The sequence below is a fragment of the Panthera leo genome, chromosome B2 (genome assembly GCF_018350215.1).
Source record: "Panthera leo isolate Ple1 chromosome B2, P.leo_Ple1_pat1.1, whole genome shotgun sequence".
In the NCBI taxonomy this organism is placed as follows: Eukaryota; Metazoa; Chordata; class Mammalia; order Carnivora; family Felidae; genus Panthera; species Panthera leo.
Genome location: NC_056683.1, coordinates 41,770,173 through 41,898,996, shown reverse-complemented (window position 1 = coordinate 41,898,996; position 128,824 = coordinate 41,770,173). Strand labels below are relative to the sequence as shown.

General features: G+C 52.2%; 3 protein-coding genes and 1 pseudogene across 10 annotated transcripts; 1 reads left to right on the top strand and 3 right to left on the bottom strand.

Annotated features, from left to right (window-relative positions):
- Positions 1–11,040: 11,040 nt before the first annotated feature.
- Positions 11,041–29,120, bottom strand: CAPN11 (calpain 11). 4 transcript variants are annotated; one of them, XM_042938906.1, is made up of 22 exons: positions 29,058–29,120; positions 22,883–23,136; positions 22,435–22,504; positions 20,267–20,385; positions 19,316–19,449; positions 18,963–19,131; positions 17,630–17,713; positions 17,439–17,524; positions 17,125–17,199; positions 16,808–16,968; positions 16,497–16,666; positions 14,814–14,825; positions 14,266–14,477; positions 13,699–13,738; positions 13,532–13,600; positions 13,392–13,449; positions 13,188–13,252; positions 12,846–12,914; positions 12,305–12,383; positions 12,166–12,208; positions 11,563–11,621; positions 11,041–11,472 (listed from the first exon to the last, which is right to left on the bottom strand). In XM_042938906.1, exons 1-22 carry the CDS (start codon positions 29,086–29,088, stop codon positions 11,201–11,203), a joined length of 2,331 nt encoding a protein of 776 aa, XP_042794840.1. In that variant the 5' UTR covers positions 29,089–29,120; the 3' UTR covers positions 11,041–11,200. The 4 variants fall into 4 exon arrangements, with proteins under 4 accessions (XP_042794840.1, XP_042794842.1, XP_042794841.1 ...); XM_042938908.1 differs by lacking the exon at positions 29,058–29,120 and adding an exon at positions 27,428–27,494; XM_042938909.1 differs by having other exon boundaries at positions 11,344–11,472; positions 12,092–12,208.
- A 5,720-nt stretch (positions 29,121–34,840) lies between these two features.
- TMEM63B (transmembrane protein 63B) lies at positions 34,841–59,393 on the bottom strand. 2 transcript variants are annotated; one of them, XM_042938904.1, is made up of 24 exons: positions 59,340–59,393; positions 52,277–52,459; positions 51,909–51,988; positions 51,605–51,646; positions 50,540–50,630; positions 49,074–49,111; positions 48,000–48,142; positions 47,836–47,887; positions 47,270–47,378; positions 46,531–46,601; positions 43,562–43,642; positions 42,964–43,087; positions 41,969–42,102; positions 41,689–41,826; positions 41,411–41,564; positions 40,400–40,506; positions 40,046–40,132; positions 39,777–39,842; positions 38,322–38,484; positions 37,648–37,753; positions 36,487–36,654; positions 36,141–36,256; positions 35,905–35,985; positions 34,841–35,633 (listed from the first exon to the last, which is right to left on the bottom strand). In XM_042938904.1, the coding sequence occupies exons 2-24, from the start codon at positions 52,433–52,435 to the stop codon at positions 35,442–35,444; spliced, it is 2,502 nt and encodes an 833-aa protein (XP_042794838.1). In that variant the 5' UTR covers positions 52,436–52,459; positions 59,340–59,393; the 3' UTR covers positions 34,841–35,441. The 2 variants fall into 2 exon arrangements, with proteins under 2 accessions (XP_042794838.1, XP_042794839.1); XM_042938905.1 differs by lacking the exon at positions 51,605–51,646.
- A 185-nt stretch (positions 59,394–59,578) lies between these two features.
- Positions 59,579–73,265, top strand: MRPL14 (mitochondrial ribosomal protein L14). Of its 4 annotated transcripts, XM_042938903.1 has the most exons (4): positions 59,583–59,683; positions 60,938–61,084; positions 70,464–70,542; positions 72,786–73,265. In XM_042938903.1, exons 3-4 carry the CDS (start codon positions 70,472–70,474, stop codon positions 73,150–73,152), a joined length of 438 nt encoding a protein of 145 aa, XP_042794837.1. In that variant the 5' UTR covers positions 59,583–59,683; positions 60,938–61,084; positions 70,464–70,471; the 3' UTR covers positions 73,153–73,265. The 4 variants fall into 4 exon arrangements, with proteins under 4 accessions (XP_042794836.1, XP_042794837.1, XP_042794835.1 ...); XM_042938902.1 differs by lacking the exon at positions 60,938–61,084 and having other exon boundaries at positions 59,579–59,799; XM_042938901.1 differs by lacking the exon at positions 60,938–61,084.
- A 27,931-nt stretch (positions 73,266–101,196) lies between these two features.
- LOC122220679 lies at positions 101,197–103,298 on the bottom strand (annotated as a pseudogene).
- Between the last annotated feature and the right edge of the window lie 25,526 nt (positions 103,299–128,824).

Below are 128,824 nucleotides of genomic sequence, written 5' to 3'. Positions count from 1 at the left end.
TCGGCTCAGGTCATGATCTCGCAGTTTGTGAGTTCAAGCCCCACACTGGGCTCTCTGCTGTCAGCACAGAGCTCGCTTCAGATCCTCTGTCTCCCTCTTTCTCTGCCCCTCCCCCTTGTTGCTCTGTCTCTCTCTCTCTCTCAAAAATAAATGTTAAAAAAAAGAAACTTAGACGAATGAAAAGTCATGTGTTTTCTTCCACAAATATTAGTAGAAAAATCTTTAGCAATCTGAGCAAGTCACCTGAACTTATTTCATCTGCCAGAAAAAGTTTGGATCTAACTGTTCTTTTATAAACTAGTGGGTTTTGTATTTTCATGCCTGTCTCGTGGCTAAAAATTTTAAAACGATAATTGTAAAGTCTCTGTTTATATGTTTATTGTAGATAGGTGACATTTTCTACTTCTGTGTGGAATTGCTAGAATTAATTTGCGAAGGCTTCTATTTAACTGGCTTAAAAATAAACACTTATAAATGAAATATTTCTAAATTTCAGAAGTATAATAGAAGCTAATCCAAGTGCTTTTCAGGTTCACATGCTCTGGGAAGATATTTTAGTATTAAAGCTAGTTTAAGGTTGTTAGTTTAATTAAAATAAACATGTCTTTGAAGTTATTAGCATTAAATATAATACTTTTATCCTACCCTGGTTTGCTAATTGAGGAAGGTCACGTTATCTCTGTTACAAAATTTGTCAACAAGAAAAATACCTTGGGACAATAGTTGATTTTATCTAATGTCTCATAAAGTTTTTGTGGGTAATCTAAACATAATTGTTAAGAAAAAATAAATTGAGTAGATATAAATAAGATAAAAAAATCTTAGGTAAACTTTTAAAATAATTTCCTCACGGGGCGCCTGGCTGGCTCTGTCGGAAGAGCATGTGACTCTTGATCTCAGGGTTGTGAGTTCGAGCCCCACACTGGGAGAAGAGATTACTTAAAAAAAAAAAAAAATTTCCTGAAATCTTTTAAACATCTTTTTTGTTTTGTTTTCAAAGTAGGCTCCACACCCAGCTTGGGGCTTGACCCTGAGAACAAGATTTGCATAGCCTACCGACTGAGCCAGGCAGACACCCCTTCCTCAAGTCTTTTTGGTAACCTGAAATCTTAAAGTTTTGCCAAGTGATGAGTTAAGTTAAATTCAAAGAATATCTAGATCATTTCCAAATAAGATAAAATGCTGAAACATTAATTACTGGACACAGGCTTCTCCTTTTTTTTTTTTTTTTTTTTTTTTGCTTCCTTTTACAGACAAGCTAAAAATAATTGTCTCTATTAATAAACATGGTTTATGCCATGGTGAGAAATTTTCTATAAAAAAGCATATTCTGAGGCTCCCAGGTGGCTCAGTCGGTTAAGTGTTCAACTTCGGCTGAAGTCATGATCTTGTGGTCTGTGAGTTTGAGCCCTGCATCGGGCTCTGGGCTGACAGCTGGGAGCCTGGAGCCTGCTTCAGATTCTGTGTCTCCCTCTCTCTCTGCCCCTCCCCTGTTCATGCTCTGTCTCTCTCTGTCCCAAAAATAAATAAACGTTAAAAAAAAATTAAAAAAAAAGATAATATTACAAAATTACTATATTTCTGTCTACAAAAATGCATTTCCATTAACTTCTTTTACTGAAAGCACACATCCTGTTCTCGCATTACTTTTTGTAATATAGTAATTTTGTTCTAAAATAGGGGTACTTAAAGAGGAAAATAGAGGACAAAATCTGAATGTAAAACAGAAAGAGTTGTAGAAGATTTGTGGAAAGGGAAATTTTCAAAAGGAATTTTAATATGTGATCAAATTGGCTAAGATTAAAATGAACTTATTTAAAAATGAGATTTAGGGGTGCCTGGGTGGCTCAGGTGGTTAAGCACCCGACTTCAGCTCAGGTCATGATCTCACGGTTCATGAGTTCAAGCCCCGAATCAGGCTTTCTGCTGTCAGCGCAGAGCCCATTCTGGATCCTCTGTCTCCCTCTCTCTGACCCTCCCCTGCCCTCTCTCTCTCTCTGAAAAATAAATAAACATTTAAAAAAATAAGCTTTAGTATCAAAAGTAAACAGCTGCAAAATTAGAAGTTAGCTTTTCTTGCTGTCAAAAGGACAAAGTTTTCTCAGGGCATCTGGTCAGCTCAGTGGGAAGAGCATGTGACTCTTGATCTTGGGGTCATGGGTTTAAGCCCCACATTGGATGTAGAGATTACTTAAAAAAAAAAAAAAAATATATATATATATATATATTTTATATATATATGTATATATATAAACTTAAAATACATATATATATAAACTTAAAAAAAGAATATTTTTTCTAGATTATTGACCTGTTCTTAAGAAGACATTATAAACAAAGGTTTTTCTTCACCTTTAATGTAATCTGCCTAGAAATGCAAAGATTGTATGCTTGCCTTTATTGAGTCTCTGATTACTTAGGAAAAAAAAAAACCTGGAATCTTTTTAATGCTAAAAGAGTTGAAATTTTTAATAACTATTTTAACTTTCTGTATTTGCTTGCAAAGTCTTTACTTCTTGCTTTGGTTAAATGGATAACTAAGTATTGTGAAAGTGACCCATGATTCTATTTGCCCAAGTGTTTTAAAACCTTTTTGATTGATTGATTTTGAGAGAGAAAGTGGGTGAGCATGAGAGGAGGAGAGACAGAGGGAGGGAGAGAATCTTAAGCAGCCTCTACGCTCAGGACTGTGAGATCATGACCTGAGCCGCAATCAAGAGTCGGATGCCTAACTGACTGAGCCACCCAGGTGCCCCAACCTTTTTGATATTTTTGATGAGCTTCCCCCAAATCAAATCCTAAATAGTCTTTTTGACCTTGAACTACCTTTGAGTTATTCCAGACATTTCCCGGAACATCTCAAAGGATTTGTTCTCTCTCCTTATAAAAAGGGAGATATCAAACTTAATTAGGCTTATCTGATATATTAAATTACACGGGGAGCATTGTCAAATAAGAAATAATACTGATGTGGGAAACAAAAGGCAAAGGAAATGCAGATAAAATTCAGTTTCCTTATAACCAGCTGCCCAATGACAAATACTTGAGGCAGGCAGAGAATAACATTCTTCCAGGAACTCCCAACTATCTTATTGTTAATGCTTTGCCAGAGGGAAAAACAACCTTAGCTTGACAATAGCTAGGCCTCCAGGATCTTGTGGGTCTTCTTAGCACATGAAAGTCCTTTTGGAAACTTCCCCCTTGCTTTTACCTCCCCCAGCTCCCAACTATCGAATTAGTCACTCCTCACAATCCCAGTGCAACTCTTTCTGCCCAGAGGTCCTGTCCCTGTGCTTTAAGAAAGCCACCCTTTTGCACCAAAGACTTCTCAAGAATTCTTTCTTGGGGCGCCTGGGTGGCTCAGTAGGTTAAGTGTCCAACTTCGGTGCAGGTCACGATCTCATGGTTCACAAGCTCGAGCCCCGTACCGCTTTGGATCCTCTGTCCCTCTCTGTCCCTGCTCCTCTCCCCGCTTCTCCAAAGTAAATAAACATTTGGGCACCTGGGTGGCTCAGAGGTTAAATGTCCAACTCTAGATCTCGGTTCAGGTCATGATCTCATGTGTCATGAGTTCAAGCCCCACATCAGGCTCTACAAGGATAGTGCAGACCCTGCTTGGGATTCTCTCTCCCCTCTCTCTCTGCCCCTACTGGGCTCATACTCTCTCAATCTCTCTCTCCCTCTCAATAAATAAATAAACGTTTAAAACAAACAAACAAACAAACAAACAAACAAACAAACATTAACGAAAAGCATTCTTTCTTGGCCATTGGCTTCGAACCTCAACATGTCAAACTGCATTGGTACTAAGCCTTCTTTATATTATGCCTGTATATGTTATGCCCAGAATTCGCGATCCCCAAAGACCACCAGGGAGCCGGGTCCGATGCAAAAGCAAAGAGCCTTTATTCGAGCTAGCTCCAGCTCAATCCCCTACCTGTACCTACGCAGCGGTGAGATGCCGGAGAGAGCCAGCGAGTTTCAAAAGCACAAAGGTTTTGGGGCGCCTGGGTGGCTCAGTCAGTTAAGCTTCCGACTTCGGCTCAGGTCATGATCTCGCGGTCCCTGAGTTCGAGCCCCGCGTCAGGCTCTGGGCTGATGGCTCAGAGCCTGGAGCCTGTTTCCGATTCTGTGTCTCCCTCTCTCTCTGACCCTCCCCCGTTCATGCTCTGTCTCTCTCTGTCTCAAAAATAAATAAACGTTAAAAACAAAAGCACAAAGGTTTTATAGGAGTCTAGGGGCAGTTGGTGAGATAATGGTTGTGGCCTTAGCTGATTGGCTGGGGAAGGGTCGTGGCCTCAGCCAATTGGCTGGGGAAGGGTCAGAGTCCCATTAGGCAGGTTGCTGGATGGGTTTTGATCGGGAAGTTTGAACGGGTGAGCGGGAGATTACTCAAGGGGAGGAGGCGTGGTCTGAGGTTTCTGCGATTTTCCCGGAAAGGGGGCCATGTCGGGGACATAGTCACTCAAGGTGGAGGACACAGAACAAGATGGAGTCGGCCGGCGTAGGTCCGCTCTTTCATATACATGTTCTGGAAAACTTGTAAAATTCCTGGCAATCTGATGTGTCCTAATATAATGTCAACACTTGTAATTCTAATTACTGTCTTAAAATGTATGTCGCAAGAATACCCAAGTTTCTTTGTTAATTGCATTACAATGAACTCTCATCAGATCTTTTTACCCAGGTCATGTTTAAGTCCTTTATCATTTACAGCAGTTATTGTTTTACTCAGATACTTTTATAGAAGCTTCCTGTAAGCGAGTTTCATCTTCAGAGAAATTCACGGAAAGGAGTCTGCCAAGTACCATCGAACTCACACATTGCAAGATCACGACCTTAGCCAAAATTGAGAGTCACATGCTCTACTGACTGAGCCACACCGGAGCCCGTAGAATACAGATTTCTGGTAACTTTCTGATCATACAACTGGACTGGTGAGAACAAAGCCTGCTCTTGAATCTCCTTGGAAGGGACTATAGCAGGCCCTCCTCACTAGTCAGATGGCAGCCAAACCACAGCGCCTTAAACCTTGGATGTGCACCTTGGAGCTGGAGAAGGCTCCCCCTGGCATCTGGTCCTGTGCAAGTGCTGGAGACATCCAAGAGGCCAGATCGTGAGACCTCACACTTTAACTGATACGAAACCCTTTCTTTTTTCTTTCTTTCACAATGGCACTGGCCTGGAAAGATGACCCCCCTCATTGGTGTGAAGGGGGATAACCTTTGCCTTTCGGCCTGCTGGATTCGTCATCCCAAACTCCTATCTGTCCACATTCACAACGCCACCTTAGTGGAAGTGGTTTGTGACCGGATGGGGTTTGTCCCTTGTCTTTGGTGGTCATCACTCTCCTTGGGTCTACAAATGTCTAGAGAGCTGGTGCAAGATATGATTTGAAGTGGGGTTCGGGAACTAACGGTCAAGAAAGAATTCTTGAGACGGTTTTGATGCAAAAAAAAAAAAAAAAAAAAATGTGGTTTTTATTAAAGCCCAGAGACAGGATCTATGGGCAGAAAGAGCTGCACCAGGATTGTGAGGAGTGATTGGTTAGATACGTTTTAAGTGGGGTTAAGTGGGGAGGGGCGGAAGAAACAAAGGAAGTTTCCAGAAGGATTTTCTTTTCTTTTCTTTTTTTTTTTTTAAATTAAATCTGCTCTTGCTTTATTTTATATATTTAGGGTGTAACACAATGCCTGGTATATACTGTTGCATTTTTTTTTTAATTTTTTTTTAACGTTTATTTATTTTTGAGACAGAGAGAGACAGAGCATGAACAGGGGAGGGTCAGAGAGAGAGGGAGACACAGAATCTGAAACAGGCTCCAGGCTCTGAGCTGTCAGCACAGAGCCCGACGCGGGGCTCGAACTCACGGACTGCGAGATCATGACCTGAGCCGAAGTCGGATGCTTAACTGACTGAGCCACCCAGGCGCCCCTGTTGCATTTTTTTAAATATATGAAGTTTATTGTCAGATTGGTTTCCATACAACACCCAGTGCTCATCCCAAAAGGTGCCCTCCTCAATACCCATCCCCCACCCTCCCCTCCCTCCCACCCCCCATCAACCCTCAGTTTGTTCTCAGTTTTTAAGAGTCTCTTATGCTTTGGCTCTCTTCCACTCTAACCTCTTTTTTTTCCCCTTCCCCTCCCCCATGGGTTTCTGTTAAGTTTCTCAGGTTCCACATAAGAGTGAAACCATATGGTATCTGTCTTTCTCTGTATGGCTTATTTCACTTAGCATCACACTCTCCAGTTCCATCCACGTTGCTACAAAGGGCCATATTTCATTCTTTCTCATTGCCACGTAGTACTCCATTGTGTATATAAACCACAATTTCTTTATCCATTCATCAGTTGATGGACATTTAGGCTCTTTCCATAATTTGGCTATTGTTGAGAGTGCTGCTATAAACATTGGGGTACAAGTGCCCCTATGCATCAGTACTCCTGTATCCCTTGGGTAAATTCCTAGCAGTGCTATTGCTGGGTCACAGGGTAGGTCTATTTTTAATTTTTTAAGGAACCTCCACATCCAGAAGGATTTTCTTATGTTAAAGAAGACTCACAGGATCCTGGAGGCCTAGCTATTGTCGACTAAGTCCGTTTTTCCCTCTAGCAAGGCATTAGCGTTAAGACAGTTGTGGGGGCGCTTGGTTGGCTCAGTGGGTGGAGAGGTGACATTCCACTTGCCATCTCGGGGTTGTGAGTTCAAACACCACATTGGATGTAGAGATTACTTCAAAATAAAATCTTTTTAAAAAATATAACAAGACATTCCTGGAGGAATGTCACACTCTGCCGGCCTCAAGTATTTGTCAATGGGCTGCAGGATATAAGGAAATTGAATTTTATCTTCATTTCCTTTGGTCTTTGTTCTCCCCATCAGTGCACAGCTGGGCAATGCTTCTTAGGTTATCTCACTGTGTCCCCAACTTGTCACAAGTGAAATAAGACATCTCACTGGTTGACTCCCCTGGATTTACATCATTGAGTTAGTTAGAAAAGGCACCCTACCAGGGGTGCCTGGGTGGCTCAGTCAGTTGAGCGTCCAACTCTTTTTTTTTTTTTTAATATTTTTATTTATGTATTTATGTATTTTTTTCTTTTTTTTAAATTTTATTTTTTTCAAGTTTATTTATTTATCTTGAGAGCGAGACCATGGGAGAGGGGCAGAGAGAGGGAGAGAGAGAGAACTCCAAGCAGGCTCCGCACTGTCAGTGCAAAGCCTGATGCAGGGCTCAAACTCACAAACCGCGAGATCATGACCTGAATCGAAGTTGGACGCTCAACCGACTGAGCCACCCAGATGCCCCTGTTTTTATTTATTTTTTGAGACAGAAATAGAGAAGAGCATGTGCAGGGGAAGGGCAGAGAGAGAGGGAGACACAGAATCTGAAGCAGGCTCCAGGTTCCGAGCTGTCAGCCCAGAGCCCGACGCAGGGCTCGAACTTGTGAACCGCGAGATCATGACCTGGGCCGAAGTCAGACACCCAACTGACTGAGTCAGGTAGGCATCCTGTGCATCTGACTCTTGATTTCACCTCAGATCTCAGATCTCAGATTTCAGCTCAGATCAGATTTCAGCTGGATCGTGCGATGGAGCCCTGCATCAGGTTCTGTGCTGAGTGCTGAGCGTAGACCCTGCTTGAGATCGTCTCTCTCTCTCTCTCTCTCTCTCTCTCTCTCTCTTCCTCTGCCCCTTTCCCCTGCTCACTTTCTCTCTAAAATAAAAAATTTAAAAGAAAGAAAGAAAGAAGGAAAGAAAGAGAGAGAAGGAAAGAAAGAAAGAAAGAAAGAAGGAGAGAGAAGGAAAGAAAGAAATGAAAGAAAGGAAAAGGAAGAAAAGGAAGAAAGAAAAGAAAGAAAGGAATAAAGAAAAGACCTATCAGGAGGGATTCACAACTCAGGGTTTGCTTCCTTTAGCAGAGCCATACTTACCTGGTTAGGAGGAAATATAGATAAGAATATGATCAGAAACCTCTCCTTAACTCTTAAAGATATTGTAGAATCTGTCACTCAGACAATAGCTGGCCAACAAAGATCCTTAAACTCTGCAGTAAAGCTGTCCTCGATAACAGGATAGCCCTGATTATCTTTTAGCTGAGCAAGGAGGTGTCTGTGCTGTGGCCAATGCCATCCGCTGTACCTGGATTAACACTTCTGGGGAGGCTGAAACTCAGTTGCACGAGCTCGCTGCCCTAGCCACAGGGCTTAAAACAGTGACTCCTTCAGCAGAGTCTTACTTTGACTTATTTGGGTCTTGGAGACCATGGCTCTGAAGTGCGCGGCAGACACTGGGGATTATCCTGTTTGTGCTCATCACGATAATCTCCGTGGTGCCTTGTACTCTCTCAAAAGCTTTAAATGCGTGTTCACAGCTGTACTTCACCAAGTGCACGATCTCCCGAAGACTGGACCGTCAGAAAAAGAGCAAAGAGGATGAACTGACTTAAAAATGGTGAACCTTGGGGCTCCTGGCAGGCGTGATATCCATGCCATGGAACATGCAACTGTTGATGTCAGGGTTGTGAGTTTGAACCCCACGCTGGGTATCGAGATTACTTTATTTATTTAAAAAATTTTTTTTTCAATGTTTGTTTATTTTTGAGAGACAGAGAGAGAGCGCGAGTAGGGAAGGGGCAGAGAGAGAGGGAGACACAGAATCCAAAGCAGGCTCCAGGCTCTGAGCTGTCAGCACAGAGCCCGACGTGGGGCACGAACCCCCCAACCGTGAGATCATGACCTGGGCCGAAGTCGGATGTCCAACCGACTGAGCCACCCAGGTGCCCCTAGAGATGACTTTAAAAAAAAAAAACCCATGAACCTGAAGTTGTAACTTGTGACTACCTTAGTCACGGAATGTCTTAAATTTCGATCACGTCTCTCAGTTAAGCTTAGAATCGAATCAAAAAGGAGAAATGTCTAAAAAGAAGGGCACTGGGGTGGCTCAGTAGGTCGAGGATCTGACTCTTGATTTCAGCTCGGGTTATGATCCCAGGGTCGTGGGATGGAGCCCCAAGCTGGGCTCCACGCTCAGCATGGAACCTGCTTAAGATTCTCTGTCAGTCAATCCCTCTCTCTCTCTCTCTCTCTCCCTCTGCCCTTCTCTGCTTGTGCACTCTTTCCCTTTCTTAAAAAAAAAAAAAAAAAAAAAAAAGAAAGAAAGAAAAGAAAAAAAAAAAAGAAATTGCTAAAAAAAAAAGAAAATCCCCAGGCCCCACATGGATCATGGAGTCACTTATGTCAAGGCCCCATACCAGGAAACCAAGACTTCATACCTAACCTAACTGTAGTTTTAACCCTCCTAGGGATGTGACCCTTAACCAGTCAATCTGGGATTACCTGCAGCACTAGAACATTTACGGATAGACTCCTTCTGTTCCCCCTTAGGGAGGTGACCTTACCTAAAACAATACACTCTTTGCTAATAATTTCCTTCCGCTGCCCCACCCCCTGCCCTTACAAACCTGTTTCTACAGCTGGACAGAGCTTTTTTCTGTTCGCTAAGTGGGATGCTGCCCGATTCATGAATTGTTCAGTCAAGCCAATTTGATCTTTTCAGTTACTCAGATAAATTTTTGTTATTTCACATCCCTAACCCACAGGTGAGAAAAAGGGGACTTTCAGAGAAGTAAAATAACTTGCCCCGAAGCCACCCAGACAGAAGTTGGCGGCATCTCGCACCAGGGCAAGGAACAACAGGTGGGGTCAGCGTCTTGCCGGGCTTCCCAGAACCCAGTGGGACTGCCCAGGGCCTCTCTAAAGCTCAAAGGACCTGCTAGTTTTGGGGCTTCCCCGAACAATCCCTGCCCTGCCCCCCAGGAACCTTAGAGAGCAGCTCTGTGGAAAAAAGGAGGCAGAAAGTGGTGTGGAGGAACTACTGGTCTTTAAGAGGTTCTTCAAGAGAGTGTGACTTTCTCTTAGACAAGGCTTGCAGAGGGCAGGAGGAGGAAGAGGGAGGTGGCTGGCGGAAATGATTCCTGGGAAGAGCGGGGGCGGCAGAGGAGGGAGAGGGCGGCTTACTTAGTTTAGTCTTTGAGGCCACAAAGGAGACAGGCGGCAGGGGAGATTGGAAATCCAGCCCCCCACTAAGCATAAGAGGGGTGGGTGGGTGTCGTGCAAATGGAAGGGAGCCACCACGGACCACTGCTGTAGGAAGGAACTTGAAATCAGCCACCAGCCGGGAAGACAGGACGAAAGGGCACACAGACACAAGAAGGATCTAGAGGCACGTAAGGTGGACAGGTCCCTAAGCTAAAGGGATTTGGAAGCTGCCTCTGTCCAAGAGGTTAAAGAGCTCACATGCACAGGCCCGGGTGTCCAGCCCAGAGAGACCAGAGGGGAAGCCAGGGAAAGATCTGGAAGGATGGGCGATGTGCAGCTGAGGGGCTGCTGCAGATGGTCTGGACTTCTCGCTGCAGCAAGAGGCTGGAGACTAGGGGAGAGGGCACCTGGGGCAGAGACTCCAAGGTCAAGAACAGGTCAAGGGTCCCTTGAGCCTTCCTGTGAGGGCAGTGGCTCAGCAGTAGCAAGTGTCTAACAACACAAATGATTTGAATCAGAGCACGTTTCACGCAGGAAGGAGCTCATCTGTTGCCACAATCTTCACCCCTCCCCGCCTCGCACCCAGGAGGGTCACTTCATTTCTATGACCGGCTGGCTCACGTGGATGCCAGATTTTTGGCCTTTGAGACACCTGCAATGCCACCTTTGGAGACCCCAGGTTGGGGGAGGGGACGAGAGAGGAGGCTGGCGTCCCAAGGGCCCCTAACTTTGCCCAATGCCCTGTCCTCAGATGCTGCTCCTTGGTACCACGTCTGTACGGGTCCTCGGGGAGGGACCGTTGTGCCTTTAGCGTCTCTGGTACTGCCCATAAATGTCAACAGCGCCCTCTAGTTTTTGTAACAGTCACACATGCCTCCCTGGAAGTAGGGGTGAGATCACTCTAACTGAGAGCTCCTGGAGCCCCTCTTTGGTGCTGGGGAAGTGACTTCCACCCCTGCCAGAATTTTCTTGGCATAGAAGCACGGAGACACAGAAGCCAGTGGCAATGGCTGTTTATTATAACAATGCCCGCAAGTGAGGGAGAGAGAGGAGGGCCCAAGCTTGGAGAGGTAGGCAGTGGGTACGTGTGAGCAGGAAAGTATGGAGAGCCTCCACAGCCACTGGGGAAGTGGCACTTAATCTTCAGTAGAATATACTCAGAAAGGGAGAGAGACTGGGGGAAATCCAGCCACCAGAAGCTGGCTGGGGAAAAAGAGAAACACTTCGGGCTGGGGGGGGTGGGCAATGGACGGCCTGGTGCTGGAGTAAGGGGCCCAGGTGCCACTACCTGGAGCCCGCTCCATTGGCAGGGAATGCAGAGCCGAGAGCAGTAAGGAGTGCCCTGCCCCTGAGCCTGGAGCCCCGCAGTGGTGGTGGTGGGAGCCGGGCTCTTGGGGCTCCCCTATCCCCACATGGTTGTCTGCAGCCACTGTGGGGAGGAGAGAAGCAGATCCAAGGCCGGTAGGGAGGGTGGGGCAGGATGGCTGGGGGAGCAGAGGGCAGGGGGAGCCGTGAGTACCTGGTTCAGATTCAAGCGAATATAGCCAGTGTTCTTGGGGTCCATGGATAGAAAGTATGCTGTTTGGGAGAGGAGGCAAGGGAAGGGGTTTGAGAGCCGAGTCTGCGGTCTGCAAGACCCAATCCCAAAGAAGCAGGAGGTCAGAAAGGGCATCAGAAGCTGTCCCTTGCTGCCTCCAGGCTAACCCTCAGCCCAGGAAGGAATTAATGATAACAACTCCAAGCCTCGCCACGAGCCACACACAGAGCGTCGCCACGCGTGAAACTCATATGTTCTGTGGCTCCGTCCTATGAGGGCAATACTGTTACTGCCCACATTTTATAGATGAGAACAGAGGACGGAGGCACAGAGAGATAAAGCGCCTTGCTCGAGGCACACAGCCAACAAGTGGTGGGCCTGGGATTTGAACCCAGATCATCTGTGCCCTAAAGAGGGGGATGGTTTGGGAGCAGGGCTCCTCACGTGGGCGTGTGGGAGGCGGCCAGTGGTCCCCGACCCACGGTGGGGAGTGGGCAGATGGCTGACTCACTGAACATGGCCTTGAGCCTCAGGAAGCAGCTGATGAAGCTGTCAAAATCCACGATCATGTTATCGTTTGCATACCTGGCCACCAGCACCTGCATCACCTTGTTATTCAGCTTGATGCCTGGGAGAGAGAGGAGTGCGGCGGGGGAGTCCAGCCCCCTGGCCACCGCGTCCTCCCTCGCTGCCCCCAGACCCTCTCCCCTGACCCCCTGCTAACCTGCTTTCTCAATTGCCAAGCGCATCTCATAGGAGTTCAAGCTGCCTGAGTTGTCCTCGTCACACTCTCGGAAGATGTCCTGAAGGGATAGACAGAGGGGGTGTGCATAGCACGGTGGTGGAAATAATGAAATATTTCAGTATAGTTAACCTACAAGGACTACCCAAGACCCCAGCGCTGCCTACCCTGGCCCCCGCCCTGAGTGCCCAATATTCCTGTCATCTAGTGACTGTAGGGGGCCTCTGGCAAGGGGAGGGGGCTAAGACCGGAGTCAGGGATCTGAAAGACCCACTCCCAACTGGGCCCTCTGCACCAGTCCTTTAAACTGGTGATGCCTGGACTATACTGGTTGTTAATCTGACTAGCTAATGCACCAACACTCCAACAGATCCTGTCCTCTGTGTGTGTGTGTGTGTGTGTGTGTGTGTGTGTGTGTGTCTAGTCAGGGGCTCCAGGTTCTAGCATCGTCCTTACTAATCCCCATCACTCTTGAGGACCTCCCTTTCTCCCCGCCATAAACTGCTCCTTCAGTGTTTTTTACCGTCCATTTCTTGATTTTTTTCCACAGGATCTGGAACTCCAGAAGCCCCAGCTTGCCAGAGCCATCTTTCTGGGGAGGGGGTGGTAGTCAAGGATGCCAGAAGAGGGAGTTAAGAGGGCATCTTGGGGCCAGGGAAGCAGAGGGGCTCGCTGAGTGGGAGACATGAGACCCGGGGATCTTGTGTGGTCCCTATGGTAACAGCCAGAAAAACTGGCATCTTTTGCTACCTCAGAGCCTAATCCCCGGCAGGAAGGAGGGCATGTCTGGCCAGAGCGATGGTCACCGGGGGGCCAGGCTTGGGGGTAGGGGTGAGGGGTGGGAGAGCACTGGACAAGAAGATACATCCATGAGGTTGACCATACAGCGGCACACATCCAGGCCGAAGCCCTGGGTCCTGAAGTTTCTGACTGTGAGGGAGAGAAGGGGCAGGAAGAGAGAAGGAGTGAGTGGGGCATTGCAGGGGATGCAGGGAGCGGCCCAGGGTGGGTGCAAGCCGCGGGAGAAGGGTTGTGAGTGGCAGGATGGGGGGGGGGGTGAAAGACTCACGTTTGGTGACCACCTTGTTGAGCAGCTTCTGTAGCTCATACATGCCTATCTCCTTGTCCTAGGAAGGGCGACCATAAATCCCAGCTCTGGCACGTTCCCCCCATCCACCTGCTTTGGGTGCCCAGCCCTCGGCCTCGCACCTCTCCTCCTGCCACTATCCCAAACAAATGTATGAAGTCCTGGTCTACATCATTCTCACAGAACTTCTCCTGGAGGGAAAGGAGTGGGAAAGGGACCCAGTCAAGAAAGTTCCTTCACACTCCTCAGATGCTTCCTCTGGTCCCTCAACCCCACAGCCTCCCCTCACCTCCTGGAGTAGCTCAGCACAGTTGGCTTCATCCAGTTCCCTGCGCAAAAGTGAAGGAAGGTTCGTGGTTATGCGGGATCAGGGAGACAGGGAATTTAGTGGGGTGCTTGTGGGGAGATCGTGTCGTGTATCTGAAGCAGCGTGCAACAGGTTCCATGGGATCTGGGTTCTGATTCTGGCTTGCTACTGAGACTCCCCTTCCGTATGCCTCAGTTTCCCTGATTTATTTATTTATTTTTTTTAACGTTTATTTTATTTTTGAGACAGAGAGAGACAAGAGCATGAACGGGGGGAGGGGCAGAGAGAGAGGGAGACACAGAATCGGAAACAGGCTCTGGGCTCTGAGCCATCAGCCCAGAGCCCGATGCGGGGCTCGAACTCACAGACTGTGAGATCGTGACCCGAGCTGAAGTCGGACGCTTAACCGACTGAGCCGCCCAGGCGCCCCCAGTTTCCCTGATTTAAACTAGGGACAGAGTTGGGGAGGACCAGATGACGGCCCCCTGAGCTTGACATCCTACAGCTCTTGGGCAGGTGGTCTTGGAGCGGTGAGGTAGGGCTCCTCACCAGGACTCGCTGTGCTTTTCTGTGAAGACCCGTAGCAGGAAGTCGGCATCTCTGTGTGGCTCAAAGGTGGAGGGAATGATGACATATTCCCCCGGAGGCAGCCGGAGATGACTGCTCACCTCCCGCGAGTTAGTGAAGATCTCTGAGAAGCCATGGTCCTGATACTTTATGAAGAAGTCCTTCTTCAAGCGAGTATCCTGGATGTTCTGAAACTATATGTGCCTTGGAAGTGGGTACAGGGCTGGCATGTGAGTATAGGCAGAGAGAGGGACCCCAAAAGTGAAGCTTACTGGGGCAAGTCTCCGGGGGAGGCATTACCACAAACTGACCAGTCCTGGATACCACCCAGCTGGCAGGTAACCAAAGTATCTCCTGCCCGACTCCCTAATCCTTGATCTCCTGCCCTGACTCCCATCCGGGGCCCCAACGCAGTAGAATCCTAACCCAGTAGCCCTGAGAGCCCTTGGCTGAATTCTACCCCTTGCCCATCCACATGCAGCCAGAGGTGGGGCAGTGCCTGCCCAGAATCAAGCCCATGTCTTCTGTACCTCCTTTGGGACCTAGGAAGAGAAGAGAGAGGAAGGCCAAACTCCCAGGATGGTGAAAGGGCTCAGGCCTGTAGAAGTCAGGCAGTGTGTGTGTGTGTGTGTGTGCACGCGTGCACATGTGTGTGTGTTGGGGGTGTTACAGCGGGGTGGTGGTGGTGGGGCATGGGTTCTGACAGCCAAAAGTCCTAACGTTAACATTAATAATCCCTCAGTTTTGGACAACAAAGCATAGTTTACACAAAGTTTTGCCAGGGGGAGGTTTTTACCCCTGCAGGTTAAGGATAGGAAACCGAATCCCAAGAGGTGAGGTAACGTGCCCAATTTCACACTGCTAAAAAGTGAAAGAGCTAGGATGAAAGTCGAGGAGAGCGTTTTCCAGAACACGAGCGTTTTCCATGGAACACTCGTATCCTGCAGGTAGTTAACAGGTGATTATTGAAACTGACCATTGGACACAAATATGTTTGTAAAAAGGTGAGTTAAACCAAGATAAGTAGGTTGTAAGGGATCCTGGGTAGCTCAGTCAGTTGAACGTCCGGCTCCTGATTTTGGCTGAGGTCACAATCTCATGGTTCATGAGTTTGAGCCCCACATTGGGCTCTGTGCTGGCAGCACGGGGCTTGCTTGGGATTCTCTATCTCCTGTCTCTCTCTCTCTCTCTGTCCCTCCCCTGCTGTCTCTCTCTCTCTGTCTCAAAAATAAATAAAATAAACAAAAAAGATTAAGTGGGTTGTTGCCCTGTAGGGATGATGAAAACCCATAGCTGATGCCCTGTAGAGCCCCAGGTGGGAGGTAGAGTATATACCTTTCCCGAAGGACCACAGCTAACCTTGGAAATATATATATTTTTTAAATGTCTTGAGTGTTTCTTTATTCTTTAGAGAGAGAGAGAGAGAGAGAGTGAACGGGGAAGGGGCAGAGAGAGAAGGAGACACAGAATCTGAAGCAGGCTCCAGGCTCCGAGCCATCAGCACAGAGCCCGATGCAGGGCTCAAACTCATGAACTACAAGATCATGACCTGAGCTCAATTCAGACGCTTAACCGACCAAGCCACCAGGCACCCCTAATCTTGGAAATATCTTCAGGCATGTCTGGTGTCTGTTAACCTGGTGGGCTCCCAGCCTAGGAGGAGGGCAAGGCTTGTGTCTCTCTCTCTTTTTTTTTTTAAAGATGAAGTATCTTATAATTTTTAAAATGTTTTTATTTATTTTTGAGACAGAGAGAGACAGAGCATAAGCAGGAGAGGGACACACAGAATCCAAAGGAGGCTCCAGGCTCTGAGCTGTCAGCACAGAGCCCAATGCGGGGCTCGAACTCGTGAACTGTGAGATCATGACCTGAGCCGAAGTCGGACGCCCAACCGACTGAGCCACCCAGGCGCCCCTTGGGATACCTCTTGGCTGCTGGAGTCAACGCTCTGGGTGGTGTGTCTGGGCGGGTGTGTGTGTGTGGGGGACACCTGGGGACAATGTGAAGTCTCAGAACATCTGGGAATCAGGACATAATCTGCTTCTGAGCCTTGGGGGTGTGAGCTCGGGTAAGTAACCTCACCTCCCTGGCGCTCTGTCTCCTTCCTCTTCTTGGAAGGCGTTACTATTCATTAAGGCCTCTGGCAGGGTCTTGAAGGGGGTGAGGCCAGGAGAGGGAGCAAGAGTGGCTGGGGGAGGTGTTGGGGCACCCACCGAGTAGATGACAAATCCAATGGTCTGCAGCTGGGCTCCGTGGGGCCGTGCCCGTCGCCAGTTCTTCTGCATCAGGGCCACCAGGCAGGTGCAGACAACTTCGTCGTCCTCTGGGTCGTCGTCCCCCTCCGGGAGAGAGATCCTGAACTGGGGGTTGGTCCAGAATGTGTCTGTGGAAGAAGCAGGTCAGCATGGCTCTGCCCTTCCCAGGATGGACCGGCTTCCCGGCCACACGCCTGCCTCCTCGGCGGGGCCTCGTGGGATCTGCCGGTCCCCTGACCCCTTCGCGGACCCCGAATCCCCTCACCCACCGGGGTGGTTCCTGCAGCCCCCTGCAGTGCTGCCCCGCCGCCAGCTGCCCTCGCAGAAGGTGGTGTGCCAACAGCCCCCGTTGTCCCAGGAGAGCGTGTCAGGCGTCAGGTTGCAGATCTCCAGGAGCGTGAAGTTGTCCAGGAAGTCTTGGTAGGACATCCTGTGGTGGAGGGCGCAACGGCTAGAGCCTGTGGCACCGTCACACCCGGAGGCTCCCCCTCAGAGCCTCCCCATCAAAGGCAAGGGTGGGAGGGCGGCAGAGGAGAAGAAGGGACAGGCATGGGGGCAGAAGGAAGCCCACCCAAGCTGCACTGACCAGAACTCCCCATCCTCCCTCTTCTGAAGCAGCTGTTTCTGGGTTTCTGGGGCCACTTTGTCCCACTCGCTGGCACTGGATCAGAGACAGGAGGTGGAAGGAGAAAGGCAGGGCTCAGAAGGTATTTTGCTCCTCCCCAAGGGATTCCCTCCCCGCTGAACTCCTGCCGCTGGGGGTCCTGAGTTAGAGGGAAAGACACTAGGGGGGAGAGGCTGGTCCTGGGACGCCAGAGGGTCCATCTGTGACACTGCCTGGCTCGTGGGCCGGCCGTGCGCTCTGCCCCTCACCTGACAGTGCTGCTCAGGGGCACCTACTTGTCACTCCAGGCTCCATTCCACTCGATCCGGCCCCAGGGATTCCGGACCCGAATCAGGGTTTCCGTCCTGCCTCTGTAGAAGACCTGGCAGAAAGGGTGTGGTGGCAGGGGTGTGGCTAAAGGTCCGGGGCAGGAGGGACTGTCCTCCTTGTTCTGTGTCTCCAGGTAGGGTGCCCTTGGCAGACTCACATCATGGAGGCCGGTCACGGAGTAGGCGTGCCCTTTCACTAGCATCCTCTGGGTCATGGCCTCCAACTCACTGTCGCTGGTGACCTACAGAAAAGAGAGGAAAGAAAGGAATTCAGGATCCGGTCAGATGCACCAGGGCACCCGAAGAGATGTGAGCACTCTTGGGGTCCAGGGTTTTTTTTTTTTAAGTTTATTTATTTTGAGAGAGAGAGACAGAGAGAGAGAGAGGCAGGCAGAGGGAAGGAGAGAGAGAATCCCAAGCAGACTCCGTGCTGTCAGTGCAAAGCCGGACTCAAAACTCCATCCCATGAACCATGAGATCACGACCTGAGCCAAAATCCAGAGACAGACGCTTAACCGACTGAGCCACCTAGGTGCCCCCTGGAGGGCGCAGCCGGTTAAGCGTCCAACTTCGGCTCAGGTCACGATCTCGCGGTTCCTGAGTGCGAGCCCCGCGTCGGGCTCTGTGCTGACAGCTCAGAGCCTGGAGCCTGCTTCCGATTCTGTGTCTCCCTCTCTCTGCCCCTCCCTTGCTTGCACTCTGTTTCTGTCTCTTTCTGTCTCTCAAATATAAATAAACATTTAAAAAATCTGTCATTTCAAGCCTGTCATGTGAATGGATTCGTACAGTATGGAACTCTCTTGGTTTTCCTCACGCAGCATAATTCCCTTGGGATTCAGCCAAGTAGTTGCATGTATTGGTAGTTCATTTCCTCTTATTGCCGAGTTATATCCCATGGCCTATGTGCACCGCAGTTTAACTATTCACTCCGTGAAGGACGTGAAGGACGTCTAGACTGTTCCCACTTTCTGGCTACTATGAACAAAGCCTCTATGAACATTTGTGTGCCGGCTTTCATGTGCTTGTAAGTCTTCGTTTCTCGGGGTTACATGCCCAGAGTGCAAAGGCAGGGTCGTACGGTTCCACCCTGGGCTCATTTATTTCTTTGAATAAATATTTGCTGGGTGTCTCTTGCATATGCCAGGCAGCGTCCTAAGTCCCAGGATCCGGCAGTGAATGAGACAGGTCACTGCCCCCATGGAATACAAAACTGTCAGGAGAAGATAGACTGGGAACAACTATATTGATAAGTAAGACCATTTCAGATCACAATACATGCTGGGGAGAGAATAAAAACAAAGTAGAAAGCAAAGGGAGGTAGGAGCAGCTGATTTAGAGTGGGAGGTAGGGAAGAGAGACCTGAGGAAGGGGCATTTGAACTGAAATGTGAATGAGAAGGGGCTAGTCGCGCAGCTACCTGGGGGAAAGAACCATCTGGGTGAAGGCAACCGCAGGTACAAAGGCCCTGAGGCAGGACCCAGTATGGCTTACTTCGATGCAGCAGCCCATGAGGGAGGATCGCTCTATGGCCTTCCTAAGAATCCTCAGCAGGTTCCGAGGGGGCTTCTGGAGTTGGAGGCTATAGGTCACGCCCCCTGTGAAGTCTTCAAAGCCCTCTACTGTGTTGCCCCCCGACAGTGCTTCATAGGACCCATTCAGCCTGCGGGCACAGAGAGGGCACTTTTATGCTCTGGGTTAGAGATGCCAGCTTGGACACGAGAGGGTGTGGTGAGGGCAGGAAGGGATGCCCTGACCTCCATCTGCTTTTTCCCCCGAGTCAGCTGCCCCCATAGCTGCCAGTTGTCGGGCAGGCTTGGAGGCAAGCCCAGGCTTGGGGCACTCACTTGGCATATGCCTTCTCGAGCAGGGCACTCCAGAACTCAGCGCGCTCAGCTGAGTGCACGAACACCAGCTTGCCATTCTTTGTGGGCAGCCGGTCATCCACCACCACGTCCATCCATTGTCCAAACTGCCAAATCTGTGGGCAGCAAGGTGGACCTCAGTGGGGCTTAAGACACGTGTGTGCCCCCGGCCATCCTACAAGCACATGTGTGCCTACTGGCACACGCCCTCACACCCACCCTACCCCCGCTGCCGTATATGAGAACTGTGTTACACGAGCACCTCCTGGTGGCCAGGATCAGTGACACGCCAGTGTCAGAGAGCCCACTCCCCAGAAGGGCTGAAAAGTGAGTGAAAAGCTATGAAAAGCCTGAAGGTCACCCCAGCCTCATCTCCAGTTTCTGCCTTGGGCCCCAGAGGGACCCCACCCACATTTTGACCTTGGCTGGGCTTTAGGATTTTAAATTTGGAATTAAAAAAATTCTTGTGATTCTCAGAAGTATTTTGCGACACGGGCAATGTGTCCACACGTCGCTAAGTTTAAAGAGCAGATTACCAAAACTATGTGACAGTGACTCCCAATGTCATACACACGCACACACATTCACACACATGCGTGTTTCTACCAACAGGAAGAGACAGAGAGGGAGAGGGAGAGAAGCAGGAGAAGGAGGGCCACCACCAACAGATCATTACTATTATTTTCTTTGAGGGCTTTAAAAAATTAGCTTACGTGATTTCTTTAGTGACCAGATATTTCCCTGATAATTAGACAAAAATCCACCCTAATAAATGTCATTTTTCAAAAAGAAAAAATGTAACTTCAAAGCAAATATAATTAATTCTTCTTCTTCCTCCCTACCCGCTTTGTCTCTGTCTCTGCCACACACACACACACACACACACACACACACACACCACAAAACAACTCTGGCTTTCAAATCATCCTTCACCTGAAAATGGAAAATGCCTGCATAGTTTTTCTTGAAGCTCTGCCCCTTGGGTACCACACGGTACAGCAGTTTGGGGCAGGTGGTGAGGGAGCCAATGGCAGCCAGCAGCCAGCAGTCCCCTGGAAAGACAGGAAGGGGGTTGCCTCTCCTGTACTCCCAGGAACTGACTCCGTGGCCCCCTCCCTTAGCCCTGTCACTAAGAAGTGTTCAGGAAGGGGGGCGCCTGGGTGGCTCAGTCGGTTAAGCGTCCGACTTCGGCTCAGGTCATGATCTCTCGGTCTGTGAGTTCGAGCCCCGCGTCGGGCTCTGGGCTGATGGCTCAGAGCCTGGAGCCTGCTTCCGATTCTTTGTCTCCCTCTCTCTCTGCCCCTCCCCCGTTCATGCTGTGTCTCTCTCTGTCTCAAAAATAAATAAACGTTAAAAAAAAAAATTTAAAAAAAAGAAGTGTTCAGGAAGGAATCTAGTAGGGAGAAACAGGGCTGAAAGAACAGGCTCTGGGGGGGGAGGTGAGCCTCTTTACCTTCTGTATTACAGAAGAGATTCACAAATTAGAGCTGGATGCTTTTGTTTTCAGATTTGGGGAGGAGGTGTTTGGCTTTCGTCTTGCTTCTCACTCTGGGATCTACTTTCTTTGGGAGAGAGCCAGTTTTCTCCCCCCTCCCCGCCCCCCTGAACAAATCCAGTCATCTTCCCCATGCCCTGCCTCCTTCTACTTCTATGCCATGATTACATTAGTGTAGCAATCAAGACATCTCTCCCTGATATCAGTCACATAACACCAGACACCCAAAGGGCTTAGGCTGTAGCCCAGCTAGGTCCCCAGGGCTAGGCATTGATGGGGCACAGGGGCAGTAACTCTGGTTTGAGGTCACCCATTGAGTACTCTCTCGGTATCTCAGATGTCCTGGGGTGGCCGTGGGGCAGGGTGGTAGCCTGAGTGAGTGTCCTGGGCCAGGCCAGGGTCTCTAGGAAAGCTACTGCGATTACCAATGGCTTCCTAGTTGCCTGAGGTACCCTTAGTGGGAGGCAGAGGATGGGAAAAGGAGGGTTAAGGACATCCAATCTTCCATTGCCAAAAGGACACCTAACTAGGGAGAAGCCAGGTCACTTCCTGTGGCCCAGTAAGCCACGGAGACAGACACGGGGCCTGAGGTCTCCTTGGTTTCTGCCCTGCCTACAACTGGCCCTTTTCTCTGCCACAAATACGACAGAACTCAGCCCCAGAGGAAGCCCATGCTGGTCTTATCCCTGAAAATGCGATGAGGGGTTTGGAGGAATCCTTCCCTAAGGAGGAAGATATCCCTTGGGGTTGTCATGGGAGCCCATGGGAGAGGGGGCTGAAGAGCCTAGTGCTCCTTTACTTAATACGTCAGACTAAGGAAGTTCTGGAACCGGCACTGGCTTAAAAATATGTCCACAAGCTCTTTGACAATCCTCTCAGGAGGTGGAGTCTAATTCCCTTCCGTTGAGTGTGGGCCAAATTTTGTGCTTGCTTCTAACAAATGGAATGTGGTGGAGGTGACCGCGTGTGTTCTCCTGAGACTAGGTGGTAAAAGGCATGATGGCTTCCTCTTTGTCCTCTCCCTCATATCATTCCGTCTGGGGAAATCCGTTACCGTGTTGTGTGGACACTCAAGCGGCCCTATGGAGAAGCCTACATGGAAGGGAACTGAGGCCTCCTGGCCCGTGAGTGCGCCATCTTGGAAGTGGATCCTTCAGCTCGCGCGGAACCTTCAGGTGAGCACAGCTCTGCCTGACATCTTGACTGCAGCCTCATGAGAGACTCTGAGCCAGACCCACCCACCTATGCTTCTTCCAAATCACTAACCCACAAACACGGGGATGACAGGTATTTGTCGTTGCCCGGGGCAGTTTATTGTGCAGCAATGGGTCACTAGTATACCACCCAGCTTATTCCCAGACCCAGCTAGCAGCGGGAGGGGCTGGGATCAGACCGGGGGAGGGGGGGGGAGGTAACAGGAAGAACATACTTGACAGTCTCATTATCCTCTCCACAGAAACAGAGGGGCAGGGAAGCAGGAGAGGTTGTCTGAATCTAGGAGTCCCAGCTTCCCATCCTCAAAAGACACTCTGGCACTCCCCCTACCTCAGCCTTCTTCCCCGATTCACCCCCTCCCCCCCGACCGGCTTTTTTGCTCCTCACTCACCAAGTACACCCTGGCAGATGTCTGTTGGACTGATCCCATTCATAATGAAATGAGGATTGCTTGTGATTTCCTGCAGTAAAGGAATAAAGGTCTTAGAGGGTGCAGGACATGCCCCGCCCCCCTCCCCGGAACCTCCATCTCGCCATTCCCGGGGCATGATGCCCACCTCCAAGTTCTAGGGGAAAACAGGGTGCAGGAGGGCACAAGACCAGTTTGACATAGTTGTCGGATGTGATAGCAAAGGTCAGTGAGTGACTTTCCCAGGGGTTATCTGAGAGGTTTTGCTTAAGCATGTCCAGAACTGTCTCCAGCCCTGATGGAGGTGGAGACTAGTTCCAGGGCCAGGATTAGGGAGGTTGGGAGATTGGAAATGTCAAAGTGACTGGGACATTGTTACAAACAGCCCTCCACCCCGAAGATGAGTCATGCCTTCCCTCCCAGTACCCACACTGGGCCTCTGCCAGGAGATGTTCTGCACGCTTTTGGAGTTGGGACCCAGCTCCTTGAAGCCCAGGGACCTGGGTTCGGCAGGGAAAAAGGAGTCCTCGAACAGCTCCCCCTTCCTCAGACAGGTTGCTTGCAGGTCCTCAAAGCTCTGGTTATGGAAGTTCTGGGCGTTGTGGTGTTGGCCCATGCCCTTGGCTTTGAGTCGGCAGTGGGTGATGTGAGCCGCCATTCCCTGATTGGTGAAAACCGCCTCCGCTTAATAATGAAAAGACAAACAACCCAATTAAAAAATGGACAAGGGATCTGGACAGATTTCTTTTTGAAGATATGACCAACACTCATGTGAAAAATTGCTCAACACCACTGGTCGTCAATGACAAATGCAAATCAAGGCCACAGTGATACACCCCTTCGCACCAGCTAGGATGGCTATAATAAAGAAGACTGATAATAACAAGTGTCGGCAAAGATGTGGAGAAGTTGGAACCTTCATACTTTGCTGGTGGAAATATGAAAGGGTGCTGCCACTTTGGAAAATGGCCTGGCTCTCCCTCTAACAGTTAAACATAGAGTTATTACCATATGGCCCAGCAGTTCCACCTCTAGGCATTTACCTGAGAGAAAGGAAGATATATGTCCGTACAAAAACTTGGACACAAATGTTCATTGCATTATTCCCAATAGCCAAAAAGTGGGAGGAGACCCCAAATGTCCAGCAGCTGATCAATGGGCACAAAAAATGAGAAACAGACATCCAACGGAATATCATTCGTACAAGGATATCATTCAAAAAGAAATGAAGTACTCATCCATGCTGTCATGGATGTAGGTGAAAGAAGGCAGTCAGATTTATATAAAATGCCCCAAATAGGCCAATCTACATAGAGATAGAGAGTAGTAGAAGGATGTGGTCTGAGTCAAACAGAGCCCCGTTGGTGCCAGGGCATGGGAGGAATGCATAGTGAGGAAAAGAAGGGGAAGCTACAGGGAAGGGCAGGAGGGTTCTGGGGTGTCTAGAGGTAAGACCCAGATTGAGCACACAGGGGGCTGAGTTCCACAGAGGCAAGAGCAGGGGGTCTTAGCTATTCGTCCTCCCTTGTTGACAGACAAGGAGAAGAGTTACAATTGCAGAGCTAACAGTGCCGAGTGCCTGCTCTGTGCCAGGCACACCAGCCCTGAGAAAGATCCATGCAATACCCTTAATTACTGGAAGAGGAAGCAGGGACCTGGAGGTCAAGGAATTTGCCCAAGGTCACGGGGTGAGGGCTGGGCATGGGTCTAAGTCTGACTGCAGATCCCAAACGAGGCCTGTGACCTTTTCCTTTTTTTTTTTTTAATAAAAAATCTTTTTTTAACATTTATATATTTTTGAGAGACAGAGACAGAGCCCAAGTAGGAGAGGGGCAGAGAGAGACAGAGGCACAGAATCCAAAGCAGGCTCCAAGCTCTGAGCTGAGCTTGAATCCATGAGCTGTGAGATCATGACCTGAACCAAAGTCAGATGCTTAACTGACTAAGCCACCCAGGCGCCCTGACCCATGACCGTGACCTTTTCCTGATGCTACCTCCTAGAGGGAGGCCCCTCTCCTCAGCGGGGAGTCCCGTGGAACTAGCACCATCTTCCCATCTTCACCAACTAAGGGGATCACGGGCCACTTGTGGCTAAATTTATCTGAGGCCTCTTTACTCTTCACACTACCCCAACCAAGCCAACCCATTCCCCTGTCCCACATCAGCCTCTCCTTGGGACTTCTCTAGGTCCGGTAACGCTCCTGTTGTCTCCCCCTGGAGCCTGACAAACCCAAGCCAGGCTGCCACCTAGAGGCCCAGAGCCTTCCTGCACAGGCAGCCCCTGTTTCTCAGCTGTACCAGATGGTTCTTGCCTCTGTGCCTCCGCCCGGGGTCATTCCTGATCCCACGCACACACCCGGTGCACTGGGGACAGTCCTGCTCAGTCTTCCAGTCCCTGCTCAATGCCATCTCCTTGGGGAAGCCCTCCCCTAACGTGCCCAGGCAGAGTGTGGGGCCGCCGTCACGTCTAACGCTTTCCTTTGTTGTGACACCCATCACTACCTGCCTGCTGAGTTGACTTGTCTGTGAGCTCTCAAGGGTGGACATGGGGGCTCCTCTGTCCACTATTAGGTTCCATCTGTCTCTTGGGGCGCCTGCATGGCTCAGGCAGGTAAGCATCCGACTCTTGACATCGTCTCAGGTGATGATCTCGCAGTTCATGGGTTCGAGCCCCATGCTGGGCTCTATGCTGGAGCCTACTTGGGATTCTTTCTCTCCCTCTCTCTCTGCCCACCCCCCCCCCCCCGCCCCGTGCACTCATTCTCTCTCCTCTCTCAAACTAAGTGAATAAACTTAAAAAATAAAGTACAATGAACTCCATCTGTCTCATAGAGCACCTGGCCCCAGCAGGGGCTCAGAAATGCTTTCAGTGGATGAATGAATGAATGAATGAACGAATGCCTTGCATTGCACTGTAGTGATTTTTCATCTATGTTTGCAAATCTCTGTTTTCTCTCTCCTGCCCTGACCCCCAGCTCCCTGTCCCTCTTTGGTCCCTGACATACTATACACTTTATTTATTATTTGTCTCCCTCACTAGAATGAAAGTTTAGGAGAGCAGGGGCTCTCTGCATTGGGCACATAGTAGGTGCTCGATAGATGTTTTGAATGATGTTCCCCAGTGCTTCTAGAAGGGAGGAGCATCTTAGTTTCTCCCTTGAAGGGATAGATGGTCATGTGGCTCATCCCTGGGACCCTCCACTCCATTAGGGAGAATCCCCCCAAAGAGCTGACCCCAGAGCAGATGCCTGGTAAATAGAGGGACCTACAGACTCCCACCCACCACTGCCATGGGCCATGCCTGGGCTGGGGACAAAAAAGAGCTCACCCCAGCCTAGGGAAGACAGAGCGTTGGTGCAGGCGATGAGCAAAGTCCCTGACCACAGCCTAAAGGCTTCTCTGGGGTCCCCCTTTGGGGTCCCTGGGGCCTGGAGTTTCCTGGCCCCCACTGAGAAAAGTCCATTGGCTGTAAGGATTAGAGAGTTTGCTGAATAGAGACTTGGGACCCTGTCTTTTGCTTCTTCCACAGAGCCTATGGTTTGTGACGAGAAGATACTAGGAATCTCCCCCAGGTGTAAAAGTAACTAGCACCAGGGCGCCTGGGTGGCTCAGTTGACTGAGCGTCCGACTCTTGATATCGGCTTGGGTCTTGATCTCGGGGTCTTGAGTTCAAGCCCCGCACTGGGCCCCAGAGCCTACTTAAAAAAAAAAAAAGTAACTAGCACTTACAGAGCAGTTATAAAAATAATAGTTAACAGTGTTTGAGGACTCAGTGCGTACCTGGCATGGTTCTAAATGCTTTACCTGCATTACTTCAGGGAATCCTCATAACGCTGTTGGCTGGGTTTGTTATTATTATGTCTCCCTGCTACAGGGGGGAGAACCAAGGCCCAGAGAGGTTGAACTTCCTCAAGGCTGGATACCTGGTGGGCAGCAGAGTCAGTGAAGGTCACACCTAGGCAGGCTGGTCCATGCTCCTACCCATCACTCGCGGCTTAGGCTTCCTCCACTTTCCTACAGCCTCTAGGCGGTCTTTGTGAAGTCACCTCCCTTTAGGCAGCTGATTCCTCTTTTGCAGCCCTGGGCTGCCCCATACCAGAGTGGATAGCTGTGTGAGCTCGGGCACGCTGCTTTAAGTCTCTGAGCCTTGGTTTTCTCATCTCTCTAAAGAGACCGTCATATCCTACCTTGCAGGGTGTTTCAGGATTAAATAGTGCAACAGACATGAAAAAGGCTGGCGTTCACGAGGCGCTCAGAAATTGTTGGTTGCCTTCTCGCTGACCCGGCTGGGTAGCTAGTATTTATGGAGTTCCTCCTGGGATAATATAGCACCCCTCCTCCCTCCCAGGACTCAGTGATCATAAGGATGCAGGAACACTTGTACTCTATATGTTGGGATCTTCTGTGAGCCTGTCTGTCTCTGCTGCTCCGTTTGCGGTCCTTGAAGCAAACTGTAGCTCGTCTCAGCCACATTTTCGGAGCATGTATTCTGTGCCGGGCACCGAGGAGTCAGAAGCGAACCCACCCCTGCATGGAGCTCTGAGAGGACCCTCCTCCGACTATCCTCCTTCAGGTTCAGCTTCATGGGCCACGGAGGCAGGGAGAAGGTGCCAGGGAGAGAGGCCACCAGGTCGGGTGGGATAATTGGGAGGTTCTTGGGGAGAGTGACTGCCCCCCTTTCCCTCCTCTAAGCTCACTCCACTCCCCTAAGGTAGGGTGAATAAAGGGGTGTGTTGGGGACGCAGGGGAAGAAGTGGCTAATTTCTTTGCTCAAAGAGCAAGGGAAAGACTTAGAGGGAGGCCTGTGGTGGGGGGACAAATCTTGGGGGGTGAAGAAGGGGTCCAGATGAAGAGGGTCCAGAGAGGCAGGCGGCAGAACATCCCTGAGGGGGACCCTCAAGGGGACACGCCCGTTCCCTGGGGGAGGCCCAGGTCCGCAGAGGTACAGGAATGGTACGAGCCCATCAGCACCTACCTGGGGAATACAGCATGCTGGTGGCTAGCGTGATGCTTGACAGTTGAAGGTTCTAGGTGGGGAGGGGGAGGGGGAGGGGAACCCCACCCCCACCCAGAACTCTCCAATTGCAGTGGGAGTCCCAGGGCAGTGGCATCCCTGAGGACTGGTTTTGTCTCATCACCTGGCCCTTACCCCGAGTCGTCAGCAGGGCAGGAACGACTAGGCCCATCTGACCTACATCTAACTTAGATCCTGCCTGGAGGCCTTAGGGCAGTGGTCCTCAACCTGTGAGATAGTGCCCCAGGGACCACTTAGCAATGTCTAGAGACATTTTGGGCTGTCATAACTGGGGACCAGGTGGGTGCTACTGGCATCCAGAGGGGAGAGGCCGGCGATGCTGCTAAGCGTCCCGTAGTGCTCAGGGTGAGAGACCGGGGGTGAGCGAATGGCCCGAGGTCATTCAGACAGTGATGTGAACCGCTCTGTGCCCTTCCACTACGAGGTCGCCTTAGGTCGACTCTGACTGATGGCAGTGAATGTACTGGGCTCCCCCTGCGGGTCTAGAAGGACCACAGGAGGTGCTGGTGTCCAAGAACACTGGAGAACCCCAGGGGGCAGGCCAAGGCTGTGATCATGCCCTCCGATCATCACCCAGCCTGAGAAGTCACTTCCCACCATTCTGTCGCCAGCTTCACTTCCTGTGTACCAAGTCTCCCGGGTCTGAGCGTGTTACTCAGCTGGCTGGCGGGGAGACTTACACAGACACACACTCCACCACAGTCGTCACCAAAAACTTCTCCAGAGCGGGTGACAGACTCGAGCCCTGGCGGGTGGGCTAGGGGCGTGGGCAAGCTGAGACACAGACAGACAGATAAGCCTGGCAGTGGGAAAGACAGGCAGATGGCCAGAGCAACGCAGTAAAACAAGGCATGAAGGGATAGGAAGCTCTCTGGCCCAGGGGTGTCTAGACTTCTCAGGGCACCTTGGAAGAGTGAGGACTGGGTTTGGTCTTCTCCTCGGGCTAGCCCTACGCCTCCAGGGGTCACGCAGACGGTGAGGGCCGGGGAAGCCAGGATCTAGGGTGCCCTGTATAGCAGAAGCCAGCTACCCTCCTAGGCTGGGTGAGGTGCAGCGCTGAGCCCTTCTGCCGGCTGGGATTGGCTGCCTTCCACCCTGCAGAACAGCCTAGCTCTGCCCAGCACCCCTCTCCCCAGGGCTGTCTCCCTCAGGCCCTGAGGTCAGGTCCCCAGGCCTGCCTACGGAGTCCTGCTCCTGTAGCCTTCTCACGGTCTGGTCTTTCTGGATCAAGAGGCCAGGTTTTCTGGGATGGGGAGGGGTTCTCTCTGTTCCCTGAGGTTTATTTTTCTAATGGCCTCTGGGGCTTCCCTCATACAAGCCTTTCTCACAGATAGCTGTGACAGTGGGGTGTGAGGTCCCTCTCGGCTCCTCGACTCCAACCTTTCAGTGGAGACAGGAAGAAGGGGTCCTGTGGGTCTGGCCATCAGTGGACCGTCTGGGGAAGAGGCTCATCTGCTCCTAGGGAGCCTCCAGTCCGATGGGAGAGTCACCCTCGAGGGGACATGGCCTCTTCCCTGGTAGGGGGCGGGGAGGCCCTGGTCTGTAGAGGTACAAGCCCATCAGTGCCTACCTGGGGAGTACGGCATGTTGGTGGCTATCATGATGCTTGACAGTTGAAGGCTCTGGGTGGGGAGGGGGAGGGGAACCCCCACCCCCACCTAGAACTCTCCAATTGCAGTGGGGGTCGCGGGGCAGTGGCACGTTTTAATAGCTGCCTTCCTCTTCTGTCCTCCTTCCCACTGTCCCTCATAGCTGGCATGGTCAGTAACCTAGCCGCTTTCGATCTGCCTGGGCCCTACCTGCCGCCCATAGGGTCATCTTCCTGTGGAGACAGGAGTCCCAGCACCCCTACCCCGGGGGCACCTCCACCATGCTGGCTGTCCTCACCATACTGTCCAATCAGGACAAGTCTGAGTCCCTCTCCTCCAGCCCAAGCCTTCCAGGAAGGGGGTGGCCCTGACACCCCAACTTGACCTTTGTATCCTGAAAACCTCTTCATTTCTGAAAGGCAACTTCCCACTGACGTGGCACTCTCCCTGTGTGTCTTTGGGTCTTCACAAGGCATTCTGTGTCTCCTCCTCATACAGACACCAGTTGCAATGGATTAGGGACCTACCCTATTCTAGCATGACTTCATCTTAACTGTTTACTTCTGCAATGACCATATTTCCAAATAAGATCACATGCTGAGGTACTGACTGGGGGGGTTAGGATTTGAACACGTCTTTGGGGGGGACGCAATTCAACCCATAACACTCTCCTTGGCATGGTTAGGCCACTGGCCTGGCTGTCATGTCTATCCAGGGGAAAGAGTGAACTCTTTGACATGAGAAACCTTCCCTATAGTATAGTCTTTCCAAGAGCGTATGACCGTTGAGGACAGGGACTGTCCAGTCGTCCCTGTGTCCCCCCGCCCTGCCTGGTGGAGTGCTGACTACAGAGCAGGTGCTCAGGCTGCTGAATGGAATCATAGAGTCCTGTTCCAAGCTGACCTCGGACAAGTCTTCCCCACCCCCCTTTCTGGATCTCTCAACTTCCTCATCTATAAGAACATTAATTACAGTTAATTAAGTTCTTATTATGTGCCAAATGCTGGGCTAAGAACTTGCCGCTTGTTTAATCCTTAAAACAGCTCAAGGACGTTATCATTATCCTCACATTACAGATGAGGAAAGTGAGGGCCAGAGGTGACATAATAAGAAATACACACTTGGTCTCTGCCCCTGGTTCCTGGGACAGGACTCCTGAATCCCCTGGAGTTTTGTGAGTGACAACAGCGTCTTTTGTTCTAATGAGGTCACTCCTGGAGATCTCCTGGATAGCCTCAGGATGGGGGCCGATGGCCAGAAAAACCAAGCCGTGATTAGAAACCTGGAACTTTCAGCCCTACTCCTCATTCTCCAGGGAGGGGAGAGGGGCTGGAGATTGACTTAATCATCAATCAGGCCCAATCTGGAGGAAGCCTCCAGAAACATTCCTAAATATGGGGTTTAGAGAGCTTCTGGGTTGGTGAACACATTTACGTGCTGGGAGGGTGGGGCACCCCAACTCCACAGGGACAGAAGCTCTTACGCTTGGGACCTTTCTGATCTCACCTTAGGTACCTCCTCAACCAGCCACTCACTGGTGTCCTATAATATATCCTTTTACAAGAAACTGATAAATGTGTTTCCCTGAGTTCTGCTGAGCTGTCGTAGTAAATGATAAGATTTTTTAAAAAGCTTCTTTATTTGGGGGGGCGGGGCAGGGAGAGAGAATCCCAAGCAGGCTCCGCCCTGTCAGCCTGGAGCCCTGTGTGGGGCTTGAACTCACATACGGTGAGATCATGACCTGAAGTCGGACACTTAGCCAACTGAGCCACCCAGGCGCCCCTGTCATAGCAAATGATAAAACCTGAGGAAGGGCTATAAATCCTGATGTATAGGCAGTCGGGCGGAAGCGCAGGTGACCACCTGGGCGTCTGATGCTAGCTCCAGGTAGACGGTGTCAGAACCGAACAGAATTGTGGGACACCCAGCTGGTGCCTGGATAGTTGGAGAGTCGGTTGATGTGGGAAAAGCCCCCTTCCCTCTTTTGGTGTCAGAGCATTTCGTGTGTGAGGACATCAGGAGCTTTCCTGTTCAAGAGGCACGATACAACTCGCCCAGCGTCACTCAGCTGGTAAGTGGCTGAGCAGGGACTTGAACCTAAATCCTCAGCTCTTGCCCATTATCTTCTGCCGGCCCCAGCTGGAAAGGGAGGGAGGAGAGGCGGACTCTGGGGCTCCCTGTGGCCTCCTTCCGTGACTCCACCGTCGCACCTCGAGGATCCTTTGCGGCACCCAGGGCGAAGCCGGACCCTCAGCCCCGGTTCAGGAAATGTTTGTGAAATGAGCATGTTGTGATTTCCCTCTCTGACCTGGGTTCTGCCTGTGAGGGGGCACCAGAGGCAGGGGCTGGGTGGTTGCGGGCATCTTCCTGTATTACAGTCTCCCACTTCGGGGCCGTGCTCGCCCCAGGACCTGTGTTCAGTTTGCTGTTTCGGCATCATCTGGAGTTTCACAACTGGCAACACTTGAACCTGGCTTTGGGCTTCGTGAGGTGGGGTTAGGGGAGAAGACCCTGTAAGGTGGGGTTAGGGGAGACCCCGCCTCGAGGGAAGCCAGGCAGGTGAGGAATTTGGGGGTCTAGGCTGAGGTCTGTCCCAGGCCACACTGCTCAGCTAACGGGGTTTTCCAGGCAAAGTGGTGCTGTGCCTGCCCACCTGTACAGAGAACACGCTTCGGGGGAGCTGAGGGGCCTTCGTGAACCAAGGTGCTTGGTTCAAAACCTCTCTTGGCTACTTAAAGCACCCCCCTAGGGCCCCCTCTCAATCAACACCAGTGGTCCTTCCCCCGTGACCCAAAACACACCTGGTTTCTTCCTTCCTCTGTTTTGTTCCAAAGAACAGATCAGAACCTGTGGGACCTTCACAGGACCCCAGGCGTCCAGCCCCAGAATGCTTCCCTGCTTGCCTACAGCCTCTGCCAGTGAGTCCTTACCTGGACCCCGACCCCTCCCCGTCTGTTCGCTGCCCCTTAACCCAGTTCCCCAGTCTTCCTTCGCCTTCTGGACTTTTCTGTCTGACCTGATGAAGGGTCGCCCCACTGCCCACCGCCATTCCCAGCCTCCCAACACATGCTGGGAGTGTTTCTGGTTTAATCCAATGACCCTGGGGAAGGCATCTGGTACCACGCTAGCCGTTTTGGCCTTAATAGTTGTGGGTTCTTGTCATTCCTCCTCTTTGGGTGTCAACCTTCTTGGCTGAACAGTAAAAAGTTTGAATAGGCAAGATAGTCCTGATCTGGGGCTCTCATACCACCCTAAGATTTTTTTCACCCTTGTCCTAGCACCCCTGCACCCAAAGTCATGTTAGCAGGAGCAAGGGACATGAGCGCGGTGTTCCCCAGGCCCCTCATCTCTGAATTTGGGATAGGGCTTCTCTGAGGACTCAGTCAACTCAGAGAAGGTGGTCAGAAGGGTGTTGGACCCAGTGAGTGCTCAGATCTGTCTCTGGCCTGCCCGCCGGGCCGTGGGCTTCTACAGCCTTGCTGCTATGTCGCCAGCACCCAGCTCAGGGTCTGGAGCACAGGAGTACTCGAGGAGGTTTCATGGAGGGATCAGGGGCTGCTGTCTGAGGCCTCAGAGGCCTGCTGCGCGTGCTCCCTGCTTGAAATTCACAGCCAGTTTCAGCCCACCTACCGGCTGGCACTCTGCTCCCCAACGCTGGGACTCTGGGGACCCTACCTGGAGGTCCACATTTCACAAGACTGTGCAACTGTCGTACACGTGAGGGCTGAGGCCTGGGCCGAGCTGCCCACGGCGGTCCCCCCAGGGAACACTGGCCTTCCAAGCAGGGGACATCTGTCTGTAGCCTGGGAGTGGGTGGGCCCCACACCGTGTGCCTCCTGCCCCCTGCCAGTGCCTGGGCAATCTTTCACGGGCTTTTTGCTTTGTTTGCTATCCCTGCTGTTGGTCGTTTCTGGTCGACTATCTGTAAGCCTTTGTGGTATCTGCTTTTTCTCTTCCTCTGCCTGGTCCCCTGGGGTCTCTCCTCTTCTCTCCTTTGGGAGTTCCTTGACTCACTTTCTTTTCGGGGTCCTGCTGATGGGTGGTGGGTAATGGATGGGTTGGATGTTCAGGGCCATTGGGGTCACTTGGTCGTACTCCTTGGTTTTATCGATGAGCAGATAGGTTCAGAGAGGAGAGGCGGCTTTCCGAGGGTCGCGCAGCACGTTAGTGACAGAACCGGGACTGGAGTTCTCGGTTCTCCAGGAGCCAGGAGACCCGTTGCACACGCAATGTACGTTGCATGCGACCATGTGGCTGGGTGGGCCTCTCGGGGGTGGGCTAGAGTGGCCATAGGAAATTTCTTACAAAAAGTGGATTACTGGGGCGCCTGGGTGGCTCAGTTGGTCAAGCAGTGACTTCGGCTCAGGTCACGATCTCATGGTTTGTGAGCTTGAGCCCCATGCTGGGCTCTGTGCTGACAACACAGACCCTGGAGCCTGCTTCGAGTTCTGTGTCTCCTGCTCTCTCTGCCCCTCCCCTGCTCACACCCTGTCTCCCTCTCTTTCAAAAATAAACATTAAAAGGGGCACCTGAGTGGCTCGGTCGGTTAAGCGTCCGACTTAGACCAAGACCAGGTCATGGTCTTGCGGTGTGTGAGTTCGAGCCTCACGTCGGGCTCTGTGCTGTCAGTTCAGAGCCTGGAGCCTGCTTCAGATTGTGTCTCCTTCTCTCTCTGCCCCTCCCTCACTTGGGCTCTGTCTCTCTCTGTCTCTCAAAAATAAATAAATGTAAAAAGAAAGATAAACATTAAAAAAAAAAGTGAATTACAGTTGGTTCTGGGGATGTGGGAGATTTGACTGGGCAGGAGACTTGTCGGGCAGGGCCTCAGGCACTCCTGAGGGGGAAGGGACAGACGGGCTGGGGGCCTGGCTCACTGAGATTCTCAGAAGGGCTTTCCAAGATTCCTCTCAGGCCGGTAACCTTGGACAAACCCCGCAGCCTCCCTGAGCCTCCACAAGAAGAGGGAAAATGACACCTGGGTTGCAAGTGCTATTAATGATCACAGAATTAATTCTAGTTGACGTTTATTGGGTGTTTCCTATGGGCTAGGCGCTGGGCCAAGTGGGCATCTGGCCTATATTGCCTCACGTAATCCTCCTCGCAGTGAACCCATGCCTGACCCCTGGAGTGAGCTCTCTGGTGAGTAAATGCTTTAAAACAGGTAACAGAGTCACTCAGCAGGATTCCAGGCACATCACTGCTCGATATGTTATGGCAACAATGACAACAAATAATAATGGCATTATTTGCGGGACTACTGTGGCCCCATTTTCTGGCCTCTCTCACCCTCCAGAGCCACCGGCTGAGCCCCTTTCTAGAAGCAGCCCTCTGGGGATCTTCCTCCTCCAGGAAGTCTTCAAGAAGACAGTGGGGAACCTGTGGTTTTGCATGGCCTTTCTCCCCGAATCTCCATCCCATCTGTGTGGCTCCTGGGGATTCGGGTGTGTGGGTTTGTGTCGCTGTCCCTCAGACTGAGTGGTCCTACAGCTTCCTCCGGGCAGGGGGTGAAGACAGAGCTGAGAGCTAGTAGATGCCAGAGTAGGGTGGCGGTGTGAACTCAGCAGGCTCTGCCTGCCTGAGACTCCCCTGCAGTCTCCCAGGCCCATTGTCTCCTCTCCCTGGGGAAACTGAGGTCCCGCACAGGAAGTCTCTTGCCCGGGGTCCAAACAGATCTTCCAGATACAGGAGGGTGGTTGGTCCCTAGCCCACGTGTCCGGGGCGGCAGCACAAATCAGACACGTGCCTCAGAGCTTTTCTTTTTGTTTTTATTTTAAAGGAAAAAAAAAAAAAAAACAGTGCAAAAACCCATTTTCCAGTGTCAGCCATACCCACCCCCCACCCCTAGGTCACCTCCCTGGCTGGGGGCCTGACTCTTCCTCCCACTCAGCAGCCCCTCCCCTCTCATGCAACCCACAGGGGCTGGAGGCTCCATTTCCCTGGAGTGCCAGATCCCAGGGGGCCTTGGGGGGAGGAAAGAACTGGGGGGGGGGGTGGCCCCTGATATGCCTGCCCCCCCCCCCAGGTCTCCAGCCATGGCACCAGGTACCCCTCTTGGCTCTCAATAACCCTTCCTGACCATACTACTAGCCTGGGGGGCACTGATCTGGGGGAACCCTGTCCGCACCCCTCTTTGCCCCGGGTCCGGCTCGGGGCTCTCCTCACTGAGGTTGGGGGGGTTCCCTCCCTCCCTCCATGGTGGGGGGAGAGTGGTGGAATCCCCAGGTTTAAATACCTTAATGAAAGCAGGGGATGGGGGGAGGAAGGGGCTTTAGATCTAATAAATTATTAGCGTTTTTAGTGTCCGTTGGGGAGGGGGGGTGGGTCGGGTGGGGGCAGGGCGTGGCCTCCAGGGCCCCTCCCTCCCCTTACTGGTGAATCTCATTCTCTATGAGGCTGTCCTCATAAGACGGGAAGTCTGTGTCCGTGAGGCCATCAGGTGGCATCAGCAGCTCCTCATCTTGGGACGAGGACAATGGGGGCTCATCCCCTGAGCTTCCAGGACCCCCGTCCCCTTCCCCGTCCACCTCTGAGTCCTGCAGCACCTGAGCGATGTATTTCTGAAGGGGGAGAGGAGTAGAGGGTGAGGGTGGACAGCTGCTCCTGGTGGCGAGGGGTTGATTGGGGGAATCTCAGGGTCTCCAGGAAGCGGGACAGTGATCTTCCCCCCCAGGGAGAGGTGGGCAGACCCCTCAGTGAAGCCAGATCTTTCCCTGCCTCTGGGGTCTGGAATGGGCTTCACTTTCTGAAGGACTAATGGAATCCCCAACTTTGGATTGAGCCTCAATCAGAGGCTCCTCCCCACCTTTGGCCATGAATCGGGGCACTCACCGCAGATTTGGGGACAGCGGCAGCAGTGGGGGGCCGTCCATTGCTTCTGGAGTCCACAGTATCTGTCTCCGTGTGCTCAATCTTGAGGGGTCCAGAATGAGTCAGGGAGTGGGGAGATGTCCTTGGCTCTCAGCCACAATCATGACCCTGCACCCTCTTGGCACCCCTGCCCTCAGCTCCCACCCATCCCCTTGAGCTTCTGCCCTTAGCCATCCCCTGCCCCCCTGGCCCCACACCTTGTAGTTGTGGGCACTGAGGTATTTGAAGTGTCCGAAGCAGACGTGGCAGAGACAGATGACGATGGTGATGACCAGGACCACGAATGTGAACATGGACGTGGGGGCTAGGAACCCTGGTGGGGGAGGGGGCAGAGGATGGGGCTGCTACCTTTCCTCTGGGCACCCCCCCACCTTCGCTACCTTCTGAATGCAACCCCACGTTTCCATGTGCTGTGGCTTCTCCCAGGTTTCTTGCCTGTGGCCCTTGGCCATCATGGACCCTCCCATGGCTTGCTCTGCCTTGACTCTGAATGGGGGTTCCCCTCCCCCAGCTCCCTGAGGCATGTGGGGGGGTGGCCCTCACCCGTGCGCATGGTGGAGAAGAAGAGCAGCCAGAAGAGGCAGAGGATGGGTGCGGCCACCACCTGATTCACGGCCCCTGAGTGGATCTTCTTGTCCAGCTTGGCCGGCAGGTAGGCGTAGTAGAGATTGTACCTGTCTACCAGGTGCTTCAGCAGCATGTACATGAGCCCTGGGGGAAGCCACACGGGCCCTGACCTCGGAACCAACGCCACCGGACCTCGGTGTGTCCGTCACAGGTTGTCCCAGTCCTACCGAGATCGCTGAAGGGCTGGCCTCCCTCCTCCTGCCCCAGCCCCAAGCCCATCGCAGGATCACAGACTGTCAGCTTCCTCAGCTTCCCTGCTTTGTTCTGCTGCCCCTCGCTAAAAACCCTACTATTAGAAGTCCATTCATTTGGGTCAATGAGCTTCCTCTTGAAACCCTTCTCGGTTTTTTTCTATCCTGTCCCTAAACAGATGGGTATAAATTAGATGGTAAGTTCTGTTTTCCTGGAGGCTGAGGGAATGGGAGCTTTCAAATGAGGACAAAGGGGTTATTTTGGAGACTTCAATAACCAGGGAGGGCGGTTAAGGGGTTAGGATGTTACCAGGGGGAAAGGAGAGGTCACTAGTAGGGCAACAGGTGAAGAGAAACTTTGCTAAATTTCAGAAGGAAGAGGGACTTGTCCAAGGCGCACAGTTCAGCTACAGTGGGTCTCTGTGAGTGGCAAGAGTCCATCCCCACCCTGGAATCCAAAGGTCTTTCCTGAGCTTATGGGACTGTGTCCACGTGTACCCGCGGATGCTGTGTAGGAGTGACAGTGTGCGTGTGTGTGTGTGTGTGTGTGTGTGTGTGCACGTGTGAATACCTCTGTGGGTATGTGATGTGTGTCCGAGCATGTCAGTTGAGTGAAGGCACTTGGTGTGGATGAGTATGGCCATGTTGGGTGGCTTTGCCCAGGGGCTCAGCACACCAGCTGGAGCCAACCTGAGCTGAGATGGTTTTCCCCCTCCTCCCCCCAGGCCCGGCCCCAGACTGAGGCAGGGACCGGGCGGGAGGCCCGAGGGGCCGGCCTCCCAGCCAGGGCCCTGTCCACTCAGGGCGGCCTGCCTTACTGGAGTGAAGCAGGTGAGGTCCTGGGTCCCCCCGAGCAGGGCCCAGGTCCCGGCGCGGCGGTGCCTACCGAAGGGCACGATGATGGGGCAGGTGATACTGTAGGTCATGACCACCGTGAAGACGCACATCATCCAGGCGTAGGCTGCGCCAAACTGGAACTCGTAGGCCTGATGCTGGGGGGGAGATGGGCAGGAGGGTGGCTCAGGGAAGGGAGGGACAGACTAGAAGGGCACAGGGCAGGTGGGAGGGGGCTGGGGGGCCAGGAACGAAGCTGTGGGGAAAAGGAACCCAATATCCAGGGTGGGGCAGGGCAAAGCAGATGGAAAGAGGGGCTGTGGCTGAGTCAGGGTGGGTACAGTGACGGGGCATGGGTGGGGGGGTGCTCTTTGAGAAATCAGGGGCTGGCAGGTTGGTAGGCCTGGGAATGGGATGCCCAGAGACCTCGTGTGGGGTGAGGGCACAGGGACCCTAGGTCTAGGGACCCGGACCTCCCCCAACTCCCATGGGAACACTAGACTGTCAGAACTGGCAGGTGCCTTTGGGGTTCTCTATGTTGATCCATCGTCGCACATATGGGTAAACTGAGGCTCCAGAAAGGAAAGGGATAGCCCAAGGCCTCGGAACTGGGTCCTGCAACTTCCGGCACCCCTGTGTCCCCACACCCTAGCAGAACTGCCACTGTTTCTGGTTGGGCCCACCAGGGGGCGCTGTGCGGGCCACTGCGGCCCCAGGCGGCCGTACCCGCTTCACGTTGCGCCTCTCCGCGGCAGAGCGCGCCAGGCAGAGCCGGATCATGTACATGAGCAGGCCTGGGATGCGCAGCAGGTCCATGGCGTTGCCGATAAAGGCTGAGGCAATGACGTAGTTCACGAAGAAGGCGCCGTTGTCGGGCAGGAACACGCACCTGCAGGCACCAAGTGCTCCAGCACTGCACCCTGGGAGACCCGGCGGCGGCCTGCCCACTGCCAGCCAGAGAGCACACCACACCTTCGCCCCCAACGCGCCTTCCTCCATGTGGACACCCTAGGTCAGCTCTCAAGCACCTGTGCCCCCGCTTCCCCCCAGAGTGTGAACCCCAGGGGCAGATGCCAGAGTGTTCAACAGACACCTCCAACACCCTCAGTGCGAGTGGATGCAACCTGGGAGTGTGAGCTCAGCAGTGCGCCTAGAACTTGTGTGCTATAAAGACCCATGGAGAGTGCTCCATAGCCCTGAGGCCACCGGAGTTCAGGGTATGACTGTCCGAGGTCTCCACAGACAACCCCCATGAGATCCTAAAAGACCCCCAAGGGCGTGAGCCCTAGGAATACCCAGAAATTACCCCTTAGCTCTGAAATTAAGCCATGGTTATTACCCCCAGAGCGTGAGCCTCAGCCACCTCCAGAACACAAGCTCCAGAGACCCTTCCTCAAAGATCTTCAGTGGGGGAGCCCAAGAACTTTTGTCAGTGCCTGTGATACCCCAAGTGTGAGCCCAAGATGATCACAGATGGCCTAGAGCAAGACCCCTGGAGCTTGTGTCCACATATACAGCCATGGCACGTGGCCCCCAAACCCCCACCCCCAAACAGCTTCATAGGGCTTTCCAGAAAAGGTGCTCCATAAAGAATTTCATAGTCACACCTCTGGATAAGAGCCTGAAACTTCAGAGGTGTTCCCAGAACCCGTGCCCCATAAACATCCCAAAGTATGAGCCCCAGAGTTCCCCGTAAATACTCCAGAGTTGGGAGCCCAAGAGCCTTCCATAAATACTCAGAAGTGTGGGCTCCAGAGCCCTTCAGGGATACACCCAAATCACTCCCAAAGTATGGCCAAGATCCTACTACAGACACCTTTCCAAACCTCCTGAGTGAAACTCGCCTCCCACAGTTAGTCCTAGAATACAAGCTCTAGAGACGGTCAGAGAAATGCCCCAGTGTGGGTCCTAAAGCCCCAAATACACTTTGAAGGTGACCTCTAGAGGGGTTCCCGGAGAATGAGCCCCAACACAGACCCCAGGGATATCTCCCACGTCTACACCTGAGACACTGTGTGCAAGCTTTGGGATGGCCTTGCCACACCCTGTAAGCCCCCTCCTCTTCCCTGCAGCGGGGAGGTGGGAAGCTTCGAGGCACCCTCCCATGGGGAAAGGCAGTGTGTCCCAGGCATACCCACCCCCGCCCTCCGGTCTCTTTCCCTGGGGGCCCAGGTCACTCACTCAAACCGAATAGCTGCCTCAGCCAAGAATTTCTTGTCAAAGAGCCAGCGGAAGAAGAGGTCCAGGCTGGAGAGGAGGAGTGGAGAGGTGTGGTGGGAGGCTGGAATGGCCCAGAACACCAGGGGAGGAGTCTAGTCCGTGAGCCTCTGGGGATGCCCCCCCAGACCTGGGTCCCCCCGCTCTGTGAGGGAGGTAGGAGCCTGGACCGTTCCCCTCGCCCACCCTGCAACACCCCCACGCCATCTCCCATCCCATCGTCTGCGACCTACCTGCTCAGTCCCAGTGAGGGCAGGAGCAGCACCATGAAGATGAGGAAGGTATAGCATTTGTGCATGGTGGTCCTGTTCTCCCCGGAGCTGGGGCAGGGGGCACGGGGGCAGAGGTCAGGAGAACCAGCCCCCCACGCCTGCTCCCCTAGCCAGGATGGTATCACAGGAGGCCCCACTGGGATGGGGGCCGCCCAGGGTGAGGATGCCGGCCAGCATCCCTTCCCCAGCAGCTCTGGGGCCGCCTGGGGCGGGGAGGCTGAAGGGGAAAGGGCTGCCTGGGGGCGGCGGGGTGGGGGTGGGGGGACGGGTGCACACCTAGGAGGGCCAGAGTGCAGTGAATGTGAAGGGTCTCACCGTGTCCAGTGAGCTTCGAAGAAGGCCGAGTAGTAGACAATGGTGGGGAGCAGGGCCGAGAAGCACCACAGCAGCAGGGTGGGGAAGAACTGAGTGATGATGGGGTTCTGCAGTGGGGCACGGGGCTGCGTTTCAGGCAGGGGCAGCGGCCCCGGTCCCGCTTGCTTTGCTTATCGGCCCCCTCCCCCACTGAGCCCCAGGCCCCGCAGCTCTCAGGGCCCCATGACAGACGTCCAGAACCTGTGGGGGCCAGGGTCTTATGAACAGCATCAGTAGTTAGCACTTGCTGAGTACCTACTAAGTACCCAGCATTGATCACATGCTTTACGTGTATTGATCCTCACGGTATTACCCCATTTTACAGATGAGGAAACTAAGGCACAAAGAGATTCAGTAGGTTACCCGGCTAGTGAGGAGTGAAGGGGGGTGGAATCTGAACCCAGAAAAACCGGGTCTTATGTATTTTGCTCTTATCAGTCAGTAATTTTTTAAACTATTTCCTTTGGACTTTGAGACTCCAAGGAGGTACGCCATGTGCGTGGCAGGAGAGGTGAGGGGAGAGCTGGTGGAAGTGACCGTCACTCTGTTGCCATCTGAGCAGCCTTGCTTTTCCACACTGGGTTTCACGTAAGAGTCTTTTTGATAAAGGCACCAGAATCTGAGTTTGGAAGCCAGTGATGTAGTCTGAACCTCCATTCGTTTGTCGGAGAGACTGGGGGATGAGAAGGGACTGGCCCTGGGCTCTCTCTCTTCCCCGGTGTCTCTCTAGATGTGTGCAAACCCAAGGGTGGTCTCTGCTAGGAGAAGGTGGCAGGGAGCCCCAGGGAAGTTCACAGAGGGCTTTACAGCCCGTGGTCGTGTGGGAGTGCTTGGTGCGGCTGGGCTAGAAAAGCAGGAGAGGAGCCAGACTGGGCAGGAGGGTGTTCTGGATTCCCCCCGAAGAGGGATTCGAGGCCCGGCATCTGTGTCTCCTGACACAGCATAGAGGGGTGGGGCGGGGCAGGGCCTCACATTGAGGTACTCCACAGGCTTGGTGACGTTGAACTTGTCCATGGTGGTGATGATGATGGCCGGGGTGGTGAGGAAGAAGAGGAGGATGAAGAGGACGACATTGATGACCAGGCAGCGCAGCCACCAGATGAAGCCTCGGATGGACAGGTGCTCCCTGGGAAGGCAGGGGAGAGGGTCATCCTGGGGACTGCGTGCTGATGGTTCCCAGAGACACCTCCCCTCTACCCACTGGAGCCAGCAGGCCCCACGGAACGTGCCCCTGCCACCCCAGCGCTCACCAGTAGATGTTCTGGGGGTCGGGGGCATACGACACGGTCCAGTTGGAGATGTGCAGGGACTCGCTGCAGGACGAGGAGCGCGGCTCCCCACGGCAGGTGCAGCCCTGGCACTTACACACGTTGAAGTCCTTCAGGATGCTGGGGGACAGGCACCGGTTACCAGGGCGCCAGCCACTGGGGACCCCACTGCCGACAGCTGGCCGTGAGCGTGGGGACCCGGGAGCCCCGGCTGGTCGGTGGGGGGCAAGGACTGGGCTGGGCAGGCAGGGCAGGGGCTCACATGGCGGTGATGGTCTCATTGTGGAAGGTGACAAAGGCCATGCCAAGAGGCTTCTCGTTCACCTTCTCCTTCTCCCGCTTGTAGTCCTCTTTCAGCTTCTGCTCCAGCTTCGTGTAGTACTCAATGGCCTCCACCTGCCCGGGGCGGGGGGGGGGGGGGGGGGCGGCGGGTGAGGCTCTCTGGTCAGAGAGCCGGGCTGGTCCCCACCATGCCCAGCAGCGCTGCCCCAGGGCTTACTACGGGCCAGGTACTGCTTTAGGCTTTCTATGTGTTAACTCGTAATCCTCATAAGCCCGAGGTAGGTACAATTAGCCCCATCCTACAGATGAGGAAACTGAGGCACAGAGCAGTCAGAAAACTCGCCTAAAGCCACAGAGCTAGTAAATACACCACAGCACTGTCCTCTTGGCTGACCTCTTCTGACTTGGGCCCTGAAAACTTGGTCACTGGAGGGATGAGTACAAACCCAGTAGTGGAACTGGAGCTTCAAGGACTGTAGGAACAGGTGGGGACCTACTGAGGGAGGGTTGCGCCCTGCTCCCCATCCTGGCACCCTACCTCCAGCCCCTGGGCCGCATGGCCTTGCCTCCTCAGGGAGTCTGTTTACCGTTGGTGTTTTTTTATTTATTTTTGAGGGCAGGGAGGGAGGGGGGAGGAGGGGGGGACAAAGGATCCGAAGCAGGCTCTGCATTGATAGCAGTGAGCCTGATGCGGGGCTTGAACTCAAGAACCGAACCGTGAGACCATAACCTGAGCCTAAGTCAGACACTTAACTGACTGAGCCACCCAGGCGTCCCTTACTTTTGGCTGTTTATGTTTAAGACCCATTTGTGTGTGTGTGTGTGTGTGTGTGTGTGTGTGTGTGTGTGTGTTCCCGGGGTCTTGGGACACGCACCTGGAATGTGCCCATCTCTACTGTGATCTGTCTTCCCAAGATCTGTCCAACCCCTCCCCGTATCCAGCAGGAGCTTTGGGGGCCTGAGGTCACCTCATACCTGCTCACAGCCTCGCACCACGCAGCAGCAGAGGTGGCCACAGGGCTTGGGGTTGATCATGGTGGGGACATTCTCCTTGCTCTGGAGGTTTGTGAAGTAGAGCTTTCCCCGCTCGGCCTTCTTCCTGTGGGATCCAGGGGTCCAGTCACCCACCACCCAGCTGGGGCCAGGAATGGCTGGGAGGGTGAGTAGGGAGCCCAGCTGAGGGGCCACCTAAGTCCACTCCCTGAGGACAGGGGCGATCTTACTCTTGGATCTGCTTAGAATGTATGGTTCAGATATGTCCCCATTCCAGGGTCTTCCCGCCCATCCCTTGAGGGCCAGAAATTCTTCCTATAGTCTGGCCTAAAGTTTTCACACTGTAGCTGGAGAAGGGGATGTCCTTGGACGGGGTGGGGATGGTGGGCTCCTTTCTTCTTGCAATAAACGCTAACCTCCAGGCTTTGCTCTTTCCAGAGCTGGATTGACAGGCAACCCAGGGGTTGAATTAAAATCAAATGCCCTGGGAAACACCTGGATGGGGAGCCAGGTTCCCCTGTGGCAGCTGAGATGCCCTCTATAACAGGCAGGGGCCCCCAGGTGTCATCCCCCCCATTACCTCTCTGCATCGAGGAACATGAGGCGAGCCACGTTGTAACACGGGCGGGCTTCAAGAACCGTGCAGTTGGGATAGGCCTCCCTGCAATACAGTCCACCATCATCTTCTGCGGCGACCCTGCCCACCTGCCCCCGACTTGCAGCCGCGACCGTGAAGACATACACCCCCAATTCAAGCTCCCTCTTTCTGGTCTACAAAAATGGGAGCTCCGTAAGAATGAAACTTGGAAATTCCTCCCTGTGTTTCACTGAGCAGCAGCGGGGAGCCTTGAGGCACGGGGACCTTGAGCACACCCCGATGATGACCGTGGATGTGAGTGCACCCCCGCACGGTGCTAGGGGAGGCCACGGCCGTGGTCTGACTCTTGTTCAGAGCTCTGAACTTTCAGTTGAGAGAAACGGTTTTTACTCAGGTTGTTCTCTCAACCCTGTTTCCAGAATACCTGGTTACAGTCCAACACTTCGCCTTGCCTTACGGTCCAACTGATCCCAACCAACCCACGGCCCGGTCTGCAGACCCAAGACTGACCTTTTAACCCTGAGCCGAGACTGACCCTCACCTTGCCCTGAAACCGAGCAGAGAGAGACTATATGTGACTCTCGGTGCTGGTACCTGGCAGGACTCGAGGGGTGCCTGCGGCTCCTTCTCACTTCTCCTCGCACACTGCTCCCTGCTCCCCAATCTAGACTGAGCCCCATCTTTAAAAAAATTTTTTTAAATGAAGAACCACCAAGTGTTAACAGATGCACAATATCTAGTTCCCCAAAGCACGAGAATTTGCAAACTTAAATCTGGGATGCGGTCCTTGAAATGCACTACAGACTTTTCCCCCGACACGGTGTTACTCTAACCATTTTAGGGCTCCTCTTTGGAAGGGCCTGGAACCCTGTGGCAGGCTGAGCCCTCATTCTCACCCGACTAATCTCTAACCCCTTAATCCCTGCCATGCAGGCTCTCTGATATTACACACGGGATATTCCCTAATTCTGCTGGGTCAGTCCTCTAATTCAGACAGACCCCAGACCTGGATCACAAGCCCTACTCATCACCATGTGCTTGGGCCTGGGCCAGCAGCTTAGACATACTAGGTACTCAATAAACATGCGCTGAACGAATGGATCCATGAGATGGCTGTTCCCTGATGCTCACCTCCTTGACCCCCCCAAACTCCAATTAGGACCACAGTCTCCCCCCCACCCTGCTTAGAGGCTGACCACTAAATTTTAATCACAGTCTGCTTCCTAAACAAAACTGTAGATTGACTCCTGAAATAGCCTGAACCACAAGCTCCCCACGGACACCCATCAGGCCTGGTTCTCCTTTGTCTCCCTGGTAGGAAGCACACAGTAGGTGTACGATGAGTGTGTGCTGAATGGATGTTTGGTTAGCGGGGTTCACTTCCTCACTGTGTGCAGGGCCCTGTCAGCATGACCCCCGCCGCTCCCTCCCCCCCACTGGAAACAGCAGCCCTTCCTGACTCCCTCACTCTGTTCCTCTCCCTGCTTTGGTTTTCCCCCTGGCACCCACCCCTACTCGACACAATGTCTGTTACTAGTTCGTTTGTTTATTACCTGTCTCGCCCACCAGAATGCCAGCGGACAAGGGCAGGGGCTTTCTTTCTTTGTTTACTGCTGTAACCCTAGGTTCCCCTCCAGGGCGGGTGCCCGGCAGATGCTCAAGAAGGATTTGTCATTAAAGGACTAACCAGTACAAGCTGACAACTGATCCCAACAGGACAGTGATATTAAGATGCCACCTAATTCTGAGCACACACTGTCCTTAATCCTGACTTGGACTGCCCCCTAATGCCGATCACAGCTGGGAATCCAGACAGGATCCCAAGTTGCTCTCGTACTGACTGAGGATGATCTAATTTTGACCGCTGTTCTTGAACTTCTGTGTGGGCAGGGCCTGTTTCTAATTTATTTATGCTTGGAGTACAGAAAGTGATAATAAATGCATGTTGAATGAATGATTATCCGTCCGCTGATGCTGATCACAAACCACTCATTTGCCTGCAACAAAGGGGTCTGCAATCTAACCTCGGCCAGATGCTGACTCCTAATCCTGTTCTGATCCAGAACAAGAACTGGCTTCTGATCCAGGCCAACTGGCTGTGGATGCAGACCTCACTAAGTCCCGATCCTGAGCAGAGACTGAGCCCTGATCCAAACTGCCAATGTCCCTTATCAGGACCACTGGCCAACTCCTAATTCTGGCCACAGACTGGCCTCAGACCAATCTCTGATCAGACCCTGGACCAGCTCCTGATGCTGACCTCCACCATGTGAACGTCCAGAGAGCTCAATGATCTTTCATTCGTTTCTATGGTCCCAAGGCTTAATATCATGAGAAAGTCTGCTGAGCACACAGATGAATGTGTGACGGGATCCTTAATCCCGGATGCGGACCATTCCGGCCACCTGGAGCTCCTGGAGGTGTATATTCCCCTTCCCCTCTGAGACACAACTCCAGAGCTGAAAAGAGCCTGAGAACACATGCAGCTCAGGTCCACAGCCCCCCCCCCCCCCCCCCCCAGGATCCACTGAAAGCCAAGAGCTCCTCCCTGCCAATCTGCACACAAACCCCAGAATGTCACCTACGGTTTTGAAGCCACACACCTTGAAGGGCCCTTGGATCCCAGGCCAACAACCCATGACCCAGTTCAAGCTGAGAGGGGAGGTGGAGTGGGGGGGGTGGTGGTGAGAGAGAGGAAGGAGGGGATGTGACATACACTTCCTTCTCTCACTTTACAAGTATTTCTTATATTTCCCCTGCTGTTGGGGGCGGGGGTGGCTATCACCCAGCCCTGGTGCTAGAATGCCCTGGGGTCACTTAATCCTTCAGTGGTCTAGTCTCCACCCCACTGCAGCCCAGACCTCAGCCGTAGGGTGTGAGAAGTCTGAGGGGTTGAAAGGCGGAAGAAGGGCCCACAGGACCTGGGGTTGGGGGTAGGAGTGGCCACTCACTCAAAATGCTTCTTGATCTTTTCTGACTCTGCATATTTGGAGATTCCATTGATGAAGAGAGTCCGCTTCACCTGGGGTGAGAGGGGAGCGCATGTACCTTCCAGAGGAGGCTCGAGAATGCCAGGAGGGCGTGGGGAATGGTGAGCAGAGAGGAGCAGCTGGGTGGGAGGAGGCCTTAGGGATAAACCAGGTTCCAGGGAAAGCAGGGGAGTGCATCTAATTGAAATCAGGCAGGAGCTTAATGAAAGAGCCATTTGGTCTCTCACTCCTGAGGGGTCATCCAGGGCGAGGGAGGGGGTACTACTCTGACCCTCAGGCCACAAGGCCCCCGGCCCCGGCACCGTGGCTGCTGTGGGGTGGGCATTCAGTACTGGGCTGGTAGATGGATGCGGAGAGGGAGGGAGCATCCCAAGCATGGCATCACCACTGCTGTTTCCCCAGGGCCAGGCACAGCATGGGTGATTTCCACGCCTCCTATCACCTACCCCCCCCCCCCCCCCCCCCCCCGCCAACGCCCCCCATCTTAGGAAGGTTCTGCTGTTGTCTCATTTTACAGACCAGGAGGCGAGGCTTGGGGAGGTAACTGAACTTGCAGCATAGGGGCTCTTGAGTTGCTGAGCCCGGAATGCAACCCAGGTGGCCTCACCCTGGCACTGATACCCCTTAGGGCCGAGGGGAGAGAGGCCCAGAGGGAAGGGAAGAGGCTGGGGGCGGGGCAGGCCGGCTGGGCTCTACTCACTAGGTCGTCCTCCTTGTAGCGCATCTTAGAGGTGTGCCTACGCATGCTGTAGACGGTGAGCAGCAGGTACAGGAAGGCGAAGGAGGTGTGCAGCCATAGCAGGTTGTTCCTGGGTGGGGCAGAGGGGTACATGGAGCCACTGGGGCCAGGAACCCACTCAGACAGCGCCCAGCCTCCCGGTGTGAATTCAGCCCTGGTTCAAGGCCCTTCTACTGCCAGCGGTCTTCTGGCACTGGCCCCCTCACAGGGCAGGCCCCATACTTCACACCGTCCGGGTCCCAACATTATTCCACTGCAGTTGAAATGTCCCCAAGAGGTCATCTCTCCCTGCCCTGTGCACTGGCTACACTGTCCCCTAACTACCCCTGCCATCTTTCCCTGGCCTGAGGTCACACAGCAGCTTCTTTATCTGGTCATCTCTGGGGACTCCTAGCAGACATCCACCTACTCTGTCTCCAATCCAAGTCCCCAGGGCCCCACATCCACCTCTCCCCACAGTGCTCCCCCTCGCACCCCTCCTCATTACAGCTGGACTCTGACCTCACTGACTGGCTTCCCAATCTTACCCTGATTTCAGGTTGGCAATGGTGGTTCTCCCGAAGCTGTAGGCATTGTTCTCTGGGGGTGGGAGGGGGCAGGAAGAGGGAGAGGATGATGCTGGGGTCAGGACGCGTGCCCTCCTGCCCCCTCTCCTCCCTTCCCCGCCCCACCCATCCCAGCCTTCACTGACCCAGCAGGTCCCCTGAGAAGTTGACAGGCAGCACGATGCCCACAGAGAGGACGCCCACGACGACCAGCAGCCCGATGATGTGCCGCTGGAAGGACAGGTAGTGCACAGCATCGCCCCCACATTTGTCCCGGATCTCATCATCCCTGCAGGCCCGGGGCAGCAGAGGAATCAGGTGAGGGCCGGGTGGCAGAGGGGCCACAGCTTGCCTGCCCTGCCCGCCCCCAAGTCCACCCTAGCCCCTGCCAGTCTGGCAGCAGTATGGGGGTGGGCTAGGGACTTTGGGCCCCCTATTATTGGGAGGGGGGATGAGAAAGGGAGAGGGAAGGGGAGGGAGGAAAGGAAGGATGCAGGGAGGGAAAGGAGAAGAGGAGAGAGAGGAGGGGAACAGAGGGGAAAGGGGAAGATTGCAGAGAGGAAGAAAGGGTAAGAAAGGGCCAGGAGTAGAGGGGGTGTTGAAAGGGAGGGTGGGTTGATGGAAGAGGTTGGAGCAGGAGGGAGGATGGAGGCTGGGGACAGAGCAGCACCTTATGGGTGCTGGATAAACACATTATGTGGTGCACCTGGGGAGGGGCCCTGGGGGCCGGGGCGTGGGCAATGGTGGTGCTGACCTGTCTGGGCCTCCTGCCTCTCTCAGCGCTCACTGCCTGCCTGCCGCACTCTGGCTCGACCTCCTGACTTCTGTCTGCTGGACACTGGCTCCTGCCTGTTGCTGGCTGGCTGCTCCCAGCCTGCCTGCTGTCCCCCACCCCGCTGGCTGCACGGAGGCTCTGAGGTGGGGGGGCTCTGGCCTCTGCCCTCACAGGGTGGCAGGGGTGCGGAGAGCTGAGGGCAGAGCGGGCCCACCAGGCAGGGGGGCATACAGGAGACCGTGGGGTAGACTGAGGCCAGCTCAGGGGACAGCAGAGGCCAGGACCCCAGGGCTTGGCCTCCTGGAGGAAGGAGGAGGGTGCTGGGCTGGCTAGGAGCACTAAGGCCCTCAAAGCTGCTGGCCTCTGGATTTTGTAGGGAAGTAACAGGTTCTGAAGTTTTTCTTTGTTTCTCTCTTTCCTTAGAGCCTGAAGACTGTTCACTTACTTTATCCTGAAGATGGCTGTCAGCCAGGAACAGAAACCCTGGAGTGGGGGGGACAGAGGGCTATCAGCTGGAGCCCCCCTCCACCCCACCACCCCCAGCCTCCCTTCCCCCTCAAATCCCACCTGCCCCATTCTCATAATCACCTCCAGGCTGGGCTCACCTTGGAACAACTTCCACAACCCCCCAAAGAAAGCAGCTCATCCCAGAGGGGGAGAGGGAAGGTGCCAGCCCTCAAAGGAGAAAGGGACTAAGGCCAAACTGAGTTATCTGTGGATGCTCATGTCCAGAGCTACATATCCCCGCCAAGAGCCAACGGGGCAGCACAACCAAAGGAAGGCCTGCAGCGGTGTGGGTCAGGGTAGGGAGGAGTGGGATTCAGGGTTCTAGGAGAGGCAGTGGGGACTCCAGACCCAGACAAGAAGAGTCTGCAACATGGCTCTGCCTACAGCAGAGGGGCAGGCCAGGCTTCCCGAGTTCCTGCCACCTTTCTTCCAATACAGCCCAGAGGGACCAACCCCCGGGTGCCTGTGAGCTTCAGTCTCCCACCTTCAAGCCCCCAGGCCTACCTGCAGCAGAGACCCCACTGAGAGAAGGGTCGGGATACAAGGGGGAGGGCTGGGCAGAGAGAACCCTCCCTCACCTTCCTACCAGTGGAAGGTCCAGGCTTAACACAGGATCGGGGACAGAGGTGCTTCCAGTTAAGATGCAGGACTGTGCTGCCTGCTGCCAACATCACCTGAGTCTGGGGACCATGTGGACACCTCTGGCGGGCAAGGGTGATAGCTTTGCTTTGCCACTTACCGGTGTGAGTCCAGCTCAGGAAGCTGACAGGCTTCTTCTACTATGGCTGCTACAGGAGCTGTTGCCCCCAGGCCACCCAGCCCAAGCCGGACTGCCCAGGGCCAGCCTAGGGCCTAAAGATTAGAGTTCTGACTAGGACCCACACCCTGGCAGAACGACAGGGGCCAGGCAGGTAATGTTGGAGTACTGGGTCTGGCGTGCATGAGGGTCCGGGGACTGCTGTGAATCGCCTTATCTGTAAGGACCTCTGCCACTCAGCCCCAACCCACAACTGGCCCCATCTAGACGAGGGCCACCAGCCTGCAATCTCTGAGCAACGCAATGAATTCCTGCTTTTGCTCCATGGGGCAGAAAGGCCTGTCATTACTTCTAAAACCCTAAGGAAGAAGGGGTCCTTGGGATTAACAGGTGGAGATGGGCGTGGGGCTCTACGTGGTGCAAAGTGTGGGATTCACAATGTTAGGTCTGTGCTGATTTGGAGGCTGGCGTGGAGTACAGAGCGAGTCTGGGTGGCCATCCTGTGGCTCTTAGACGAGCACTGCCCTTGCTGAGGAGAAGGCCACATTCCAGGTCCTTGACTCTGTATCACTGGAGGCTAGAGGCTGCTAAGCCCCCTGCCCCGGAGAAGGAGTGGGTGGCTAACAAGTCTGGGGGAGGGCACTCACATTGTCTCTTTGGTCAAAGTCGACGGAGCTGGAGACAGACGTGAGACGCTCATACCGGTCATGACTGTCCCCGTGCATAGCTGAGGCCACACTGGGGGTGGGGAGGTGAGAGATCAGAGAGCCTGGTGAGTCTGAGCTCCTGGGGAGCGGGACTGAAGTGGGGGGCTCCCCCTCCAGAGCTCCAGGGGCTAGACAAAGCACAGAAAGCGCAGAGGCTGAAGCGGGGACGAACGCCTGCCTTCTCCCTGCCTCCCTTAATTGCACCTCCTTCCTTCAGAGCACCTGGAGGGCACACCAGTGCAGGGCAGTGAGTGAAGGGAGAAGGGTGTCTTCATCTTACTCCCTGGAGGCTGGAGCGAGTGTGAGGAGGCCCTGCATTTCTGGGGCTGACCAGCAGGGGACGGGATAGGGGGGCGACAGAGCCAGTATTATGCACAGGGCAATGGGGAGCTGAAGGAAAGGATGGACTAGGAGAGCCCCAGAAGGGCTGGAGGGATCAGGGGCTGGGGGATGCCTCCCAGGTGGGACCCTACCCTCCCCCTTCCCTGACCCCAGCAGCTGCTGCAACTCCAACGCTAGTCCTATAGACAGAGACAATGATGTGACACAAAAGGCCAGACTCGGGGCTCCGTGGGAGGCCCCCCTCCCAGGCCTCCAGAAGGGGTGAGCAGGGAACCCTGAAATATGAAGAACTAGTTGTTAGGGGATGGCAAGCCACTGGGGACACCCAATCTTGTCTCTGGGACCAACAGGTGAGCGTCCTCTAAGTTTCCGGGAGGACAGCCCCTCCAGCCTGGCCACCGGCCACCATAGAGAGAGCCAGGCACATGGGGAGGGGCCTCTCCCAGGCAGAAAGCCAGAGGGAGAGATGGGGGAGCGAGGCAGAGACAAGTTGGAAGTCCCCTGCTCTGCAAAGCACACCGCCTGCGTTAGTCCGAAACATGAGCCTGCAGAGGAGAAAACTGCAAAGAGAAACCAGTAACGAGGCAGGAAGAGAAAAGAAGCATGAGAGAAGAAAAGAGAAAGCTGGTTTAGTGGGGATGAGGGGGCAGGTGCCCCACATACTATTCCTGTTCCACTCGCTCCCTCTCCTGCCGCTGCCGAAGCCTGGGGACAGAGAACAGACAGGGTTAACAGGGGAGGTGGGGGAGGGTCCCGGGGGACTGACAAAGGACACAGATCCAACTGTAGGCCTTCATGTCCCCCATGGCTGTTCTGGGACTGGTCCCTCTTCATCCCCCTGACAAAGGGGGATGAGAGAGGGCTGGCTCTTTCCTATCCCCGAGGAGTGATGGGTGTGTGTTGAGTGAGTGACAGTGAGTGTGCATGTGTATGTGTGCAGGGGTGAGGCAGAGTCCCCAAGCCTTACCTGTCTGCATCTGTCACCAAGGCCAGCCGCCCATAGTCCCAAGCCACCTTCCGGAGAATGGAGAACAAGAACAGCAGTGCCTGTGGGCAGAGGGAATGGTTGGCAGGTAGAGAGACCGTCCACCCACGGGACTAGCCTGGAGGGCAGGGGCAGAGGGGCGGGGATCTGGCCTTAGAAAGGGCTGACCCTGGCTTGGGTGAATGGCCAGAGGCTAGGCTTGGGCTGCGTGACATGGATCCCTCCCATAGTTAAGCTTGGGGAGTCAGGGTCAGGTGGAAGAGTGGTTAGAGCTACAGGTGTTAGCTAGCTAGGTACAGGGTGTGGATGCCAGGCATGGGGGGCGGGGGGGGGCATGTGTGGGCACTCACAAGGAAGCACATGAAGTCAAGAGCCAGCACGGTGGGGACACCCCCAAAGGGCAGGCCCTGCAGGACGGTGCTGCGGATTCGGGCACTGTAGCAGTAGTCCTTAGGGTTGCTGTTGTTGAGGGCCGTGGTGCCCAGGGTGGCCAGAAGGAAGGGCAGCATGGCTGCTACTGCCGCATGGTCCTCCTGAGCAGAGAGCACCATGGTCAGCTGGGCTCATCCCCTGTCCCCCTCATGGCTCCCAGCATGAGCATGGGGAGTGAGGGCTGATCACCGGCTGCCTGGGTGGGGGGAAGCACTGGCTTCCAGAGATAAGGGCCTGGGGAGGGGAGGGTTGAGTCACATGGATTTACCTTCATTGGCTCTGAGGCCGAGACCCCACCCAGGGTCTGGGGAACTTGGCCCAGATCTGCACTGGGGAGACTGGTTTTTCTAAGTTGGAAGTTGTGAGTCTCTGCTGCCTACCTCCCACCACCTCCATACACACACACAAACACTCTCCAAACACACACACACACACACACACACACACACACACACACACACACACATTCACTTTCATGCTTGCTTTCTCTTTCTCCCTCTCTCTCCATCTCTCTCTGTCTCAGGCAGAGACATGAGGGAAGATGGGGAGAGGTCTTAGGTCTGAGGGTTCAAGGCTAAAAGGTGGGGTGAGGAGGCCAGGGGAAGATGAGTCAGGAACCAGCTACCTCATCCTGATCTTCTCTTTCTACCTCTATTAGAAAAATGGCATGATTTCATCTGCTTAGAGATTTCGGCACTGTTAATCACTTTCTCGATATAACTGGCTTCAAAACAAAGGAAAAAAAGGGGGGTGCCTGGGTGGCTCAGTCGGTTGAGCGTCCAGCTTTGGCTCAGGTCATGATCTCACAGTCTGTGAGTTCGAGCCCGTGTCGGGCTCTGTGCTGACAGCTGGGAGCCTGGAGCCTGCTTCGGATTCTGTATCTCCCTCTCTCTCTCTGCCCCTCCCCTGCTCATGCTCTGTCTCTCTCTGTCCCAAAAATAAATAAAAACATTAAACAACAACAACAACAACAACAACAACAACAACAAGGAAAAAAAAAGATGCTCAGCTTCAGAGCTGGCTCTCTGTCCTCAGAGTAGGGACCTGAGGATGGGGTCAGAGTGGGAAGTCAGTTAAAAAGTTAGGACTTCTGGGTTTGCGTTATCTGCCTGGTCCCAGTCACTCCTGCTTACCCTCATTCCTTTTTCCCTGCCTTGGAAGCAGCTCCTCCCCTCCAGCTTCCTCACCTCTCCAACGATCTCAGCACAGGGGTCACCTGAGTGGTGTGAGAACTACAACTCCCAGAGTGCCCTGTTCCTGCCTCCGGAGTAGGGCAGGCTGGGAATGCTGTGCCCTCCAGCGAGCTTTTCCATTGGCAAAGGAAGAGAGAGTGGGCAGGGGCCTCTTAGCCCGCCCAAGTCCCCGGCAGCCAGGGTACTGCCCTCCAGCCCGGTTCCCCGCCACTGCCCACTGCCGGGCTGCCCGGCCCTCTTTGGGCTGGGTGGGTGGGGCGGGGAGGAGGAGGGAAGGGGCAGCCAGCCCGGATACCTGGGTTCTGGGAGTGTCTGGGGACGGAACCTAGCAGGGCTCTGGGGAGGCTCCTACGGTGGAGAAGTGTGGCCGAGGCACGCTGCTCCACCCCGTCCTACTGGGGGCCCCTGGGGGCCCCTTCTGCTGACAACACTGAAACTCTGCCTGGGGTGGGGGTGGGGGTCCCTAGGGAAGAGAGGAAACCAGACAAAGAGAGAGAACAACAAACCGAGAATCAGTGACTGTAACTCTGGCAGCAAGCATCCTCTAGCCCCTTGGGGGGACTCAGAGGGTTTCTCCTGCCCACCGATCCCTGGTTTTCCCCTTCCTGACACTTCAATTGCAGGGGAAGAGGCACCAGCTCTCAAGTGGAGGGGGAAGCTGTGGTTGTTTATATGTTTCACTTGGTCCCAGGGAGTCTCTGAAAAGCCTGTATTAAGAAGGCTAAAGTGGTAACTGCCCAGTGTTTATGCCTCCCTCTTCCCTTCCAGCCCAAGTTGCCTTAAAAAAACCCCAAAACCCCATGAATTTAGTAATTACAACAGGCATCACTTATCTAGTACCCACTGTTTCAAGAATAATACATACACAATTTCGTTTAATCCTTGACAATCCTGAGTTGGATCTTATTGCCATTTTAAGATGAGGGCACAGGGGATCAGAGAAGTTAAATAACTTTCCCTAAGTCACACTGCTCATAAAATGATGGAGTTCAAACCTAGGTCAACTTCCTTCTAAAGCTAGAACACTGTTCAGGGCACCATGCTTTTCTGATGTGCCTAGAACAGGAGGACTCCACAAAACACAGAAGTTTCATAAATGCTCATTCTCCAGCTAGAGAATACTAGAGCATTGTGGGAATGTGTATGTTTAGGTGTGCAGACATGTGTTGATGTGTGTGTGTGTGTGTTGGGGGGGAGGTAGGAGACTGGTGTGTAAGTTGGGGGGTGTGTGGGTGTGCCTAGAAGCTTGGATATGTAAACGTGAGGTGTGTAGAACCCTGCGGTACCAGGGTTAAAGTGGAGGTTAAAGGTAGGTATAGGTATCTTGGATCTTGGGTCTGTGATGGTTGGCAGCCCTCTGAATTAGTGGCCCCCGCCCCCCGCTCCAGTATACTCCAGCAATCAAGAGAGCCCATTCCTAGTTTTTGCCTGTCTCTCTCCCCAACTCCAAGGCTCCATCAGACCAGAATGCAATGGGTACAAACCCCTGGAGTACCACGCACCCCCCCCCCCCCAGTCCTGTCCACACTGAAAGAAGGTGGAACGTTCTGCGAGCTTCTGCAGTAAGGGGGCCCCATAGGGTGGGTGAAGGTCCAGGTAGATGCTTAGTAACTGAAATTATGGTGTCTATCTGCTGCTTCCCTCTTTACAGTCACAAAGCACTCCCCCCCTCCCCCAACAACTGCATTGATCTTACCCCTGACCCCCAAGGAAGGCAAGGTACTTGCTGGATCAGATCACTATCCCCTCTTTACAGGGGAGGAAGCAGGGGCCCAGGGAGAGAGAAGGAGAAGCGACTCACATGAGGTCACAGGGCAGGTAAAGTGTGGAGTCAGGGCCAGTGGCTCTTCAGGCTCACTGGGTTCCTTGGTGCTCCTAATTGTGGGGGGCAGGGTTGCGGGGGGGCTGAACTTCACCTAGGGCAACTGCTCAAAGCTTTTAGGGAGAGCAGCTGGGAGGGTGGAAGAAACTGAGGCGGAATATTTGGGGGGAGGACTAAGTGAGGGGGCAGTTCATCCCCTGGGCCAGGTGTATCCTGGAATTTCTCTAGTCTGACACTGAGACTTTAGCTGGCAGTATGTAGAAAGTGGAGGAGGATTTTATTTATTTATTTAAATTTTTAAAAAATTGAGAGAGAGACAGAGTGTGAGCAGGACAGGAGCAGAGAGAGAGGGAGACACAGATCCGAGGCAGGCTCCAGGCCCTGAGCTGTCTGCACAGAGCCCAACGTGGGGCTCGAACTCATGAACCGTGAGATCTTGACCTGAGCCGAAGTCGGACGCTCAACCGACTGAGCCACCCAGGCGCCCCCAAAATGGCGGAGGATTTTAGTTCTAGCTATCTAAAGGTTGTTATGTTACCATTAAAAAGCGTGTGCATGGTGAGGGTGAGGGAGTTAGAAGGTAAAAGTTTTTTCTTCCAGAGTTACTTGGGAAGATTTCATTTAGGGCTTGGGATCAGGAAGGCTGTGTGTTCTGAAGGGAGGGGATGATGATGTGGGCCAGTTCTGCTACTATGTAACCTGGGCCTCAGTCTTCCAAACTGTAGCAAAGAGGTATTAATATCCTTGCTCCACCCCTCCAAGCTTCACAGGGATGGGTAAAAAAAGTATCTGCAGGGGCGCCTGGGTGGCTCAGTTGGTTGTGCATCTGATTTCGGCTCAGGTCATGATCTCACGGTCCGTGAGTTCGAGCCCCGCGTCAGGCTCTGTGCTGACAGCTCAGAGCCTGGAGCCTGTTTCAGATTCTGTGTCTCCCTCTCTCTCTGACCCTCCTCCATTCAGGCTGTCTCTCCCTGTCTCAAAAATAAATAAACGTTAAAAAAAAATTTTTTTTTTAAAAAGTATCTGCAAAAGAGGATAAATAGTAGCAGGAAAAGGGACGTCTTAAGGCTCAGTCCCTTATGCTTCCGACTTCAGTTCAGGTCATGATCTCACCGTTCCAGAGTTGGAGCCGGAGTCGGGCTCTGTGCTGACAGCTCAGAGCCTAGAGCCTGCTTCGGATTCTGTGTTTCCCTCTCTCTCTGCCCCTCCCCCACTCGTGCTCTGTCTCTCTCTCTCTCAAAAATAAATAAACATTAAAAAATTAAAAAAAAAACTAGTGGAAAAGAATGCATTTATCAAATATTGATTTCCCTCTTCTTCTGTGCCAGGCACTGTTCTTAGTGCTTTACACATGTTAGCTCATTTACTAGCCATCACAACCCTGAGAAGACACTGAGGTACAGAGAGGGTGCAGAACTTGCCCGATGTCACACAGTCAGTCTGTCACAGATCCAGATATGGACCCAGGCAGTCCGGCTTAAGTGTGTGGTCTTTTTTTTTTTTTTTTTTTTTTTTTTTTAATTTTTTTTTTTAACGTTTTATTTATTTTTGAGACAGAGAGAGACAGAGCATGAATGGGGGAGGGGCAGAGAGAGAGGGAGACACAGAATTGGAAGCAGGCTCCAGGCTCTGAGCCATCAGCCCAGAGCCTGACGCGGGGCTCGAACTCACGGACCGCGAGATCGTGACCTGAGCTGAAGTCGGCTGCTTAACCGACTGAGCCACCCAGGCGCCCCAAGTGTGTGGTCTTGACAACCGCATGCTGCTGCCCTGGCCGGAGGAGAAGCTTCCATCAGGGACCTGGTGGGGGTGGGGGCTGCCAGCTCCAGCTCTGGAAAAATGCCACACCCTATTTCTACCTGTTTGCCCTCCTTCTTGCCTGTGGCTGCCAGACCCTCCCACTCAGACTGTGGGACTGTGATTTCAGGCTTTATCTAGGATGAGACAGAGCTGGCTACTGACCTGGGCAAATTACTTCACCACCCTGGGCCTCAGTTCCCTCATCAGTAAATGGGAATCACAATTCAGTTGTGTGGTTGTTTTGAGAACTAAACAAGATGACTTATGTAAAGCTCTTAATACAGTTCAAGGCACATGACAGATTCTAAAAATATTAGGTACTGTTATTAATAAAGTGTTGGCATAAAAGGGGTTGGTTTAGTGAAGGAAAACTGGTAAAAATCAAAATAAAGGAAAACAGACTTTAACGTGACAGAGCCCCTCAGTCAGGATGGGCTTCTTGTTTAGACTAAAGGGTTTATATGGCCTTCAGGATTCTGCCGCTGAGTGGCAGGGAGTGTTCCCAGACTCTTCAGACATATCCAATCCATCTGTAGCAGACCAGAAAGGTGGGAGCCCAGGAGGGTGATGTTATGCCAAGATGGGTCAGAAGTTTAGAGAAGAGAACCCATTATTGATCAACAACGAGGCAGGGTGCCAGGCTCTTTACCTGTGTTATCTAGTTGATCCTCATGATAAATCTCGTAAGGAGGTGGTAGTAAATGCACTTTTTAATTAAAACTAAGGTTCAGACAGGTTAAGTAACTTGTCAAGGTCACACAGCTAAAGAATAGCAGATCTGGAATTTGAACTGAGGTCTCCAAGACTCATAATCGGAGGGAACTTGTAGGATGTCCAAAAGGGGGTTAGCTTCCCTAACTACCTTTAGCTACTCACCACCTGCCTTCTGCCTTGCCACATCCCCACCCACCACCCAACCATAGGCCAAGACTGAGTTGGATGAGCCAACAGCAGGCCCCAGCTTGTGCCACCTGGAGCAAGCCAGGGCCTGGACCCTCTGGTGCCCTGGAGGACAGTCATGCTGCCAGCACAACCAGGGCTGGAAGCCTGGTAGACACTCCCACTCCTCTCCTCTCACGGCCTGGGAAGCAAGACTGGGGGTCCCTACTCAAGAGGGGTTGAGCACAGCCTCATTTTTCCCCGGGCAGACCCAGGGAAAGGGTAGAGAGTGGTATTGGGTACAGAAGCCCAGACCCTCCTGCCCCGCAGGGAAGTGGAGTGCTGAGCGGCCAGAGCTCCCCCCAGGGGACCCAGGCAGGTGGCAGCACAGAGCCCCAAGGGCAGCTGGCCCCTCTGACCTCTCCTCTCCACTTCCCAAGCGACCTTCTCTTCTGAGGAGCAAGGCGCCAAATCTTTGGGACTGTCCTCGCTAGACGGTCAAGAAGGCCAGGAGGGACAAAGCGCGCCCCCTCCCCCCAACAGGGCCTTTGCCCCACTCCTTGTTCCGCCTCTGAAGCCTTTCCCCACCGCACCCTCCAACGCAGGCCCGGGCGGCTCATGAATGAACTGCACTGTGCGGGGCGCAAGGAGAGGACACGCTCCCGGGGCCAGTCGCCTCTTCAGCCCGAGACCAGTCCCCAGACGGGCTGGGGGCAGCGGCCGGCCTCCAGCCAGCACCCGCGAACCTTGCCCTTGTCCGAGCCCGAACCCCTGCCCCGGGCAGGCTTGGGGGGGTGGGTGGTTCTCGGCCCCGGGAACAGGAGAAAAGATAAAAGAGACCGAGGACATTGGACTTGGCGACCCTGGAATCCAAAACTCGGGGGCGGGGGCGGCAGGTTCCCCACAGCGGCGGCGAGCTGATGGGGGCGCAGCTGGAACCCTGGAGCGGCATGCGGGGGGACGCGCACCTGGACCCGGCAGGTGGGAGAAGAGTGGCGCTTGGGGGCCGGGGGCGGGGGTCCCACCCCTCGGGATCTCCCTAGGGGTGGGGACAGACGGCGGTGCACATCTGGACCCTCGGCAGGGGTCAGAGGACTCGCATTTGGCTCAGGATGGTACGAGGTTGGGGGCAGCGCGCGGCACCACTGGGTCCCGCGGGCCCGGGCACCTCTGGGTCCCGCAGGAGGTTGAAGGGAGGGGACACGTAGCTGAGTCTGGGGTTTTCTTTGGGTGGTGGTAGGAGCCTCAAAGAAAAGAGAAGGGGTTGGGGAAGGGTCGCGTACTTACCCCCAGGCGCAGACTCGGCTCCGGCTTGGAGCCCCGGGTTGGGGCGGGGCGGGGCTGGGGGAGGGGGAGGGGGAGTCGCTGGGCGGCTCGAGCTCCGGGCTCCTGCGGCGGCCGCGGCAGTGTCTGGGGGAGGGGGAGCGGGAGGAGGGAGGGGGATGAGGAGGGGGCGGGGCCGCACAGGTCCCACCCCCCACGCCAGAACACGCAAGGCGCGCGCGCACTCTCAGATCGGCGCTCGCCTGGCTGGGTCGGGCGCGCAGGCGCAGTGGAGAGGCCGCGTGGGGGAGGAAGGCGGCGCTGGGCCAGAGAGGCCCGCCGCGGGATATTCCGGGGCGGCGAGAGCGGTACGACCCTGTGACTGGGGGAATGGGCGTCACGCTCCTCCTTCTCCGCTTCCTTTCTCCCCTGCACTAGGGAAGGCGCACTCCCCGGGGTGGACGGGGAAAAGCCGGAGTGGGAGGTTAGTGGGCCCCCTTGGGGGCAGAGGGCCAGTGGGAGGGGTCAGAGTGGGGAGGGGAGGCCTCTGACCCCGGTCCCCGAGGGCCGCGGGGGCTCCCGGGGTCTCTGCACCCCGCGACCCCCGCTTGCGCTCACCTGCCCTTCCCAGGGATGTGGGGCTGGCTTGGTGAGGGGCGGGCTGCGGTCCAGCCTTGGCGAGTTGGCCTCCGGCCCGTTACCCAGCCCCGGCTCCTTGAGTTTGTCTGCTTCTCTTGTCTTCCCTTCCCTTTTCCAGCTTGGCTCTTGAGATGACTTTGTGACTCGTTTGCCAGGCGCTTCTGTGGTGTGGAGAGTGAGTCCACTGCCTTCACTGTCATGCCGATGAGTGGCTCCCCCCTGTTCCAGGGGGTTCCCTGGTTTCTCATTTCACCAGAGGCTGCATCAGCCAGGGATTAAGACTGGAAAGATGAAGAGAGGGGGAGAGAGGGGGGAACAGACAGGCCGTGTGTATTCTCTTTTATAGCACCTACGCAAATAGATCACAAAGGCACGCAGAGTACAAACTTTTTCATTGAATTTTGGGTTCCTGGAAGGCTCTATCTTCCCTTCAGGCTTGAAGAGGGAGGTTTGGGAACAAAAAGGAAGTTTTGCGTTCCATACTGGGCAGTAAATGAACTTTGCCATCCTGGGAGATTGAATGGACTGAATTTATAAACGGGGTAACAAAAGGGCATATGATGGAGTCATGTTGGGTTACCTGGGAAAAGCTGGGAGATTGGGAGATACTTAAACCCGGGCTGCTGGACAGAGGAAGGGCACTGCTTACCTGGTTGTGTCTGGTTCTTGTGATTGGTCATTGTCTCTGCTGTCTGCTGGCTTTTTAAAGGGATCATTAAAAGCTTGTGGAATGCAACAGTAAGGTTTGATTTACTGCATTTCAAACTGAACTCCCATTCAAACTGAGTTCCATTGGTTAGTTGAAATCCAGTTTAGTGGATCACAGCCATCATTAAAAAAAAAAAAAAGGTAGAAGCCATCAGGGCTCATTTTACTTAGTAAGACCAAGTATTGTTTCTTGACACTTGCTTCAGGTATACATACATTCATACATATGTGAATGTGTCAAGTGTTAATACCATGTGTTTCTTTGTGTGTCACAGAAAACTTCGAAATGGATTGGTCTCCCTTATCTTCCTGTTTGCTGCCTTTCCTTCCTCAGCCTGAGTGTTCAGTCATTTGAAAATGTACACAAGGACTCAGCACACTGGGAACGTACAGTAAAGAGCAGATTGTGTCTCTTGAGAGAGGTACTTTCCAAGAAGAAGGACAATTTACTCTTCACTCGTGGAGATACATGCAGTTGAAGAACAAGCATTTTGTTGGAGTAGGAAGTACGTTGGTTTACTTAGGAAGGATAGAAAGGAGGATGAACCTGTCTTTGGTACACTCCCTGGTGGTCTTTGTAAGTTTGGATTCTGGGAGTTGTTTTGAGTGGGAGCAAGGAGTTTAGATGAAAGGGGGTGTGCTCTGGTTTTTGTTTTTTCACGGATGGAATTGTTCATTTAACCCTTAGAGCTTCTTGGGTGTATGTTTCCTATGGACATTTTTGCATATGATGTTGATTTTATGGTTGTAAAGCTGGTGTGATCCATTGCCAAATAGCACTTGTCATGGAAGTGGATCTCTGAGGATCACTACAAGGTGTTTCTTATGTATTACTATTTTTTGTAAGTTTAGTTCTTTATTTTGAGGGAGAGAGAGCGTGTGTGCATGAGTGGGGAAAGGGGCAGAGAGACAGGGAGAGAGAATCCCAAGCAGGCCTGGGGCTGTCAGCGCAAAGCCTGATGCCGGTCTCAATACCATGAACTGTGGGATCACGACCTGAGCCGAAACCAAGAATTGGATGCTTAACCAACTGAACCACCCAGACACCCCTATGTATTACTATTTCTTAATCTGAACATGTGGGGGATTCCCGGTCTATTTCTGCCTGTGCCTAATTAAGGTTTTTAAACCACATATTACTGGAGAGAAGAAGGAACTTTTCAAAAAGCCTGAAATGATAATTGAGTCAAATGTGCTGTGGAATCCATGAAGAAATGGTGGCCAAAACATTTTATTATTGCTCCTGAATGTCAGGGATAAAAACCTTGCATGGAGTCCATTTTCGGGTAGTACTCTGTTGGGTGCTAGACATGATTATTTAGGCTCTCCTCGACATTTAGAATCTTAGATGATGTAAAAGTCCTTTAAAACCTATTTTGTCCCAATTTTGTGCTGGGGAAAATGGATTTTCCTTGTTTTTGTTACTTGGATAGTTATTATGGCTGTGTGGCGGGGGGCCTTGGGGCCCCCAAAGGTCTCTTTTTGAAGGTCTCAAAAATCAGGTTACAAGTTAGCCTTCCTTTTAGAGGTTATGAGTTAGCCCTCATTTTAGAGGCTGATGGTTTTCTTTGGGTTGTACCTCACCGTTGTGCGATTTTACATGTGTATTAGCAATGACAACCAGGTTGGAAGAGAGAACTGATTCAAATTCCAGAAATGTTGCTCTGGGTGAGGTAATATGCTTTCTTTCTTTCTTTTTTTTTTTTAATTATTATTTTTTTTAATGTTTATTTATTTTTGAGAGAGACAGAGACAGAATGTGAGTGGGTTGAGGCAGAGAGAGAGGGGGGTACAGAATCTGAAGCAGGCTCCAGGCTCGGAACTGTCAGCACAGAGCCTGACGTAGGGCTCAAACCCACAAGCTGTGAGATCATGACCTGAGCCAAAGTTGGACGCTCAACCGACTGAGCCACCCTGGCGCCCTGGTAATATGTTTTCTTATTAACACATCAGTTAGCTCATTATTTATTCCTGAAACACAACTCAGAGTGGGAAAGTCCCCCTGTCAAAAACTTTCTAAAAATCATTTATGTCTTTAGAAAAGGGAAGGAGCACTTTTCCATGTTTACTTTTAGCTGAAAAACACTTTTAGGAGTGAGTGACCCATAGTGGGGGGTACCTGGATGGCTCAGTTGGTTAAGGGTCTAACTCTTGATTTTGGGTCAGGTTATGATCTCTGTTTGTGAGATCAAGCCTCATGTCTGGCTGTGTGCTAACAGTGAGAAGCCTGCTTGGGATTTTCTCTCTCACTCTCTTTCTGCTCCTCCCCTACTTGTGTTGTCTCTCTTTCTCTCTCTCTCAAAATAAACAAACGTTAAAAAATGTAGGGGCACCTGGGTGGCTCAGTCGATTGAGTGTCCAGATCTTGGTTTCAGCTAAGCTCATGATCTCGTGGTTCGTGGGTTCTTGCCCCATATCAGGCTCTGCACTGGCAGCGTGGAACCTGCTTGGGATTCTTTCTCTCCTTCTCTCTGCCCCTCCTCTGCTTGTGCTCTGTCTCTCTCTCTCTCAAAATAAATAAACATTAAAATTAATTAATCAATTAATTAAAAGACATACCCATAGTGCTGCCTTGAGAATCAGGGAGCAAGGCTCTTTTCCCTGGTCAGCATTTGGGAAACAAACTGCTTACAGTGCAGACCTGGTCCTTACTGGTTAATCCAGAGAGGGATTCCCCGCTTAAGATGACCCTCTTCATGAGGCCCGCTAAAGCATTTTCATTTCCATGCCTCTTCGTTCTTCACTATGACCCCTGCTTGACAGAGAGTTGCTGAGGCCTGGAGAGGTTGATTCCAGGGGAGGGTGAGGGTGGAAGAGATATGCTTTCCGTCAGCAGCATCCTCTCTTTGAGTCCAGGGGCTCCCCTAGGCTTTTCTTTTTCTCTACTGCAGGCCTGCCCAACTGACAGTTCCATAAACCTGGCTCCTTGCCACTGGCCCAGTAGAGGTACTAATGGGAGGGAAGTATGTAACTGATTAAGTAGGACTTAACTTTGCCTTATAGGTTTTTCTGAGTTTTGACCAAACCAAGATTGTTACAAACTTACTTCTGGAACTATAGGTGTTTGCACACCAGTGAGGTCAGGAAGGAGGGGGAGCAAGTCTAGAGTAGATAAAATCCACATATTGAAAAACCAGCTTGAATAATTGAGAATTGTCATATACATTAAAGAACCACTATTTTATTTTTTTTAGTGTTTATTTTGAGAGAGAGAGAGAGTGAGTGTGCTCCTGCACACACAAGAGGGAGGGGCAGAGAGAGAACCTGTGCTGTCAGCGCAGAGCCTGATGCAGGACAAGGGGGCTCCATCGGGTGAATTGACCTGAACCAAAATCAAGAGTCGGAAGCTGAATGGACTGAGCCACTACGGAGCCATCCAGGCGTCCCAAGAACCACTATTTAAATACTTTTGTAACAGGGTGGAGCATAAGGTAAATAAATAAACAAGCCTAGGTCAAGGACCCTGGAAACATTTTATCTTTGTGAATCACATTGAGAAATGGGGTCCTCACTGGTAGCCTTTGTAGAAACAGCCCACTGTGCCTTGGAGGGATGCTTTGTTTATTGATAGTGATGCTGGGAAAACTGACACTTTGGCCAGTGAATCAGATCAGCTCAGCTTCGGTCCTAATCTGGGCTGGGTGTAGTGTAGATATTTATTGAAAAGACAGCTTTATTTTATTTATTTTATTTTATTTTATTATTTTATTTATTTTATTTTATTGTATTGTATTGTATTGTATTTTATTTTATTTTATTTTATTTTATTTTATTTTATTTTATTTTATTTTATTTTATTTTATTTTATTTTATTTTATTTTATTTTATTTTATTTTATTTTATTTTTTAGAGAGCACAAGTAGGGAGGGGGCAGAGGGAAAGAGAGAATCTTAGGCAGGCTCCTAGCGCAGCGTGGAGCCCAACACAGGGCTCAATCTCACAACTGTGAGATCATGACCTGAGCCAAAATCAAGAGTCAGACCATTAACTGACTTAGCCACCCAGGTGCCTATGAAGAGACAGCTTTTTAATTTCCGAGTTTTAAAAGATTTGACAGAGGAGAAAGAGCGCTTGCCCTCTGTGTGGCATGCTTGTTTCTGTGAAGTTTATTAATGGTTAAAGCAGCATCTTAGCTGTGTAGGGTACAGTGGAAACAGCTTTCTGACCTTGGACAGTCGACAAGTTGCTTAGCATTTTGGACTTCATTTCTTTATCTGCAAAATGGTACTTTACTGAGCCCCCAGAACTATTCAAAACCCTTAACAGAGTCAACCCCTTACAGACTGTTGCTCTTTATCATTTGTCTATATGTTTCTGTTCGGTGCTCAAGAAGGGAATCATCCAGGGGCTCCTGGCTGGCTCAGTCGGTAGAGCATGCAACTTTTGATCTTGGGGTTGTAAATTTGAGCCCCCCACGTTGGGTGTAGAGATTACTTAAAAATAAAATCTCAAAAGAAAAAAAAAGTAACCACCCAACAAAATGATCTATGAAAGTACTTTGAGAATTGTAGCATGTTATACTTGTGTGAGGTTAAAAAAAAAAAAAAACCCACAAAATTTCCTAAAAGAGAATAATTGGGCAACAAAACAGTAATGAGTTTTAAAGCAACAAGTAGGAGTACTTATTGGTACAGAAAGATTGGGGTGAGATCTGCAGGAGATGGGAGGGACTCCTGCATGATAGGTCAGGGAGTCCTTTTTTTGATTCCTGGAAGCCGGCAAGTTTCTCCTTTTTCCTGCTTTAATTAAGAAGGACATTTCTATCCTTACGGTAGGTGTATTTCCTTTTTGTGGCTGGGCCTTGCATTTGTATGTGTTTCTTTTCATTTACTGACATGTCCTTTGAACATGCCTATGTGATTGTGCTGAACTTTTTATTTTTGTCTCTTAAGAGTCCGTTCCTCTTTAGACGGCTTTATATGGTACCTAACATGCCAGGCACTTAAAGATGGAAATTGTTCAGGTGGAAACAATGAATAAATAAATATATATGTATATATAACATGTACCTGTGACACTAAGTATACCATTTTGCTACTCCTTGCTCAAGGAATGGTACATTCCTGCTTTCCACAAAGCACCAGAGGTATAGGCTCTTTTCTGTCTGCTTTTCCAGCTTAGTCTCTATGTGTTAAAATTAGCTAAACATGTTCATTGTGTCTTGGAGGCTTCCCCAAGTCACTAGGAGCCAGAGTGAAGGGCACAAGAAAGACCCCCCCCCCCCCAACCCCAGCATGGGGCCTCTCTGGGACTGGAGGGGAACTAATTGCAATTGTAGATTAATTGTATTCATTTAACAGATACTTAGTGAACTCCATTTGGATACATTGTGCTGAGCCCTCTGAGTGTGCAGGTCCCTGCCCTCACTGAATGTCTTTCTGATGGGACCTATAGGGCCATGCTAAGTAAAATACTCACCTGCTTGGCCCTCCCTGGCCTCCAAAACCGAAGGGAGATCTTAAAGCTAAACCAGGATGGAAAGTGAGCACAATTCTTGGATTTTATTAAGTAATCTCTCTCTTTCTTTCATTCCTTCCCTCCTTCCTTCTCTTGCTCCCCCATCCCCCTCTCCCTGGAGAGGTTGTGATTCATACTCTAAACCTGGAGGGCAATACTTGGTGCTGACCAGGAAGTGGCATGAAAAGCCATCTCTGGCACTGGAGTCTTCCGAATAGCTGGCCTCTGAGTGAGAGTGTTGTAGAGGAGGAAATATCATTGGGGTTAGTTTCCTGTGCACACAAGACTCAGAGTGACATTGCTTGTGAAACAAAGCATTATATATAGACTGAAGTGAATCAGGGCTGTGTCTGCATGATGGATTTATGCTAGGAAATAACATCAGGGTCAGTTGGAGTTGCTTTGAAGTAAATTGCTGCTTCCATTATTACTCTTGCCTGATCCGAACCAGTTATTTAGTGGTGGGATGAGGGACCTTTCCACAGTGGGCACTGTAGGCACTAGGCCCAGGAGATGATTCCAGGGGCTGGTATACATGGCACGGGCTAATCCTCCCATGACTAGCACCATGGTTCTCCCAAAGCATGTTTGCATGTGATGTCCTGGTTCCTGATACACAGATAACAGCTCTACAGGGTCTGGATTTCCTTCTGTGTGGAGCCGTGGGTGAGGGGAGTCTCTCTTTCTGTTGGCTACCTCATTTTAAAATTTTTAAAAAATTTGCCCTTGGGGGAAGGGCAGAGAGAGGGGAAGACACAGAATCCGAAGCAGGCTCCAGGTTTTGAGCTGTTAGCACAGAGCTGGATGCAGGGCTCAAACTCAGGGACTGCGAGATCATGACCTGAGCCAAAGTCAGACGTTTAACTAACTGAGTCACCCAGGTGCCCTGGCCACCTCATTTATTTTATTCAACAGGTATTCATTGCACTCCTATTCTATCAAGACCTGCTGGGGTGGGAGTAGAGGGGACCACAGATTTTTTTTTTTTTTTTTTTTTTTTGAGAAATAAGGGACACGTGTACAATAAGTGAATATATTTGGTTCTTGTGTGCTTTCAAGTTCATGGGAATGCTTACTGCTGTCCATTTGATGTCTTAAGTCCTTTGGGTGTGGAGGTCACTATCAGATCCACTGAAGGGCTAGTGAAAAGTCTTTGAATTGGACCTTTTCTTGAGAAAATGGAAGTACCTGCTGGAGATGTCAATGTATTACTCCTGTGTCTGAGGGCAGTACATATAATCCTCGTGATCTGAGTCTATATGACCCCTGAATTCCTGTAGTGAGTTCAGATGCCATGTTATCAAGATCTCTGCAGAGTCTCTGAGTTTTGGAGAGTAGCAAGGACTGGAATGTTAAGGGTTATCAGCCTTATCTCAAAAAAGTATCTAAATTTATGCGGTGACTGAGTTTGGATAGTGAACATTGGCGCTGTGAGAGTTCCTCTGGCACAGGATCCCCAGATGTCCTCGGTGTGCAGGAGGGGTAGCAAGTGATGCTGTGGTTTTACACAAGGCTGCCTGGGGGAGATGCGATTGGCACTAGGGCAGATTTAGCTGGGCAGAGCTGGGCATAGGTTGTGGGGGCGGCTTGTGAGCAAGGCACGGAGAGGAGGTCTGGCTTTGGGTTTGTGCCCAGGCTGCCCTGCAGATTTTAGAGAGGTGCCTTGAGTCGTGGGTTTGTTGTACCCAAGTCGGGAAAGTTCTGGGAAGCCCCCAGCACTTCGGCAGCCCTGGGACTAACGTAAGTGTCACTGAGGAAGAGGTGCGGTGTGAAGAGGCAGGGTGTTGCAGTTCTCGGGAGAGGGAATGTGGGTGGGTGGTGCTGGGCTAATCTTGAGGGTTCTGTGGAGGAGCTGAGGAGCCTCTTTCCTCCCTGGGAGTGAGAACAAGGGCCCGCCAGCGTCAGATGGGAAAGCTTGGCTGAGATCGGAGGTAGCCGCCGCCTGGACCAGACGGACTGCTTTTCAGAGCCTTTTTTTTTTTTTTAGGCCAATTTTTAGTTATTGCTCAGAGTGTGGAACTCTTCTTGCCACCTACACTACACATTGTCCTCAAAAACTTAAATTGGATTAAAGTGAATAATTTTCACCTGGTGCTTATATAGTTCGGTTGATTCAGCAAGCATTGGGTTGGGGATGAGTAAAATGTGTATGTGATACCAGTGATGGAATGGGGATGATTTAACAGTTGGAAAAATACTAATAGTAAAATTAAAGTTAAACCACGTTAACTGTTGAGTAAGAGCATGGGTTCAGATTTCAATTTTGTCACTCCTGGCCGTGTGACCTTGGGCAAATTATCTAACCTCGCAGGGCCTCATTCCTTCATGTGTAAAATGAGGCTGATACTAATACCTATTTTATAGTTTTGTGAGGCTTAAAGAAGATGATAATGTAAAGCACTTAGTCTAGTGCCTGATGCTTTTAACTATTAGGTAAATTTTCATAAAGAAAGAAAACCGAGAAAGACCAGATGACCCTTAAAACTGCTTCTTGCCCTAAGCTCCCTTTTGAGAAGTGAGCTTTGCATGGCAGAGTGAAGCTGTACAGTGTGTGGGAAGACCCTTGGGCTGAAGCTGGGCCCGGTTCCGGTTCTGGTTCTGGTTCTGCCCATGGCCAGCTGTGGGGCTTCAGAGACACACACACACACACACACACACACACACACAGAATCCGAAGCAAGCTCCAGACTCTGAGCTGTCAGCACAGAGCCCGACACGGGGCTCAAACCCATGAACCACGAGATCATGACCTGAGCTGAAGTTGGATGCTTAACCAACTGAGCCACCCAGGCACCCTGTCCTTTGTTTTTTTCATCTTTTTTTTTTTTTTTTAATGTTTGTTTATTTTTGAGAGAGTACAAGTGGGGAAGGGGAAAAGAGAGAGGGAGATAGAGAATCCCAAGCAGGCCCCGTGCCATCAGTAAAGAGCCTGATGTGCGGCTCAAACCCACAAACTGTGAGGTCGTGACTTGAGCCAGAGTCAAGAATCGGGACACTTAACCAGCTGAGCCACCCAGGCTCCCCCATGCTCTGTCCTTTTCATGGCTTATCTCATGACCAGCTGTGTGTAGGTGTTCCAGATGGGGAAATTGAAGCTCATAGTTCCTTGTCCAGGGTCACCTAGCTGTAAAGGTAAAGCTGGCCTCTTCTGATTGTCTTTGATTCGGTATGTCAGACGTTAGTAGTTCTAGAAGTTAGCTGCCTTTCTTTGCATTTAATTTTCTGATCATAACTACATTTTGGCCAATGCTTTCTGGGTTGTCTTAAGGAAAACACTGGAGAATAAGCTTGTAATTTGAGGCTAAATTGTAGTTAATAAGCATTTCTGGAGTGTCTAGATGTTTCTGTGGAAGTAAATAGTGGCTCCCGCTCCCACCCTTGTTAAATAAAATCTTATCTGAGGTGCTTTGAAGTTACAGGAGGGAAGGCTGTGTGTAAATACTCCAGTGGTAGAGGCCTTTCTCAGCAGAAAGTTCTCGATGAGGCCCTCTGTAGCCAAATATTTGGATAGAAGAACGGGCATGTTTTGCAGCTAGAATTGCTGGCTGGCTATAGGATTTTCTTAAACGTACCCCTAACTGATGCCCAGGTCTTGCAGGCAGCTGGGGCTGCCATATTTGTTGGGGCTAGGGAGCTGTGGGGTTGGGGTTCTGCAAGTTGGAGGAGTCGGTTTGGGGTTGGTGTTTGTTCTTCTGTCTCCACCTTGTTGTCCCAAACACGGCTTTCAGCTGTAGAGTGGGGCAGGTAATTTTTCTGTGTTATATTGTTGTTTGGGAGACTGACCCAGATAGAGGCTTTGGTCGGTGACGTGGCGAGGGCATCCTTTGGCTCTACTTGACTAGCCTTGAGCTATCCAGGTGTTCTGGCTTTTATATCTGGGGAAAGGTGATATGGTGACAAGCTGGCAGTTGGTCAGGTAGTCTGCTTTCAGGGAGTAAAAGTTCTGGTTTCAGGAGACACAGGAGTGTCAGAGGCACTGGTGTGTAGGCTCTCCTCTGTGGAGGACTTGGGAAGGGGTCACTGGCTGGTTGTGTACCAGAGGATTCCTGCTTTCTTCCTGCCGATGGAAGTCTGTAACCAGGAAGGCATCCTCTGTGCTATTGTATTATAGCAAGAACTGCTGTGGGCCGTGCCAGCTCTCTGACCCCAGTGAGAATATGAATCAGCAAAACTGGAGCTAGAGTTCCACCTAATCATCTGTGTATCTTTTAACCACTAAGATTTATATTTAGTGACTAATGATCTTATGCTAGAAGTATCACCTCCCACACGAGTCCCCAGCAGGTTGGCTCTGAGTAAGGACACTGACTTAGAAATAACCCCTTTCCCCCTCTTTTCCTGCAGGATTTGCCATGGCTTTCTTTGCTGGGCTCTGGTGCCCCTTCACCTGTGCAGGCAGAGCCCTCAGCCAGCGCAGTTTCAGGTAACTTTCCCATTCGGTTCTAAAAGCTGTGTCTTTGAGTAAACCTCCCATCAGGGCTGGGCATCACATGACTCGAAAGGGAGTGGGAACCCAGAGAGGTAGGCTTGGCATCTGGGAAAGCTTAAGGGGCCAGAGCGGCTGGGGTTTGGTCAGGTCAGGTAAGAGGATTGGTAAGGAGGTGACTTTGCTGTTGGAGGTAGAGTAGGGAGTGGCCTACGGTAGATGTAACTTCGGTCCTTGCTGGACTCTGACATTTCTTGACCTTGTCATTCCCCCAGTGCATGAAAACCTTTTCTTTTAAAAATGGAATCTCTTTTTCTTTTTCTTTTTTTAATTTTTATTTTTAACGTTTATTTATTTTTGAGACAGAGAGAGACAGAGCATGAACAGGGGAGGGGCAGAGAGAGAAAGGGAGACACAGAATCTGAAACAGGCTCCAGGCTCTGAGCGGTCAGCACAGAGCCCGACGCGGGGCTCGAACTCACGGACTGTGAGATCATGACCTGAGCCGAAGTCGGACGCTTAACCGACCAAGCCACCCAGGCACCCCTGGAATCTCTTTTTAAAAAGTTACATGCTTACTACCAAAACTCAGGCACGGTGGAAGTATGACAGCCTCCCCTCCTTATAGATGCTAAGCCAGGACGCAGAGCACTGGGTGTGTTCCTGTTGGCAAACGTGCCTTCTGGCCCCATTCGTGCACTCACTCCCTGGCGTTTACTGAGCACTGTGCCTAGGGTTGGTCATAGATGAATAAGAATTGCTTCCTGTCCTGAAAGAGTCTTCACAGTTGGCCACAGGAGCAAACTTGGAAACAAATAACTCTGAGGAAATGTGACCAGTATAATAATAGAGGTTTGTACGGTGCTTTGGATGGCTTGAGACAGGAGCTGCTAATGGACGAGGAGGGGGAAGGGAGAGCGGAGGCAGCCTTCCCACAAGGGAAGTGGGAGTAGGCCCATCCAGGCCTCCAGGGAGGGCTAAGAGGCATGGTGTGCCCGGAGGGCACAGGTCACTCTGGTCAATGGGAAGAGGTTGTGGACCTCAGCAGGTAAGGGGGGGGCAGACTGTCGACAGTGTAGACAGTGGTGGACCACTGTACAGTTTTAAGTGGTGGTGGGGGTGGGGGGGTTGGCCTCAGTTTAATGTTCTGATGAGAGCCCTTGGTCTGCAATGTGAGGCACACAGAACCACTTGGGACACTAATGTAACAGTCTTGGCACAAGAGAGAAAGCTGTGGAACTGACAGTGTTGGTGGGGTTGGAGGGAAGGGACAGAGGGGCTTTGCAGGTAGTGGCAATAGGACTTGGCAGCCAGGGTGTTGATGGAGAGAGAGGTTTATGGCTTGGGGGCTGGAGAAGCCATTTTCTAGAAAGAAAATATGGCAGCAGGGGGAGGTTTGCAAGGGGAGACGATGAGGTCATTGTGAGACCTATTGAGCCTGCAGTATCAGTAGGACACGTTGCGGGGAGCTTGGAGTGAATGCAGGGCTAGAGTATAGGCGAGAAGTGGGGCCGGAGATGAAATTTACTAGTTGGAAGCAGAGGGAACCAATGAGATTACCTGGAGGAAGCATGTGGAATTGGAGGGGAGAGCCTGGGATTACCCGGGACAATGCCAGCACTTCAGGAAAATAGAAATCCACCTGTTATCTGACTGCTTAATAATAGTTTGTCTGCCTTTAATAGGTATTCTTTAAAACCAATTCCAGTCTAGTGGGGCAAATGCATTGAGACAAAAGATTGTTACCTTGACTTATTTCTGGTTTCTCCTATATTATGTCAGGGGACCCCCTTAGCAAACCTACTCATGTTGTCTAGTTCCCAGCAACACACAGATGGGAAGTTTGGGAATCGGTGTATTGTGGGGGAGCAGGTTTTGCAGGCTAGGTAATGGGTGAGGCCTGGCCTGTAAAATATTCCCTTAATCCTCAAGAGTTCTTTTGAATACTAAAGGCTTTCAGTTAGGTTGCCATGAAGATTGTTGTAACAGAGAATCGGGTTCTCCTTAAAACCCCTCCAAGCTGAGATGTTGACCTGGCAGCAGAAGCTTTTGACTGTGAGGAAACTGTCTTGGTCACAGAGAAGTCTTCACAAGAACCCGACTTTCTGTCAGGGCCCTGGGTTTTGCTCTGTTCAGCATGTTGTTGCTAACGTTTGATCTCTCCCAGGCCTTGCCCTCTGAGGCCTCTGCACCCTGGCCAGGAAAGATACAGACTTCAGACATTTTTTCTCTTTCCCTAGCACCACTGGGAGCCTCGATGCAATTCAGAAGATGACGCGCGTACGTGTGGTGGACAACAGTGCCCTGGGGAACACCCCGTACCATCGCCCTCCTCGTTGCATCCACGTCTATAACAAGAGTGGGGTGGGCAAGGTGGGTGACCGGATACTGCTGGCCATCAAGGGACAGAAGAAAAAGGCACTCATTGTGGGGCATCGCATGCCTGGTCCCCGGATGACCCCCAGGTTTGACTCTAACAATGTGGTCCTCATTGAGGACAATGGGAACCCTGTGGGGACCCGAATTAAGACACCCATCCCCACCAGCCTGCGCCAGAGGGAAGGTGAATTTTCCAAAGTGCTGGCCATTGCTCAGAACTTTGTGTGAGCAGTGGCCAGGCCACTGGCTGCACTGGGACTCATGGGAGGGAACTTGGGGCCTCATGCCAGGGAACAGTGTCCTGTGAAAAAATAAACCTTTTCCTGTGTGTTCCTTCCTGAGCTTTCTGGGATGTAGTCATGAGGTAAATGGCACCAAAGCAGTTAAAAGGTGGCCAACCCTTGTCTGGCCACACAAGATGGCGGTCTTTGCAGGAAGTAGCCTATGAGCCCATCCAGGATTGTCAAGCTCTGGAGAATGGATGTATAAACCAAATGCCAATTCATTCATGTGCACTTGGACTCTGTCACTTTCTTTCTTTAAAAAAAAATTTTTTTTAACGTTTATTTATTTTTGAGACAGAGAGAGACTGAGCATGAATGGGGGAGGGTCAGAGAGAGGGAGACACAGAATCTGAAACAGGCTCCAGGCTCTGAGCGGTCAGCACAGAGCCCGACGCGGGACTTGAACTCACGGACCGCGAGACCATGACCTGAGCCAAAGTCGGCCACTTAACCGACTGAGCCACCCAGGCGCCCCGGACTCTGTCACTTTCTAACCAGGCAAGATTTTATTTTGTTTTATTTTTTTGCCAGCCAGAAATTTTTTTGTGTGTCAGAGGGTTTGAGATGTTAAATGGTTATGGGGATTACAGGGTTAGCATGAAAAAGAGCAGAGGGACTTGTTTAATCTAGTGGAATATTGCCTTCAGGCTTCGATGGAACCCAGACGGTAATCCTCTCTCTGCTGTGGAGTACCCTCTGCTAGGGAGCAGAAGCACTCCTCTGTGTTCAGTAGAAAGCTTCTGCCCTTGACTGCCGGGGGAATGGACGAGCCCTTAGGTTTTGCAGATGACCTAATCTTGGGCCTATGTAGGTGGGTCCCATTTGTTTGTTGATCTTCTCAGGGAGATTTGGGGGGTCTCCCTTAGTTCCCTTAACGAAATCTCATCAACTCGTTTGTAAGTCCATTCACTCAAGTTATCCTGAGCACATGCTTGTAGTATATTCCAGTGGCCTCTGAGAGGCAGAGTAGCACAATGATCAAGAACACAGGCTCCAGGGCGCCGGGGTGGCTCAGTCGATTAAACGTCTGACTCTTGATTTCAGGTCGTGATCTCATGGTTTGTGAGATTGAGCCCAGTGTTGGGCTCTGTGCTGAGAGTGCAAAGCCTGCTTGGGATTCTCTCTCTCCCTCTCTCTGCCCCTCCCTGTGCTTGTGGGCACAGGCGCGCTCGCTCTATCTCAATATAAACATTTAAAATATAAATAAAATAAAGAACACAGGCTCTGTAGCCAGACTGCCTGGGTTTGAATCCTGACTCCACCACTTACCACTTAATGACTTTGGGCAAGTTCTTTAACTTCTCTGTTCCTCAGTTTCTTCACCTGTAAAATGGGGATATAACAATGGCACCTACTTGGTAGGATTGATGTGAGAGTTCAGTGAGGTAGTACGTCTGAGTACCTGGCAATAATGAGCATTCAGTAGGTATTAGCTGTTTTTTGTTGTCATTTCTATGCATGTGCCAGCACTGAGAAACAGCAGTGAGTGCAAGTAGGGATGGTCCTTGCCCTCATGGAGCCTACGGTGTCCCTTGGGAAATCAACACAGCTCACATAATTCAAATGCAAATTCTCAGGTGTGAAAGTGCCTGTGATAGAGGGGTTAGACTTTTCTGAGGGGTTGGAGGCAGCTTCTCTGAGAAAAGGTTGCATCAGCTGCTTTCTGAGAAATGAATAGAAGTCATAGAAGTCAGGATAGTGGTGGGGGTGGGGAGGAGTGTGGACAGGAAAGGGGAAGAGGGAAACCTATCTAGGCAGGAATTATGGGTATAGATCTATAAATAATTATTGAGTTATGCACATCATGTGCTTTTTTATACCTTAGCAAAAATCAATGAGTAGGCATTAGTTAGGCTAGAGAGGAGGGAAAAATGTTCCGGGCAGGGGGAAGAGCATGTGCAAAAGCCCTGTGGCAGGAGTGAATGGTATAAGTACCAGGGACTTGAAAAAGCCAGTGTGGCCAGAGCAGGGAGAGTGAGACGGAGTGTGGTGTTGGCTGAGAGTAGGAGAAGAGCAGGGCCAGGCTGTGCGAGGCCTCATAGGCCCCAGGCAGCTTCCCTTGCCTTTCCAGCTTACGTTGAGGGTACTGTTGTGGGGTATTTAGCATGAGGGGTAGGGGTGGTGGGAGAGGAGATGTGCTTAGATTTGCTCTGTGGACAGGGGCTGAGGGAAGCCAAAATGGGTAGCATAGGCTCTGCAGCAGGCCCTGTGAAAATGATGATGTGTTGGGTGAGGAGGGTAGTAAAGGAGGGAAGGAGAAGCCTTTAGGAAGTACAGTTGACTAGGCTTGGTGGTGCATTAAGATGGTGGGGATGGCCAAGAATGAGTCATGGGTTTCTGGCTTCCATGCCTGGATGGTGTGAGGGGGCAGTACCCTAGGAGAGGTCTGGGTAGCAGGGAGGGAGCAATTAGGGGCATCTGGAAGGGGATGCCTTTGAGACATCCAAGAGATATCAGGTAGGTAGCTGGATATAAATGATCTCTTAAATTGGAATGGCACTTAGTATCTGTTTTGAAAGTATGTGTATGTCTGTCCTTGGATTCCTCACAGTCCTTAGGTTTGGCAGGCATTGGTCCATGGTTTAGATGAGGACACTGAGCTTCAGAGGTAACTTGATTTCACAGGGTCTTAAAACTCCTAGGTAGTAAAGCTGGTCTGGAAGTCAGATCCTGGGACTTGTAACTGCAGAGTCTTCCCACAGCATTATGGGGTCTTAATTTTGTGGTCGATGAGTCTTCCCCACCTTGAATGGATTCTCTAGCTGTGAGCCTAGAGGATAATTTGCGTTTCCTGAAGTCAGTGGGTACACCTTGGAGCCTGTTACCTGCTATGTCTTGACTGCAGTGAGGTGAGGGCTCGTAGTTTTCCGTCTACTTGGTTGAGGCGTGCACCGCTCCCCAGGGCCCTTCCGACAAAGCTTGATTCAGGGTCCCCCTGGGTACCTGAGGAGCTAACGTCCTTTTCCATCTGGCCCTGTGGAAGGACTGATAGAGTCTGTGGCTGACATGCTCTGCTGCAGTGGCTCACCGTGGCCAAGGAGGAGGGATCACACGCAGCCTGGGTCCTGCTTTGTCAGTGTTGAGTGTCTCCAACTGTAGCAGCTGGTACTCAGCAAGCTCTTAATTTCTCTGCTTTCTGGGCTGCTGCTTCCCAAAGGCTTTGGGGGAAAGAGACCCCTGTCCTGAGGCAAAGGAAAAGCAGAACTGTTATTCTCAGCCGGGTACCACCTGCTCGGGGGCTGGGCCTTTGCTCTTTCCTGAGCTACCCTTTGTCGTCACAGGTCACTTGCTTTCTGGGGTCAGACTCACTCCTTCCTGTGCCCTTAGTCAGCAGCCAGCTTGTGGTGTGGATCCTTTCATGAGTTTGCAGGGTCCTGCCGCTCTGCCGCATTCCCTCTGCCGCTGGGGCCTACCCAAGTCATTCAAATGACTGTCCTCACTGTCCCTTCCTCTGCTCTTCACTCTTCCCCAAGGTGTTCTGTGCTGACCACTGGAAGGCTGTGGTTTCCACAAAGCCGAGTGGCCGGACCCTGCTCTCCGCCTGTGACGCAGGCCTTCCCAGCGCACAGCCCAGAATAGCCTCAGCTTTGCTGCTTTTCCAGCTGCCCTATCACTTTGCAAACTGGGATCTAATTTGCTGTCCACCCTCCCCGCCCCAGTCTCTCAGCCAGTACCACTTTCTTTGCTCATGAAATATTTATAATCACAGATTATGTTTCCCTATGAGTATAAGCTTGCTTTTGTTTTTTTCCCTTCCGCGCCCTTAAGAAGCTGCCCCTGACAGGTCAAAGAGCCTCATGTCTCTTGGTTCATAGGCGTCATCACTCTGCCTCCTGCAGTGTTTGGCTCTACCTGTGGTTTTACTCCCTCTGCTACAGCGCCATCAAAGAAATGTGATGGAAGGGCTGTAGGTTGGGAGACCTGCACTCCACTTGGGCCTATGCTACTTCCTAGTTTTGTGACTTTGGGCAAGCCACAGCCTCAGGGAGTTGCACAGGGGCCTGGTGCTCAGGGGACCCAGCCAGTGGGGTGCCTCTGGAGTAGTCCAGACATGCTTCTGGCTGCAGCCCTTGCCCCAGCCACTTTGAAGAGTATGTCTTTGGCTGCAGGTAGGGACCTGGTCAAAGAATGTGCAGAGATCATCCTGTCGCCACCAACATTCCTGGCAAACAGAAGCCAGGCACCTCTGGCAGGGTGGTCTCTTCCTGGGTGAAGGGCAGTTCCCTCTTGAGACTTAAGCCCGGCCTTGCTTTAGCGAGGGCGGGCTGTGAGAGAGAGAGAGAGAGAGAGAGAGAAAGAGAGAGAGAGAGAGAGACCATTGTGAGGCAGGACTCATGGGAGGAGAGGAACCCCTCCCTCAGCAGGGGAGCAAGCCCCAGGGGCTGCCTCCTCTGGAGCCCACAGGCTCTGGCCTCTCCTGGGCACAGCCTCCTTAGCTTTCCTGCTCCCTCCCCTCATTGCCTTTCTTGGCCTCTTCCTCATGTTCTCTCTGGTTCTTTCTCAGCTGCTGAGAATTCTTGTTTTTGATGAAAATTGCATGATACTGGAATCAAATGATTAACTGAAATTCAAATCTGTTCTGGCAGCTGCATTTCTTCCTTCCTCTGATTTTGTAATTCAACCTTTAACAAAAAGTTTCAGGATTTTGTTTTATTCTTTCCCACCTGGAGGATGGATAGAGATCACAGTTCAGTACCCCTTGGCATTTTGGACATTTGCTGAATTGTTTTCCCAAATATTAGTCATTTTCCAAATTGTTGGGAGTTCCCAGGTTCACAGTGGTCATGAGTTTGCTTCTCAGTTTTCAGCATCAAGCTAGTGTCTTTATGATTTTTTTTTTTTTTTGCCTTTATGATTTTTTAACGCCAGTGGTTTCCAGCCAGATTCAGGAACAGTAATGCCTCTTGTCATTTGCTTGATATTATGACAGACTATCTCAAGACATACTATAAGCTGGTTTTGTTTTTGTTTTTATTTTTTTTAATGGAAGTGAACTTAAACATTTTGGGAATTTCACAAGAGCTCTTGAATAATTGGGATACCCTTGGATAGTTTGAAACCTTCCTTTGAAATTGCTTTTAGGCCAAATGTTTACCTGCCAAATAGAGGCAACTGTTGGTCAATCGGGACTGATGATCCAATGTGGGATCAGAGCCACCCTCCCAGGTCCCCACTCCCTGCTCTGGGCTCCCTGTTGATTTGTACCACTCCGGAAGGCAGGAGGGCACAGTGCCAGTGCAAGAAGAGAGAAAGAGGCCTCTCTCACATGCTGGCTTTTTCAAGGGATGCTGCTCCTGGCCTGTACTGGATGTCACAGGCTGGAGGTGGCTGTGCCACCCCATGCCCACAGACTAAGCCAGTGCCCTTCCTGGTTGGCACACAGGGCCAGGGGGTGGAGCTTCCCTTAGTCCGTGGACCTTGTTGTCCCTGTCCTTAACCAACTACCTGAACGTACTGATTTGCTGCCAGCTCTGGTTAAAGGTTTGCTGGTGAAGGAGAATGAAACCCTTGCTTGAAATGAAGTTTTAGGGTTGTCTGTGGATTTTGTTTCTCCAGGTTTGTCCCCAAAATATGCGAAACATTGAGCATTAGTTACATAGTTTTCCACGTATTTGGAAGAGACTTTGCCACAGATCTCCTGTCCCATAGGCTTCCCTTTGTACTTAATTAAGTTGATTTTTGGTAGGTGACTTTTTGCAGAGAGAGTCCATATATACACGTTTTTTTTTTCTCCCTTTTGTTCCATATAAAAGTTAATTTTAGTTTTTACTTTTTACTCCTTTTATTTATAAGATCATGTGTTTGTTTTTATTTTATCTTTTTTTAAATTAATTTTTAATTTACACCCAAGTTAGTTAGCATATAGTACGATAATGATTTCAGGAGTAGATTCCAGTGATTCATCCCCCATGTATAACACCCAATGTTCATCCCAACAAGTGTCTTCCTTAATGCCCCTTACCCATTTAGCCCATCCCTGCCACCCACAACCCCTCCAACAACCCTCAGTTTGTTCTGTATATTTAAGAGTCTCTTATGTTTTGTCCCCCTCCCTATTTTTTTCCCTTCCTGTTTTTATATTATTTTTGTTTCCCTTCCCTTATGTTCATCTGTTTTGTATCTTAAATTCCACATACAAGTGAAGTCATATGATATCTGTCTTTCTCTGACTGACTTATTTGCCTTAGCATAATACCCTCTAGTTCCATTCACGTAGTTGCAAATGGCAAGATTTCATTCTTTTTGATTGCCAAGTAACAATCCTTTGTAAATATATACCACATCTTCTTTATCCATTCATCCATCGATGGACATTTGGGCTCTTTCCATATTTTGGCTATTGTTGATAGCGCTGCTATAAACGTTGGGGTGCATGTGCCCCTTCAAAACAGCACACCTGTATCCCTTGGATAAATATCTAGTAGTGCAATTGCTGGGTCGTAGGGTAGTTCTATTTTTAATTTTTTGAGGAACCTCCATATTGTTTTCCAGAGTGGCTGCACCGGTTTGCATTCCTACCAGCAGTGCAAAAGAGATCCTCTTTCTCTGCATCCTCGCCTTAGCCATTCTGACTGGAGCGAGGTGGCATCTCATTGTGTTTTTAGTTTGTATTTCCCTGATGATGAGTGATGTTGAGCATTTTTTCGAAAAATGTGTCGGTTGACCATCTGGATGTCTTCTTTGGAAAAGTGTCTATTCATGTCTTTTGCCCATTTCTTCACTGGATTATTTGTTTTTTGGGTGTTGAATTTGATAAGTTTTTTTTATAGATTTTGTATACTAACCCTTTGTCTGATATGTCATTTGCAAGTATCTTCTCCCCTTCTGTCGGTTGCCTTTTAATTTTGCTGATTGTTTCCTTTGCAGTGCAGAAGCTTCTTATCTTGATGACATCCCAATAGTTCAGTTTTGCTTTTGTTTCCCTTGTCTCCGGAGACGTGTTGAGTAAAGAAGGTGCTGCAGCCGAGGTCAAAGAGGTTTTTGCCTGCTTTCTCCTCTAGGATTTTGATGGCTTCCTGCCTTACATTTAGGTCTTTCATCCATCTTGTGTTTATTTTTGTGTATGGTGTAAGAAAGTGGTCCAGGTTCATTCTTCTGCATGTCACTCTCCAGTTTTCCCAACACCATTTGCTGAAGAGACTGCCTTTATTCCATTGGATATTCGTTTCTGCTTAGTCAAAGATTAGTTGGCCATACGTTTGTGGGTCCATTTCTGGGTTCTCTACTCTGTTCCATTGATCTGAGTGTCTGTTTTTGTGCCAGTACCATACTGTCTTGATGATTACAGCTTTGTAATACAGCTTGAAGTCCGGGATTGTGATGCCTCCAGCTTTGGTTTTCTTTTTCAAGATCTCTTTGGCTATTCAGGGTCTTTTCTGGTTCCATACAAATTTTAGGATTGTTTGTTTTAGCTCTGTGAAGAATGCTGGTGTTATTTTGATAGGGATTGCATTAAGTTTGTAGATTGCTTTGGGTAGTATCGATACTTTAAGAATATTTGTTCTTCCAATCCATAAGCCTGGAATATTTTTCCTTTTTTTCATGTCTTCTTCAGTTTTCTTCATAAGCTTTCTATTATTTTCAGTGTATAGATGTTTCACCTCTTTGGTTAGATTTATTTCTAGGTATATTATGGTTATTGGTGCAATTGTAAATGGGATAGATTCCTTGATTTCTCTTTCTGTTGCTTCATTGTTGGTGTATAGAAATGCAACCAATTTCTGTGCATTGATTTTATATCCTGAGACTTTGCTGAATTCGTGGATCAGTTCTATCAGTTTTTTGGTGGAATCTTTTGGGTATTCCACATAGAGTATCATGTCTGTGAAGAGTGAAAGTTTGACTTCCTCCTTGCCAATTTGGATGCCTTTTATTCCTTTGTGTTGTCTGATTGCTGAGGCTAGGACTTCCAATACTATGTTGAATAACAGTGGTGAGAGTGGACATCCCTGTTGTGTTCCTGACCTTAGGGGGAAAGCTCTCAGTTTTTCCCCATTGAGGATGATATTAGCAGTTTGTTTTTCGTATATGGCTTTTATGATCTCGAGGTATGATCCTTCTGTCCCTACCTTCTCGAGGGTTTTTATCAAGAAAGGATGTTGTATTTTGTCAAATGCTTTCTCTGCATCTATTGAGAGGATCATGTGGTTCTTGTCCTTTCTTTTATTGATGTGATGTATCACATGGATTGTTTTGCAGATATTGAACCAGTCCTGTACCCCAGGTATAAATCCTCCTTGGTCGTGGTGAATAATTTTTTTAATGTATTGTTGGATCCAGTTGGCTGGTATCTTGTTGAGAATTTTTGCATCCATGTTCATCAGAGAAATTGGTCTGTAGTTCTCCTTTTTAGTGGGGTCTTTGTCTGGTTTTGGAGTCAAGGTAATGCTGGCTTCATAGAATGAGTTTGGGAGTTTTCCTCCCATTTCCATTTTTTGGAAGGTCATGTATTTATGTTTTTAAAAAGCCAGATGCTGAAGTACTTAGGAATTAAGTGTCTTGATATCTGTAGAAAATTATCAATTGGTTGAATCTAAAAGGAGTATATGGGGATTATACTATTCTTTCAATTTATTTTAGGTTTGACATTTTCAAAATAATGATAGGGATAAAAGAAAAAGGAATTATTGCCTTTAAAAAAAAATTTCTAATGATAAAATCAAACCTGTGTTTGAAATGTGCTCCCATTAGTCAGTGCCCAGACTGTGGGTCCCCTGAGCCTGTGGCTCTGAGCTGGCTGGGGACCGGACGGTTCAGATGGCAGGAGCTGAAGCTGTTCAGTCTGCTCGCTGCTGCCCACGCTCCTGCTTCTGGCTGTGCCTTTCTCACTGTCCCTCCCCTGGCCCCACGGCCTGGGCTTGGTTTGTATTCTTTCCTTCCTCCAGTTCAGGAATGTGGCTGTAGTGTTTGTAACTCTGTTCTAACATATGGCACACAGTAGACATGCAGTAAGTGTTGAATTCATAAATCATGTCTGTTCAAGTTTGTGGTGAGCGTTTAAAAAGAAAGGAGGGGGCACCTGGGGGGCTCAGTCGGTTGGGCGGCTGACTTCGGCTCAGGTTGCAATCTCGCAGTCCGTGAGTTCGAGCCCCGCATCAGGCTCTGTGCTGACAGCTCAGAGCCTGGAGCCTGCTTTGGATTCTGTGTACCCCGCTCGCTCTGCCCCTACCACACTCGTGCTCTGTCTTGCTCTGTCTGTCAAAAATAAGTAAATGTTAAAAAAAAAAAATTTAAAAAAGAAGAAAGGAGAACTTTGGGCACCTGGGTGGCTCAGTTGGTCGAGTGTCCGACTTCAGCTCATGTCATGATCTCACAGTTTGTGAGTTTGAGCCCTGCATCAGGCTCACTGCTGTCAGCGCAGAGCCCACTTTGGATCCTCTGTCCCCGCCCCCCGCCCCGTCCCTCCTCTGCTCATGCCCCTCTCTCTCTCTCTCTCTCTCTCTCTCTCTCAAAAATAGATAAACATTAAAAAAAAAAAAAAAAAAAAAGGAAAGGAGAATTCTGTGCTTCCTAAGTAACTACTGTTCGTCTAGCATGTACTTTGAGTTTTCCTTTCTGTGACACCCGGCTGAGAGCATAGGGTCCCTCTCTCACGGGCCATGTCAGCTCTAACCCACTGTGGCTTGAGTTTATTTCAAAAGAAAACTGGTGTGGTTTGAATCTTTCACTATGACTTGGAGGACTGAGGATCTCCCCACATTTCACAGACAAAAGAAGCAGTTTCAGCATGAGAACTAGGATTTTCTGGTTCTCAGTCCAGTTCTTTTCGCTGCACCTCACAGTATCACTGAGCACTGACACCACTGAGCTTAGAAATATGGTGAACTTTCTGAAAACCATTTTTGGAAGGGGCCACACACCCACCCAACCTGTTGGGGCAGAAAGCAGTTATTGGTGTGAGGAGCTGGGAGACTCCTAGGCGTGTGGGGTGACCGGGATGGGTGGGGCGGGGGTGCCGTGGGGCTGGTTGGGGAGGAGGCAGGGCGCTCTTGCTGCCGTGGGCTGAAGCCTTTCCCCTGGACCCTGCGTCCGCCCCCGGGGTCCCAGCGCTTCAGAGCCCACCTCTCTGCCTTTTCTTCCTTCCCCTGAGTAGCAGGGCACTTCCTCCCAGGGGTCCGCTTGGTTTGTGGACACCGCCACTGGCAAACCCCTGCCTCTGGGGAGCTCTCCCTTCGGTGGTCTTCCCTCGCACCCACTGCAACAGCGTCTCCCAGCCTTGCGCTCTGTGACTGCGGCCTCGGCGACAACTCTGGGTGCTAGGTCTTTATTTCATAGATAGAAAACTGACTGAGTACGCAGTGGAGTTGGGCCCAGCGTTCCTTTTATGATCTGTGGGGCCTCCGCCGTGCTTCGTACCCCTCAGCATGGCACTTTTCAGACCACTTTGTAATTGGGCAGGCCCAATTACTCAGGAGTGTCCGTCCTGTTCTCTGCTGTCTCCCGGGTGCTCAGTAGGTACACAAGAGTATTGACAGCTCAAAGGTTAAAATCTGGATTCTCAATTTAGGAGTCTGTGTTTAGATGGTTAGTGTAGGAATGGGCAAAAATTGAGACATTTACGGAGTATTTCCAAGGACGAGTGCTGGACAGTGTCGCACGTCTCTGTGCAGATCCTTACCCATGGACTTCATCCACACAGTGGATGCCCAGAGTTTCCCGCTCATAGGATGTCTGCCCATGCTGGTAACCCTGCGAAACCGGAGTTCACATTCATGTCCAAACCATCAGTATGTGCTTTCTTCGAGAGAACCCATGATGAGTGGGGCTTCTGGCCATACCTCTGATACCTCTTTCCAGGACTAGCCAGGATGAAAAAGGAAACCGTTTACTGGAACTTGCTTTCTTTTTTTCCCAAACAATAAAATACCGTCCCCCCTCCTAAACTTGGTTTCATTCATACAAAAATTTTAGTAACCTTCAAATGTTTAGGCAACAATTAAGAGAGTTACAAGGTGGCTTGTGAGGCAGTTGTTTGTACAAGGGTTCAGAGGACAGCAGTCCCTTCAGGCTGGACAAATGTCTATGGGATGGATGGAAGGAGTGAGATGAACATACATAGCTCAACCTTTGCCTCAAGTTCATCGGATTTAAATGATGTCCTTGGAAGCAGTCAGCAGTCCTCAGTCTTAGGGGACAGAAAGAATGGAAAAGAAAGGAAGAGATGCATGTGACAGAGTGACAATGTGCCACCAGAAGTTGGTTTCAGCATTAAGTGCCTAGGCTGTTAGTTGCTTCTTGTTGACAGAGCTTTTCCACCTTCTTCCATCTTGGTTCCTCCACGATCCCCATCCAGGAAGATATTGAGTAAATGAGCTTCTTACTAAAGTTGAATTTTTTAAAAAGTTTATTTATTTTGAGAGAGAGAGCAGGTGAGCAGGGGAGGGGCAGAGAGAGAGAGAGGGAGAGAATCCCAAGCAGGCTCAACACTGGTAGCACAGAGCCAGGTGTGGGGCTCAAACTCACAAACCATGGGCTCATGACCTGAGTTGAAATCAAGAGTTGGATACTTAACTGACTGAGCCACCTATGCACCCCTAAATTGAATTTAAAAAAATCTTTTTTTTAATGTTCATTTATTTTTGAGACAGAGAGAGACAGAGCAAGAGCAGGGGAGGGGCAGAGAGAGAGGGAGACACAGAATCCGAAGCAGGCTCCGGGCTCCGAGCCATCAGCACAGAGCCCGACGTGGGGCTCGAACTCATCAACCACAATATCATGACCTGAGCGGAAGTCGGACACTCAACCGACTGAGCCACCCAGGCGCCCCAAGATTTTTTAAATCTTCACCCTGTTTAGGAGAAAAGAAAGCTGTGGAAAGGATAAGGCAGTGGTGCTCAACTGGGGACATTTGTCAACATCTGGAGGCATTGGTGGTTGTCACAACTGGGGGTGGCATCTAGTGGGTAGAGACCAGGGTCAGTGCTAGACATGCTATGATGTACAGGACAGACCCCACAACAAAGAGCCATCTGGCCTCAAGTATTGATAATGCCAAGGATAAGAAACCCTGGGGTAAGACTAGTCGTGCGTGAGGGAACAGAGGACATCCGGGAGTCACAGTGAACCACTGGTTCCTAAATAATGGTGTTGAATTAGAGGAGTGAAACCCTCTAACACTGAAATCCATGAAACTCTGTACTTGACCACAGTGTATCTGCCATTGCCTTGGCTTGAGCCCTAAAGGTAGAGCAGCAGGTAGTGGGGGATTTAGAAGGGTTGCAGCTTCCTGAAGCGTTGAGAAATAGACTGACAGAGTCACCATCAGAGGACTGGGCCCTGGACTGGGTCTCAGCTGTGGGCTCGGGTTGAGGGCATGGCTGGAGGTTGGGCTGAGCCACCTGCTCATGGGTTAGGTCACTGAGGCTAGTTGCTTTTCTCAGAGCTTTGGCTTCTGTCCCTGCCCCCGCCCCCATTCTCCACAACTGTCCTAGTGGTGGCACCAGCAGCCTTGCTACCTCACAGATCTTACAACTTTGGAATCCCTTTGGGTTTGTCCCGTTTTCCTTATTTATTATTAATTTTCATGGAGTGCTGCCCGTTTTCCTAGAGCAGTGTGGCACTCCTCCAGCCCGGGGTCCCACACAGTCCCGACATGCTGCTGTCTGCTGCCGAGTCACTGTGACAATGCAGCCGCCCACCAGAGACGGCTCTCGGTGTAGACATCATACCTCTTTCAGCCTGGGGTCTGTAGCGCATGGTGGTAGGAACAGAGAAGAGTAACCCATATATGAGGCTGATTTTGTGCCAGGCACTTTACACGTTGTGTTCCAAGTAGCCCTTGCGATGACACTGTGTGAGTGTTGTGCCTGATATGTGAGTGAGCAAATCCAGGCTGGTGGCAGGCTGGGATTTGAAGTCAGGCCCGTCTGACCTCACAGCTCCCGCTCCTTCTGCTGCACTGATCTGTGGTGGAAATCTTCCTTGGTAACGTGCCCTCCCTCAGCTGAGTTGTCTCCCGGAAGCATCAGTTGGATGGCAGATACCCACAGTTGCTTCCAGTTTTCTCTGAGGTCAGTTCCAGCCAGCCAGCCAAGGGCAGTGCTTCCTGCTGGTGGAGGCCTGCTCCCTGCCTTATTTATCAGCACAGTGTCCTGTCCCTTGCAACTTGAGCTTCAACTCTGGCCAAGGAAGTGGGCCTCCCCTTGCATTCTGTGCCCAGCTGACTGGGCTCCCTGGGGCTGGCACCTGGTCTTGGCTCACGGCTCAGCTCTCAGCACCCAGTTACCAGGTCGCTTCTCAGTGTTTGCTGAATGATTTATCAAGCATAGGTCTTTCCCCAGCCCCACGAAAGGCTGCCTCTGCCTCTCTGAACCCATTCCCACCTGCAAAACCCAGGCCAAGGAAGTCCTGTATAGGCCGACTAAACAGCTCTGCCTGCCAGGTGCCATCAGCGTGGAGACCTGAACTGGCTCTGTTTCTCGAACCCCTCCTTCTTGGCTGGTATCTTTATGCCCAGGTGAGCCACACGAGCCCACAGCTGTGCCTTTGCACATGTTCAGCTTGGAGTGTCCTTTCCTCTTGGAGACGCTGTCAGTCATCTTATGGAGCCCTGCTCACACACCTCATCAGTTAGTTTGGATCAACTGGCATTTTTTGGGCCCCCGGCTGGACATCTTTTAATTTGCCCTTTGGGGCCCCTCATGCCCCCTTTCTGCCTAGTTATGTCCTGGAGGGTAACCTGTATGGACTCCCATGCCTTCTGACTTCCAGTTGGGTTTGGCCAGTGGGAAGCGCTAACAGGAGTGCACAGGATGGGTACGGAGCACTTGTCATGGTCCCCTGCCCCTGTAGGGCTGGCCGCACCCTCAGTCCCCTCTCACAGCAGCTCTGCCACTCTCCTTCCAAGAGCTGTGCCCCTGGGGCACCATGGAGCCCACTGTGCTGCTTGCACCTTTGTTTAACTCTCTTCAGATGATCTTGACTGGAGTGGGCCACCTGTGACCTGCTAGGACCCTGCTGGATACAAACATGGACCGTGGGAACCCAGATGGCAAACAATGGTCCCTGCCCTGGAGAAGCTCCTGGGAGGTGATGGGGTTGGTTCATTCTATGGGAAGTGTCAGGAAGCTTCTGCCTCAGCAGCCATTGGTCTGGGGGACCCAGAAAGACTTCCTGAAGAGATTCCTGGAAGCCAGAAGATTGGTCAAGTGACATCTAAAGTGGAAGCTACTTTCATCCTAGCCAAAGCCAGATGTATGACACTGAGTGAGAGGGACCATGACCTGCCAATGGTTTGGGGACCCTGGAGGCCAGCAGTGAGTGTGGAGGCTGGCAGGGCCGCACCAGCCCCGGTACCCTGACCCCCTCACCACTTGGCTTCAAATGCCCCCAGAGCTCCTCATCCCAGATTGCATTTGTCAAGTTGGGCCAGGCTATTGTGCGGAGGACCTCTCTAAGGGGTGGCATGAGGGCCAGGTAGGTGGCAGGGGAATCAGTAAGTTGAAGAGATGGTAAGAGCACCAGGGTAGGGCAAGGCAGGGATGAAGGATGGGATTCAGGACATATTTGGGGGAAATAGGTATTTAGCAGGTTGAGACAGTTTGGAATAGGGGAGTCATGTTGGGAGACAGGGCAGGGGTCTAGAAACTCAAGACAGCACAACTGGGCTGTGGGGATGGGTTATTGAGGGCTGAGGTTTGTGTTCAGAGGAACTGTGTGGTGGGAAACAGGAGAGTGGGTGGGGAGGGGAGCCGCTGAGCATGGGGCAAATGCCAGCTGTGCCTGTGGCGGGGAGCGAGGCAAGCTCAGAGGGTGACTGGCAGTGGCCTGGGTCAAGGCAGGGAGAGGAAGCTGCCTGCAGCATCCCCGATGCAGCTGGGGCCACCTGGAGGCCAGGCCCGACTACCTGTGACTAGAGGCGTGGGGCTTGCTCAGTTGCCTTCCTCTGAGCCACTTTCCTGAAATAAAAGGGCATCCATGCATCCTGCACCTTGGGTCTTAAACCTACTGGGCCAGCCAACTGTTGAACTGCCCAAATGTGGAATGGGCAGGATCTGGTGAACATTTGGGAGTAGACAGAGGCCAGGGTGCCTTCTAGGTCTGCAGCCTGGGGGGCTGGTGGGTCCCTGAGAAAGGAGAGGAGAGGAGGAAGGAAGCTCTTTTCTGGTTGTTGAGCTGTAAGTGTTGGGGGGACATCGTCTAAACACAAGGTCAAGGAGAGAACAGATGAAAGGTTTCAGAGGCATCGGGAAACCCATTGCCCCCCGCCTCCCCACCCTCAGGGAGAGGAAGGGGAGAGACTGGAGAGTACTGGTATTTAAGAAGTGGGTGCAGGAGGAGGAAGCTGGGCAGGAGATCAACACGAAATGGGAAGGAGGAGGAGGAGGAGGGCTGGGGAGTGGAGTCCTGGAGGCGCGGAGGTGAGGTGTGAGGAAGAAGTGGTCACCCCACTTGTCAGATGGGGGTCTGCATCTGGGGTGAGGTCTACAGAGGGTCGGGTGAAGTGACCACATGGTTGTCACTGGTGGAGGGAGGTCAGAGGCAGTCTGCAGTGGGGCGAGGAGGGATGGGAGCAAGCAGACGGTCACAAGGAGGGAGGAGAATTTCTTCAAGAAGTTTGTTTGACGAGGGGAGAGGAGAGAGGACAGCATGAGAGATGCTTTAGGTTGGGAGAGACCCGAGCAGTTCGTAGACAGGTGGATTCTCCTCCTTGCTGTGAGGGGGTCTTTGGTAAGAAGATGCTAGCATATGTGAAAATCAAAAACAAATGGAGACCAGCGTTGAAAATTCCCTGAGCACCTGGGTGGCTCTCACAGATAGTGACATTGAGCCCTGTGTTAGGCTTAGGGCTGACAGCACAGAGCCTGCTTGGGATTCTCTCTCTCTCTCAAAATAAATAAATAAACATTAAAAACAAACAAACAAAAACACTTAAAATTCCCTGAGCAGACAAAACCAGGTAAGTCATACAAGCAAAGCTTAACTGAGCTTATTTTGCATGACAAACTTGACCTGGGCCATTGCTTATGCCTCTGGAAATCACAAGCAAAACTGAAACTTTCCCAAGGTTGATAGGAAGTAACCTCTAATTCCCAGTCATTTAAGAGGAGTCTAATATGACCAGTCACTGTGCAGAATAAACAGTCACTGCTTTCTCACTGTGTAAACTGCTTTAAAACAGTACACCCTGGAGCCTCCCTCATACCATGTTTTGGGAGTGCTGAGCGCTGGTTTGTAAACTGTCTTCTTGGTGTATGTGCACAATAAACTTTTATTAATTACTGCTTGGAGGCGCCTGGGTTGCTTAGTCGGTTAAGCATCTGACTTTGGCTCAGGTCATGACCTTGTGGTCTGAAGCATCCGACTTTGGCTCAGGTCATGACCTTTTGGTCCGTGAGTTCAAGCCCCACGTTGAGCTCTGCTGACAGCTCAGAGCCTGGAGCCTACTTCAGATTCTGTAACTCTCTCTCTCTCTCTCTCTCTCTCTCTCTCTCTGCCCCTCTCCCACTCATGCTCTCTCTCTCTCTCTCTCTCTCTCAAAAATAAACATTAAAAAAATTACTGCTTGGATGATTCACTGGTTTTACTTCTGTTATTTTGGAACTTTTGATACCTGGTAAGTACTAGGTCAATATTATCAGCATGAGAAGACCCCATAGCATGGACTGTGTTTCATTCTGAAGGCCTTCTAGTGATGCCCAGACCCAAGGAAAGTGACCCCTGGGAGGAAAGTATAACAAAATGCTGCCTGATGGAGAGCCTGGGCCTCGGGTGGAGATGGGCAGAGGCCCTGGGAGGGTTGGATTGGGGGAAGGTCCTCTGACTTAGACCAAAAGTGGATATGACGGGGCAGGTAGGCAGCTATCGGTGCCGTCCCATGCAGGGGGACTGCATTCATGGGCACCTAGTGATCACCAGAAAGTGCCTTTGTGGCAGGTGGGTGTCGCCTAGGGGTTAGGGCAATTGCAATCACATTTAGTGAACACTCCCTGCCTGCCAGCCCACTTCTGAGCATTTCATGTGCTGATGTTATCTCATCTTCCCAAAACCTCAGGAGGTCGGTTCTGTCAGTGTTCCTGGGTTGTGCCCTGTGCTGACGTGGGGACTGAAGCTCTGATTGGTGGAGCCGCTGTCTCAGGTCCTTGGGCCAGGAAATGGAGCTGGAGTGCTGGGCCTGTGCAGTTGTTGCTGGAGGTGGAGGCATGGTGACTGGTGGAAGGAGGCCCCAACAGAGGGGGAAGCAGGGGAGCCCGAACAAGCGAAGGGACACCTGATCCCTGAGCCTGGTGGCAGGCTGGGCGCTCAGGGAGGTCAGTTTTTGTATAGGTTTGGGCGGGCAGGACATTGAAGGGTTCACTCCTGAAAGCCTTGTAAGAGGGAGGCTGTCTGCTGAGAGTGGGGTAGGGGTGGGAAAGATGGGGACCAGCTGCCCACCTGGGGGAGAAAGCTGAGAATGGAGAAGGGGTTGGTAGTGCACTAGGGCGCTGGGCCCCGATGGTTTCCTGCCTGTGCAGAAGAGGGGTCTGCACTGAGCAAGGCTCAGTGACCATGTGTGGGAAAGGGAGGAGAGTGCCTTGCGGGGGACATCGTGGGTCAGGTTTGGCAAGGCCCGGCAGTGGAAATGCCCCCTCTCTCCCAGTGGGTTTGTGGCCCCAGGATAGAGTTGACTCCACCCTTTTCTACTCTGGGTCTTGAACATGCTGCTTCTTTTTTTTTTTTAATTTTTTAATGTTTATTTGTTTTTGAGAGATAAGAGTGTGAGCAGGGTAGGGGCAGAGAGAGAGACATACACAGAATTGGAAGCAGGCTCCAGGCTCCGAGCTGACAGCACAGAGCCCGATGTGGGGCTTGAACTCACAAGCCGTGAGATCATGACCTGAGCCGAAGTCAGAAACTCAACCGACTGAGCCACCCAGGCGCCCCTTGAACACGCTTCTGTTCCAAGGCGCCATGTATGAGGTTACACTAGTGGAATTATGAGTCTGACTCTAAGGGGTGGGGACAAGGCCACCACCTGGAAATATTGCTTGAACCCAACTGTCTTGCTTTTGTCCCCTATGAATTCTTCGAGGACGGAAGCAGTGTTGGGCACACAGTAGGTGATTGCATATTTGTTAAATCAGCCTGGAAGCTCCTTAAGGGGGGAGGGCCGGGGATCCTGCCTCTTAGGAAACCTTGGCCTTCACCTTTGGTCTCTGCCTCTCCAACACACATGGACACACACACACACACACACACTCCCATGAACACATCCATGTTCATGCGCATGTACTCGCATGCACACACACGTGCACACACATGCATATACCACCTCAGTCAGAGGTCCCCCCAGCAGAACCTCTTCAGGCGCCGGGCTTGTCCTGTGGCTTTGCTGTGGTGTGACCCGCAGAGGCAGGGCAAGGACTCCGCTCACAGCATCCCAACTTGTCCAGAATGGATTTAGGCTCTGAGCCCAAGGGGATTGCAGACTTTGGGTGAGCTCAGTCCCTGCCCTTGAGAGGGTTCAGGTTGTCTAAAGATCTTGGCCAGAAGTAAGGAAGCCAAGGACAAGGACACAGAGCAGCGCCTAATGCATGTGCCGGACACTTTGGCACCGGTGATCTTATTGTTTTCATAGCAGTCCTATGAGGCAGGCATTTCTTCACTTTGTAAAGTGGAAACTGAGGCTGGTGTTCATTAGTTGCCCACAGTGAGGGGTGGCACCAGAATTTGGGCTAGGTTGGGCTCCAGAGATTGTCTCAGCAGTAGATGGAATCCTTGTCAGCAAAACCGCTGGGAGGGAAGCTGCTTTATGTTGTCCACCTTGTCCTTCTAAGCACATAACATGGTATTTCGTAAAGGCACAAAAGTTAACACAGGTCAGTGCTTCTTAGCTTTTGTGAGGGCCTCTGAAAACCAGAAAACCTGTGAGGGTTATGGCCCCTCTCCCCAGAATAGTCCAAACATGCAGAGGCACATGTAGGTAAATTTATGTATGATTTCAGGGGTTCAAGGCCCCCCGAGGCCTTCAGTGGCTTCCAGGTTGAGAACTCCCATCAGCGGTGTTCATTAACAGTGTGACAGACAAGGCCTCCTGGTACAGTGTACAAGGAAGTCTGTACAAGGATGTTCATTTTGGCCCCATTTTAATTTTTAATTATTTTTAATTTTTTAAAATGTTTATTCAGTTTTGAGAGAGAGAGAGAGCGTGAGTGGGAGAGGGGCAGAGAGAGAGAGAGAGAGAGAGAGAGAGAGAGAGACAGAATGTGAGCAGGCTCCAGGCTCCAAGCTGTCAGCACAGAGCCCGACGCGGGGCTTGAACCCACGAACCGTGAGATCGTGACCTGAGCTGAAGTTGGACACTTAACCAACTGAGCCACCCAGGTGCCCCACGGCCCCGTTTTTAATAATGGAAACTGGGAACAATTTGAACAGCCAGCAGGAAGGGCCGGTTTGATAGGTAAAGCCGATCCAGGTACAACGGTTCCAAGAAAGAATGGTGTAGGTGTAAATAGACGTAGCTGTCCAAGACATATTGTTGGGTGGGGTGGGGAGAAGCATGTTGAAGATTGATACACACACACACACACACACACACACACACACACACACACCATTTATGTAAAAATAAAATCACTTAACAATATTACTTACTTCTGCACATGTAGAAAAATGTGTGTGAATGCATAGAAAAGGACTGAGATCATATCCAGGACAGTTAGTAGTAGGGGGTACTATGGGGAGAGTGGGAAATCCTGTTCAAATATGACAAAGCTCTATCTACAGTGCTTTAATGTTTCTGAGGAGAATATACTTCTGTATTATTTGTATACTTAAAATTAATTTTAAGGACTCCTGGGCGGCTCAGTTGAGTGTCTGACTTCAGCTCAGGTCATGATCTCACAGTTCATGAGTTCGAGCCCCACATCGGGCTCTGTGCTGACAGCTCAGAGCCTGGAGCCTGCTTCAGATTCTGTGTCTCCCTCTCTCTCTCTCTGCCTTTCCCCTGCTCGTGCTCTGTCTCTCTTTGTCTCTGTCTCTCAAAAATAAATAAACATTATAAATAAATAAATAAATAAATAAATAAATAAATCACTCATTAAAAATTTTTTTTTTTAATGTTTATTTATTTTTGAGACAGAGAGAGACAGAGCATGAACGGGGGAGGGGCAGAGAGAGAGGGAGACACAGAATCGGAAGCAGGCTCCAGGCTCTGAGCCATCAGCCCAGAGCCCGACGCGGGGCTCGAACTCACAGACTGTGAGATCGTGACCTGAGCTGAAGTCGGACGCTTAACCGACTGAGCCACCCAGGCGCCCCAAAATCACTCATTTTAAAATGCAGCATACATACTGGGTATATGGAGGAAAAAAGAAAGGAGGAAGGGATTCTGAAGGAGGTGGTGTGGGGTCAGGTCATAAAACCTTATGTCAGACAATTTTGTATTCCAGTCCTGACTTCGACAATTATCTGCCTGTGACCTTGGGTAAGTCACCTCAACTCTCCGAGCCTCAACTTCCTCTTCTGTGAAATGGGGATGCTAATGTCTGCCTTCCAGGGCTCTTGTGTGAGTGAAGTAGCATAAAGTACTCCTAACACATAGCACGTGATCGATGAATCACAGTCATTATTGTGATTTCAAATTTCAGCCCACAAAACATTTGAGCTCTTACTAGGTGACAGGTAACATGGCTTAGGAACCATATCTGGTTCAATCAGAGATGACTTCCTGAAGGAGGAGTTCAAGTGACTTGACCATGTGTAGGAAGGAGGGCAGCAGGGAGTCTGAAAGAGGGCTGTGTGCAGAGGTGAGGAGGGATCATGTCTGTGTGTCTGTTACTAGTAATGATATCCCTTATCTCCATGTTATAGACAAGGATACTTGGAGAGTCTAAAGTTGCCTGTAGACACAGCTAGAAAGCGAAGAACTGATCACACAGAAGGGATGGGCCGAGGAAGAGAAAGAACTTGGGAAGAAGCAGGAAACTGAGGGAGTTCTCTGGGAGGGGAAGAGGGAGAAAATGGGCCTTGTTACCAGGAAGAGTCCTGAAGACAGATGTGGGGCCCTTGTGGGCCAGCGGGGCCTTGGTGAGCACTCAGTACAGGTGGGCAGAGCAGGCCCAGGGGAGACCGCGAGACCTGAGGTCTCTCAGTCACTGAGATACTCTGGACAGCCATCCCCCAACTCTCCTAAGGCCCAGGCAGATTCCTGTTGGATGGATTCAGGGTCACCCACAGGGAGGGAGGGAGGCCAGGCCAGGCAGTCCAGGAGGTGAAGGCCTGGAGTCTCTTCCCGGTAAGCATCCATGAATTGGGTGAGTTGAGAGCTGGCAGGACTGAAATCATCAGGTCAACCCTGTGACCGGGCAGTTCCACTCCTTGAATCTTTAGGCAGGTCCACAGGGGACATGTGCAAGGGCGCTCATGGCAGGATTGTTGAGGGGCGTTGGAGGGAACCTGGGTACCTGTCACCCTCTCAGCCAGAAACTGTGGAAGGTACCCACCGGGGCCTAGCAACATAGATAGGGCTTAAAAATAGGGTACTGAGAAAACAAAGAAATATATGACATACTAAACAGGAAATTACAAAATACATGCACCTGTTTTGCAAGAACACATACAAATGGTTGGCTGTGGGTGGGGGCAAGGAGTGGGAATAAAAAACGAGATAAAGACAAAGGGTGTGGTGAAAATTCTGTCCCTGGGCAGGTGAGGAGGGAGGCCGGCTTGTAAAACCTACATTTCTGTGCGCATCACGACATCTAGTGGGCAGAAGGGTTCCCAGCTCCCCGGTCCCAGAGCCCAAGCCGCCATCCTGGTGTCTGGACAGCCCCGGCAGGGGTTGCCTGGTTGGGCCCCTCAGCAGAGGGGCAGGGATGGGCTGGCTGGGGTTTGCTGTGGGCAAACCAGGGGTGGGGGGCTTGCACTGGTTCAGGGGCAGAGGAAGCTTCAGACCAGTTGAGCTCCTCATCACCAGCTGTAGCAGGCGAGCAGGTGTTGCCTGAGGGGGTGAGGCAGAGGGTGAGGCCCAGATGCTAAATCCCTGAGTCCTGGCAGGAATCATCTGGCAGGATCATCATGAAAGCAAAGAGGGAAGGAGATGGGCCTGGGGGCTGTGGGCATGGACAGGAAGCCTGGGGTTGATGGGATCACCGGCACCAGGGCCTGGGGCCACTGGCTAGGAATGGACCAGGGACCCAGGCCAGGGGTGGGTGGAGTGAAGCAGGGTGGGGTCCTGGGGTGAGGTCCTGCAAAAATACCTCCTTATCTGCTGCCTGAACTCCTCTGCTCTCCCAAGTACCCACCAGACAGGTTGTGGAGGTCATGTATAATCAGGATAAGTATGTCCCCGGCTGGAAGTGGCGGCAGGGGGGTACCAGCAGTGCCGGTGGTCTTGATCTCTGGGATTTGAGGGGGTCCTACCCTGCTTCACCTCCCTCTGCAGTTCACAACTCATTACTCTCCCGCTCCTCCTCCCCCTCCCCCTTCCCGTCCTCCTTCTTCTCTTCTCCCTCAGATTCTGTCCCCTTATTTATGTTAGCTGTCCCTTCCCCCCCATCCCCAGCCTCTCCTGCTTCCTGCACCAGCGTTATCTTCTTAAAGCACAGAACAGCTTAGCCTGTTCAAGAACCTTCCTTGGCTTCTCGTTGCTTGTGAGTCAATTCAGACATCCTTGATAGGCACTCAAGTCCCTTATAATCTGGCCCAACCTGCCTTATCACTCTTGTCTTCCAACTCGGCAATTCTTTCTTTCTTTCTTTCTTTCTTTCTTTCTTTCTTTCTTTCTTTCTTTCTTTCTTTCTATGTTTGTTTGTTTAGAAAGAGCATGAACAGGAGAGAGGCAGAGAGAGGGAGAGAGAGGGAATCCCAATCCCGTGCTGTCAGTGCAGAGCCTGACATGGGGCTCAAACCCACAAACCATGAGATCACGACCTGAGCTGAAATCAAGAGTCAGATGCTTAACTGACTGAGCCGCCCAGGCGCCTCTTCTCCATTGCTTCTCATCCCCCAAACCGACCACGTGCTTCCGGTCTCCCCTCTACTTAAGCTGCTTTGAACTCTCCCTCCCCACTTCTCTGCCTGGTAAAGTCCTCCTCATCCTTAAAGGCCCAATTCAGATGTTAGCACCACCACAAAGGCTTCCCTGGCGAACTGGCCACCTCCAGGCCCCTGTCATTAAATCAGCTGTCATTAATCACTGTCTGGTTTCCAGTGCCTGTTGAGAAAATAAAGACCTGTGGGTTTTGACAACAGACTGTGTGGAGGAATCTTCTCTCTCTCTCCCTCTCTCTCTCCTTTTAGTGTTATTTATTTTGAGAGCGAGAGAACGAGCGCGAGCAGGGGAGGGCCAGAGAAAGAGGGAGAGAGAGAATCCTGAGCAGGCTTCCTGCTGTCAGCGCAGAGCCTAACACAGGGCTCGATCCCACAAACCATGAGGTCATGACCTGAGCCAAAAATCAAGAGTCTGTCACTTAACTGACTGAGCCGCCCAGGCGCCCTGGAAATTTTCTTCTCTGAACCTTAGTTTCCTTATCTGCTAAATGCAAATGAAGCTCTCATTACCCAACCCAGACTCCTCGCTGCAGTCAGCAAGGTCTTGCCTGACCTGTCTCTGGCCCCTCTGCGGGTACACACTCCAGCCACAGCAGCCTCCACACACTGTTCATTCTTGAACATGCTAGGTCCTTTCTTGTCTCCTGGCCCCCGCACCTGCTGTTCCCCACCTGGAATGCTCTTCCTTCTCCTCTACCTCATTTCCAATGTCCCCTCCTCAGAGAGGCCCTCTGCAACCACCCCCTGAATTGCTGGCTCCATTTTGCTTTGTCCCGCCTTCTGTTTATTTTCTTCTCAGTCTTACCTCGGTCTGGAAGTTTCCTACTTTTTGACTTGGTTGGCAGCTCGTGAGCTCTTGAGGATGAAGCTCCTGTCTCCAGGATTATGGAGATGACCAGGCTTGATAAGTGTTAGTCCTGGCCCCGGCTCTCCACCTGCTCATCAGGCATTCAGGTGTATGTCCCTGCTCCTGGCAGGGAGTATGTCTCTTTCATGCTCTACTCTTAGCACCAAGCACCGTGCCTGGCCCAGAGTGGGCCTTCAGGCCATGTTTGCCGTCTGTCTGTCCATCCTTGTTCTTCTCCCTTCTTTTCCCTTCACAGCTCCCCATGGTCTCCTGATGGTTTCTAATGGTTTCTTCTGGAGTAGCAGTGCCTCCCACACAAGCCCTAGGTCTCTGCCACTTAATTTACTGCCAAGCCCAAAACAGGATTTTAAGTGAGCAGTTTGTGGTACATTCCTGGCTGTAGCATCAGAGGCCTTGACTATGCCCTCAGCATCAGCATCACACCTAGAATGGTCTGGGCTAGTCTGAGAAACTTGGAGAGGGCCAAGAGGTCCCAGTGATGCCCACAGCCCCCTCAGAACTTGGCTGTGAGCTGCTCAGGATGAGTGTGGTCCACACGGTCTAATGAAGCCTCATTTGGTTCACAAGAAAATTGGTCCGTGAACATGACTTGCCCATATATATATATATATATATATATATATATTTTTTTTTTTAAGTTTATTTATTTTTGAGAGAGAGAGCAAGCAGGGGAGGGGCAAAGAGAGGGAGAGAGAATCCCAAGCAGGCTCTGTGCTGTCAGGGCTCAAACTTAGGAACCGTGAGGTCATGACCTGAGCCGACATCAAGAGTCAGACATTTAATCAGCTGAGCTACCAGGAGCCCCATGGCTTGCCTCTTCTTAAGCCAAACTAGAGGTCTGGTAAATGGGAGAGTGGCAGGGTGCCACGTGTTCCCCTTTGCTGCTGGAGGACAGGCCTCTGGTACCAGGATGCAGGAGGCAGCCTCGGGGTAAGCAGAGGTTGGCCAGTGAGGATGCTGCTGTGTGAAGGGGTGGGGCGGCAGGGGGGGGGGCAGGCTGCAAAGAGCCACCCTGCCAGGGATGGTCCCCAGGGGCCCCACCCTCCTCCCACTCACTGAGTAAGTGAGACCCGATTCACCCTCTGCCAGAAGAGGGAAACTTGACGGGCAGGTCGGGCAGGACCATGCTTCTTAGATTTGAGGATTTACCAACAAAATTGCAAAAAAAGTCATTTTGGGAACTGATGCAAGGGTTGCTGGCATCTCATTTTGTTAAATAAGGACATAGGATAATTTAAAAAGTCACTTTTTTTAAAAACTTAAAAAAAATGTGGTAAGGTAACATAAAATTTACCATTTGCACCATTTAAAAGTACAATTCAGGGGGTGCCTGGGTGTCTTGGTTGATTGTCCAACTTATTTTATTTTATTTTATTATTTTATTTTATTGAAAGAGATGGTGGGGGAGAGCCGAGAGAAGGAAAAGACAGAATCCTAAGCAGGCTCCAGGCCATCAGCACAGAGCCGGATGGAGGGCTCAAACTGATAAACTGTGAGATCATGACCTGAGCCGAGATCAAGAGTCTGAGGCTTAACTGACTGTGCCACCCAGGCACTTGACTGGTATCTGACTCTTGATTTCAGCTCAGGTCATGATCCCAGGGTGGTGGGACTGAGACCCGTGTTGAGTTCAGCTGTGCGCTGAGCACAGAGCCTGCTAAAGATTCTCTCTCTCTCTCTCTCTCTCTCTCTCACACACACACACACACACACACACACACATTCCCTCTGAGCCTCACCTCACCCCCTCATAAATAAATAAATAAATAAATAAATAAATAAATAAACTAAACACTGAGGTGTACTGAACTCAGTAGCACGTAGAATGTTCACAGGGTTCTGCAACATCCCTGCTATGTAGTTCCCACACCCATTAGATGGTCCCTCCCTATGCCTCCTCCCCCAGCCGCTGGCCACCACCCATTTACTCTGTCTCTACAAATTCACCTATTCTGGACATTTCATATGAATGGCCCCCTACAACATGTGGCCTTTTGTGACTGGCTTCTTTTGCTCGGCACGATGTTTTCAAGGTTCACTCATGTTGTAGCACGCGTCAGTACATCGTTCCTGTTTATGGCTGAATAATACTCTGCCGTATGGATATAGTGCATTGTGTTTATTCATTTGTCAGTTGATGGACATTTCGGTAGTTTCCACCTTTTAGCTGTTGTGAATTGTGCTCCTATGACATCCTTATGAAAGTTCCATCTGAACACCTGTTCTTGATTCTTTTGGTCCATACAAGGAGTGGAATCATAGGGATCATATGGCAATTCTATGTTTAACTTATTGAGGACCCGCCAAACTGTTTCCACAGCAGCTCCATCATTATATGTTCTCAGCATGTGAGGGCTCCAATTTCCTCACCTCCTTGCCAGCACTGGTTATTTTCCTTTTTATAGCCATCCTCGTGGGTGTGAAATGGTATCTCATTGTGGGTTTTGATTGCATTTTCCTAATGACTAATCGCATTAATCATCTTTGCCCTGAACTCTTTGGGGGAACTCTGGCAAGTCCCTTGCCTTCTGCGTGCCTCAGTTTCCTGGTGTCTAAACCGGGATACTATCCAGGGCTGTATGAGAGTGAAGCGAGTGACCCATGAGAAGAACTTAGCACCCATGCCGGACGTGCAGGGGGGCTCTCAAGACCACGTCAGGCGGCCCCAGCCCCACCCTTGCTCAGCTAGGGGAGAGGCTGCTGCTCAGGGGACCCTCCTGGCTCTGACAGGCTGGGACTCTGCAGGTAAGTTAGAGCTGTTGCCCTCTGCCCTGCGGTCTGTGCCTCTCTGCCTCTACCTCCCTGGACTAGCAGGGATCCGTGACCCTTCAGAGGCTGGGCTGGGACTGATTTCCAGCCAACCAAGAAGATGTTTCTGGAGCATAGAAGATCCGCTGAGGCCCTTTGTCCATTTCTTTTTTCGTTTTCTTTTTAATACAAATATATTTTATTTGAAGTAAACAAAAATGCTTATATAGGTCAACAGGTCACTTGGAAACAGACTTGCTTAACTATATTACTGAGCAAAAACAAGCACCCTTCTCTTTTGACATGTATTTGGATAGGTAGGAAGACACTACTTGGTTTTTTAAAAACTGACCTTCCCATAAGGCCTGGTCATAGAAGTGTAAACAATGGAAATGAATCCACCATGACCAGCTGTCATACCATATCTGTGTCCCCCGTGTATTCTGAGATCACACATACACCCGCCAGTATACCTGGGAAGGGTTGCTGTATCACAGTTATGTTCATGTTCTTGGCAGGCAGGACTGAGGACAAGTAAATTGGAAGCAGTTTTCCATCCTGTTTAGAACAAATCCCTAGTATCCCTTCAAATAACAGGTTACAATAGAAAGATACTGCCTGGGACGTGTCCTTCTCACTTTGGTTCATTTTTTGGTTTTGTTTGTGATTTACTTAGTTGTTTGAATCATCTGTTTATAGTACAATCCAGCCACAAAGTATTAAAGCACAAGATACCTATTCTTCCTTCAACATCTGCACTTTTTCACGTTTTCGACTCTACTGCATTCCTAGTATGTCAGCAGTTCTTGAATAATAAAAAAAAAAGAATAGTAAATGAGTAAAACTCTTCTAAAAATGCAGATGTCTATAACCATAATGGTGCTAGATTGGAAAGAGACAATGAGGGAAGAGAAAAAAGCAAACACGTTCATGTGCAGGGAATGTGGTTCAAGTCTTTGGATTTAAAAGCAACTTCCCCAGAGAAGCTGGCTATGATAGCATTTCCAGAAAACTTCCTTTGCCCCCACAAAAGGACCTGAAAAGCCCTATCCAAACTTTTGAACACTACAGTTATGGGATGCTATAAATGATGATCAAAGCAGTCAGAGGGAGAGGATGAATGTATCTTCCCTTCAGCACGTTTGTAACATAGCATCGTTAGCGGTTGGTGGATCAGTAAAAACCACGGAAGTACCAGAAGTGCTTTGAAGGATAGGGATAGAATAGAAAAGTGCTGAGTGTATTACCTGTCTATATCAATGACAGGGCTTCACGGCTAGGAAAAATTTCTAAAAGGTAAAATGACTCCAGGATAGATCTCCTTCTCCATCATTAAATGTGGCAGAATTAAAAAAAAAAAAAAAAAAAAAAAAAAACAACTAAATGTAGTGAAAACAGAAAATTACAAGGCAGAGAACACAAAAGAGTCAAGGTTAAACAGCATTCCATGAGGCTAGAAAACCTGCAAAATATCACTCTTGTTTATAAATCACTGATTTATCATATGACCGCATGTCGAATCCTTTCTTTCCGCATACTGAAGAATCCTACATTCAGCCTTTTAAGCATTCTGCATTTCTTTGCCAGTCCTGTAGCTGAGTATCTTGTTCCAGTCGATTTCCATGCGGGTAACCGGAAGCTGCCGGCGCGAGGCCTTGAATGAGGTGTGTGACGTTGTTTGATAGTTTTCACTAATTGCTGTCTGATGTTCATTTTCTGCATGCTCTATGATTTTAATAAACTTCCTTGGCAGTTTGGACTTCATTCGAAACAGTTACTGAATCTTGTACATCTTTATGACTAACCAACTGAACATTGCCACCTTCGTAACAGTGAACCTGAATCTTAAGTACTCCAACAACCTGGGCTGTAGGTCGTATGATGGTGAACTTCCACTCTGATCTCCAACGACCATTCCAGAAGGTTTTAGGCTAAAACTGGTGGCTTTCAACACATGCAGTAATGATCTGTTGCTCACCTATAGTTTTAGCGTAAACAGTACGGAAGCCATTGGAATAATGATCTTTCACATAGGCCCTTAAAGCACTGTCACAGGATTCTCTCCAAGACTTCAGACCTCCATCTACGTCCTCTGGCTGGGGGTCACTTGCTTCTTTCCGTCAATGATCCAACGTAAAGGAAATTTTGTTTTTTGGATCTAAAAATCTGCTATTGCCCAGGTCACCGTGTTCTGTAATTAAGACCTGATCTTCATATCCTTCTATCTTCACAGACGTGAACTGACCCGTTATACTGGGCAAATGCATGTGCTGCCCCTTCCCTGAGGAGATTGTCATTATTAAGTAGTAGCTGGACATCCTTGAACACTGCATTAAATTCCTCTGGGGGTGCATGAGTGATGAATTTAGCAGCTATGTGTACCCTCTCCTCACCCACACCCAATCCTCAAAGTCGGCTGTCGTGGGCTACTCTCCCTTTTCCCATTTCCATGCACCCTCCCTGCCCCCTGTGTGCTTTCCCTTCTGCAGGCTCTCTTTCTACATAATGCACTCAGCTCCTGGAGCATAGTGGAAGTGCCTGGAAGTTTACACCCCGCCCCCCAAAGTAGCTCTTAGCCAACAACTGGAGTGCAGGTGAGAGAGGGCTCAGTTCCCTTGCGTGGCATGGGGAGAGCCCTGAGGTGTAACGTGCACAGCAGAGTCCCCTGCAGGACAGGATGAAGCCAGCCTCTGCACCCTTGTGGGCCTCCCCTGCCTCCCCCAGTCTCTCTTCAGTGTCCCCCTGGCCCCTGATCCCCCTGGGAGCACTGCTTTAGGAAGTCACGAGCTGGGATTCCCCATCTCAGGATCTGCTTCTGGGGAACTTGACCTAAAGCCAGGAGCACTACAGTATCCCAAGCTCTGTGCAAAATGCTGAGACAGACCGTGATTAACAAGATGTGGTTCCTTCCGCCAACTAGCTCACAGCTTGGTTGGGGCTGATCCTGACAGCAGTGGTAACGCTAAGAAGCCAATGTTGCACACCTACTATGTATCAGGCACCAGGCTGAACACTTGACATACCTTACTTCATGAAAACCCCCTAACCTAGGGCCCCTGTGTGGCTCAGTCTATTAAGCGTCTGACTCTTGGTTTTGGCTCAGGTCACGGTCTCATGGTTTGTGAGTTCGAGCCCTGTGTCTGGCTCCGCACTGGCAGCCCCGAGCCTGCTTGGGATTCTTTGTCTCCCTCTCTCTCTCTGCTCCTCCTCTGGTCTCTCTCTCTCGCTCTCTCTCAAAATAAATAAATAAATAAATAAATAAATAAATAAATAAATAAATAAATAAAAAATATAAAAAAAAAAAACACAACCCACAACAACCCCGTAACCCTCTGTGAGGGGATGGTATTATCACCACCACTTTGCAGATGAGAAAACCGAGGCCCAGAAGTCACCTAATATGTGGTCTTGCACTTCAGTGTGGAAGTGGCAGCACTCACCCAGAGCCCCGGCTTCTGCTCCGGAAGTCCGTACTCCCGACCCACCACTACACGGTGTGGCATTTTTTTTGGCAGAGGGCCACGCTTCAGGAGGAGGGGGGAGGGGGTGGCCTCAGCTGCTCCCATTCAGTAGAGGACAGAGATTCTCCAGGGCCCACGTGGTGACTGGTTGTGAGGGTGTTTCACAAAGAATTTGTTGCTGATATTGGTTAACCTTTTTTTTTTTTTTTTTGAGGTTTATTTATTTTGAGAGGGGGTTAGGGGCACAGAGAGAGAGAGGGGCAGAGAAAATCCCAAGCAAGCTCCTCACCCAGTGCAGAGCCTGACGCAGGGCTCGATCCCGTGACCACGAGATCATGACCTGAGCCGATGTCAAGAGTTGGGCATTCAACTGACTGAGCCACCCGGGTGCTCCCCTCTTGGTTGACTTTCTGTGAATGATATTAAGAACAAAAATAAATAAATACAAGCCCATCTCTCTGACACAGTCACTCCCTGCCCACTTACCTTCTACTCTGCTTTCCAGAGCAAGAGATGAGTGGAGGTCCTGCCCTAGGGCAGTGCGGTCTGCCCCAGGTGAAGAGCCCATCCCATGGGTTGTGGTATAAACAGGGTTCTAGCTGCTGCCTTGCCCGGTCTCTACACCATCTGGGCTCCCAGGAGCTCTCAGGCTCTCATGGCGGAAGGAGCTGTGGCCATTGGCCTGTGCCCTTTTGTGATAGAGGCCCCCCCTCTTTACGTCAACGGCCACCAGACCCCTGGGGAATCAGAAGAACTGTCTCAGGAGAAGCCAGACTGTTGCCCTTGGAGAGTGTACTGGGGTGGCTGAGAGCACAGACTCAAGGCAGCCCGCCTGGGATCAAACCCTAGCTCTGCCGTTTACAAGCTGAGTGACTTGAGGGAAATTACTTAATCGTTCAATGCCTCGGTTTTCCCATCTGTAAACTCTGCCTTGTACACAGCAGGCACTATACAAGCGTTGACTGCTATTACTACTGTCACGAGAGGGGTGTCCAGGCCTGCCTAAGACTCCTGACTCACCCAGCAGCTCTTGGCAGAGCCCCTGAGTCTGGACTTGCTTTCCTGGACAGATGTCCCTGGACCCCTCTGTGTACCTGGAGGGGGTGCAGGATAAAGGCTTCTACCTCCCTCTTTCCCCAGCCTCCCCCCTCTGGCTTGCGTCTCCCCCACGTGGAGTTTCTGGTGCTCCTCTGAGTCAGAGGTCCTGGCAGTGGGACTGGGAGCTTGAAGGGGACTGTCCCAGGGACCCCACCCTAACTCGGAACGAGGGCACTCTGTCTGTCGGCCTACAGGCCTCATAGTGAGTGAGGGGGCAGCTGGCTCAGTGTTCTGCACCTGTGACTAAGCCAGCTTTGCCACTATCTGACTGTGTGACCTTGGCCAGCTCCTTCCCCTGGTCCTGGTGACAGTGTGAGCATTTAGGAAACACTGCCTCCAACTCGCTGGTCCTCATCATACAAGCAGGGAGGCAGAGGCAGCAACAGCCGAGTAACCACAATACGGACAGGGAGACTTGGTCAGGGAGGGGCTGGGTCAACAGAGACGTCTCCCCACTGATAACAGCTGGACCCCCCGGGGCATTTCCTCAGGCAGGTGCTGTAAAGGTGAGGAACCTAGGCCACAAGCAGGTAGAGCCAGAACCAGAGCCAGCTCTGCTTAGGCGTGGCACCCGTGCCTGACCCTTGGGGCTCAGTGACAAAGGCCAGGTCTGGGGGCTCAGCTCCCAGTGACAGGACCATGCCTCTGTCCCACGTGTGGTCCCTGACCAGTTAGGCAGGCTGAGAAGATGCAGGAAGGCCGTGGCCACACAGAGGGTGGGGGGCAGTTGCGGGGGGTGGGGGCTGTGTCTCCCCTATCAGACTGGGAGCTCCCTGAGCTCAGGGGCTACTCTCCTCAGATGATAGACTCTCTTAGGGGGAACTTTTTCCTTTTTTAAGTTTCTATTAGAGAAATTTGCAATCACAAGTAGAGAATAAAGCATAATGAACTCCCATGCACCCATCCCCAGACTCAGCAGCCATCAGTTCATGGTCAATCTGGTTTCATCAACCTATCCACTCTCCCCTGCCCCCACCCTTAGATGATTTTGAAGCACACTTCAGGCTGCATATCATTTCACAGATGTTTCTTTTCTTTTTTTTTAATGTTTGTTTATTTATTTTGAGAGAGAGAGAGAGAGAACGAACAAGGGAGGGACAGAGAGAGGGGGAGACAGAGAACCCCAAGCAGGCTCCACAGCTGTCAGCACAAGCCTCATGGGGGTCTTGAACCCACAAACCATGAGATCATGACCTGAGCTGCAACCTAGAGCAGGACACTTAAGCGACCGAGCCACCCAGATGCCCCTGAATGTACATCTGAAGATAAAGACTCTCCTTCAAGAAAAGTACAAAGCCCCTTAATCATAGAGACTTTTGGGAGGTCAGGGACTCACTTGTCACTTCCTCCTTGCCTCCAGCTCAGGGGAACCCCACTGCCATAGGTTCGAGGTTCCTTCTGCCTCCATTTCCAGGGCATGAAAGATGCCCATGCTGGGTGGGCTCTGAGTGTGCAGTGGATTGACTTTGGCCAAGATCCTTCTCTGCCAGAGTGGAGGGTGACCTCTGAGGTCAGCAGGGCTCTGACCCACCTGCATGGGGCCCTTGGCTCCACCTGTGGCCTGTGCTCAGGGCTTTGGGGCCATCCCCCTTTGTGGCCCTCGGGTACAGGCTTAGTGGGCATCACTGGCCTGTCTAGTTTGTGCATATATTCCTTTCAGCCCCCCACACCGCTCCTCTCCCCCCTCACAATATTGGATGTGGATCTTTCCATTTGTATGTTTCCTGCAAATAGGCACTGTTGTTTTGGAACAACTTCGGTTAATGTCATTGTGTCACAATCTCCTTTGCTCAGCACTCTTTTAAAATCTAGCCTTGTTGGGGCACCTGGGTGGCTCAGTCAGTTAAGCATCTGACTCTTGATTTCAGCTCAGGTTATGATCTCACGATCATGAGACTGAGCCCTGCATCAGGCTCTGCACTGAGCATGGGGCCCAAGATTTTTTCTCTCTCCCTCTCCCTTTGCCTCTCTCCCCCACTCTCTCTCTCTCTCTTTCAAAAAAAAAAAAAAAAAAAAAAACTTTTTGTTCCAACCTGCTGTCATTTATCCCATGATGTGCCAACCCCACAATTTTCTGCCCACCCCCCTGGAGGGAATGAGCTGCGGGCCAGCTCTGCCTGGACCAGAGGGACCCGCCTGAGACTCTCAATATGTAGTCACAAGGGGAGCTGCAGGGTCACAGGACACCTGGTATTTCACTTGACTAAGCATGGCCACCCCGAGTCCACGGTGTGCCATCGGGCCAACGCCTGCCATGCAAAGGGCTCCCGTGTCCCCACATCCCCACCAGTACTGGGCTTTATCCAGTTTTCTCATCTTTGCCCATCCATTGGAAAGAAGTGATGTCTGGTGATTTTCAGCACCTCTTCTCATGTGTGTTCGCTTTTGGGGTCTTGTCTCCCTTCACTGCCCACTCATATCTCTTGCCCATTTTGGGGGTAGGGTTGCCATCCTCCCATAGCTCTGCAGATGCCCCTTGTATCATCTCATCTAGGTACTAATCCTTTGCAGGTTCTGAGATGGCCAGCCTCCGCCATCAGTCTGTCATCTTCGGGCACTTTGAAACCTAACTCCTCTCCCTCCTGCCGGCCGCCCGGCTCCTTTCTGAGTGGATGGCACAGGTGAGGCCCTTCTCACTGTCTCTGCCCTTTTGGTAAATGCCAGGCATCTGGGACAGGGTACAGCCTGCACCAGGAACTTGTTCTTAGCACAGGCTCTCAGGCTTGGGGGAGGGAGAGACTGGCCAGGACAGGAAGGCAGCTGCCCCAGAGCCCCGTCCCCACCCCTAGGGTGTCCTTGCCCCGGCAGATCTGGATCCAACTGGTTCCTTCGTTCACACACACAGCAGCACTAGGCTGGATCATGATGTCGGACCTGGGCCCTCCAACTTGATTAAGACCCTGCCCTTGGCCTCAAAAACTCCAGCTCAGTGGAGGGAAAAAACAACACAACAAAACAAAACACACCCACTGACTATAGCAGTGGCTAGGTGGAGGCCTCAGAGAGAGGGCCCTGCAGAATGTCACCTGCACAACTGCCATCGCTGGTCAGGGAGGGCTTCTCAGAGGCAGTACCTTTGGTCTGGGCTTCGGAGGAAGTATGGGTGTTCTCCAGGCCTCAGCAAGTGGGAATAGGAGTGGAGTTTTTCATCTTTATTTCCAGGGAATATGATTTCTAGGTCTTTCCCTTTCATGGAGTTGAGGGGTCTTTCTCCCTGGTTGTTGCTTCTGAACAGGGCCCAGGGTGCCTCGCCAGGAAAAGGAGGCTGGCTTGGGGGTTAGCAGATCTGCTGTCTCCGAGTGACCTTGGTCAAGTTCCTTTTTCTCGCTGGACCTAGGTCCTCTCATGTGAATGATGAGGGCCTGGGGTGGAGAGAAGCACTCCTGGGACCTTTCAGAATCCCTGGAATGATGCCAACATGGCGGCAGTGGCTGTCTTGCCCTCTTCTTCACCCCCTATCCCCTTCAAGGGACAAGGACCTTGTGGGGAGGCTGCCCTGGGTCCATGGCCCCAGTCTCTCCCCGGGCTCTCTGCTCCCTAAGCCCCCTTTCTGCTAGGCCCAGGGCAGGCTTGACTTGTTTTTCAGGTTTGCCCTCAGAGCCTTTTGGATTTTCCTTGCAACAGCTCCTATGAGTCGAGCAGGTCCTGTGTGTCAGGCTCCGTGCTTGGCGTTTTGCTTCATTTACTTCCCACAAGTCTGTGAGGCAGGTACTATTATACCACGGTGCTCAGAGAGAGTAAGCCACCTGCCCAAGGTCACCCAGCTTGTACGTGGCTGGACAAAGATTCTAACCCAGCTCTGCCTGCTCCAGGGTCCATTTCTTAATTGCCTCTGCTCACGCCCCACGGGTCCTCCCTTTCCTAAATTCCAGCTGCCCTGTTAGCATTCCCTGGCCAAGCCCTCTCTGTGCGTCTCCTTGATCCCAAACCTCGACCTCCACCTTTCCCAGATTTACTCCTACTTTCCCTTCTGCCTCCCCCCTCCACCTCCGCCCCCTTCCCTGCTAGAGCCTTGTCAGCCCTTCCAGGCCTCTCTTTGTTACTCTGCATCTCCCTGGAGTGTGCCCACGAGCTGGGTGCCTGCACGGAGCCTGGCGGGGGGTGTCCCTGAGGCTCCTCATTAGACCCCAGCCCTGCAGCACCTGCTGGCCCTGAGGAGGGGCCGGTGGGGCCTCTGGACCTCACATCCCATGGGGTCACGCCCCTTCCTGAGGTCGAACAGGGTGAGCCATGGAGGAGGTCACGCTCTAGGGCCCAGCAGGGCTGGTGATCTGGGCCCTGGCAGCTGGCCTGGCATGTGCCCGAGGTGACCAGCCTGGAGGTACGTGCGTGTCCTGCTAGAAGCTGCTGGGTTATCAGAGGGGAGTGAATGGGCCGGGACAGCCCATCTCCTAGGACGTGCAGGGACTCATGCCACCTGGGTGTGTCTGTGCGCGTATGCATGTGCCAGCTGTGCGGGTCCCTGTTGCGGGCCCGGTCCCAGAGGACAGGTGGTGGGAGTTCCGGGGTCAGCACTTGACTCCCCTGCCGCTAACAGATTCGGCACAGTGTCTGGGACCCAGCGGGAGTCTGACTCTTCCGCACTATTATTTTTATAGCTAGGAGCCCTCTTCTCCCCTGGGCAAAGCCTGTCTCCCACATGGGAACTCCAGCTGGCAGAGGGCCGGCAGTGGGTGCGTGAAGGGAGCGCTGGGCCGGAAGCGCAGCTGTGCAGGCTGTGTCCTGAGGCCACCCCTCTCCCAGCTGCAAAGACATGCCCCCTCGGAGTCTCAGCTGCTGCCAGTGAGCAGGACCAACACCACCCAGGATGGTTGCTTGGGGTCTGAAAGGAATAATGGGGTGTGCAAACTGTAAGTGCCACGGCGCAACATGAACACGGGGGTGTGTTGCCAGCCGGGATCTTTTATTTCCACTTAGCACTGTGCTTGGCCCAGGAAGGGTGATCGACAGATACCACCCCCGCAACGACCTTGAAAACAATTTGCCTCGGCCCCTGAGGTGTGGAAGATGATTGGGTGAGGAGCATTGCGTGAATGAATGAGTGAACGGATCCGTGAAGGGACATCCATCTCTGCAGGTGTTGAGACAGAAGGCTATCCCACAACTGCAAGGTCACGGGGTGTGGGGGGTGGGGGCTGAACCAGAACCAGATGCCTTTTGAGGTGATTTCCCACTGCAGGTCCTTTCCAGGTTCTGTGACTGCAGCTGAGTTTGTCCCCTTTCTTTCTTTCCTTCTTTCTTTCTTCTTTTTTAACATTTATTTATTTTTGAGAGAGAGAGAGTGAGAATGGGAGAGGAGCAGAGAGAGAGAGGGAGACACAGAATCTGAAGCAAGCACCAAGCTCTGAGCTGTCAGCACAGAGCCCGATGTGGGGCTCGAACCCATGAATAGTGAGATCATGACCTGAGCCAAAGTCAGACACTCAACCGACTGAGCACCCAGGGGCCCCAAGTTTGGCCCCTTTCTAAGAGACTCTTGTTCCCCAGTCTCCCTGCTGCTGGTGCTGGGCTGGGCACAGTACCTTGTGCCCACACAGTCCTGCCCTCAGGGGTTCTTGGGAGAGCCTAGAGCTAGCAGAACGGGGGTCTATGTAGGACCTCTGTGATGGGCCAGGGGAAGTCAAGGGAGGGGAAAACATCCTTTGGGAGGTCAAGGCTGAGTGTGTGCGTGTTGGCACCACCAGCCCTTTGTGGAACAGCCTGGAAGGCTTCCTGGAGGATAAGTTTTGAATCTCAGTGAGGGAGCCAGTGGGCTGGCCCCTGGTCCCAGCCATCATGGCCTGTGGACTGGTATGTACCCGCCCCCTGCTTGCTCAGCCATGCCCAGCCCATGACCCCGATGGCAGGGGGGAGGGGTGCCCAGCTTGGGGGCAGAGGGACTCTGGCCCAGGTAAGTGTGGGAGCAGGTTTTGGTTCTTGCTGGCTCACTTGGGTAGTCTCTTGGGAAGCTGGAGCTTCTGGGTGTGGTTCTGATGCTACGTGACTTGGCTGGTTCTAATCTCTTAGACCCCATTTCTTCCCTCACAAATGCCCAGTTAGCAAAGGTGATGACCCAGGCCCCCTGGGACTCTGGGTGGGGGTCTGTTGGGAGCTACCTGGCCAGCCCAGCCCAAGACCTTGTGCCCTGGGGTGATCTGGGGGTGGTGGGGATTTCTCTTTGTAGCTGCCACCATTTGGGGGCTGGCAAGAACCTCCAGCAAAGTTTATTCCCTGGAATCTGCTCCCTCCACCCCCCCTCTCCTTCTGCCCCATTTTGTCCCCTCACTGTTACATTCCACAGAAGAAAGCGATCCTTCACTCAAGGCCTGAGGATTATGGGCCAGAGAGAAGCCTGTGTTGCCCTGGGAACACTCACGTAGCCCTTTCCCACCAGTACCCTCCTCCTCCTCCTCCTCCCACCAAAGGCTGGGGTTGGGAGTTGATCCTGGCACACCCCAGCCCGAAGGAGCAGCGGGGCATTTGGGGTTCGGGGGCTGGTCAGTCTTTTCCTGTCTTCCTGGGGGTCAGCGACCCAGGGTGGGGTGAACTGGGTTGAGCTTCTAGTGGGCCTTCCCAGGAGGTGGCTAGGGGCTAGGTCCTGGGGTCTCCACGTGCCTGGGCTCCCCTGCCCCCTCACTTCTGCTCTGACCCCCTCCCCTCCCAGGCTGAAGCCCCCCTATCCCTACTAAGCTGGGGATTTCCGCAGGCTGAGCCAACCACCTGACCCTAATTATGGCGCCTTCATCCTGTTGGGGTTAAGCTCTCAGTGGCCTTCCCTGCCCCCATCACAGTGGCCAGGCCTGGGGTCAGAGATTCAGGAGGCTCAAGCCCACTGGGCCCCCTCTGGGAAGAGCTGATGGACAGTATTCCCCCCTGGGGCCACAGAGGGGTGAGGAGGCAGCTTGCCCTGGGGGTCTGGGTGGACACGTTAAGATGTCCAGAGAACACTGGGGAAGGAAGGCGTGGTTTCTCTGGAGAGCCCTCAGGACAGGGGAAGCCCTGGGGAGCTGACCTCTGGAGGGCAGGGAGGTCTAAAGATGGAAAACTCCCAGAGGCCACAATCTCAACCCTAGCTTCATTTAGAATCACCTAGAAAGATTTTTAAAAATACCCATACCTCAGCCCCACTCGTACTGACACTGATTTCATCAGCCAGGGCTGGGGCAATCATTGGTATTTAAAAAATTCTCCGGGGCACCTGGGTGGCTCCGTCGGTTGAGTGTCTGACTTCAGCTCAGGTCATGATCTCATGGTTCGTGGGTTTGAGCCCCGCGTCGGGCTCTGTGCTGACAGCTCAGAGCTTGGAGCCTGCTTCAGATTCTGTCTCTGGCTCTCTCTGCCCCTCCCCCACTTGTGCTCTGTCTCTCTTGTCTCTAAAATAAATAAACATTAATTTTTTTTTTAATTCTCCCCAGATAATTCTCATGGAGGGAGGGCCAGTTTGAGAATCACTGCTCTATCCAACACCCCACTGCCCTCGAGCCAGCAGAAGGCCCTTGAGGGAGGTCACTCCACTAGTTGGGCAAGGCTGGGTTGGAACTTGGTGTTTCTAACCCTCTGGCAGGCCACTTCCTCTTGGCCTCCTCTGTCACCTGGAGGCTTACCAGGTGTCCCATTCATTTCATCATTTAGATCCTTAGGAGCTGTGTGACCCTGAGCAAGTTGCTTAACTTTGCTGTACCTGCTTTCCCTGCTGTGATAATAGGCCCTAGTGATAAGAATTGAATGAGATGATGCCTATAAGGCCCTGAATGCACATGGGGGAAGAGTAACCTTCATCTTTCTGCTTTCTGCCTAGGGCCAGGGCAGGGTCTGGGCAGAGGCCTCCTTGATCATCACACCCCTCAGGCAGGTACGAGTGTCAGAGCTCTCTCAGGTGGAGTGAGGGGTGGTTTTCTAGAGGTTCCTTGGGCCCTGGAAGGGAGGTGTGAAGTGGAAGGAAAGTGCTGGAAAGAATGGCTCCCTCTCCCACCAGACCTCTTGCCTTTCTTATTGTGGTGTCATTGGTATGGGTCCTGCAGCTACAGGAATGGCCGTCAGGTGTCACCCTCAGCTCATGCTTGAAGTGAAGGCAGCACAGGAAGAGGAAAAGGAGCTGGCTGGAGAAAGGGAGGAGGACCCATCCCTCCCCTCCCACACCCCCTCTGGGAGTGGGTGAGCTTGGAGAGGGCCCGGGATGGTGGGATGGCTGTTAATTTCTGCAGGAAGGTGTTGTACAAAGCCTCATTTGTCTGCCTTCAGAATTCTCCCTCTCATGCTGATAGCAAATCCCAATTCAACAGGTTCTTTATGGGGCACCTGCTGCACACATAGGGTAATTTTACTGAACACCTACTATGTGCAGACTCTGTACACACAGTTGGCCATTCAGTATTGACAACAACCCTCTGGGTTAGTACGATTATTAGTCCCATGTTATAGACAAGGAAACCAAGGCTCATACTGGTTATGTGTTGGGCCTGAGGTTACCCAGCGGGACAAGGATTGAGGGCTTTCTGGAGCCTAAATTCTTTCTCCTACACCATATTTACTTCCAGAGAGTCCTAGGATAGGTAACTTGCAGCAGGCTTCCCATTGGGTTTGGAGTGGATGTGGCCGGTGGCCCTGCTGTCTGGCTAGAGAGGAGCTCAGACAGGTCATGCTGCCAGCAGGCAGAGGAAGGAACCACATCCACATCCACTGGGGTGGCTGGGAGTGGAGTCTGGATTCGTTGTGGGTATTGGACATGCGCAGGCTGCACACACAGCAGCAATGAGACGTACTCTGTCTGCCCATGTGCTTCTCTGAGCAAACTCCCCCACCCAGAGTTATTTCAATTTCTTTACCTGTCAATTCCAGGGGCAGACTTTGTTCATCCAATACACTGTCCCGGCTTCCTGCCTCCTGCTGGCCTCTGTACTGACCACTTCTCAAGGACAGATACTAAGAGGGACAAGACAAGCCACCCCCCCCCCCCCCCTGCAGTCACAAGTCTAGACTTGAAGTCTAGACCAGTGGTCTCCAAAGAGTGTTTGGCCATGCTCCCTAACAATAAAAAAACATTATTGAGAGACACTAGTAATATAAGCATATTTTTATGTTGTTTACCTTATAAACCACACTCAACCTAAGTGAAAAGAGGAGATTAAAAAAAAATAGATGCCCTACTATTTTCCTCCTGTACCTCTGTACTCATATACACACAATACTTTAGCCCCAACTGTTTTAGGAGATGAGAGGAGAGTGTTGGTCCAACTCTGCTCAAGATGAATGTGTGGTCAGCGTTCCAGAACACCCTTGCCCACCCCTTCCAGGCCCTAGCAATGGAAGGGAGAAACTTCAGGGACAGCAGGTGGGAGTGTGGGCAGACAGGAAGCAGAAGCAGGGCCATGTCTGAGGAGAGATCCAGATAATCCAGACAAGAGGCAGGTTTTAATTTTCGATCCTGATGCTGAAAATTTTGTGATTGCATTTTACACTGTCTCAGGACATACAGGACCAGGGCACAGTGCCCCAGGTAGTACCTGATTTCAGGTACTTCAGGTAGTTCTGTTCCATTTCCAACAGTTTAAACCATGCCATTCCCCCCTTCCCAGAGGTTGGGGAACATTCCACCTACTACAGGAAGGAGAGAGCCCATCTGGGGAAGCACTTAGGTGCCCCCTTCTCTGGGGCTGCCACCTCCACTGTCCCTCCTGGGTTAGAGGCCCCTGTGTCCCCCTCAGCCGGGTAGACCCTCATGTAGGGCCCAGCACTTGGGGGACCTCCATGAATATGGGTTGTGGGAGAAGAAGGGCATGAGGCCGCATTTGGGGTACAGAAGGGAGCCCCTCTATGAGGCTTAAGAGAAGCCTTAAGAGAGAAGTGTTAAGAGAAGTCTTAAAAGAAGCCCCTTCCCCCCAACCCTGTCTGGGTGCTGGAGAAGAACCAAACGGCCTGTGAAGGCATCTGTCTGCCCTTGAGGGTAGCTGCCAAGACGGCAGCCATTATGGCTGGCCTGGTGTGGGTGCCTTTGTGAGCAGAGGCTGGGTGTCTGTTTCTGTAGTCACTGGGCGCTTGTTCTGTGGGGTGAGGGGTGTGGGGGTGGGGGCACGTACGTGAGGCTGGGCACGAACAGCCTCACCTACCAACCGTACTCCTGCCAGGTACAACCAGCTACTGCGGCTGCCCGCCGTCCGCCTCCTCCCTTCCCTGGGCATGGCCAAGCCGGGGGGCAAATGACTTGGCGGGTACCTCCCCTTGCTTGGACCCACTGGTGCAGGGCGGGCTCACCTAGGGCACAGGCAGGACTCCCAGCTAGGTGGGTGCTCTGCCAACACCGCTCCCCGGCTCCCGGCTCCCGGCCAGGAGGATGGGGGAAGTGAGGCATGGGAGGGGGCTCAGGGCAGAGATAATGCCCCCCCCCCCCACCTCCTCTCACAGGCTGTATGCGTAGAGCAGGGCAGAGGGGTCTGAAAAGAAGGGGGAGTTGCTCTGTTTAGGGCCAGGAAATGATTTCCATGCAAATTAGATGCAAACTCCTTAATGAGTTTGCAATTAGGAGAGGAGGCTGCCAGGCCCGGGCAATGCCTGCGGGTTTTATGAATGGGCCTGCGTGGGGTGGGGGTGGCGGCGCGCCGGCCCGCCCCCACATTTCCCTGCCGCTGCGGCCGCGACATGCCGCGCCGCACGTTGCTGCCTCCCGGCCCCGCCGCGACCTGGCCCGCCACCAGCGGGTCAGCTGCTTCAGACGGGGCTCCGGAGGCTGTCGCCCAGAGTCCCCGCCACGCCGTCCCGGCCTCCCTCCCGCCGCCGACGACGCGTCGGGCCCGACGACACGCCCCCCTGGGGCCCGGCAGGGGCTCTCCCCTCTGGCGCCCCTTTCCCGGGTTATTGGTTATTGGAATGGCTTCCCGAAGCAGGAGGCAGTGAGGTTAGCCTTCAGGCCCTGCTGCCCTTAGGGTGGGCAGCTCTGGGAGGTCACTGACCATAGGAGGGGGGTGGGCCCCCAACTTGGGAGGGCAATGACCTTGGGAGGGATGGAAGTATAGGTGAGAGGAGAGGAACCAGTTCCAATTCCAGATTGCACCTCCCCAATCATGCCAGTTCCCCCCTGCCTAACCTCAAAAGGCCTGTTCCCACCACCCCAAGGCACCTGCTTTTTTTCTGCAGCTCCACTGCAGGTCTGCTCTGGGCCTTGCTCTGACCTGGGGCCAAAGAGTGGGTCTCCTGGGTGGGTGGTCAGCTCTATTCAGAAAGAGACTCAGCAGAGTTTGAGCCCTATTAGGACACAGACCCATCCCCTCCCCCTACTGCTTTCAGAGTAAATTAACTAATTACCTCCAATTAAAGCGCCGTGCTCTCTGTTCCCTCCTGGGCCTCAATCCCCGCCCCTGGGAGTCCCCTTCACCCAGGCTAGGTCTGGAAGGAGGCCTGGCCATTAGGGTGGAAGTCTGGGAATCAGTGAGTGGAGCAGGGGAGGAGAGAAACCCACAGAACCATTTACTTTTGCGGAGTGGTCTGGGTAGCCAGAGCCTCCGCCTTTCTTGGGGTCTGGGGTACATAGACCCATGTGGGGCCTGATGGTTGAAAGCAGTGGGCCACCTTTGGAGGTTAAGACCTGGCCCAAGGGCCTGTGCAGATACTGAGGCCCTGAGGGTGACCCTCCTTAGAAAAAGCAACTTCAGGGACAGATTCTAGGAGCTGCCAGTTCTTGGTGGCACCTGTTGCCTCCCTTACCCGACATACCAGGAGGCACTCCAGATGCCCAGGCGTCCATCCAGTCTCTCCTCCCTCTAACCCAAACTCCTCCAGCTACAGCAGTGAGAAGCCCTTCATTCTTTTTCTCCTGCCCATTTGTGGCCCTGAAGCACAGGCCCTAGCACTAACATGGCCCACACCACCCTGACACTGCCCTGACAACCCCCTGGCCCCACGTGTGAGACGTGACGAGGAGGATGTCTGGCGGCCAGAGGCAGAGTGATGGGTTGTTGACCTGGCCTTTCCCGAGACAGGGCAGTACCACACCAGGCTGTGACTCAGGCCCCTACCCCACCTTGAGCCCCACCATGCCACAGACCTGGGCTTGGGCCATCCTTGTGTTTGGGGGGGGGGGGGGGGATGGACGCAGAGATTTGTCAGTTGCGGACTTCTTTTGGGGGCCACTTCTCCCAGTCCTGGCAGGGCACCACACACATCAGTGGGTGTGTGAGCCATTTAGGGCAGGGGCAGGGTTCCACACACGGAAAAGGCTGCCTCTGGTATGTCCTGAGCCCCCATCTGCCAGCGTGGCTTCCCCTCCTCTGTCTACTGAAAGCCAGCTTAAAACTCCCCACCTCCAGAAAGGCTTCAGCATGCCTCTCTTATCTGTGGTCAGTATGCCACTCTCAGCTGGCTCCTGGTTTTCACTTGTTTCTCTGACTCTTGTCCCCTTCTCCAGACCCTCCGAGAGTGCATCTGCAGAACTCTGTTCTTTCCTGCACTTCCCAGTGGCCAGCAGAGGGCGCCCCCCAAAGACTGAGGCACCAGGGAAGGAACAGACAATCCGCTTCCCTGGATCCAGCTCTGTACAAAGTCCAGGCTCATGGGTCCGTTTGTGTAAAATGAAACTGACCCAAGATGCCTTACTTCCTGAGGATCTGGACTTAACTTGTCAGCAGAGTGCCAGAGGTTAGACTGCAGGCTGAACCCAGGTGGCTGTCTTGGAGATGAACCCAGGTGGGCCCCCCAGGGGCCAGGAAGGAAAGGATGAGGGAGCTGCCCCCTCCCAGCAGCCCTAATGGGGAAGGGGCACTGGACAATGGCACGTTTCCTCCCCTGTCCCTGGGAGAAGGGTTGGGAGGTGCCACAGAAAATAGCTGTTATCCCACCCGGTGGGAGGGGCTGCTGTGGATATCTGGGCCACATTTGGATTCCTGGTAGGAGGGAGAGCTGGTCAATTTGGGATCCACAGGGATCTAAGATCCATCCCTTGGTGGCCTCTCACCATTACATTTCTGGAGAGTTCTCTACAAACAGGTGTCTAGGGCACAAACTGGTAATACGGGTGAATTCATGCCAGTCTAGGAGGGGCCCTGACACTCATTTCTGTGAATGTGGCCCTAGGGCCCTGGGCAGCAGCCTGCTCTTCTGGGCCATCAGACCTTTCTGCCATCCTGTCAGGGTGTGCATGGTGAGATTCTGGCCTTCCCATTTTGGAAATACTGGGAAATAGGCTCTGTATTCATCCTGAACATTTCACTTCCTCCAGGGACATAATAGAGAGGAGAAGGGGAGTGAGGCTACAGTATCTTTTAGGTACCCCACCCTATGAAAGGTGGGGAAAGGCTTACTGTTGGGTCATCTCACACAAAAGCCTGGGAATGTTACTGGGACTGCGACGGGGCGGCGGGGGGGGGGGGGGGGGGGGGCGCGAGGGGGGGAAGGGCGACGGGACACCAGGAGTGTTTCTTTCTTGGGTTTGGGGTTTGGGGAGGGGACAACACGGAGAAAAACCCGATCGGCTAGGTTCCAGGACGCCCAAGCTGGGAACAGGGGGATGGCCATAATGGTCTAGCAGCAGCGGACGATGGCAAAGGAGGGAGGTGACAGGGGTTAGCGATGCGCCCACCCGGGCTCTCCCCCAGCCCCTCTCCGCCAGCCCCTCTCCCCCAGCTCTCCCCAGCCTGGCCCGCCGCGGCCCCTCCTCCAGACCTGGGCGCCGCCTCCCCCTCCCCTCCTCCTCCCCCTCCCACCCGGCGCTGCAGCTGCTGCCGACGGACCATTCTGCACGTAGCGAATGGAGGAGACGCACAAGGGAGGCCTCAAGTGCGCGCGCGCGGGAGCCGGAGCCGCGCGGGCGGGGGAGCGGCTGCGAGCGCGCGTGCGCGTGCGGCGCGGGCCCTGAGCGCGCGCGCGCCGGGCTCCGGAGCGAGCGGCTCCTCTGTGTGCCGAGGTTGGGGATGCTCAGGGAGTAGGGCCTCCGCTGCTCCAGGCCTTCCCACCGCCCTCCGTCCCCACTCCAGCGAACCTCACCTCTACCCAGTCCCCTTTTCATCTTCCACCCCAATAGCACGGTCCTTTGCTCATAGTAGGCGCTTCGTGATTAGTGGGTGCTGGAATGAATTGATTTGCTTGCTCTCCTCACCCTCGGGGTCACTGCTCTACAGTCAGCAGGTTCCTAGGCTGGGGCAGGGGGTCGTGGAGGGCTGAAAACTCTGGTTCCTTGGGGACTAGATTCAGGAGCCTATAGCCCTGCCTTTGCCCCAGTAGCTTTCAGCCTGGAGGCCCTCACCCTCCCACTTCTCTGTACCTGAATCCAGGGCAGGCCGGTAAGGCCTCTAGAGGGCCTTCAAAACCGGCTGTCAAGGAAAAATGCTTTGACCTCTATCTTTTCTGAGATGGGGAACTCCCAAGGGTGTGCCTTTCCCTGTCACCTCCTCCCACTGTCTGTCACCTGCAGACTCCCACTCCCTGGGGTGTCCTGCATGGGACTGGGCTCAGCCCACACCGCTGGCAGAGGTGTGGTATGGTGAACACAGAGTCTATGCCTTGACATAACCAGTGAGTGCCGGGAGGCCATGCCAGGCTGTGGCAGGCGGTGCTGGTCTTGGAAGTGTGTGCCAAGTCCCAGGAGCACCCTCCTGGGACTTCCTGAGTCCCTGATCTCAAGGGGCTGGTAAGTGGGTGGCTTGGGAGCTGTCCCTTTCTTCCTTACTTAGTATCCTCACTCTACCCTCCCCATGGCTGAGACATGGGATGAGGCCTCTTTAAGCTGTGCAGGCTTTGGGTAAGGCAGGGACCAGGCTTTGTGAAGGGGTGTGTGGATAGGATTGGTTCCCTTTTGGACCTCCTGTAGTGGTAGTGGGAATGAGTAGAAGGGGGCTGGTGAGCGGCATGTGGGTGACGGTGGCTGAGGGTTCTTTGTCACACACGTTAACTTGAACTTGCCCAAGTTTGAGCTCTCTGAGCTACATTTTCCTGTCTAATGGGAATATGGCATTCATCTCGGGGGGCTGTTGGGAATTAAAATGTAGTCTGCATCTCACATGCCTCACGTGTTGGGAGACAGATGCTCAGTAAGAGCTAAATCTTTTTGTATTATTGTATGTAAACTGGCTGAGAGGCTGGGGACGTTTCCCTCAGATCCGTCTCCACGGATGGAATAAATTCAAATCCCAGAGCTGGCAGCTCACTGGAATTTAGAGGTGGGTTTTGAGAAAACTGTAGTGGAACCAGTAACATTGTCATACTTCTGTCATCATCCAAGAATGAACCATTTCACATTAGTTTTCCAAACATTAATATCTGAGCCCTTAAAAAGGTATTTTGGAATGGAAATCACTAGTGGGTATTACACACTTTCCTGCCTTCTTAATCAGAGGTTACAGACCATGTGAGTCTTTATGACTCAGAGTTGTGGTTACAAGTGGCCATCACTATCCTGGTTGTAATATAGTCTTGTTGGGCCCCCCACTAAAGGCCCATTCCATGATGGCTGCGTTTCACGGTTCTTGTGTCTCCTTTTTCTATTCCCTTCACTTCATCAACTCTCTCCCGATCAGCGGTCGCTTGCCCTATCAATCACCGTCACTTTGCCTGCAGACCACAACCCCACCTCATTCTTCACTGGTTTCTCTTCTGCTCTGGGTTGAGAAATTAGAAAATCACATCTGTTCGTGGATGTGAAAAACAGCAAGATCTTTTGAACTTGACAAATTATATTAAAGTTCATCTGGAAAAGTAAACATACAAAAGGAGCTCGGAAAATTCTGAAAAACAGGCATTATGAGGGGCGGCCAGTGCTACTAAAATGTTGTATAAAGCTCCAGTAATAAAACAGTTGGGTACTGGCACGAGAACAGACAGACAGATCAAAGGAACAGAATAGAGTCCAGACACACACTCATGAACAAATGGAAATTGAATATGTGATAAAGGAACATGTTAGAGAAAAAAAAAATGAATTATAATCAAATTAGACAACTTGCTAGCTGTTTAGGAAAAAAAAAGCCCAGTTTTCTATTCATTATTTTGAAATAAATCCCAGATGGACCAAATATTTAAATGTAAAAAGGAAATCATAAAATTACTAGAAGAAAATATTAACATGATTAAAAAATACATATTTTTGGATTGGGGAAAGTATGACACAAAACATAGGAGTCACAAAAGGAAAGACTTAAAAAAATGGGCTGCATAAAAATGTAATATCTTGGTGCACCTGGGTGGCTCAGTTGGTTAAGCATCTGACTTTGGTTCAGATCATGGTCTCGTGGTTCTTGACTTTGAGCCCCGCGTAGGGTGAGCTCAAGCCCTGCTTCGGCTGAACCCCTCTTCTCTCTCTCTTCCCCCCACTCTCTCTCCCTCTCTCTTTTTGCCCCTTGTGGGATTCTCTCCCTCTCTCTCTCTGCCCCTTGCTCACTTGCTCTGTCTCTCTCTCTCTCTCAAAAAGTAGTATCTTAAAGTCTAAAGGCAAATAAACCAGAAAAAAAGTACTTTCAATATATATGACAGATGAGTTCATACAGTCAACAAGGAAAAGAAAAGCAAATAGAAAATTGGGCAAAACACATGAACAGAAAAGGGAGTACTAATTGACAATAAACAGGTGCAAATGCCCACCCTCCATCACAATACAAGAAATCAAAATTAAGAAACAATAAGATTTTTTTCCCCCAATCTGACTGTGGATACAGGCATCCTCTGAGTTGGTGGGAAGGCAACAGCACCTGTGAAGGGGGTTGGCCATACACATGAGCAGAATTAATTCACAAACCTTTGGCTTAGGGGTTCCACATCTAGGAATTTATCAGATACACTGTCACAAGTGTTCAAAGTATATGTATAACTGTGTTCACTGCAATTTTATTTCCAGATCTAAAAAAACAGGAAGCAATGTCAAGCCCATCCATAAGGCACTGATTAGCTATGTTATAGGGCATTCACAGACCAGAGTAGTATGTGGTGGTTAAAATGAATGAGCTCCAGGGGTGCCTGGCTGGCTCAGCCAGAAGAACATATGACTCTTGATCTCAGGGTTGTCAGTTCGAGCTCCGCATTGGGTGTAGAGATTACTTAAAGATCAAATCTTTTTTAAAAACAGAATGAGGTTCAGCTTTCAGTGTCAGTATTCACTAAGTGTAAAAGCAAGTGACAGGACACTGCTTAGATGGTGGAAGTCAGCGAAGTGTACCCCCTTGGGCTGCACCAGCATTCCGCAGACCCCAAATCTTGGGTGGCCTCAGAACAACTAGGTCAGGAACCCTGGGGCTGGGGCCCAGAGGTCTGTTTTAGCACACGCTCAAGGGGATTCTGATGAATTTTGCATTTGAGAAGTACCGGCGAGGAGTGTGTCACTATTTGTGTAAAAAACGCTATTTGTGTATAAATCTATCTGCCCTCTGCTTCAAAAACTTCAGGGGTTTGCTCTGAGCAGATTGGGGTGAACTCCCCCCCCCCTTTTTTTTTTTTTGCTTCTGAACTCTTCAGACATTTTCTTCTGAGAATATAGTGGCTTAACTTTCTAAAAAAGTAGTTAATTGGGGCGCCTGGGTGGCTCAGTTGGTTAAGCATCTGACTTTGGCTCAGGTCATGATCTCGAAGTTCATTAGTTCAAGCCCCGCTTCGGGCTCTGTGCTGACAGCTCGGAGCCTGGAGCCTGTTTCTGATTCTGTCTGTCTGTCTGTCTGTCTGTCTCTCTCTGCTCCTCCCCGACTCATGTGCTGTCTCTCTCTCTCTCAAAAATGAATAAACATTAAAAAAATTTAAAAAGATAAAAAAGTAGTTAATAAACAGGCTACCCAAGAGGAGAGACAAAATGTGGTCTATACGTACAATAGAATATTATTCAGCCTTAAAAAGGAAGGAAATTCTGACCCACGCTACTAACAAGAACAAACCTTGAGGACATGATGCGAAGTGAAATCAGCCAGCCACAAAAGGACAAATACCGTATGACTCCACTTTAATGAGGTACTAAACACATAGAAACAGAAAGTAGAATGATGGTTGCGGGGGCTGTGGGGAGGGAAGAATGAGGAGTTAGAGTTTAATGGGTAGAGTTTCGGTTGGGGAATGATAAAAAGACTTCTGGAGAAGGATGGCGGTAATGTTGCACAACAATGTGAATCACTTAATGCCACCGAACTTGCACTTTAAAATGGTAAAGAGGGTGAATGTTGTGTTCCCGTGTAATTTAAGAGATGTACAAAGAAGAAAGCTACCTGACCAAGAGGTTGGATAACGTAGGAATAGTGACTGAAGCCAGAAGGTTCTGTGAGAGCCTCCCTCTAGATTACAGTGTGAATTTGAGGGTTGGGCTTGACGACAACTCTTTCTGCTGCCGAGTCGGGTTGCAGCAAGTCTTGGCATCCGATAAGAGAGAGACCATGTCCTCGCCCACACAATGGGAAGTACACCTAGCGAACTTGCTGCCTTGAGAGCAGGCATAGGCTGAGAACAGGTAGAGATAGGAGAGCGGGCTGGGTGAAGACAGAGGCATGCTAGCTATTGGGGAAGCTGGGTCGTTTCTCCTTTCCTTCTGTCTCTGCTGAGACCCTTCTGTTGTTCCTTGGCTGCGGGGCGGGGCATGGCTGGCTCTCCACGTGGGTCAGGGCTCTGCAGAGAGTGTGGTGAGCACAGTGGCCCGGAGGGAGATGGCTCGGGTGGGGAAAGGAGGGAGGGAGGGCAGGATGTGCAGAAACTGGCAGGGCAGGGGATGGGTTTCTTGGGGACAAGCCTGTGCCCGGACATCCGGTTGCAGCAAGGCCTGTACTTGAAAGAGGGGTGATGCTAGGGGAAGGGGTGAGAGGACGGGACACTGGTCGAGCTGGACCTAGCACAGCCACCTGTCTGGGGCCCAGGGACAGAGGTTGGCACGACGGCTTCTGCCAGTCCTCCTGCCAGCATGGGGGAGAGGGTTCCTGCATCAGGCTCCGGAACTTCAGAGATGGTCCGTTCTGGCAGGTCTGCCTGTATACCCTCGACCCTCCCTCCCCAGGCACCAGGAACCTGGGGCTTCCAGGAACGGAGAAGGGGAACTTGTGGGCAAAGATGGGCCCGGAGATAAGGAGGCCTTGCAGCCAGCCTGGTCAGGTTGGGGGGCAATACAAAGTGAAGGAAAGGAGGAGAGGATCTGGAGAATCCTACGAGCTTCTGTGTGCTCTCTAGGACTAGGGCCAGAGACACCAATAAGGCAACCACAACACTGAGGTCGGAGGCTTCCTGCCTGAATCCCCCACTCCTACCCCAGGGCCGGCCCACATTTATCAAGCTCCTTTCAGGAAGCCGGAGACCAGTCCCTGACCTCAGGGAGCTCACAGCCTGACTGGGAGAGGGACCACCCTAACTTAGGCAGAGTGGCCGGCTCACTCCAGGGCTGGACCCACCCTGGCTCTGCCTTAGTCCCAGGACATCTGTACAGTGGGGTTGGCATCTTGGGGCAGTCTCAGCCACGGCAATGCCCAATTCTCAGTACCAGGTGGGGAGGCACGGACTCTCTGATCCCACCAGCCTGAAGGTGGGGTGGCCAGTGGGACAAGGAGGGCCAGAAGTTGTTGCTTCCTCTGGACCACGCCAACCCCAGTGCTGCGTGACCTCCTGGTTCATTTCCCTGAAAGAGATGTAGGAGGGAAGGAGTGGGATAGAAGATTGGGGCGAGCCTTGCTACGGGTATGGGAATGTGACAAAGGGTCTCGAGAGAGATTCCAGGCCTGTCCGTCCTGCTTCCTGCTTCCTTCACTACCGAACGTACCCACTATAGGATGGGGTGGCCCTCTTGCAGTGACCCGCTGGGATAGGAGGCCTCTTCTCTCTGATCCAGGGGCCACCATGCTGGAAAAGGACTAACTGAGGGGGCTGGGACCCACTTCTTGTGCTGATTTGGACTCATGGAAGCCGGAGCCTCCCCAGTCTGGCCTTCCCAGGCCACAGATACCCAGGCTTGTCTACTGCTCCCCAAGCTTGGCTTCGGGTCTAAGGGGAGCTGGATCTACCCCCCTGCCGCTGAGGGCAGCCAGATACGAGACGGTGACCCCAGAGAGTGCCGACTCTTTCATCTGGACTCCCACGTCCAGCTGGGCCCTGCACACACGTCCTCAGGGGCCACCCTGCCCTGCAGATGATTTAGTGTGAGCTACTGGGGCTAGACTGCAGGAGGGACCACTCAGAAGGGTGGCTGGGTTGCTGGGAACAGGTTGCTCACTGAGGGAGCCCCTGCCAGCGAGGACAATTGTTGTCCTTCAGGATGGGAGTTTGTTGGGAAGTTGATCCCTTCTACCTCCAACCGGCCTGAAAAACCCAAATGATATGGTTGGTCTATGCATCACCCGTTCTAAAGCTAAAAGAGATCCAGTTCCGATCCGGCTTGATGGGAAAGACACAGCCTTTGCCTTCATGGAAATCACAGCTGAGGGGGAGACACAGCACTGTCTTCAGGGAGACCTGGTCTGAGGGGGAGACACAGCCCTGCCCTCAGCAAACTCCAGTCTGACGGGGGAGACACAACCCTGCCCTCAGGGAGCCCCAGTCTGAGGGGGGAGACACAGCCCTGCCCTCAGGGAGCATAAGTCTGAGCGGGGAGGCACAGCCCTGCCCTCAGCGAGCCCCAGTCTGAGGGGGGAGACACAGCCCTGCCCTCAGCGAGCCCCAGTCTGAGGGGGGAGACACAGCCCTGCCCTCAGGGACCCCAGTCTGAGGGGCGAGACAGAGCCCTACCTCAGGGGCGCCAGTCTGAGGAGAGATACAGCCCTGTCCTCAGGGAACCCCAGTGTGTGAGGGGGGAATGCCATATGCTTCTTACTTTTCCCCTCCTTGGCATGTTATTTTCTCTCCCTGGCCCCATCCCCTGCTCTCACGGAGGTTTCCTTGCCTAGGAAAGGTTGGGTGAGGGGCATCAGGAGTTCCTGTCTGGCTCTGCCCCCTCCTTCCTGCTGACTCCAAGCCTGCTCACCGTCCCCGTGTAAAGCCCACGAAGCCTGAGTGTGAGGGTTCCAGGCGGGAGACTGAGTCATGGTGACTCAAGGGCGAACTGAACCCCCATCCCCATGGCAGCAGCGCTCGTGTGAGAGGTGACACCGGGGCCAGGGGTAGGAAAAGAAGGGGCGCCTGCCGACTCCCAGCCCCAGGCACCCTCTCCTGGGTGTGCCAGGGCTGCGCATGCGTGCGGGACAACATGTGCAGCTTGAAGCCCTTGCCTTCTGCATCTCGGCAGACATGTGAGGCTGGAGTGAATCATGGAGCAAGAGTGGATGTCTGGAAGCCAGATGTGGCCCAGCTGTTTGGGGCAGCGCGCCCGGCCACCCCCAGACCAGATGTGGCCGCACTTCTGTGTCCCTCCACCCTCTATCTTCCAGGCTCTCAGAGCATTTCTGGGGAAGATCCCCAACCCGGGGCTCAACCAAGGATCCTCCCTCCCTCCTGTGAGGAGTTACCCGCCTCCCCCCCGCCCCCATCAGGAAGGCATCCCCTAGTAAGAACAGGGCCTCCACAGAGTCACGTGTACCCCACTCCCCTTCACTTCAGCCTGCGTGCTCGTGGGCACACATGCCCTCAGACAGAGGGCTCTCCCGGGGTGGGGGTCATGTCTCCCCATCAGAGTAGGGGGACTGAAGGAAGACAGGAAAGGTGCCAGCACCCAAAGGCACAGCACTCACTCAAGCATGTGTTCCTGCAGACATGGACGCCTAAGCTGGGGTTTCTTGAGAGCAGAGCTCAGCCTCCTCTTCACAGGGTGATTTCCCTTAGGCAGACGTCAGTACAACTTCCTCATCGCATTGGAAGTTCCCTGAAGGCACACCTCCTATCTCTTCTGGTCAGACTGGGCTCCCTGAGGGCAGGGCTGTGTCTCCCCCTCAGACTGGGGCTCCCTGAGGGCAGGGCTGTGTCTCACCCCTCAGACTGGGGCTCCCTGAGGGCAAGGCTGTGTCTCCCCCCTCAGACTGGGGCTCCCTGAGGGCAGGGCTGGGTCTCCCCGCTCAGACTGGGGTCCCTGAGGGCAGGGCTCTGTCTTCCCCTCAGACTGGGGCTCCCTGAGGCAGGGCTGTGTCTCCCCCCTCAGACTGGGGCTCCCTGAGGGCAGGTCTGTGTCTCCCCCCTCAGACTGGGGTTCCCTGAGGGCAGGGCTGTGTCTCCCTCCTCAGACTGGGGCTCCCTGAGGGCAGGGTTGTGTCTTCCCCCTCAGACTGGGGCTCCCTGAGGGCAGGGCTGTGTCTCCCCCCTCAGACTGGGGTCCCTGAGGGCAGAGCTGTGTCTCCCCTCAGACTGGGGCTCCCTGAGGGCAGGGCTGTGTCTCCCTCAGACTGGGGCTCCCTGAGGACAGGGCTGTGTCTCCCCCTTCAGACTGGGGTCCCTGAGGGCAGGGCTCTGTCTTCCCCTCAGACTGGGGCTCCCTGAGGCAGGGCTGTGTCTCCCCCCTCAGACTGGGGCTCCCTGAGGGCAGGGCTGTGTCTCCCCCCTCAGACTGGGGTTCCCTGAGGGCAGGGCTGTGTCTCCCTCCTCAGACTGGGGCTCCCTGAGGGCAGGGCTGTGTCTCCCCCTCAGACTGTGGCTCCCTGAGGGCAGGGCTGTGTCTCCCCCTCAGACTGGGGCTCTCTGAGGGCAGGGCTGTGTCTCCCCCCCTCAGACTAGGGCTCCCTGAAGACAGGGCTGTGTCTCCCCCCTCAGACTGGGATTTGCTGAGTTCAGGACTATGTCTCCCCCTCAGCCTGGGGCTCCCTGAGGGCAGGGCTGTGTCTCCCCTCAGACTGGGGCTCCCTGAGGGCAGGGCTGTGTCTCCCCCTCAGACTGGGGCTCCCTGAGGGCAGGGCTGTGTCTCCCCCTCAGACTGGGGCTCCCTGAGGGCAGGGCTGTGTCTCCCCCCTCAGACTGGGGCTCCCTGAGGGCAGGGCTGTGTCTCCCCCCTCAGACTGGGTCTCCCTGAGGACAGGGCTGTGTCTCCCCCTCAGACTGGGCTCCCTGAGGGCAGGGCCATGTCTCTTCCTTCAGACTATGGCTCCCTGAGGGCAGGGCTGTGTCTGCCCTCACACTGGGGCTCCCTGAGGGCAGGGCTGTGTCTGCCCTCACACTGGGGCTCCCTGAGGGCAGGGCTGTGTCTCCCCCTCAGACTGGGGCTCCCTGAGGGCAGGGCTGTGTCTCCCCCTCAGACTGGGGCTCCCTGAGGGCAGGGCTGTGTCTCCCCCCTCAGACTGGGATTTGCTGAGTTCAGGACTATGTCTCCCCCTCAGCCTGGGGCTCCCTGAGGGCAGGGCTGTGTCTCCTCTCAGACTGGGGCTCCCTGAGGGCAGGGCTGTGTCTCCCCCCTCAGACTGGGGCTCCCTGAGGGCAGGGCTGTGTCTCCCCCTCAGACTGGGGCTCCCTGAGGGCAGGGCTGTGTCTCCCCCTCAGACTGGGGCTCCCTGAGGGCAGGGCCATGTCTCTTCCTTCAGACTATGGCTCCCTGAGGGCAGGGCTGTGTCTGCCCTCACACTGGGGCTCCCTGAGGGCAGGGCTGTGTCTGCCCTCACACTGGGGCTCCCTGAGGGCAGGGCTGTGTCTCCCCCTCAGACTGGGGCTCCCTGAGGGCAGGGCTGTGTCTCCCCCTCAGACTGGGGCTCCCTGAGGGCAGGGCTGTGTCTCCCCCCTCAGACTGGGATTTGCTGAGTTCAGGACTATGTCTCCCCCTCAGCCTGGGGCTCCCTGAGGGCAGGGCTGTGTCTCCTCTCAGACTGGGGCTCCCTGAGGGCAGGGCTGTGTCTCCCCCCTCAGACTGGGGCTCCCTGAGGGCAGGGCTGTGTCTCCCCCTCAGACTGGGGCTCCCTGAGGGCAGGGCTGTGTCTCCCCCTCAGACTGGGGCTCCCTGAGGGCAGGGCTGTGTCTCCCCCCTCAGACTGGGGTCCCTGAGGGCAGGGCTCTGTCTTCCCCTCAGACTGGGGTTCCCTGAGGGCAGGGCTGTGTCTCCCCCCTCAGACTGGGGTTCCCTGAGGGCAGGGCTGTGTCTCCCTCCTCAGACTGGGGCTCCCTGAGGGCAGGGCTGTGTCTCCCCCTCAGACTGGGGCTCCCTGAGGGCAGGGCTGTGTCTCCCCCCTCAGACTATGGCTTGCTGGGGGCAGGGCTGTGTCTCACCCCTCAGACTGGGGCTCCCTGAGGGCAAGGCTGTGTCTCTCCCCTCAGACTGGGGCTCCCTGAGGGCAGGGCTGTGTCTCCCCCTCAGACTGGGGCTCCCTGAGTGCAGGACTGTGTCTCCCCCTCAGACTGGGGCTCCCTGAGGGCAGGGTTGTGTCTCCCCCCTCAGACTAGGGCTCCCTGAGGGCAGGACTTGTCTCCCCTCAGTGGGGCTCCCTGAGGGCAGGGCTGTGTCTCCCCCCTCAGACTGGGGTTCCCTGAGGGCAGGGCTGTGTCTCCCTCCTCAGACTGGGGCTCCCTGAGGGCAGGGCTGTGTCTCCCCCTCACACTGGGGCTCCCTGAGGGCAGGGCTGTGTCTCCCCCCTCAGACTATGGCTTGCTGGGGGCAGGGCTGTGTCTCACCCCTCAGACTGGGGCTCCCTGAGGGCAAGGCTGTGTCTCTCCCCTCAGACTGT

Coding starts and splice junctions, on each gene's coding strand:
- CAPN11 (XM_042938906.1), bottom strand. CDS start 29,088: ATGATAGCCACCAACATGCCGTACTCCCCAG. Junction 19,132..19,315: donor CTCGAGAAGGCATATGCCAA/GTGAGTGCCCCA, acceptor CTGTGCCCGCAG/GCTGAATGGGTCCTATGAAG. Junction 17,714..18,962: donor TCATGGGCTGCTGCATCGAA/GTAAGCCATACT, acceptor TCTTTTCTGTAG/GTCACCAGCGACAGTGAGTT.
- TMEM63B (XM_042938904.1), bottom strand. CDS start 52,435: ATGCTGCCCTTCCTTCTGGCCACCCTGGGCACCACGGCCCTCAACAAC. Junction 42,103..42,963: donor TGGTGCGAGGCTGTGAGCAG/GTATGAGGTGAC, acceptor CGCCCCGGGCAG/GTGGAGGCCATTGAGTACTA. Junction 35,986..36,140: donor TCAGTGCCCACAACTACAAG/GTGTGGGGCCAG, acceptor GGACCCCTCAAG/ATTGAGCACACGGAGACAGA.
- MRPL14 (XM_042938900.1), top strand. CDS start 61,132: ATGCAGTTGAAGAACAAGCATTTTGTTGGAGTAGGAA. Junction 61,169..70,463: donor GCATTTTGTTGGAGTAGGAA/GTACGTTGGTTT, acceptor CTTTTCCTGCAG/GATTTGCCATGGCTTTCTTT. Junction 70,543..72,785: donor CTCAGCCAGCGCAGTTTCAG/GTAACTTTCCCA, acceptor CTCTTTCCCTAG/CACCACTGGGAGCCTCGATG.